The sequence below is a fragment of the Citrus sinensis genome, chromosome 7 (genome assembly GCF_022201045.2).
Source record: "Citrus sinensis cultivar Valencia sweet orange chromosome 7, DVS_A1.0, whole genome shotgun sequence".
In the NCBI taxonomy this organism is placed as follows: Eukaryota; Viridiplantae; Streptophyta; class Magnoliopsida; order Sapindales; family Rutaceae; genus Citrus; species Citrus sinensis.
The window spans coordinates 15,150,748-15,274,242 of NC_068562.1; the positions used below are offsets into that span (position 1 = coordinate 15,150,748).

At 33.3% G+C, this 123,495-nt stretch overlaps 11 protein-coding genes, 2 long non-coding RNA genes and 2 other non-coding genes across 26 annotated transcripts; 5 read left to right on the forward strand and 10 right to left on the reverse strand.

The window, feature by feature from the left end:
• Positions 1-636: 636 nt before the first annotated feature.
• Positions 637-2,381, reverse strand: LOC107174587 (uncharacterized). Its single transcript, XM_052431322.1, has 4 exons — positions 1,833-2,381; positions 1,526-1,743; positions 1,137-1,383; positions 637-951 (listed from the first exon to the last, which is right to left on the reverse strand). Exons 1-4 carry the CDS (start codon positions 2,379-2,381, stop codon positions 637-639), a joined length of 1,329 nt encoding a protein of 442 aa, XP_052287282.1.
• A 250-nt stretch (positions 2,382-2,631) lies between these two features.
• Positions 2,632-2,737, forward strand: LOC112496225 (small nucleolar RNA R71). Its single transcript, XR_003062726.1, has one exon. It is a non-coding gene; the product is annotated as a small nucleolar RNA R71 (small nucleolar RNA).
• A 10,797-nt stretch (positions 2,738-13,534) lies between these two features.
• LOC127903786 (trimethyltridecatetraene synthase-like) lies at positions 13,535-16,346 on the reverse strand. Its single transcript, XM_052444747.1, has 2 exons — positions 15,221-16,346; positions 13,535-14,405 (listed from the first exon to the last, which is right to left on the reverse strand). The coding sequence occupies exons 1-2, from the start codon at positions 16,133-16,135 to the stop codon at positions 13,770-13,772; spliced, it is 1,551 nt and encodes a 516-aa protein (XP_052300707.1). The 5' UTR covers positions 16,136-16,346; the 3' UTR covers positions 13,535-13,769.
• Positions 16,347-29,481: 13,135 nt separating this feature from the next.
• Positions 29,482-32,302, reverse strand: LOC102621266 (trimethyltridecatetraene synthase-like). The gene is made up of 2 exons (XM_052444748.1): positions 31,168-32,302; positions 29,482-30,352 (listed from the first exon to the last, which is right to left on the reverse strand). Exons 1-2 carry the CDS (start codon positions 32,080-32,082, stop codon positions 29,717-29,719), a joined length of 1,551 nt encoding a protein of 516 aa, XP_052300708.1. The 5' UTR covers positions 32,083-32,302; the 3' UTR covers positions 29,482-29,716.
• Positions 32,303-55,406: 23,104 nt separating this feature from the next.
• On the forward strand, positions 55,407-56,532 carry LOC107174588 (uncharacterized). The gene is made up of 2 exons (XM_052431323.1): positions 55,407-55,546; positions 56,163-56,532. Exons 1-2 carry the CDS (start codon positions 55,407-55,409, stop codon positions 56,530-56,532), a joined length of 510 nt encoding a protein of 169 aa, XP_052287283.1.
• Positions 56,533-60,825: 4,293 nt separating this feature from the next.
• Positions 60,826-65,329, reverse strand: LOC127903794 (uncharacterized). Of its 3 annotated transcripts, none has more exons than XR_008056624.1 (5): positions 65,014-65,326; positions 63,558-63,623; positions 61,941-62,799; positions 61,298-61,584; positions 60,826-61,220 (listed from the first exon to the last, which is right to left on the reverse strand). It is a non-coding gene; the product is annotated as an uncharacterized LOC127903794 (long non-coding RNA). The 3 variants fall into 3 exon arrangements; XR_008056623.1 differs by having other exon boundaries at positions 61,298-61,497; positions 65,014-65,325; XR_008056622.1 differs by having other exon boundaries at positions 61,298-62,799; positions 65,014-65,329.
• A 1,175-nt stretch (positions 65,330-66,504) lies between these two features.
• On the reverse strand, positions 66,505-69,996 carry LOC112498197 (uncharacterized). 6 transcript variants are annotated; one of them, XR_008050676.1, is made up of 6 exons: positions 69,620-69,996; positions 68,569-68,714; positions 68,402-68,459; positions 67,740-68,307; positions 67,542-67,621; positions 66,505-66,815 (listed from the first exon to the last, which is right to left on the reverse strand). It is a non-coding gene; the product is annotated as an uncharacterized LOC112498197 (long non-coding RNA). The 6 variants fall into 6 exon arrangements; XR_008050678.1 differs by having other exon boundaries at positions 67,542-68,307; positions 68,569-68,698; XR_008050675.1 differs by having other exon boundaries at positions 67,542-68,307.
• A 1,608-nt stretch (positions 69,997-71,604) lies between these two features.
• LOC102621849 (cytochrome P450 71A1-like) lies at positions 71,605-74,243 on the forward strand. The gene is made up of 2 exons (XM_006493312.4): positions 71,605-72,565; positions 73,238-74,243. The coding sequence occupies exons 1-2, from the start codon at positions 71,675-71,677 to the stop codon at positions 73,865-73,867; spliced, it is 1,521 nt and encodes a 506-aa protein (XP_006493375.2). The 5' UTR covers positions 71,605-71,674; the 3' UTR covers positions 73,868-74,243.
• A 2,094-nt stretch (positions 74,244-76,337) lies between these two features.
• LOC102622137 (pentatricopeptide repeat-containing protein At1g80880, mitochondrial) lies at positions 76,338-80,397 on the reverse strand. The gene is made up of 3 exons (XM_052431580.1): positions 79,653-80,397; positions 77,380-78,735; positions 76,338-76,625 (listed from the first exon to the last, which is right to left on the reverse strand). The coding sequence occupies exons 1-2, from the start codon at positions 80,246-80,248 to the stop codon at positions 77,649-77,651; spliced, it is 1,683 nt and encodes a 560-aa protein (XP_052287540.1). The 5' UTR covers positions 80,249-80,397; the 3' UTR covers positions 76,338-76,625; positions 77,380-77,648.
• A 1,403-nt stretch (positions 80,398-81,800) lies between these two features.
• TRNAF-GAA (transfer RNA phenylalanine (anticodon GAA)) lies at positions 81,801-81,873 on the reverse strand. Its single transcript has one exon. It is a non-coding gene; the product is annotated as a tRNA-Phe (tRNA).
• A 3,134-nt stretch (positions 81,874-85,007) lies between these two features.
• Positions 85,008-86,791, forward strand: LOC102622532 (uncharacterized). Of its 2 annotated transcripts, XR_372425.4 has the most exons (3): positions 85,008-85,280; positions 86,242-86,395; positions 86,492-86,698. XR_372425.4 is itself a non-coding variant. In XM_006493314.4 (2 exons), the coding sequence occupies exons 1-2, from the start codon at positions 85,118-85,120 to the stop codon at positions 86,331-86,333; spliced, it is 255 nt and encodes an 84-aa protein (XP_006493377.2). In that variant the 5' UTR covers positions 85,008-85,117; the 3' UTR covers positions 86,334-86,791. The 2 variants fall into 2 exon arrangements, 1 of the variants encoding a protein (XP_006493377.2); XM_006493314.4 differs by having other exon boundaries at positions 86,242-86,791.
• Positions 86,792-86,915: 124 nt separating this feature from the next.
• LOC102622939 (magnesium transporter MRS2-1) lies at positions 86,916-92,895 on the reverse strand. 3 transcript variants are annotated; one of them, XM_025093492.2, is made up of 8 exons: positions 92,671-92,895; positions 92,529-92,584; positions 92,324-92,371; positions 91,389-91,985; positions 88,315-88,443; positions 87,882-88,214; positions 87,748-87,795; positions 86,916-87,373 (listed from the first exon to the last, which is right to left on the reverse strand). In XM_025093492.2, exons 4-8 carry the CDS (start codon positions 91,971-91,973, stop codon positions 87,143-87,145), a joined length of 1,326 nt encoding a protein of 441 aa, XP_024949260.2. In that variant the 5' UTR covers positions 91,974-91,985; positions 92,324-92,371; positions 92,529-92,584; positions 92,671-92,895; the 3' UTR covers positions 86,916-87,142. The 3 variants fall into 3 exon arrangements, with proteins under 3 accessions (XP_024949260.2, XP_052300716.1, XP_052300715.1); XM_052444756.1 differs by having other exon boundaries at positions 91,389-91,992; positions 92,671-92,894; XM_052444755.1 differs by having other exon boundaries at positions 91,389-91,992; positions 92,529-92,894.
• A 4,603-nt stretch (positions 92,896-97,498) lies between these two features.
• Positions 97,499-98,317, forward strand: LOC127898832 (uncharacterized). Its single transcript, XM_052431325.1, has one exon. It carries the CDS (start codon positions 97,499-97,501, stop codon positions 98,315-98,317), a length of 819 nt encoding a protein of 272 aa, XP_052287285.1.
• A 2,246-nt stretch (positions 98,318-100,563) lies between these two features.
• LOC102623617 (chaperone protein dnaJ 8, chloroplastic) lies at positions 100,564-102,692 on the reverse strand. Its single transcript, XM_006493318.4, has 3 exons — positions 102,235-102,692; positions 102,063-102,131; positions 100,564-101,038 (listed from the first exon to the last, which is right to left on the reverse strand). The coding sequence occupies exons 1-3, from the start codon at positions 102,469-102,471 to the stop codon at positions 100,853-100,855; spliced, it is 492 nt and encodes a 163-aa protein (XP_006493381.2). The 5' UTR covers positions 102,472-102,692; the 3' UTR covers positions 100,564-100,852.
• Positions 102,693-107,708: 5,016 nt separating this feature from the next.
• LOC102623909 (probable protein phosphatase 2C 60) lies at positions 107,709-116,431 on the reverse strand. Of its 2 annotated transcripts, XM_025093495.2 has the most exons (13): positions 115,894-116,173; positions 115,441-115,564; positions 113,642-113,705; positions 112,324-112,432; positions 111,451-111,604; positions 111,290-111,337; positions 110,720-110,812; positions 110,124-110,249; positions 109,243-109,366; positions 109,056-109,132; positions 108,607-108,659; positions 108,242-108,296; positions 107,709-108,160 (listed from the first exon to the last, which is right to left on the reverse strand). In XM_025093495.2, exons 2-13 carry the CDS (start codon positions 115,555-115,557, stop codon positions 107,957-107,959), a joined length of 1,224 nt encoding a protein of 407 aa, XP_024949263.2. In that variant the 5' UTR covers positions 115,558-115,564; positions 115,894-116,173; the 3' UTR covers positions 107,709-107,956. The 2 variants fall into 2 exon arrangements, with proteins under 2 accessions (XP_024949263.2, XP_006493384.3); XM_006493321.4 differs by lacking the exons at positions 110,720-110,812; positions 111,290-111,337; positions 115,894-116,173 and adding an exon at positions 116,269-116,431.
• Between the last annotated feature and the right edge of the window lie 7,064 nt (positions 116,432-123,495).

The window sequence follows — 123,495 nt, forward strand, 5'->3', positions numbered from 1 at the left end:
CAGAGCTTCGCACAACACACAACACAAACATAAACACATGCACTCAGAAACACAACCCCCCCAAACTTGAGTGATGATGTGTCCTCACAAGCACACAAAACAAAACCACATAAACCAAACATGCATACACTAAATAAAAGGACATGCAGAATGAATCAGAAAATTAAAACTAAATGAAAGAAAAGTTTTGCAGAAAGAAGTAAAAGAAACTAGTGGGTAGGGGTACTCCCCTGTTGCTGGAAGCACTGCTGCAGCATAGGCTGTAAAGGGTCACTTCTTATTTGATCCACTTCTCAAATGCTCCTTATCATAAAATCTCATCAATCCATTTACTGCTGCAAAAGCAAGAAATGCCTCTGTTGTTTGAGAATCTTCTACTATATGTCATGCTGTAAGTGGTGCTGCAGCAATTCCCTCATACTCTTTTTGCCCACATTTTTTTTACTTGCTGCAATTAAACACAAAGACATAAAAAATAAAAAAAAATTATATGCATACTTAAAATAACAAAAAGACAAATTAAATAATTTAAAAACTAAATTTAATGCTTTAAATACTTAAAACAACTTCTCTTATTGGGTTGCCTCCCAATTAGCGCTTGATTTTAGGTCTTTTAGCCTGACCTTTCTTGTTCGCTCAACCTGGATCCTTCAAGAACCAATCATTCTTTAGGCTATTCACATAATCTCCCATATAGTGTTTTACTTTCGGCCCATTAACCTTGAATTCTTGTTGGTCTGGAGTGAGTTCCCTTTGCTGGATTTGCTCGTCAATTCTGAAGAGTTGCTTCTCCCCTGACCATGCTATATTAGCTGCTCCACGATCTTCATCATTAAGTTCTTCAAATGTTACAACATTGATTTCTTCCTTACTGCAGCAACTGTGTAATCTCTCTACTACAACAAAGTCCACAACACTAATAAAATTACAATCTTCAATCTCATCGGGACTCTTATGGCATCCAGCACATTGAATATAACTTGCTTTTCATTCATCCTCATGGTTAATTCTTCTTTTTGAACATCAATTAAAGTCTTTCTCGTGGCTAAAAAAGGTCTCCCTAGAATGATTGGCACTTCTTTGTCTGCCTCAAAGTCTAGCACAATGAAATCCACTGGAAAAATAAATTTATCCACCTTCACCAACACATCTTCAATCTTTCCTTCTGGATAGGCATGAGATCTGTCAGCAAGTTGTAGAGTCACCGTTGTTGGTCTACATTCACCAACTCCCAATTGCTTAAACACTGATAAAGGCATGAGCTTGATGTTAGCCCCCAGATCACAAAGTGCTTTGCCACTGTATTTAGTGCCTATGGAGCATGGGATTGTGAAGCTTCTTGGATCCTTCATCTTCTGTGGTATCTTACTCTGAAGCATTCGGCTGCACTCTTGTGTTAGAGCAATTGTCTCAAATTCTCCAAGTCTTCTTTTCTTTGTCAATATATCTTTGTCAAGATATTTTTTGTCAAGATTTGCTCTAGAGCTTCCACAAAAAGGATATTAATATGTAGTTGTTTCAGTACTTCCAAGATTTTGCTGAACTGATTGTCTTGTTACTGTCTCTGGAACCTTTTAGGAAGGGTGGTGGATGCCTAAACTGCTGTGCTGTAGCAGGTTGTGCAGATTGCTTCTCTTTTGCTCTACTCGGGTCTGTTGCTATTGGTGTTGTAGCTTCTTCACCACCAGGTGCTGGATCATAACTTTTTGCAGATGCTGTAGCAGAACTATGTTGATTTGCATTCTGAAAAGTGGAAGACTGTGACTCATTCTCTACTTGAGTGTCTTCTTGACATTGGTTGGACTCAATTCTTTTTTTTTTGGTATACCAACTGAACTATCAACCTCCTTTCCAGATCTCAAATTTATCACTTTGCAGTGCTCTTTCCCTTCTCTTCTTGGGTTCTCTGTGTTGCTGGGTAAACTACCCTGAGGTCTGTTGCTTACTGCTGTAGCAAGTTGTCCAATTTGATTTTCTAAATTTCTCAAAGATGCAGCATGACTTTGGACAACCGCTTCATTCTTCACAATATAGTCCTTAATCAAAGCTTCAAGGGAGCTAAGTTGATCATTGTTGATGCTTATTTGCTCTTGATTTTGCTGATAAAATCCAGGTGGTTGAGTAAGTATGTTCTGTCCACTAGGTACTTCAGCAGTTTGGTTCTGATAACTCCATGAAAAGTTCGGGTGCTGTCTCCATCCAGGGTTGTAAATGTTTGAATATGGATTGTCCTGGTTCTGTCTATTGAAGTTGTCCACATAATTGACTGAAGTTGGATTCCCAGGACAATTATCAAATAAGTGTCCCCCTCCACAATAAACACAAGAGATCTCGGCAACTTGGTTGACAGTTGCTGGAGCAGTGGTTATAGCTTTCACCATATTTATTAATGAGGTTACTTGGGCTGACAATGCTGTTAAGACATCTACGTTATGTACTCCTGTTGTTCCTCTTGCTGCAGCTTGTCTAGTTGATGGCCACTGCTAATTGTTGTTAGCAATTCTCTCCAAAATTTCATAAACCTTATTGTAAGACTTATATAATAAGGCCCCATTTGCTAAAGCATCTACCATCAATCTAGTGCTTGGGTTGAGACCATTATAGAAATTTTCCAATTGTATGCAGCAAGGAATACCATAATGATGACATCTTTTGAGTAACTCCTTAAATCTTTCCCATGCATCATACAAGCTCTCATTTTCAAGTTGATGAAAGATGTAATCTCATTCCTCAATTTTGCATTCTTGGTTGGCGGGAAGTATTTCATCAAAAATTTATCAGCCAAGTCATTCCATGTAGTGATAGAATCTGGTGGTAGAGAATTCAACCATGCTCTTGCTCGATCTCTCAAAGAAAACGGGAAAAGTATGAGTCTCAATGCTTCCTGCGATGCTCCAGCAATCTTGAAAGTATCACTCACTTCCAAAAATAGCTTAAGATGTAGATGAAGATCTTCTGATGGCAGTCCATTAAATTGCCCCACTGTTTGTAGCATTTGAAACATCATTAGTTTGAGCTCAAAATTGTCAGCTTGAACGTCGGGTCTAACTATTCCCAGATGTATGGCTTGAGGAGTCAACACTGCGCAGTCTCGAATGGCTCTATCTCTATCGTTCGCCATGTGAATAACGTTGTTGTTCCCTGATTGCCCTTGAACCTGTTGTCCATTTAGCCCTTCATGTACATTGACTGGTTGTACCTCTTCTCTAGGGTTTAAGTTTCTCATATCTTGCAAGTCATCCATTGCTACAACAGCTTGTAATTCCCGACGCTCTTTTCTCAATCTCCTTGCGGTTCCTTCAATTTCTGGATCAAACTGGAATTCAACATATTTATATTTGCGCATGCAAGGGTTGCTAGATCACTTATGTCAACAAAATAAACAAATTAAAATAAAGTAAAATAATTAGCACCGTTAAAATTAATTTCACAAATCACAATGAACCATCAATCCCCTGCAACGACTCCAAAAACTTGTTGGTGTATAAATACTAATGCTATTGGTGTCAATGTGCAAGTGTACACAACAAGTAATAAAGTGATGAGTATTCAAGATCGTCTCCACATGGATTGATGTTATCAAACTTGCTACAGCAACCTTAACAGTGCATATTTTGTTCTAAATTAAAATAAAACAATTAATGAAACTAATATACTAATTAAAATAAAAGTGCAAAAAATAAAATACAACAAAGTAAATTATCACGTCAAACTCAAGGATAAAACCAATGAGAATATAGAGTAGTTGAGTGAATAAACTCTCTTAATGGTCTTGACTATTTTCTAATGGTTGGCTCGGTTGCTGCAACATCTGCTACAACACTGGGGAGAATCCTTATGCATTCTCAGCCGTTGCATGTTGGATATCTTATATCTATATGTAACCTAACAGTGATCAGTTGTTATGCAAACATAAGATATAGCATTACATGCTTAGGTTCTATTTACCTTACAAGGTGAATCTCTATGTCTAGTTCATCACTAATCTTAACTCAAGCATGACCCTTTTGGGACTCAAGTAGAACTCAATCCAAGAAACTCAATTTAAGATCAAGTATTGCTTTGATATGTTCCACTAAGATAGGCCCTTTTGTGGCTCTTCCTAACTTGTATCATTAAATAAGTGATCAGCCGAAATAATGAATAAAAATAAATACTATCAAAACAAACTGCTACAGCAACATGCAACAACACATATATTCAGTCAATAACCATCAAAATTGTTTATCACTCAACCACAAGTAAATTTAGTTCATGGTTTGTAAAAGAAAAATAAAGAACAAAGTTTCAGCCATGAAACATATCCCTATGAATAAATAGAAAACACGAAAACAAGATAAGGATATGAATGATTAAGCTCCCAATTGATCTCTGAAATTTTTTCTCTTGTGCAGCCCTTAATCTCTCTCTTGAATCTTATTTTTCTTTTGTTTCTTTGTGTTTTTCTCCTTAGGTGACGGCTCTCTTTATTCCTTATGATGTGTGCTCCTTTTATAGTTGAAAATTAGGGTAAACGGAAGCTTAGCTCGCGCATTAGTCAAATTAGGAAACTGCAGATCGCAATTCTGCAGTTATCCCGCGCAAAATTTTCTCTGTCGTTGTTCTAAGATTACTACAGTAATGGCTACAGCAATATTGCTACAACAACGGCTACAGCAATTGCACTGTTCCAGATTTGTTTCAATTCTTTTGTAGCCAAGTTCTTTTCCATCTTTTGCAAGCCTATTGCATTAGCATTCCTTCCATTAATTATAAGCTTCTGGAAACCTACAATTATGCACACAATTTGAGCACGAATTACTTTAAATTAAGCAAAACTTATTAAGACTAACTTAAAATGAATATTTATGAAAAATGTAACAAAAATGCAATAAAAACACATCATTTACTCTCTAAGCATTATTGATTTAAGTTTAAAAGTGTCATGATAACTCTCATTTCATAGAGTTATCAATATGCACATCATGATCCATGTTATTCAGTTGTATTGGCATAGTGACCATTAATGGGTTGAGTTGCGACAATTATAATAAAGGCCGCTCTGATCTTATGTTAGTATAATTAATGGGAAGGACTAGTTATAGACACATTTCAGTAATAATAGTAAAGTTGAGCTCATATGGTTATATTTTTAGCATAATTATAAGGTTACACATAGAGCCCAAATGGGAGATTGTTGGATTCTTTATCTAATGGTGTTAGATCCTTAATCCAATATTGGGCTTATATATGAATAATCATGTGTTGCGGACTGTCGTATAAGGTTAAGCCTAATTAAAAGTAATCTACTAGGGTGTTCAGCAATTCGACCTTTAATGTATTTGATAGAGTTGGGCTTTTAATGCGTAGAGATTTAAGGTTAATTTTTATTTCCATAATGAGTTGAAATAGAAATACCTAAAGATAGCAATAAAAGTTATCTTTATAAGTGGTTATAATCCCCGAGTCACACGTAACATTCTATTTCTTTCTGACATCTCATCATCAAAGAGAGTGCAGTGAGAAATTAAAAAGATTATCAAGATTATCTAGGATAACGTGTTGATCTATAAGACAAACCACACATTTTTGGAAAGTAATTAAGCATTATGAATTCATGCACGATTTTGCATATTCATTTACTGATTCTTGGTGATACAACATGAATGTTTTTAGATTTTAGGTGATGGATTTTACCAATGGTTTATTGTTCCAACAGTTGGCATTCAATTCGGGTTAAATCGAATCTTTTTTTTTAATTTTTGGTTTAGTTTGGTTCGACTTTAAAAACTAAATGAGTTGAAAGAAGAAAATCGATTAGGTTTGCATTCAATTCTAGTTAAAACCAACTAAATAGCAAACTTGATAGAGTTCTATTAAAAAAAATTAAAAAAACATAAACACTAAATCAAAAGACTAAAGCAGTACCTGAACCTGATCCCTCAAAAATCAAAACCCTAAAACTAAAACAATCTAAACCTAACTCATTTCTTCTCTCCACTGGTGCCACCTATTAGCGATTCAACCTCAACCCGTCAACTGTGCCATGTTGCCACGATGCCATCAGTTGTCTCTCTTAGCTGTCATTTCTCATCCACCTATCGCAACGGACCTTCACTTTGTCACATTAGTTGTCACTCTCATAGCCTGGCAACAATATTCATTAGCATTTTAGCTCCCACCATGATGCCTCGCAATAGTTGCAGCTCCCATTTGACTCGTCATCGTCAGTTCTTCACTTGATATTAACTTCATCTCTTCAATTTGTCTTAATTATAAATTTCTATTTGTTGAATCCATTACTGTTAGTGTTAGATTTTTATGGTGAATTAGTGATTATGATTTGTAATGTAAATTTGTATTAAATTTTATATCATTTAAGCTTTTTCATTTTGCAATTGTAATATTAATACATACTATTAAAAAAATGTATTAAACAAATTTGTTATTGTTAGTTTTATATTGTTTTAGTTAGGTTTTGACATTAATTGTCATGTCAACAATATTAAGCTATATAATTTAGGGCACAATAAGTGTAAGGAGATAAATATGTGTAATATTAATGTTAGTTTCTTGCTCTTGAGAATCCTATGGCCTTCTTCTACATTAATGTTTATAAGTCCAAGCCAAGTGCTGTTCATCTTCAGGCTGCCGCATTCTAAGAATTTTATGTTGAACTACCCGTCTGGGGTCTTGTTCACCTTAGCCTTATCCTGAAAAAAGAACTCTATCATTATTGCGTATATAATCAAAGTGGCTATCTTTCTTCAAGTGAGAGAGAGGATCGAAAAACCATCCAAATGTGCTCCACCAGTTTGTTTGCCAGACAGTCCATTCATGGAGTCAAAAGCCGCCTACTGACTACCTATTACCAACAACCAGTAGAAGTGCCAATGAGAGGTCCAACCTCTTTGGAAGCCTTTAAGTCTAAAGAATAATTTGCCTCCCAAATTTGTTCTTTTAAGTGTTGTAGGTGCTTGCATTAAGAAATGCCCTTAATGAAATCTTCGGTTTGTGAATGTATATAATTGAAACATACAAATATTCTCATTTGACACTTGTTTTTTTTGGAATAGCCTATAATATGATAGTTATTCATAACAATATTAAAATTCTAGCTATGCAAACCAAGAGGGGGGTGAATTGAGTTTTTAAAAACTTAAGCAATTAAAACCACAAAACAAAATAAACTAATGTCTTAATGGAATCAAGAACAATAAATTTAACAATGCACAATAATAAAAGAATAAGGGAAGAGAGAGCAAACACGAAAACTTTTACGTGGTTCAGCAATCCCTGCCTGCGTCCACGACTCCAAGCAAACCAACCTTAATGATTTCACTATTAAAGCTTCCTAAGGCTTCAAGTTCTTACAATTGATTTCCAAGGTGTCAATAAACCTTTACAAGCAGTGTTTCACTCACACACACCTTTTCCAAGCGTTTCCCACACTTTTTGGTAATGAATTCAAATATTACAACAATAACTCTCTTTTAAAGTGGACGTACAAATGATAGCTCAACAATGAATCAATGTATGAGATTGCAAAATGAAAGCTCAAGAGATGTTGTATGCTCTTGTTCTTGCTTCAAAAACTTCTTATATTTAATTTGGATTTAAGTTTATATAGTTTGGACAAGTAAACTAGCCGTTATTGACCTCCAAAAAATAGTCGGATCGCCGCTTGAACCAGGCGGTTAGTCGCTACCCTCAGGTGGCTAGCCACTATCTTTCTACCTTCCCAGGCAGTTAGCCGCCACATTTTGGCCGGCTAGTCGCTACAATTTTAATATTTATATTACGGCCTAAAATGTTTTAAATTTTTTCAAACAGGTCCAAATCTAGAATTTAAAACAATACTTATTAAAATTAGAGATTGCAAAACTCTCTCATTTTAGTCCATATCTTGAAAAATAACCAATTTCATAAAATATTTGGCATATAATTTAAAAACGTTTGATTTATGAAAAATGATGATTTATTAAAAAAAATCTTGAGCTTTTCAAATGCTAAATCATTCATGCATTAAATCATATCGGCTTTACAAGATTTGTAACAATGAAGATTACTTTGAGCTAATACTTGTTCTTGGTCATGTCTTTTTCCGTTAAATGTCTTGAGCTTTCACTTGATTCACCTAAATAAATTTTACTCTTTAAAAACTAGTGAAATTGTGAAATATAATGACTTATGTTTGTTATCATCAAAATTACAATTTGTATAGCCCTTTAGGCTAACAAATATATCTAGAGACTAGTTAACATTTGTTCGCAATAAAATATAATTTTGAAGTTCATGCAACTTCTTTTTCAATCAGAAAAGAGACTTTTACCTCAAATATAATTTTTGCAACACTGTCAAATAAAAGTTATATCCAAGTTTGGAGAATAGTTTAATAAAGCAGGCATAAATCATATTCTTCTACTTTCTTCTCTCATCTTTACAAATTTGCTTGATTGTTACAGCTAGCATAACTGAAACCATCTTTACTACTATTAATTTTGCTCGATTGAGTTTGGATACCATGAGTTATTTTGCTATAGTTTTAGAGATGTTACAATTAGTCATTTATTGAAGATTCATGGGCTATTGTTGTATTACTGATGCTATGGCAATCATTTATTTGGATTGTTTCTTTCACTTTAATTTCACAGGTTTTAAACAATATTGAGTGGACAGAGCGACTACCCATCGAGGAAGATTTTCAAAGATTTAATTAGTAAAGGCTGTATACTATTCTTCAAAACCTGAAAATCTTAGTTACTTAGTAAAAATATGTTTGATTTTTTAGGTATAGAAAAAAATTGAAGGCAAAATGTTTTATTTTCAAAAGTTGAAAATCATTCTCAAACATGTCAGAAATTAGTCTTGGATTGCTCTCTCACAATCATCAAATTTTCATGTAAAATAAGTAGCTTGAATATTGCATGTAATCTTAGATGGGATTGCGCAAATGACGTAGTGCGATATTAAATTTCCTTGTAGTGTAGGTTCTTGAAACTTACGAAAGAATAGTTCTCAAAAAGAGAAAACATCCAATTAATGACAAAGACAAATTTAAAGGGAATAATATGAAATATTATTGATAAAAAGCTTAAAGGTTTTACAACAAACTGTAATATAATAGGCCTATTTATATTAGTGTGTAACTTAATCTTAATCCTTCTAAAATAAGAGGAATAATCTAAAATCCTAATTAGACTAGAATTTACAAATATGACTCAAATAAGCTTAATAAAGCAAGATAAAATCTAATAAAATACTAAATACTAAATTGGATCAAAGTCTAGAATTCCTAATTTATTCTACCATTATGCTTCAAACATCGGTCTTCTCCTCTTCGAAAAAAACTTGTCCTCAAGTTTTGCTAAAAGCAAAAGTCAATTAGAAGGATGAAACTTGTAGTGGAGGAGTGACTGATCTTGTAATGAGTACATTCAGCATTTTGGATAAACTTTTCTTGAAACTAAAAAGTATCAAAACTTCAGTTTCTTCTTGCTTTTAAATATGGCTCTTCTAAAAGATGCAGACAGGCAAGAAGAAACCATTAGAAGTTCTCTTTTAACTTTCTCTATGCTTTGATTGACGTACTCTCTATTGAATTTTACCCTTTTAGCTAGATATTCTTTAAGAATGACTTTTTTACCTTCAATGCATAATCATATCAATTATCTAGGGGAAATTATCTTCTTTAAGAATAATCCTCTTGTAATCAACTTGAATTCGCGAGGTCATGTCAATCATATTATCATTGATAATAATTGATATCTTTTCAACTTGAGCTTCTTACACAATTTTAACTATACAATTATATATGAAACTTAAATCAACAATAGATTGTACCATTTCATTTGAAACTTCAGGCTAATTTGAAATCTCTTCAAAAGAAGCATCTTTAACATTCTTTTATTCCAATGATAAGACTGGTAAAACTTTCTCTTCCACTTTTACATCTTCAACTTTAAAACCTAGGACTTAATCTTCATTATTGACAAGCATAATGGTTGAATTTTGAACAATAAATGCATCTTCAGTAACTTTAGAATCTTTAAGCACAATATCTTTTTGCATTATTGAGTTATGATCTTTATTGGCATAAGAAGGCTGCTTTTCGACACTAGAATCCATTGGTGAGGAGAAGTCCTTGATAAGATCTTGTTTCGACAACGAACTCTCATGTTGTAGTTAGTGGATTCAATTTAATAAACCCTTGATCGTCTTCTTTGGCTCTCATGATGCACTTCTACTCGTTCTCTTTGCTACTTGCTTTCTTTCTCTCTTGATTTGCAATTCAACTTCTAAAGCAATTACAAACATCTCAATATATATGAGTAGCAATAATTTGCAACAAAACTAATTCCTTAATGTTAACACATAATCCTTTCACAAATCTTGAAATTGTATCATTATCATCTTTAGAAAGATTCACACAACGACCACAATTTCAAAGTTGAGATTCACATAATTGAGTAGAATTTGTACCTTGTTAACGCTTATCAATTTTGCGACGGTTTGAAAATATTCAAAAGAATAAAATAAGCTTTAATCTTCCTTTTCATGTTATGCCAAGTTCGAATCTTGTCTCTTTCATATCAAATTTGCGTTGTTTATAAATTTGTCCACCATTGTGATGCATGTCCTACTAATTTTGATGACATATACTTGACATGTTTATCCTCAGAAATATCTTCAAGAGTATCTTTAGTTTTAAAGATCCAATAAAAATATCCTCAAGATTAGTAAATCTATCATAATAGAAAAAATCATCATTATCTTCTTTGTATCTCGTTGTATCACTTTTTTTTAATTATCTATTTTTTTGTTTTTTTAAAAGATCAAAAGATTATAGGGTATGATTGTAATTAAAAGAAAATATTAGGTCAAAGTTATAAGTAAGCAAAATATGGGGTTACTCGTGACGGTGATAAAAAAATTGGACAATGATGGATGGACCCAGAAGATTTAAGGTCAATGAGCGTGAATTGAAATAAAGTGGTGGTTGAGGCTTGTTTTGATTTTGGGGAATGAAGTGGTGGATGGCGGCGGGAATTGGCTAGAAAGAAAGGGTTGATAATGGTGAATGGAACAGTAATGGTGGCTTGCAAATCGTGATGGGAGGCAACTAATTGAGTGGCTGCATTTACGGTGGTTTAACGGCTATTTAGGTGGTGTTATGCTAGTTGGTGGCTGATCGATAGTGTTTGATAGCCAGCATTTGGTCAGCAAATTGTGGGCGTTCAAATGGTGGAGAGGATTAACAAAAAAAGGTAAGGTGCGGTTGTGTATGGCAGCTGTGATAATGGCATCAGGTTGTTTTTTTTTTTTTAGAAGTTAATGGAATTATAATGGAGGAAGGATTAGTGAATAGAGGGTGGTTGGTAATTAGGAAAGCTCTGCTTGGCACAGACTATAGAAAAGACTCTGATACCACTTGACGCAGTGTGGAAGCGATATTAGATGTCGTTCTAGCGTACGTTCTTGAAACTCAAGAAAGAATAGCTCTCAAAGAGAGCAAACATCAAATTAAACCCAAAGGGATAATTTGAAATATTATTATGAGAAGCTTCAAGGTATTACAATAAATTATGAATAACAAACCTATATTTACTAAGAGCATTAACAAAAAGCTCTTTGAATGGGATTTTAATTATCACTTGAAGAGCCACATAAGTAAAAAAATTTCCAAAAAGCTCTTCAAATTAATTTTTTCAAATGAGGTTGTCCTTCTCCCTCTTCAACGTTAAAGAGAAAGAATGACAATCTCATTTGAAGAATCTCATTTAGAGAGCCTTTTAGAGTTGTCAATTTAATATTTTATTATTTTTTATTTTCTTATTCTTGAAGAGAGAGATGTGTTATAATTATCATTTTAGTAAGAAAAAAAGTTTGACTAAAATAGTATAAATGTATTTTTATTTGAAGAGTCTTTTGGAAGATAACTAATTTTTTAACTCTTTTATTTGTCACGTAGGTAAGTAAATAAATATTTGAAAAATTAGATTAGAAGATTCTTTTGGTAATGCTTTAATATCTAACATATCCTAATCCTTCTCAAATTAGAGAAATAATATAAAATCCTAATTATAGTATAATTACAATTATGATTCAAATAAGTATAATAAAATAAGATAAAATATAACAAAATACTAAAAACTAAATTGATTCCAAACCTAGAATTCCTATTTTATTCTACCCTATATGTTTCCTACATGGATTGTTAAATTAATATGAATTTGCTGTAACCTGAAATTGTGACCCAAACGAATTTCGAAACCAAACTGTAATTGTACCCGAAATTACAAACCTAACCTGAAGGGTAATATGAAACCCAACCAGATTGAACTGAACCAAAATAACTTTTAAACCCATTTAGATTGAATTCTTAATTAAATCCAAATATCCTGCGACCTAAAGCCAAACACAAAGTACCCACGCCTACTTTCTTTGGTGAGGCTTCATATCACGGGATTGTGTGACGCATTTCAATTTTAAGCTTTTGGGAAGAGCAATACATATTGTCATATTTGTTTTCTAATGATTTGTTAATTGCCATGTTGATGTGAGATTAAGTTGGTGTGTTGATCATCTGTTCCCTATTGGTATGTAGTAACTCGTGTGGCTGCACGCGCTTCATGTGTTGTGACTGTTTCAATTCCGCAGTGGTGGGCATCGTATCTTAACATGATGCAGCGAACTCAATATTTCTCGCAATCTGAAGTATTTATTCTTACACTTGTCGGTGAATTGTTAAATTATGATATACAAATAGATTATGATCCACTCCTTATTTTCTCTTTCTTTACTTTCGCTTTCCTTTCTAGTAGAGAAAAATTAGTTTGACTGTAAATAAATTAAAAAAATAAATATAAAATTTAATCTTAATCACTCATAAAATAAGAAAAAGTAAGGGAAAAAATACAAAAAAGAGAGATGATCCTTATCCCATACAAAATATTGTAGCAGCTTTAAATGGCGTTATTGGTAAGGGAAGCTTAAATTTAAAGCTCATCTGTCGACGATAATTGTGTGATCACTGCACTGATTTGGGGATAAAAGATCAAATAAAAACAAAAATAAGGTAAGATGTATGATAGAATTTTTTTTTTTTTTTAATTGTAAATCGGAAAATTTTGATCAAATTCTGAGAGCCGGTGGACTTTTCAAAATATTTGCTAACATTTCCATATGCTTTATGCTTAAACGAGAATGCTATTGATAAAATAAATTAAATTCTCATTTTCCTTAAAAAAATTTAAAGAAAATCTTTCACCAAATCACAAAGTAGTAAAAATTAAAGAATTTTAGTGAATATAAAGTATGAATTTAAACGAGCACTAGCTTTAATTATTAGAGTATTAAAATGAAATTATATGTCATCTATTGAACTATTATTTTGGGCTGGAGTTTTATCTTAATGAACCATTTCCATAGATTTTAAAACCTGTCCTTATTACGTACATATTAATCTTTAACTAAAAGAGATAGTGAAATTAGAAAATAGATAGTCTGTTAGTATCAAAATCCGAGTTTGTTCAAACATTTAGGTACAGTAAAATAAGAAAAAAGTAGTCTTATTCAAATAATCATACATTCAAGATATTACATGAAAATAACTAGTTTATTAATCAAAATTTTTATTTATTACAAATAAACACATACTTCAAAGAGCAATCCCGAATACAATTTATTGACTACTTTAGTTAATGCTTCCATTCCTAAAGACCATCATTATAGATTTAAACACGAAGAACTTTACCCAGTAGCTGCGTTTATTTAAATGAACAAGAAGCCTACTCACATAAGTAAAGATGAAGAGGAAGCCGAGGTTTACTAGGGACAACAACAAGTGGGACTTTTCTAGACATTGTGAGTCCAAATCTGTCCTCCATATTCAAGTCCTCATTCTTCATATCACCTGGTAATTTCCATTCAAAACCATGCAAAAGATTTGCCAAAGTTGACTGAACAACCTTAAGCCCTAGACCATAACCAATGCACATCCTCCTCCCAGATCCAAATGGTAGCAATTGAAAATCATGGCCTTTAACATCAATCTCTTTACCGATGAATCTCTCCGGCCTAAATTCATTAGGCTTTTCCCATATGGTCGGATCTCTCCCTATTGCCCATACATTAACCATCACTCGAGTGTTTTTAAGAATGTCATAGCCAGCAACTTTGCAATCTTCTCTAGCAACTCGAGGAGCAAGCAATGGTGCCACAGGGTGGAGACGCATTGTTTCTTTAACAATTGCTTGTAAGTATGGAAGGCTAACAATGTCTTTCTCTTCTACCCATCTATCTCTCCCAATTGCTCTATCTAGTTCTTCAGTCGCCTTTTGTATAGTTTCTGGACTTTTCAAGAGCTCTGACATTGCCCATTCAACGTTGATTGCCGATGTGTCAGTTCCAGCAGTTAAAAGATCCTACAAATAAAAAAGAAAGGGGGGCGATTATGACGATACAGATTTTCAATACAGGAGAAACCTTGATAGCTGCGTTACTTTGTGATGTTTAATTACGTTGTGGGACAACTATTGCTTCAATCATTTAAAAACTAAATTCCTTTCTATTTTGTTGTACATATCAATTTACTACATTAATTTCTGTTAATCCCGAGAGAGATTGGCATATTTTAATTTATCCCTAAATTATTGAAAATATCGATGTAACTCTCTTTTATCAGTATGCGAGGATGATATTCTTCCTCGAACTTTTTACCTTCTTAATGGTAAATCATGGGAAGGGTTATAATTTTCAATAGATTTAGAAAATAAATTGAAGTACGTCATATTTGAAAACTACAATTCATTTCTTTTTTAAAAAAAAATACATGAACTAAAATTCAAATCTATATTATTACTATTTTTTAGAGTTTTCACTAGTAGAACCTGTTGTGCGCGGAATGCAGAATCAAGCACACTAAATAATTACAAAAAAATAAAAGACACAATTATTTAACGTAGTTTGATAATTAAACTTACATCCACGGAGTAAAAAAAAAAAAAAATTACAAAAATTCTTCATTTTTGAAAGAAATCATGCATGCGGTCCCAACTCCTCTAATAGTCAATTTTGCATGTGGCTCCATTAATTTGCCAATCAATGGTCAAGAAAAGCATGCGGGTTCAATGCACTTAAATAAATCCAACATGTGAGCCCCTTTAACTTTTGACTTTTCAACAGAACCAATGAAATTGTCTAAAGCAAAGAAAAGATTAGAATAGAACATTAAATTTACCTGGATTAGTGCCTTAATGTGTTCTCTTTCAAGCTTAACTTCAAGAGAAGGATCATCCGCAAGATGCAAAAGAACATCAACCATATCATGAACCCCATAATCCTTAATCGATTTTCTCCTAGCATAGTGCTCATCCAAAATATCCTCATAAAATTTATCAAGCTTCTTGCTCACATCCTTCATTCTCTTAACATGCCCTTGTAAATCGAAAGAAGCAAGCCATGGAATTGAGTCCCCAATATCTAAAATACCATTAAGCAAGAACAGTTCTTCAAGCATTTCCGTGAAGTCTTTTGGAGTCACAGTATTTTTTTCAGCTTTGTCCGTATACCTTTTCCCCAACACCATCCGACAAATCGAAGTGTGATTGAGTGTGTAGAGATGATCTTTCAAATGAACATACGTGGAAACTGATTTGAACAACTCAAAGAGAAAAGCGTTTCTTTCTTCTACCCTCATGTACTCAAACTGATCCAAGCGTTTTGTACCGAGAAGTTCCATTAAGCAGATTTTACGAGCCTGGCGCCAATATGGGCCATAGGGCGCAGTGGCCATGCCAGAATAATTGTAAGTTGTGTACTTCCCAGCAAGAAGAGCTGGCCTTGAAGCAAAACTAATGTCATGAGTCTTGAGCAAGAGCTCAGCTACTTCTACTGATGAGCCTACAACAACTGAGGAGAGGCCGAATTTGAGGTGCATAAGGGGGCCGTATTTCTGGGAGAGAGAGTGGATGGAGACGTGAGGAAGAGGGCCGATAAGGTTGAGGTTTCCGATGAAGGGCCACGGCTTTGGACCGGGTGGCAAGTTTACTTTACGTGAAAATCGGCGGCGAAATAAGAAGAGGACGATGGGGAGAAAGAAAAGAATTGAATAAAAAATAGCTGAGTTTGAAGGGCTAGTTATAGGATCTTCCATTATTTTTGGATGGTTTGTAGATTTGACGCTGAGGATTGGATTGATATTGTGCGTCTATGAAAGTGGAGGTGAAGGAGGCATTTATAATAGGAAGAGTAAAATGATCATGGAGATCACTGTTGTCATTGATGTTTATTTTTGCAATCATTTGTTATGTTCGTTTTCATCTATGAACTGACAAGCCAGCAACTTTTGTTTCCTTGTGAGTGCGAAGTCAAATAAATAAATAAATAAATAAGGAAAAGAAAATTTTACCTTAATTAAATCAATTGAATAATAGAGTGCTGATGTCTTTCATGGTTGCCTATATGCAAGATGAAGATTCTAAAGATCATTTGGTTTGTATTTCAAACCGGTGGAACGGTGCTCTTAATGACGTTGATGGCACCACTTTAAGCTCTCGTGAGGTTCTTTATCTTCTTTCTAAAGAATATGGAATATGAATAAATAAATTTCTTCAATTTCACTAGAGTAGATTGTTGAGTTAGTCTCCATAGATTTTTAGGTTGTACTATAATAATATGTATCTAAATTCTAAATAGATTTTAAATTATAGCATATATGTACATTATAACAGCTTTAATAATAAATAAATAATTTAAGAGTATGTTTGGTCCCAATATCAAATAAGAGATTGGACAAATTCACGATTTGTCCACAATTGACTATTATTTAATAAAAAATGATAGAGTAGTTAAATTTTTTTATCAAAATACTCTCATGACTTGGTCTTATCCTTAGTAAAATTCATTGATATTTAATAAATTAAAAAATAAAAGTAACTAAATCCTATTCATACACTGGTACTAAAAGACAGGGCAACAAGATCTTTAAAAGTTCAATAAAGTTCAAATAAAAAAAGACCTTAATCCTTCTTTTTTATTATTTCATGTTGTATGTTGTTAGGCATTATCCTTACGAGACTTAAGGCTTTACTCTTTACTTCTCATAAGAGAATATGAGAATTCAAGATTTGCATTTGGGCCCTGTTGATGCAAATTTTTGTTCAATGTAAGTGATTGATTTGTGTTTCAAACTTTATTCTGAATTAAGTTTTGTGGCTTATTTTTTCTTTAAGGCAAGTGTCTCAAATGTGGTTACTTATTCTGCAAAAAGAAACAATATAATTGTAAAAGGGGGGCCGGCATGCCGGAATAATCCTCTGACACTTAAGTTAGTTCTTTTTACTCAACCTTTAGAAAGAGAAAATCTAGAGTGAGATAGACAGTGTTTTTATACTCCTTTTTTTCTTACCTCTAAATGAGGGTATTGTCCTTTATATAGGCATCTTAGAGTCAACTAGAGAGGTTATGTGGCACTTTTCTTGTGACAAATATTAATCAAAGCCTATGTATTGAGACACATATTCATATATGTCGACACTTATTTATGGCAAGTATTCTTGATACACTTGTCACGTTTTTGGGCCCTTGACCTTTAATGGGCTTGAGCTTGAATTCGGAATTTTTGTTAGTTCTTCACAAAAAGGATTAATTCTGCAATATTTTCCCATAAGCTCATTCCATAAAATGTTTGTTAGCCTCTATGCTTATTCCGTAGAATGTTTGTTGGGTCGTATGTGCATTCTATGCAATGTACATATTTTCCCATAGATGCATTGGTAGAATGTATATTTTTCTATAGGCGCATTTCGTAAAATGTGTATTTGCCCATAAGTCTATTCCTTAGATTGTGTATTTGCTCGTAGGCCTATTCTATACAATATTTATTGCCAATAGGCTTATTCCGTAGAATATATATTTACCTGTAGGAGCAGTCCATAGAATGTCTATTTGCCTGTAAGTGCATTCGGCAGAATGTATATTTGCTCGTAGATTCATTCAGTAAAATGTATATTTGCCCGTAGATTTGGTAGAATGTGTATTTTCCTGTAGGCACATTCTATAAAATGTATATTTGCCTGTAGGCACATTCTATATAATATATATTTTCTTGTAAGCGCAATTGATAAAATATATATATACCCGTATGTGCATTCCATAAAATGCTTATTAGTTCATATGCACTTACTTAGAAATATTTTCTAAGTGTCTAGGTCATTTTTTAAGAGGAATGACCTAGGTCGTTCTTTGTAAAGAATAGACGTAGGTCATTCTTTGTAAAGAATAGAACTAGATCTTTTTTTGTTGAACCATGGCTTTAGCGCTTTGTTGAAGACTTGTCCTTTAGGCGTTTTACTTAGAAATATTTTAAATGTTGCAATCATTCTTTATAAGGAATAGACTTAGATCGTTCTATATAAAAAGTAGACCTAGGTCATTCATTGTGAATAATGAACTTAAGTTATTCTTTGAAAAATTGCGTTGTTAGCACTTTGTTGAAGACTCGCTTGTTGGACATTTTATTTAGAAATATTTCCAAGTTTCTAAGCCAGTCTTTGTAATGAATAGACCTAGATCATTCTTTATAAAAAGTAGATTTAGGTCATTATTTGTAAAGAATGGACCTAAGTCATTCTTTGAAGAATCAAGCCTTTGGCGCTTTATCGAAGACTCTACCTTTGGGAGTTTTATTTGTTTTATTTAGAAATATTTTCTAAGTTCCTAGGTTCTTCTTTGTATAGAATGAAAATAGGTTGTTCTTTGTAAAAAGTGGACCTAAGTCATTCTTTGTAAAGAACAGGCCTAGATCTTTCTTTGTAAAGAATAAACCTAGATCTTTCTTTGATGAATCACGCTTTGAAGGTTTTGTCATATCTTGCATTTAGACACTTGGAACTTTAAGTACTTAGGTTGTTTTGATAGAGAATGGGCCTAAGTTATTTCGTGTAAAATATTTTTATTTGGGCATGGGTTTAGGCCATTCGTAATTTGGTCTAATAGAGGCTCCCAAGTCTTACTTTTCAATTTGAAGAAGTGAGACTTTTTTCTTTAGTATTTTTTATTAGGCAATTCTTGGGCCTTTCTTATTATGAATTGAGTTTCAGAATTTGAAATTTCTCTAGAGCACTTATCCCATTAGAATTGGTCTATAACCAATCTCACATACTTCATTCCATACTTTATAGATATCTAGAATCTATCTTAATTTCACAATTATTGAAAATCATAAAGATAAGAAGTTTGTAAAAGTACCTTTTTAAAAGGGACACTACTTTGCAGATTGTATGTGAGAATTTTATGAGAGTTCTTTGGTGAGCTACTGTCGAGGCTTTTTAAGTGCTCAACGATTTAAGAAGTAACGTCAAATCATTTCACTAAATGTCATCCTTTGAAACTAAATTGCTTCAAAAATAAACAAGTTTATAGAAAATAACCCTAGTCAATTTTTATAAATGCTTGCCCTTAGGCATTTTAGTTGAGATTCACCGGAGCTTCAATTATCACTCACTGTTAGGAATTTTAGTCAACATCTGCCTTTAAGAGCTATAGTCAACCATTACTCTTAAGCTTTTTGATATTAGCTTAAGATGTATTAGCCAACATTCACTATAAGGCGTTTTATTCAAAACATGCCTTTAGGTGTTTTAGACAATCATTTGACTCTTATTGTTTCACTTAGAATATTTTCTAAACACCAATTGCACCCATGTTTTTTTATCATAATTCATTCGTAGGTGGTTCTCCTCAGAAGATTTTACTATGAATTAGACTTAATTCATTCTTTACAAGAATGGACTTAAGTGTTTTCTATCATAATCAGCTCGTGGGCTCTTTCTTTAGAAAATTAATTCTAAGTATTTGGACCTAGGTCATTCTTGAAAGGATCTTGGTCTTGTTATCATAATTCGCCCGTGGGTTGTTTCATAAAGCTTCACGCGTAGGCGCTTTCCTTAGAAGATTTTTCTAAGAATTGGAATAGACCTAGGTCTTTTTATTATGTTTCGTCCACGGGTGATTTCATAGAACTTCACCCGTAGGCATTCTACCTTGAAGATTTTTCTAAGCATTAGACAGAATGGACCTAGGTCTTTCTATTATACTTCATGTATGAGTGGTTTTGTAGAACTTCACCCATAGGTATTCTTCTTAGAATGATTTTTCTAAAAATTCGACCTAAGTCTTTTTATTATAATTCGCCTGTGGGTAGTTTCATAGAAATTTGCCACAAGTTTTCTCCTTAGAAGATTTTTCTAAGAATTGCACCTAGGTCATTTTTTATAAAGCTACACTCTCGTCGTTTTGTCAAACACTCTCCTTTTTAGGCGTTTTACTTAGAAATTTCTTCTAAGTACCTAGGCCGCTCTTGTAAGATTTGACCTAGGTCATTTTTTTTTATTAAAGTTACGCCCTTAGCGTTTTGTTGAAGACTAGCCTTTTGAACGTTTTACTTAGAAATTTCTTCTATGTACCTAGATCACTATAGTAAGAATTGACCTAGATCGTTTTTATTGTAAAGCTACCCCCTCGGCATTTTGTCAAAGACTTGTCCAAATGACATTTTACTCAAAAATTTATTCTAAGCACCTAGGTCTTTATAGTAAGGATTGACCTAGATCTCTTTTTTTTTTTTTTTAAGTTAAGCCCTCAGTGTTTTGTTGAAAACTCACGTTTTGGCGTTTTACTTAGAAATGTTTTCTGGGTACCTAGGTCACTCTTGTAATGAATGGACCTAGGTCATTTTTTTATCTTCCTTAGCATTTGTCGAAGACTCACTTAGGTCATTCATGTATTATAAATCACGCCTTGGCGCTTTGTAGTTGACTTACCATCTAGCATCTCACTTAGAATACTTTCTAAGTTGTTAGGTTAACTTTGTAATGAATGTACCTAGGTAATTCATGTATAATGAATTATGCCTTGGCGTTTAATCTAAGGATCGAGGTTACTTTTTTGAAAATGGACCTAGGCCATTCATGTATTATTAATTATGCCTTGGTGTTTTGTCATCGACTCGCCGTTTGGCGAATCACTTAAAATATTGTTTAAACTCCTGGGTCACTTTTGTAATGAATGGACCAAGGTCATTCATGTATTGTGAATTACCCCTTGACATTTTTTCGATGACCTACCATTTGTGCATGTTATGATAAATTTCTTCTAAGGATTTAGGTCACTTCTGTGACAATGGACCTATGTCATTCATGTATCGCGAATTACTCCTTGGTGTTTTGTCGACGACTCGCTATTTGGGCATTTTAATTAGACATTTCTTCTAAGGACCTAAGTCACTTTTGTGAAGATGGACCTAGGTTATTCATTTATTGTGAATTATGCCTTGGTGTTTTGTCCACAGTTTCACATTTAGGTATTTTACTTAGAAATTTCTTCTAAGGACCTAGGTCTTTCTGTGTAAATGGACCTAGGTCATTCATATATAATGAATTAAGCCTTGGCATTTTGTCCACGACTCACCATTTAGGTGGTTCAATGAGACATGCTCATACGCACTTTATCAAGACATTCTTTTTGGTTAATGAAGCCATTTGTTGGCAACCAGTAGAACAAGTAAAGATCAAAATTAATTGTAAATCTTTTTATAGTTTATGGCCAACCTCTCCTTTTGTCGTTGGAGTTAGATTACTTGACTAAACTTTTCATGTTCTGTAAAAAGATTTGAGTTTTACTATCGGGGTGCAAATACAATGCAACTATTGATCTATTGCCTAACTTAACCCATAATCTTTTTCATTAGAAATGGATCTCTTTATCTGTTAAACTTCTATCATTAGCCACAAGGTCATGGTAGTTGTAATTATCATGCACGCCCAGGATAAACCACTTTGGCTTTTTATTCAAGTTCTCACAGACCGTGCCAACTATTGATGCAAAGTTTTGCTCAATGTACAGTGATTGATTTGTGTTTTGGACTTTCTTTTGAATCAAGTTTTGTGCCTTATTTCTTCTCAAAACAAATGTCTCAAATCACGTGTCTCCATGTGGTTAATTGTTCTGCAAAAAGAAGCAATTTTCAAAGGGGGGTCGGCGTGTCGGCAATAACCCTTGATACTCAAGTCAGTTATTTTTACTCAACTTTTAGAGAGAAAAAGTCTAGAGTGAGGTGGGCAGTGTTTTTATACTTATTTTATGCCCCTTTTTTTTCTTACCTTCAAATAAAAGGTTTTGTCCTTTATATAGCCTCTTAGAGTCAATTGAAAAGGTTATATGGGACTTTTCTTGGATGAAGACACATATTATGTAGAATGCTTATTAACCCATATACTCTTACTTAAAAATATTTATAAGTGTCTAGGTCATTCTTTGTAAGGAATGACCTAGGTTCTTCTTTGTAAAGAATAGATGTACATCATTCTTTGCACAGAATGGACCTAGGTCTTTCTTTTTTTAATCATTCCTTTAGCGTCTTGTCAAAGACTTGCCCTTTAGGCGTTTTACTTAGAAATATTTTCTAAGTGGTTAGGTCATTCTTTGTAGGGAATGAACATAGGATGTTCTTTAATATTTTCTAAGTAGTTAGGTCATTCTTTGTAAGGAATGAATCTAGGTTGTTCTTTATAAAAAGTGGACCTAGGTCATTCATTGTGAAGAATGGACTTAGGTCATTCTTTTAGGAATTATGCTATAGGTGCTTTCTTGAAAACTCGCACTTTGGGCATTTTACTTAGAAATATCCCCAAGTTCTTAGCTTAATTCCCTACAAAGAATGACATAGGTCATTCTTTGAAGAATCAAAGCTTTGGTTCTTTATCGAAGACTTGCTCTTTAGGCGTTTTACTTAGAAATATTTTTTAAGTTACTAAGTCATTCTTTAAGGAATGGACCTACGTCAATCTTTGTAAGAATAGACCTAGGCCACTCTTTGTACTTTGAATTCTAAGTACTTATGCTATTTGATCTAACGAGCCTTGTGTGGCATGTGATGTGTAATTGATTAACTTGGTATTTTGATGCAATTTACTAATTTCAAAACATGGTTAAATAACATATAATATTTTATTTATCATTTATCATTATATTAAATAGTAATTTAAATTAATATTATTCTAATTCATTCATATATCGTATTTACTTCACAATACAAGACAAGACTCTACTGAATATAATTTAATCCAATTCCTTATTATCAAATCTAAATTAAATTCAATCTGATATACCCAAAAGTTCATAATGGCACTAAATTTTACCATCTCTAAACACTCGTAATTGATAGCAAATAGCGGTAGACGGAGACCCGCCATTATTGCCTCCATAGAGGCTGCATATTGGTAGGTCACTTCCTATAAGTAAAAAAATCACCCTGACTCCACTCTAGTTTAGTCCAAACACCCATCATATACATACACCATAAGGACGAAAGTCAAGGGCGGCGAGCTTATTCGAGAAAGTAGATTAACTATGTAATAATTATATTTATTAATATAAGGAAAAAGGATAGTACATAACATCTCACTTATTTAAAAAAATAATCATAAAGATCTTAAGTTTTGAATAAGTGACATCAAAACCTCTTTCTATTATTTTTTATCGTTAATTTGAATGAAAATATTAAATTTACTGTTATATCTTTATGATACACTTACTTTATTTCCATTCGGAATTTTAAATTGAATAAATAAATAGGGAAATTATCATTTGTATACCCTTAGTTTACTCCATTATAAAAAATACTACAATACTTTGAGGGTGTATCAATCGTCCACCCTAAGTTGACAAAATGTATCAGCTGACCACCAAACCGTTAGTTGCCGTTTAAGTATGATGATGTCAGAAGGGTAATTTAGCCTTTTCATATGATACAAGTGATAATTTAAGGGTATACAAGTGATAAAAAAAAATTTAAGGGTATACAAGTGATAATTTTCAAGGGTAAAATCGTCAATTCACTATAATTCTGTTAACTTTCAAACGACAACTAACGGTTTGGTGGTCAGCTGATACATTTTGTCAATTAAGGGTGGACGATTGATACACCCTCAAAGTGTTGTAGTATTTTTGATAACAGAGTAAATATATGGTATACGAATGATAATTCCCCAAATAAATATTTAGAAAATTTGATTCAATACAGTAAAATTGATTTACACAGTAATTTTTGGAGTGGCAAATATTTTATATCAAAATAATTGTGAAGGAAAGTGAAAGTTATGATCTACTTCAACTTTTTTTTTTTTCCTTTAATTTTTTGCCACTGCCACCAGATTCTTAACGTCAAACCTAACTTACTTTTCACACAAAAATCAATCAAAACATGCAAAATCAGAGGATAATATTGATTAAAAAAATAAAGAAAAAACCTACAAACATTTAAAGCCCTCAAAATATGTTAAAAATAAATTAAAGAGAAAGTTCATTCTTTCATACCTTTCGTCACTAGGCAAACAACTGTGGATTACTGTTTTTTCAAACTTCAATATTACACTGGTCAAGGTAAAATCCTCCTCAGACTGATTTAGTTCGGTAACGGGAGAAAAGATTTAATAAGATGGTGCTTTTATTTATTTATTTTTTATTTTTTTGTTCAAAGTGTGGAGGAGAAGATGAAGGGTAAAAGAATACGAAAGGTGCGTGTGGTGAATAATTTTTTGGCAAATTAAGTTATGACCTACGACATTGATTGGATACATTGTGCCAACTCCTGTTAGTATTTTTGAAATTCTAGGTTAACACAAAATAAAAGTATTGGAATACCCTTTTTTTTTTCATCCAAACTAATCATAAAAAGTAACGGTATTGAAAGCTTTAGAGTTTCCATGACAACTACCTCAAACTATGGGAGTATAATTGTCTTTTTCCCTTAATCTAAAAAAAATATCTTTTGTTTTTCTCTTTTATAAATATTTAAAAACTAATAAATTGACTTTTATGTTCTTTACATTTGTATTTACATGTTAGGTTCATTTTCAACTTTGTTTCTAGGGACTTGGTAGAATGATTTTTAAGCTGCTTACATTGATTGGACAAATCTTAGGGAGATACTGGGCTAAGAAAACTAACGGAGAGTGTCAAAAATAATTTTGAGAAGTTCAAAGATGATTTTGGTGTTTGATTGAAAAAAAAAATGATCAAAACACCATATCTTACAGTAGATTTTGAAAAATAAAAAAGAAGTAACTTTTTATAATTAAATTTCGAGAACCAATTTTATTGTTTAATGCAATTCCACATATATATCCTCACGCTTATTACATAAACCCAAAGCAATCGTATTCAATCTGAATATAAATAAGAAAAATTAAGGAGAATCAATTGACTTTTTATGATTTTTTAGATAAGAAAATAAAAGAAATAAACTTAATACCATACAAATACTCTTTTTAAGTTATCAATTATTATATATACATAATAAAATAATTATATATATACATAAATGAAAACTAAAATTAGAATAAACTATATGTATTTAATCAAAATCTAAAATCTTCGGACGGTCCAGCTTGAACCCATGTGCTCTGGACTGTGCTTGTTAGTCGATTTTGGATTAAGAGAATTAGAGAATTATACTGTCTTAAAAATAAATTTACAACTTTTTCACCAGTTTAATTTAAACAATTGTTCAGTGTTGACAGCAGCCACATAATACAGTAACGAAGACTTTATGGAGAAAGGCACGATTCATGAATATGCATGGCAGTCTAGATTAATAAATTGAAGTTGCATAAAATTTAAGTTGATAACTTACACGAGTATCTTAAGTAAGTGTAAATGGTGGGTCAATGTCAAGTTTTGTATTCATTAAGAAGATGATTAGCTTAACAATATAAAATTACTGAATATTGATTAGATAACACAAATCAAATTTCTAAAGGTTGGTTAAGCCTCAGTATCACATAAACAGTGAGAAGTTTGACCGGTCGGGTTCATGCGTTAAGTTTTACTTATTACATCATAATGCACCTTTAGATGGCTTGCGTTAGTTAAAAGAGTAAAAATGACACTTAAATTCCTTTTAGGATTAGTTTTATTATTTTAGTCCTTCATAGATTTTTAATACCCCATTTTATTCTTGGTGTTCGAACAACAAAGAAAAACACACTGTTGAAGGATAATTGTTACGTTTTCATGCACAAGTATTTGTCAGAAAACGTCAGTAAATCATTATTACTTCATTTTATCTGCTAAAAGATCATATTTAACCTTCAATAATGTGATTTTCTTTCTTTTTCTTTTTCTTTTTTTATCTTGTTTTAAAATTTTATGGGAGACTAAAATGATGAAAGTAAATACTAAGAAGGACTAAAATGATCACTTTCCCTTAATTAAATTAACATTGCATCTTTATTACATTTGCATTTGGTCTCACAATAATTTTAACTTTAGCGTAAAATTGTAAGTATGAATACTAGAATTTATTAAATATTGTTAGAAATGTTTAATGAGCGACACATACTACAATTTTAAACGGCCGATGTTTATAAAATAATCGAAAAAAGAAAACTCCACGGTGCTGCTGCAAGTCAGCGCCAGCCAATTCTTACTGCAGGTAAAGTATTTTAGTCCTTTTTTTAAAGAAAAATGCTTTGTGTAGAGAAACACGAGAGAAAGACGAGATAAATAATGAAGAAAGGGGTAGAGAGAGAGAGCAAAATTCTCTCGTGTTTCTCTCTCTCTAGCACTACTCTTTTTTAAAATCAAAATAAAGTACTTTTGTTAGAAAAAATAGAGCAAAATTAGTAAATCTATCATAATAGAAAAAATCATCATTATCTTCTTTGTATCTCGTTGTATCACTTTTTTTTAATTATCTATTTTTTTGTTTTTTTAAAAGATCAAAAGATTATAGGGTATGATTGTAATTAAAAGAAAATATTAGGTCAAAGTTATAAGTAAGCAAAATATGGGGTTACTCGTGACGGTGATAAAAAAATTGGACAATGATGGATGGACCCAGAAGATTTAAGGTCAATGAGCGTGAATTGAAATAAAGTGGTGGTTGAGGCTTGTTTTGATTTTGGGGAATGAAGTGGTGGATGGCGGCGGGAATTGGCTAGAAAGAAAGGGTTGATAATGGTGAATGGAACAGTAATGGTGGCTTGCAAATCGTGATGGGAGGCAACTAATTGAGTGGCTGCATTTACGGTGGTTTAACGGCTATTTAGGTGGTGTTATGCTAGTTGGTGGCTGATCGATAGTGTTTGATAGCCAGCATTTGGTCAGCAAATTGTGGGCGTTCAAATGGTGGAGAGGATTAACAAAAAAAGGTAAGGTGCGGTTGTGTATGGCAGCTGTGATAATGGCATCAGGTTGTTTTTTTTTTTTTAGAAGTTAATGGAATTATAATGGAGGAAGGATTAGTGAATAGAGGGTGGTTGGTAATTAGGAAAGCTCTGCTTGGCACAGACTATAGAAAAGACTCTGATACCACTTGACGCAGTGTGGAAGCGATATTAGATGTCGTTCTAGCGTACGTTCTTGAAACTCAAGAAAGAATAGCTCTCAAAGAGAGCAAACATCAAATTAAACCCAAAGGGATAATTTGAAATATTATTATGAGAAGCTTCAAGGTATTACAATAAATTATGAATAACAAACCTATATTTACTAAGAGCATTAACAAAAAGCTCTTTGAATGGGATTTTAATTATCACTTGAAGAGCCACATAAGTAAAAAAATTTCCAAAAAGCTCTTCAAATTAATTTTTTCAAATGAGGTTGTCCTTCTCCCTCTTCAACGTTAAAGAGAAAGAATGACAATCTCATTTGAAGAATCTCATTTAGAGAGCCTTTTAGAGTTGTCAATTTAATATTTTATTATTTTTTATTTTCTTATTCTTGAAGAGAGAGATGTGTTATAATTATCATTTTAGTAAGAAAAAAAGTTTGACTAAAATAGTATAAATGTATTTTTATTTGAAGAGTCTTTTGGAAGATAACTAATTTTTTAACTCTTTTATTTGTCACGTAGGTAAGTAAATAAATATTTGAAAAATTAGATTAGAAGATTCTTTTGGTAATGCTTTAATATCTAACATATCCTAATCCTTCTCAAATTAGAGAAATAATATAAAATCCTAATTATAGTATAATTACAATTATGATTCAAATAAGTATAATAAAATAAGATAAAATATAACAAAATACTAAAAACTAAATTGATTCCAAACCTAGAATTCCTATTTTATTCTACCCTATATGTTTCCTACATGGATTGTTAAATTAATATGAATTTGCTGTAACCTGAAATTGTGACCCAAACGAATTTCGAAACCAAACTGTAATTGTACCCGAAATTACAAACCTAACCTGAAGGGTAATATGAAACCCAACCAGATTGAACTGAACCAAAATAACTTTTAAACCCATTTAGATTGAATTCTTAATTAAATCCAAATATCCTGCGACCTAAAGCCAAACACAAAGTACCCACGCCTACTTTCTTTGGTGAGGCTTCATATCACGGGATTGTGTGACGCATTTCAATTTTAAGCTTTTGGGAAGAGCAATACATATTGTCATATTTGTTTTCTAATGATTTGTTAATTGCCATGTTGATGTGAGATTAAGTTGGTGTGTTGATCATCTGTTCCCTATTGGTATGTAGTAACTCGTGTGGCTGCACGCGCTTCATGTGTTGTGACTGTTTCAATTCCGCAGTGGTGGGCATCGTATCTTAACATGATGCAGCGAACTCAATATTTCTCGCAATCTGAAGTATTTATTCTTACACTTGTCGGTGAATTGTTAAATTATGATATACAAATAGATTATGATCCACTCCTTATTTTCTCTTTCTTTACTTTCGCTTTCCTTTCTAGTAGAGAAAAATTAGTTTGACTGTAAATAAATTAAAAAAATAAATATAAAATTTAATCTTAATCACTCATAAAATAAGAAAAAGTAAGGGAAAAAATACAAAAAAGAGAGATGATCCTTATCCCATACAAAATATTGTAGCAGCTTTAAATGGCGTTATTGGTAAGGGAAGCTTAAATTTAAAGCTCATCTGTCGACGATAATTGTGTGATCACTGCACTGATTTGGGGATAAAAGATCAAATAAAAACAAAAATAAGGTAAGATGTATGATAGAATTTTTTTTTTTTTTAATTGTAAATCGGAAAATTTTGATCAAATTCTGAGAGCCGGTGGACTTTTCAAAATATTTGCTAACATTTCCATATGCTTTATGCTTAAACGAGAATGCTATTGATAAAATAAATTAAATTCTCATTTTCCTTAAAAAAATTTAAAGAAAATCTTTCACCAAATCACAAAGTAGTAAAAATTAAAGAATTTTAGTGAATATAAAGTATGAATTTAAACGAGCACTAGCTTTAATTATTAGAGTATTAAAATGAAATTATATGTCATCTATTGAACTATTATTTTGGGCTGGAGTTTTATCTTAATGAACCATTTCCATAGATTTTAAAACCTGTCCTTATTACGTACATATTAATCTTTAACTAAAAGAGATAGTGAAATTAGAAAATAGATAGTCTGTTAGTATCAAAATCCGAGTTTGTTCAAACATTTAGGTACAGTAAAATAAGAAAAAAGTAGTCTTATTCAAATAATCATACATTCAAGATATTACATGAAAATAACTAGTTTATTAATCAAAATTTTTATTTATTACAAATAAACACATACTTCAAAGAGCAATCCCGAATACAATTTATTGACTACTTTAGTTAATGCTTCCATTCCTAAAGACCATCATTATAGATTTAAACACGAAGAACTTTACCCAGTAGCTGCGTTTATTTAAATGAACAAGAAGCCTACTCACATAAGTAAAGATGAAGAGGAAGCCGAGGTTTACTAGGGACAACAACAAGTGGGACTTTTCTAGACATTGTGAGTCCAAATCTGTCCTCCATATTCAAGTCCTCATTCTTCATATCACCTGGTAATTTCCATTCAAAACCATGCAAAAGATTTGCCAAAGTTGACTGAACAACCTTAAGCCCTAGACCATAACCAATGCACATCCTCCTCCCAGATCCAAATGGTAGCAATTGAAAATCATGGCCTTTAACATCAATCTCTTTACCGATGAATCTCTCCGGCCTAAATTCATTAGGCTTTTCCCATATGGTCGGATCTCTCCCTATTGCCCATACATTAACCATCACTCGAGTGTTTTTAAGAATGTCATAGCCAGCAACTTTGCAATCTTCTCTAGCAACTCGAGGAGCAAGCAATGGTGCCACAGGGTGGAGACGCATTGTTTCTTTAACAATTGCTTGTAAGTATGGAAGGCTAACAATGTCTTTCTCTTCTACCCATCTATCTCTCCCAATTGCTCTATCTAGTTCTTCAGTCGCCTTTTGTATAGTTTCTGGACTTTTCAAGAGCTCTGACATTGCCCATTCAACGTTGATTGCCGATGTGTCAGTTCCAGCAGTTAAAAGATCCTACAAATAAAAAAGAAAGGGGGGCGATTATGACGATACAGATTTTCAATACAGGAGAAACCTTGATAGCTGCGTTACTTTGTGATGTTTAATTACGTTGTGGGACAACTATTGCTTCAATCATTTAAAAACTAAATTCCTTTCTATTTTGTTGTACATATCAATTTACTACATTAATTTCTGTTAATCCCGAGAGAGATTGGCATATTTTAATTTATCCCTAAATTATTGAAAATATCGATGTAACTCTCTTTTATCAGTATGCGAGGATGATATTCTTCCTCGAACTTTTTACCTTCTTAATGGTAAATCATGGGAAGGGTTATAATTTTCAATAGATTTAGAAAATAAATTGAAGTACGTCATATTTGAAAACTACAATTCATTTCTTTTTTAAAAAAAAATACATGAACTAAAATTCAAATCTATATTATTACTATTTTTTAGAGTTTTCACTAGTAGAACCTGTTGTGCGCGGAATGCGGAATCAAGCACACTAAATAATTACAAAAAAATAAAAGACACAATTATTTAACGTAGTTTGATAATTAAACTTACATCCACGGAGTAAAAAAAAAAAAAAATTACAAAAATTCTTCATTTTTGAAAGAAATCATGCATGCGGTCCCAACTCCTCTATTAGTCAATTTTGCATGTGGCTCCATTAATTTGCCAATCAATGGTCAAGAAAAGCATGCGGGTTCAATGCACTTAAATAAATCCAACATGTGAGCCCCTTTAACTTTTGACTTTTCAACAGAACCAATGAAATTGTCTAAAGCAAAGAAAAGATTAGAATAGAACATTAAATTTACCTGGATTAGTGCCTTAATGTGTTCTCTTTCAAGCTTAACTTCAAGAGAAGGATCATCCGCAAGATGCAAAAGAACATCAACCATATCATGAACCCCATAATCCTTAATCGATTTTCTCCTAGCATAGTGCTCATCCAAAATATCCTCATAAAATTTATCAAGCTTCTTGCTCACATCCTTCATTCTCTTAACATGCCCTTGTAAATCGAAAGAAGCAAGCCATGGAATTGAGTCCCCAATATCTAAAATACCATTAAGCAAGAACAGTTCTTCAAGCATTTCCGTGAAGTCTTTTGGAGTCACAGTATTTTTTTCAGCTTTGTCCGTATACCTTTTCCCCAACACCATCCGACAAATCGAAGTGTGATTGAGTGTGTAGAGATGATCTTTCAAATGAACATACGTGGAAACTGATTTGAACAACTCAAAGAGAAAAGCGTTTCTTTCTTCTACCCTCATGTACTCAAACTGATCCAAGCGTTTTGTACCGAGAAGTTCCATTAAGCAGATTTTACGAGCCTGGCGCCAATATGGGCCATAGGGCGCAGTGGCCATGCCAGAATAATTGTAAGTTGTGTACTTCCCAGCAAGAAGAGCTGGCCTTGAAGCAAAACTAATGTCATGAGTCTTGAGCAAGAGCTCAGCTACTTCTACTGATGAGCCTACAACAACTGAGGAGAGGCCGAATTTGAGGTGCATAAGGGGGCCGTATTTCTGGGAGAGAGAGTGGATGGAGACGTGAGGAAGAGGGCCGATAAGGTTGAGGTTTCCGATGAAGGGCCACGGCTTTGGACCGGGTGGCAAGTTTACTTTACGTGAAAATCGGCGGCGAAATAAGAAGAGGACGATGGGGAGAAAGAAAAGAATTGAATAAAAAATAGCTGAGTTTGAAGGGCTAGTTATAGGATCTTCCATTATTTTTGGATGGTTTGTAGATTTGACGCTGAGGATTGGATTGATATTGTGCGTCTATGAAAGTGGAGGTGAAGGAGGCATTTATAATAGGAAGAGTAAAATGATCATGGAGATCACTGTTGTCATTGATGTTTATTTTTGCAATCATTTGTTATGTTCGTTTTCATCTATGAACTGACAAGCCAGCAACTTTTGTTTCCTTGTGAGTGCGAAGTCAAATAAATAAATAAATAAATAAGGAAAAGAAAATTTTACCTTAATTAAATCAATTGAATAATAGAGTGCTGATGTCTTTCATGGTTGCCTATATGCAAGATGAAGATTCTAAAGATCATTTGGTTTGTATTTCAAACCGGTGGAACGGTGCTCTTAATGACGTTGATGGCACCACTTTAAGCTCTCGTGAGGTTCTTTATCTTCTTTCTAAAGAATATGGAATATGAATAAATAAATTTCTTCAATTTCACTAGAGTAGATTGTTGAGTTAGTCTCCATAGATTTTTAGGTTGTACTATAATAATATGTATCTAAATTCTAAATAGATTTTAAATTATAGCATATATGTACATTATAACAGCTTTAATAATAAATAAATAATTTAAGAGTATGTTTGGTCCCAATATCAAATAAGAGATTGGACAAATTCACGATTTGTCCACAATTGACTATTATTTAATAAAAAATGATAGAGTAGTTAAATTTTTTTATCAAAATACTCTCATGACTTGGTCTTATCCTTAGTAAAATTCATTGATATTTAATAAATTAAAAAATAAAAGTAACTAAATCCTATTCATACACTGGTACTAAAAGACAGGGCAACAAGATCTTTAAAAGTTCAATAAAGTTCAAATAAAAAAAGACCTTAATCCTTCTTTTTTATTATTTCATGTTGTATGTTGTTAGGCATTATCCTTACGAGACTTAAGGCTTTACTCTTTACTTCTCATAAGAGAATATGAGAATTCAAGATTTGCATTTGGGCCCTGTTGATGCAAATTTTTGTTCAATGTAAGTGATTGATTTGTGTTTCAAACTTTATTCTGAATTAAGTTTTGTGGCTTATTTTTTCTTTAAGGCAAGTGTCTCAAATGTGGTTACTTATTCTGCAAAAAGAAACAATATAATTGTAAAAGGGGGGCCGGCATGCCGGAATAATCCTCTGACACTTAAGTTAGTTCTTTTTACTCAACCTTTAGAAAGAGAAAATCTAGAGTGAGATAGACAGTGTTTTTATACTCCTTTTTTTCTTACCTCTAAATGAGGGTATTGTCCTTTATATAGGCATCTTAGAGTCAACTAGAGAGGTTATGTGGCACTTTTCTTGTGACAAATATTAATCAAAGCCTATGTATTGAGACACATATTCATATATGTCGACACTTATTTATGGCAAGTATTCTTGATACACTTGTCACGTTTTTGGGCCCTTGACCTTTAATGGGCTTGAGCTTGAATTCGGAATTTTTGTTAGTTCTTCACAAAAAGGATTAATTCTGCAATATTTTCCCATAAGCTCATTCCATAAAATGTTTGTTAGCCTCTATGCTTATTCCGTAGAATGTTTGTTGGGTCGTATGTGCATTCTATGCAATGTACATATTTTCCCATAGATGCATTGGTAGAATGTATATTTTTCTATAGGCGCATTTCGTAAAATGTGTATTTGCCCATAAGTCTATTCCTTAGATTGTGTATTTGCTCGTAGGCCTATTCTATACAATATTTATTGCCAATAGGCTTATTCCGTAGAATATATATTTACCTGTAGGAGCAGTCCATAGAATGTCTATTTGCCTGTAAGTGCATTCGGCAGAATGTATATTTGCTCGTAGATTCATTCAGTAAAATGTATATTTGCCCGTAGATTTGGTAGAATGTGTATTTTCCTGTAGGCACATTCTATAAAATGTATATTTGCCTGTAGGCACATTCTATATAATATATATTTTCTTGTAAGCGCAATTGATAAAATATATATATACCCGTATGTGCATTCCATAAAATGCTTATTAGTTCATATGCACTTACTTAGAAATATTTTCTAAGTGTCTAGGTCATTTTTTAAGAGGAATGACCTAGGTCGTTCTTTGTAAAGAATAGACGTAGGTCATTCTTTGTAAAGAATAGAACTAGATCTTTTTTTGTTGAACCATGGCTTTAGCGCTTTGTTGAAGACTTGTCCTTTAGGCGTTTTACTTAGAAATATTTTAAATGTTGCAATCATTCTTTATAAGGAATAGACTTAGATCGTTCTATATAAAAAGTAGACCTAGGTCATTCATTGTGAATAATGAACTTAAGTTATTCTTTGAAAAATTGCGTTGTTAGCACTTTGTTGAAGACTCGCTTGTTGGACATTTTATTTAGAAATATTTCCAAGTTTCTAAGCCAGTCTTTGTAATGAATAGACCTAGATCATTCTTTATAAAAAGTAGATTTAGGTCATTATTTGTAAAGAATGGACCTAAGTCATTCTTTGAAGAATCAAGCCTTTGGCGTTTTATCGAAGACTCTACCTTTGGGAGTTTTATTTGTTTTATTTAGAAATATTTTCTAAGTTCCTAGGTTCTTCTTTGTATAGAATGAAAATAGGTTGTTCTTTGTAAAAAGTGGACCTAAGTCATTCTTTGTAAAGAACAGGCCTAGATCTTTCTTTGTAAAGAATAAACCTAGATCTTTCTTTGATGAATCACGCTTTGAAGGTTTTGTCATATCTTGCATTTAGACACTTGGAACTTTAAGTACTTAGGTTGTTTTGATAGAGAATGGGCCTAAGTTATTTCGTGTAAAATATTTTTATTTGGGCATGGGTTTAGGCCATTCGTAATTTGGTCTAATAGAGGCTCCCAAGTCTTACTTTTCAATTTGAAGAAGTGAGACTTTTTTCTTTAGTATTTTTTATTAGGCAATTCTTGGGCCTTTCTTATTATGAATTGAGTTTCAGAATTTGAAATTTCTCTAGAGCACTTATCCCATTAGAATTGGTCTATAACCAATCTCACATACTTCATTCCATACTTTATAGATATCTAGAATCTATCTTAATTTCACAATTATTGAAAATCATAAAGATAAGAAGTTTGTAAAAGTACCTTTTTAAAAGGGACACTACTTTGCAGATTGTATGTGAGAATTTTATGAGAGTTCTTTGGTGAGCTACTGTCGAGGCTTTTTAAGTGCTCAACGATTTAAGAAGTAACGTCAAATCATTTCACTAAATGTCATCCTTTGAAACTAAATTGCTTCAAAAATAAACAAGTTTATAGAAAATAACCCTAGTCAATTTTTATAAATGCTTGCCCTTAGGCATTTTAGTTGAGATTCACCGGAGCTTCAATTATCACTCACTGTTAGGAATTTTAGTCAACATCTGCCTTTAAGAGCTATAGTCAACCATTACTCTTAAGCTTTTTGATATTAGCTTAAGATGTATTAGCCAACATTCACTATAAGGCGTTTTATTCAAAACATGCCTTTAGGTGTTTTAGACAATCATTTGACTCTTATTGTTTCACTTAGAATATTTTCTAAACACCAATTGCACCCATGTTTTTTTATCATAATTCATTCGTAGGTGGTTCTCCTCAGAAGATTTTACTATGAATTAGACTTAATTCATTCTTTACAAGAATGGACTTAAGTGTTTTCTATCATAATCAGCTCGTGGGCTCTTTCTTTAGAAAATTAATTCTAAGTATTTGGACCTAGGTCATTCTTGAAAGGATCTTGGTCTTGTTATCATAATTCGCCCGTGGGTTGTTTCATAAAGCTTCACGCGTAGGCGCTTTCCTTAGAAGATTTTTCTAAGAATTGGAATAGACCTAGGTCTTTTTATTATGTTTCGTCCACGGGTGATTTCATAGAACTTCACCCGTAGGCATTCTACCTTGAAGATTTTTCTAAGCATTAGACAGAATGGACCTAGGTCTTTCTATTATACTTCATGTATGAGTGGTTTTGTAGAACTTCACCCATAGGTATTCTTCTTAGAATGATTTTTCTAAAAATTCGACCTAAGTCTTTTTATTATAATTCGCCTGTGGGTAGTTTCATAGAAATTTGCCACAAGTTTTCTCCTTAGAAGATTTTTCTAAGAATTGCACCTAGGTCATTTTTTATAAAGCTACACTCTCGTCGTTTTGTCAAACACTCTCCTTTTTAGGCGTTTTACTTAGAAATTTCTTCTAAGTACCTAGGCCGCTCTTGTAAGATTTGACCTAGGTCATTTTTTTTTATTAAAGTTACGCCCTTAGCGTTTTGTTGAAGACTAGCCTTTTGAACGTTTTACTTAGAAATTTCTTCTATGTACCTAGATCACTATAGTAAGAATTGACCTAGATCGTTTTTATTGTAAAGCTACCCCCTCGGCATTTTGTCAAAGACTTGTCCAAATGACATTTTACTCAAAAATTTATTCTAAGCACCTAGGTCTTTATAGTAAGGATTGACCTAGATCTCTTTTTTTTTTTTTTTAAGTTAAGCCCTCAGTGTTTTGTTGAAAACTCACGTTTTGGCGTTTTACTTAGAAATGTTTTCTGGGTACCTAGGTCACTCTTGTAATGAATGGACCTAGGTCATTTTTTTATCTTCCTTAGCATTTGTCGAAGACTCACTTAGGTCATTCATGTATTATAAATCACGCCTTGGCGCTTTGTAGTTGACTTACCATCTAGCATCTCACTTAGAATACTTTCTAAGTTGTTAGGTTAACTTTGTAATGAATGTACCTAGGTAATTCATGTATAATGAATTATGCCTTGGCGTTTAATCTAAGGATCGAGGTTACTTTTTTGAAAATGGACCTAGGCCATTCATGTATTATTAATTATGCCTTGGTGTTTTGTCATCGACTCGCCGTTTGGCGAATCACTTAAAATATTGTTTAAACTCCTGGGTCACTTTTGTAATGAATGGACCAAGGTCATTCATGTATTGTGAATTACCCCTTGACATTTTTTCGATGACCTACCATTTGTGCATGTTATGATAAATTTCTTCTAAGGATTTAGGTCACTTCTGTGACAATGGACCTATGTCATTCATGTATCGCGAATTACTCCTTGGTGTTTTGTCGACGACTCGCTATTTGGGCATTTTAATTAGACATTTCTTCTAAGGACCTAAGTCACTTTTGTGAAGATGGACCTAGGTTATTCATTTATTGTGAATTATGCCTTGGTGTTTTGTCCACAGTTTCACATTTAGGTATTTTACTTAGAAATTTCTTCTAAGGACCTAGGTCTTTCTGTGTAAATGGACCTAGGTCATTCATATATAATGAATTAAGCCTTGGCATTTTGTCCACGACTCACCATTTAGGTGGTTCAATGAGACATGCTCATACGCACTTTATCAAGACATTCTTTTTGGTTAATGAAGCCATTTGTTGGCAACCAGTAGAACAAGTAAAGATCAAAATTAATTGTAAATCTTTTTATAGTTTATGGCCAACCTCTCCTTTTGTCGTTGGAGTTAGATTACTTGACTAAACTTTTCATGTTCTGTAAAAAGATTTGAGTTTTACTATCGGGGTACAAATACAATGCAACTATTGATCTATTGCCTAACTTAACCCATAATCTTTTTCATTAGAAATGGATCTCTTTATCTGTTAAACTTCTATCATTAGCCACAAGGTCATGGTAGTTGTAATTATCATGCACGCCCAGGATAAACCACTTTGGCTTTTTATTCAAGTTCTCACAGACCGTGCCAACTATTGATGCAAAGTTTTGCTCAATGTACAGTGATTGATTTGTGTTTTGGACTTTCTTTTGAATCAAGTTTTGTGCCTTATTTCTTCTCAAAACAAATGTCTCAAATCACGTGTCTCCATGTGGTTAATTGTTCTGCAAAAAGAAGCAATTTTCAAAGGGGGGTCGGCGTGTCGGCAATAACCCTTGATACTCAAGTCAGTTATTTTTACTCAACTTTTAGAGAGAAAAAGTCTAGAGTGAGGTGGGCAGTGTTTTTATACTTATTTTATGCCCCTTTTTTTTCTTACCTTCAAATAAAAGGTTTTGTCCTTTATATAGCCTCTTAGAGTCAATTGAAAAGGTTATATGGGACTTTTCTTGGATGAAGACACATATTATGTAGAATGCTTATTAACCCATATACTCTTACTTAAAAATATTTATAAGTGTCTAGGTCATTCTTTGTAAGGAATGACCTAGGTTCTTCTTTGTAAAGAATAGATGTACATCATTCTTTGCACAGAATGGACCTAGGTCTTTCTTTTTTTAATCATTCCTTTAGCGTCTTGTCAAAGACTTGCCCTTTAGGCGTTTTACTTAGAAATATTTTCTAAGTGGTTAGGTCATTCTTTGTAGGGAATGAACTTAGGATGTTCTTTAATATTTTCTAAGTAGTTAGGTCATTCTTTGTAAGGAATGAATCTAGGTTGTTCTTTATAAAAAGTGGACCTAGGTCATTCATTGTGAAGAATGGACTTAGGTCATTCTTTTAGGAATTATGCTATAGGTGCTTTCTTGAAAACTCGCACTTTGGGCATTTTACTTAGAAATATCCCCAAGTTCTTAGGTTAATTCCCTACAAAGAATGACATAGGTCATTCTTTGAAGAATCAAAGCTTTGGTTCTTTATCGAAGACTTGCTCTTTAGGCGTTTTACTTAGAAATATTTTTTAAGTTACTAAGTCATTCTTTAAGGAATGGACCTACTTCAATCTTTGTAAGAATAGACCTAGGCCACTCTTTGTACTTTGAATTCTAAGTACTTAGGCTATTTGATCTAACGAGCCTTGTGTGGCATGTGATGTGTAATTGATTAACTTGATATTTTGATGCAATTTACTAATTTCAAAACATGGTTAAATAACATATAATATTTTATTTATCATTTATCATTATATTAAATAGTAATTTAAATTAATATTATTCTAATTCATTCATATATCGTATTTACTTCACAATACAAGACAAGACTCTACTGAATATAATTTAATCCAATTCCTTATTATCAAATCTAAATTAAATTCAATCTGATATACCCAAAAGTTCATAATGGCACTAAATTTTACCATCTCTAAACACTCGTAATTGATAGCAAATAGCGGTAGACGGAGACCCGCCATTATTGCCTCCATAGAGGCTGCATATTGGTAGGTCACTTCCTATAAGTAAAAAAATTACCCTGACTCCACTCTAGTTTAGTCCAAACACCCATCAGATACATACACCATAAGGACGAAAGTCAAGGGCGGCGAGCTTATTCGAGAAAGTAGATTAACTATGTAATAATTATATTTATTAATATAAGGAAAAAGGATAGTACATAACATCTCACTTATTTAAAAAAATAATCATAAAGATCTTAAGTTTTGAATAAGTGACATCAAAACCTCTTTCTATTATTTTTTATCGTTAATTTGAATGAAAATATTAAATTTACTGTTATATCTTTATGATACACTTACTTTATTTCCATTCGGAATTTTAAATTGAATAAATAAATAGGGAAATTATCATTTGTATACCCTTAGTTTACTCCATTATCAAAAATACAATACTTTGAGGGTGTATCAATCGTCCACCCTAAGTTGACAAAATGTATCAGCTGACCACCAAACCGTTAGTTGCTGTTTAAGTATGATGATGTCAGAATGGTAATTTGGCCTTTTCATATGATACAAGTGATAATTTAAGGGTATACAAGTGATAAAAAAAAATTTAAGGGTATACAAGTGATAATTTTCAAGGGTAAAATCGTCAATTCACTATAATTCTGTTAACTTTCAAACGACAACTAACGGTTTGGTGGTCAGCTGATACATTTTGTCAATTAAGGGTGGACGATTGATACACCCTCAAAGTGTTGTAGTATTTTTGATAACAGAGTAAATATATGGTATACGAATGATAATTCCCCAAATAAATATTTAGAAAATTTGATTCAATACAGTAAAATTGATTTACACAGTAATTTTTGGAGTGTCAAATATTTTATATCAAAATAATTGTGAAGGAAAGTGAAAGTTATGATCTACTTCAACTTTTTTTTTCCTTTAATTTTTTGCCACTGCCACCAGATTCTTAACGTCAAACCTAACTTACTTTTCACACAAAAATCAATCAAAACATGCAAAATCAGAGGATAATATTGATTAAAAAAATAAAGAAAAAATCTACAAACATTTAAAGCCCTCAAAATATGTTAAAAATAAATTAAAGAGAAAGTTCATTCTTTCATACCTTTCGTCACTAGGCAAACAACTGTGGATTACTGTTTTTTCAAACTTCAATATTACACTGGTCAAGGTAAAATCCTCCTCAGACTGATTTAGTTCGGTAACGGGAGAAAAGATTTAATAAGATGGTGCTTTTATTTATTTATTTTTTATTTTTTTGTTCAAAGTGTGGAGGAGAAGATGAAGGGTAAAAGAATACGAAAGGTGCGTGTGGTGAATAATTTTTTGGCAAATTAAGTTATGACCTACGACATTGATTGGATACATTGTGCCAACTCCTGTTAGTATTTTTGAAATTCTAGGTTAACACAAAATAAAAGTATTGGAATACCCTTTTTTTTTTCATCCAAACTAATCATAAAAAGTAACGGTATTGAAAGCTTTAGAGTTTCCATGACAACTACCTCAAACTATGGGAGTATAATTGTCTTTTTCCCTTAATCTAAAAAAAATATCTCTTTTATAAATATCTAAAAACTAATAAATTGACTTTTATGTTCTTTACATTTGTATTTACATGTTAGGTTCATTTTCAACTTTGTTTCTAGGGACTTGGTAGAATGATTTTTAAGCTGCTTACATTGATTGGACAAATCTTAGGGAGATACTGGGCTAAGAAAACTAACGGAGAGTGTCAAAAATAATTTTGAGAAGTTCAAAGATGATTTTGGTGTTTGATTGAAAAAAAAATGATCAAAACACCATATCTTACAATAGATTTTGAAAAATAGAAAAGAAGTAACTTTTTATAATTAAATTTCGAGAACCAATTTTATTGTTTAATGCAATTCCACATATATATCCTCACGCTTATTACATAAACCCAAAGCAATCGTATTCAATCTGAATATAAATAAGAAAAATTAAGGAGAATCAATTGACTTTTTATGATTTTTTAGATAAGAAAATAAAAGAAATAAACTTAATACCATACAAATACTCTTTTTAAGTTATCAATTATTATATATACATAATAAAATAATTATATATATACATAAATGAAAACTAAAATTAGAATAAACTATATATATTTAATCAAAATCTAAAATCTTCGGACGGTCCAGCTTGAACCCATGTGCTCTGGACTGTGCTTGTTAGTCGATTTTGGATTAAGAGAATTAGAGAATTATACTGTCTTAAAAATAAATTTACAACTTTTTCACCAGTTTAATTTAAACAATTGTTCAGTGTTGACAGCAGCCACATAATACAGTAACGAAGACTTTATGGAGAAAGGCACGATTCATGAATATGCATGGCAGTCTAGATTAATAAATTGAAGTTGCATAAAATTTAAGTTGATAACTGACACGAGTATCTTAAGTAAGTGTAAATGGTGGGTCAATGTCAAGTTTTGTATTCATTAAGAAGATGATTAGCTTAACAATATAAAATTACTGAATATTGATTAGATAACACAAATCAAATTTCTAAAGGTTGGTTAAGCCTCAGTATCACATAAACAGTGAGAAGTTTGACCGGTCGGGTTCATGCGTTAAGTTTTACTTATTACATCATAATGCACCTTTAGATGGCTTGCGTTAGTTAAAAGAGTAAAAATGACACTTAAATTCCTTTTAGGATTAGTTTTATTATTTTAGTCTTTCATAGATTTTTAATACCCCATTTTATTCTTGGTGTTCGAACAACAAAGAAAAACACACTGTTGAAGGATAATTGTTACGTTTTCATGCACAAGTATTTGTCAGAAAACGTCAGTAAATCAATATTACTTCATTTTATCTGCTAAAAGATCATATTTAACCTTCAATAATGTGATTTTCTTTCTTTTTCTTTTTCTTTTTTTATCTTGTTTTAAAATTTTATGGGAGACTAAAATGATGAAAGTAAATACTAAGAAGGACTAAAATGATCACTTTCCCTTAATTAAATTAACATTGCATCTTTATTACATTTGCATTTGGTCTCACAATAATTTTAACTTTAGCGTAAAATTGTAAGTATGAATACTAGAATTTATTAAATATTGTTCGAAATGTTTAATGAGCGACACATACTACAATTTTAAACGGCCGATGTTTATAAAATAATCGAAAAAAGAAAACTCCACGGTGTTGCTGCAAGTCAGCGCCAGCCAATTCTTACTGCAGGTAAAGTATTTTAGTCCTTTTTTTAAAGAAAAATGCTTTGTGTAGAGAAACACAAGAGAAAGACGAGATAAATAATGAAGAAAGGGGTAGAGAGAGAGAGCAAAATTCTCTCGTCTTTCTCTCGTGTTTCTCTCTCTCTAGCACTACTCTTTTTTAAAATCAAAATAAAGTACTTTTGTTAGAAAAAATAGAGCAAAATTAAAGTCAAAGATACTTAACATGAATCTATAATTCAAAAAACTCCATGGATCTCTAGAGAGATATAAAAGTTCGTCTAATCCTAATATTTTGTGATTAATATCCGTTCAATATTTGTATTTTTAAAAATATATTAAAATAACATGTCGTTAAACTATTGACACATTTACTGTTACTTTTTGTTCCTTTTACTTTGCTTTTACGTTATTACTCTCTTACAATAATTTTTTTGGACATTAATAAAAATTAAAAAAAATTATCAATTTAACCCTAAAAACAAAATAAAATAAAAATTTTTGTGGAAGCTCATGTGTGTCGAAAAAAAATTGATATTGTAAAAAAAATTAATTTATCAAATTTTTTGGACATTAACAAAAAATTAATTTATTAACTCCTCAGCAGAGTGATCTACAAAAATTAATATATGTTCTTTTTGTTTCTATTTTATTTTTAGATTAAATTAGTAATTTAATTTTTTCTTTTTATTAATATTCAAAAAAAATAAACATTATTGTAAGAGGGTAATATTATAAAGGCAAGCCAAAAGGGATAAAAAAAAAATGACGGCAAGAGTGTTAACAATTTAACGGTGGAGATTTTTTGAGATACTTTAAAACGTATAAGGACTAAATGGACACTAATCCATAATATCGGAAGTAATCGAGTTTTTATTATCTAGAAGGAGATGTCTTAATGCAAGAGAGAGGATCATATATCAAACAAAGTAGGGTGGATTTAAGACTTTTTATTACTCCAGACTAATTTATAAATTTATGATAAATATGGAGAACACGGACCAGAGTTGTAGCCATCATCAACTTCTTTTTCTAAAGCTTCAAGTTGACTTTGATGATTTGACTGCATAGACTTGTAAAGGGGTATTTGGCTGGCAAGTTCTCCATTTATATTGTTTAAAGGGACGACCGTTCCTCAAGCTTTAGGTTTTTTATGTGGAGCTTTGATGATCTCTCCACTGCAATCTCTACTCTCTTCTTTAATGCACATCCGGAATGCACCAAACTGAAAGGCATTTACCAGGTCGCCAAGTGTATGACCCTCCAAATCCTGGAGCTCCTTCTTTTTCACTAATTTGGTGTATTTATTATCACATGGGACCAGAAAATCTGCTCACTTATATGCATGCTGAGACTTTGATTCAGCAAGTAGAGGAGAGGAAATGGGACTCTTATTAGCAGTCATCCCACTTGCTCCAATTAGAATTTGATCAACTGATTTAGAGTGTTTGTTTACAGAGAAAATCTGAGTGAAAATGAGAGAAAATTTAGCTGAGAAAATTCATTTTTATTCAACTTAATAACATAATGGGATTACAAGCTTATATACTGCTTTCCAGAATCTTCTCAACACATACATTATTTTCACGTGTATTTCATCTTTCAGAAAAGCTGAATAACAAACTTAACAAGCTAACAACTACTTTGCTGACTGGACTGCCACATCACCATAACTGACTTAACTAATTCAAACAGTTAACACATATTCTTATCATCCCCCCTCAAGCTTAAGTTCGGGGGAGAACATTAAGCTTGGTACGAAGATAAGCAAACTGATCAAAAGAGAGGGGCTTGGTGAGGATGTCTGCAAGTTCTTTTGAACTGGAAACATGACTGACAATGAGTTGTTTCTGTGCAATATGCTCTCGAATAAAATGAAGATCCAACTCAATGTGCTTTGTACGAGAGTGATACTTTGGATTGCTAGCTAATGCCTCAGCACTCTGATTATCACAATACAAAACAGGACTTTGAGTTGGCTGAATTCTCAGTTCTTGAAGCAAATAAGTAAGCCAAAGAATTTCAGAGGTTGCCGAAGCAAGAGCTCGATATTCAGACTCTGCTGAGGAACGAGAAACAATAGTTTGTTTCTTAGAAGACCAAGAAATAATGTTGTTTCCTAAGAATACACAATACCCTCCAGTAGACTTTTGATCATCTGGATCAGTTGCCCAATCAACATCAGAAAATGCTGTTAAAGTCACAGAGCCTTAATTGAAGAATTGAATCCCAAAGTGTGAAGTAGCTTGTAGATATCGAAGAACTCTTTTACAAGCTTGCCAGTGTGCAATGGTTGGATGAGCTAGGAACTAACTGAGTTTATTTACAGGATAAGCTATGTCAAGTCTTGTTAGCAACACATATTGAAGAAAGCCCACAATACTTCTGTACAATGAGGGATTATCAAAAGCTGCACCACTGTCCTTTTTAAGCTTTATCACCTAGACTTATCGGAGTGTTAAAACCTTTGTTGTCAAGCATATTTGCTTTTCTAAGGATATCACCAATGTATTTGGTCTGAGATAAATGCAGTCCATGAACAGAGGGTGTCACTTCAATACCAAGAAAGTAGTTAAACTCTCCCAGATCTTTGAATGCAAATTCTGAATGAAGATATTGAATGACAGCCGCAATATGTTGAGAATTAGAACCAGTAACTAAAATGTCATCAACATATATAAGAATGAGCACAATATCATGGCCAATATGTTAAATAAACATAGATGTATCAGATTTTGAAGATTGAAACCCTTTATTAAGTAAAGAACCTTTCAACGTCTCATACCAAGCTCTAGGAGCTTGTTTGAGACCATATAAGGCTTTGTTTAATTTGCAAACATAAGATGGATGTGCAGAGTCTATAAAACCTTATGGCTGATGCATGAACACATCTTCTTCAAGCATACCATTTAGAAACGCATTATTAACATCCAACTGTCTAATCTGCCAATGATGCATCACTACTAGACTTAGTACAACTCTGACTATGCAAGGTTTCACAACTGGGCTGAAGGTCTCAAAGAAATCCACCCCTTGAGTTTGATGGTAACCCTTGGCAACCAACCTAGCTTTGTACTTGGAAATGCTGCCATCAGGGTTATACTTCACCCTATATACCCACTTATTGCCAACTATTTTAGCAGCACTCTCAGAGGGTACTAAAGTCCAGGTTTGGTTTCTTTGCAGAGCATCAAATTCCTCATTCACAGCATGAAACCACTTGGGATCATGCAAGGCACTTTTTACACTGGTTGGCTCAAGATTTTCAGTAGCTGCTAGATATGATTTGGGTTTGAAAATACCAGCTTTAGCTCTAGTAATCATTGGGTGAGATGGTAATGAAGATGAATGAGTTGGTTCAGCTGAAGGATGAGAAGAAAAAGAAGAAGAAGTCTGTGCTGAACTAGAACTTGATGGGGGAGACATTGCTGGATGAAAATTAGGAGATGATGACTCTACATTGCTACTGTCAACCTGAGCAGAACTTTGAAGAAAAGAGAATTGTACTGGTGAAGATAAGACATCAATATTGGAGACTTTTGAGGTAGAGTGTTTGAGAAACAATTCTTTGTAAGGAAAATCAGTTTCATTGAAGACAACATGTCGAGCAAAAAACACTTTACCAGAGGAATTTAAACACTTATAACCCTTATGAAGTGGATTGTAACCAATGAAAATGCATTTTTGAGTATGAAAGTCAAGTTTATACTGGTTATAAGGTCTGAGGAATGGAAAACATGAGCAACCAAAAACTTTGGGAAACTGATAGTCAGGTAGTTGATTGTGTAATTTCTGAAATGGAGATAGATTGTTTAGAACTGATGTGGGCATCATGTTGATGAGGAAAGAGGCAGAATGAAAGGCTTCCCACCAAAAAGAAAGAGGTAACTGTGATTGGGCTAGAAGTGTTAAACCTGTTTCAATAATGTGCCTGTGTTTCCTCTCAACAACACCATTTTGATAGTGTGTGTATGGACAACTATACCTAAAACATATACCCTCTTGCTGAAGAAAGATTTTAAAGGCTATAAACTCACCCCCCCATATCTGACTACAGTGTTTTGATAGACAAAAAAAATTATTTTTCAACAAGAAGTTTGAAGTGTTTGAAGGTTTTTAAGGCTTCTGACTTTGCTGTGAGAGGAAAAATCCAAGAATATCGTGTGAAATCATCCACAAAGGAGATATAATATCTGTATCCATGCATTGAATATTCAGGAGTTGGTCCCCATAAATCTGTATATAGAAGCTCAAGTGGTGCTTTTGTTTTAATGGTAGTAATAGAAAAATGAAGTTGTTGCATTTTGCCATATTGACAAGCATCACAGAAATTAATGAATTGGTTTGAAAAACAATGTGTGGGAAGGCTTTTAATAATTGTTTGCAAAGCATGTTTATTGGGATGACCATATCTATTATGTAACAACTGAACTGATATCTTTCCAGTTCTAGAAGAATTTCCAGAAACAGAACATGCAAAAGTTTCAGGAGTATTTACATTGTTCAACTTTGACACATGATTATTTGACTCTGGTAGAGAGCTTACAACTTTATTATCAAAACAAAATGACAACATGGAACTTGGTTTAAAAAGATTTGAATTGCAATCTGCAGAGTGAGGAGAGAAAACATCAAGTGACAGTAGCTTGTAAAGACCACCTTCAACAATCCCATGTGCCAGCAAAGTTCCCTCATTCTTGTCCTTAATAAAGCACATGGTGGAACAAAATTCAATGATTATGTTATTATCCAAAAGAAGTTTAGATATACTGATGAGGTTTTTGGTTATTTTAGGAACACACAAAGTATTGGTTAAGGATAAACATGTACCAAAAGAAGTAGAAAGATAAGTGCAGCCAATATGTGTGATATTGAGACCTTGACCATTTCCAACAAACAACAGTTGAGTGCCATTATAAGGATTACCTTCAACCAGATTTTGCACATTGTTGGTGAGGTGATGAATGGCTCCACTGTCCAGATACCACCCCTGATCAGCAGCTCCTTCTGAGGTAGCCATATAAGTTGTTCTTGGCCCTTGATTCTGCATTGGAGAATTTGGAAAAAAATTTCTATTAAATCTGTTTCTACAATCAGCAGCTGAATGGTATGGTTTAAAACATATTTGGCAGGTAATGTTCCCCCTGCCACCTCCTCTATCAAAACCACTAGAGGATCCTGGATTTCCACTATTAAAACCACCATTTCCAATAAATCCACCAGTATTTCCATTAAAACCACCAGAGTTTGAACCTCTTTCTTGATTTCTAAACCAGCCTCTCCCATAATTTTGATCTATAAAACCACCTCTGCCAGATCCATAACCTCATTTGTTGTTGAAATTACCATTTCCATTTTTATTTACAAATTTCCATTCCAATTGCCCTGGTTATTAGTATTCCAATTAGCATTGTTTCCTGACTTCTTATGATTATTACCAGTCTGAGCCACATTAGCACTAAAATTCAACTTAGTTTCCTTAGCTACACCAGAATGATCACTCTCAAGCCTAGCTTCATGAGATAGCAGCATAGAATAAGCCTCATTGATGCTCATTTTAAGAGCATTTGCCTTAATATAAACCACAACAGGATAGTACGATTGTCCTAGACTTGAGATCAAATGTGTAATGAAGTCAAGTGAACTAACTGGACTTCCAGCCATTGCCAATTCATCAATTACTGACCTCTCAGTTTATAAAAATATTCAGTAATTGACATGGATCCTTTCTTAAGGTTATTTAACAACATCTTTAAATGCACTTTCTTAGCTGTTAGTTCAAATCCAAATTGTTCCTCTAGACTTATCCAAAGTTCTCAAGAGGTTTTAGAATTTACCACAATGCTTAAGATCTCCACACTGATTGAAGATAGGAGCCAGCTCAAGATCATCTGATCTTGCCTTTTCCAAGTAGTGTAAGCAGGATTTTCTGAGATAACTGCCGCAGCGGTGCTTGTTGATTCACCAGCCAGCAGCTGGTTTGGACAAGTACGCGATCCATCAAGAAAGCCTTCCAGATCATTTGCTCGAATGGCTAAAAGGATCTGAGATTTTCATATAGTATAATTCTATCTGTCAAGCTTGATTGGTGTGGTGAAAGTAAATGTTGAGATTGCGGAAGAAACATTTGTACTAAGACTTGAAGAAGCCATGGTCAAGAAGTGATTCAAGGTTCTGATACCAAATTAGAATTTGATCAACTGATTTAGAGTGTTTGTTTACAGAGAAAATCTGAGTGAAAATGAGAGAAAATTTAGCTGAGAAAATTCATTTTTATTCAACTCAATAACATAATGGGATTACAAGCTTATATACTGCTTTCCAGAATCTTCTCAACACATACATTATTTTCACGTGTATTTCATCTTTCAGAGAAGCTGAATAACAAACTTAACAAGCTAACAACTACTTTGCTGACTGGACTGCCACGTCGCCATAACTGACTTAACTAATCCAAACAGTTAACACATATTCTTATCAGCTCCAATTTTAAGAAGAGAGGAGGAGTGTTTTCAAATGAGAAATATACTGAGAAACTTCGATTTTCTCTGGAGTGATACCTTCGTTCGAACTTGCAAAAGCACCACCGAAACGAGGTCACTTCTTGTTCATGGCTCCTATACTCTATTCCTCCATGTCTATTACCACTGATACCAAGTGCAAGCGAGATGACCAGCCTAGTGGCAAAGAATAGATCTTTGCATGAGCATTGATTAGACAAGGCAACCTCAACTCTCTACAGTTGTTTGTTCTTGATTTTATAAACCACACTCCAAGAATATGTAATACAAAATGAGATTGGTGAGAAAAAAACTGCTCAAATAATCGAGCAGCAAAAGGGTACCATTAGCTACTCAACAAACTGGAGAAGAAAAATGAGAAGGGACATGAATATTCCTGCCATTTTGTAGGTGCCACTGGCCCTAGTTACCCTAAACAAAGAAGAACTTATTTTTTCAATTGTCATCTGAAGCGAGATATCCAAAAGGGGTTTCTTCTTCTTAGTGCTTCTTATAAAATAGTATCATTCTGCATATTACAGAGTATTCACTTTGCCCGCATTTTCATTCATTCAGATTCAATTAACTAGGAGCTAAGTTCATCTTGTCCAGCACTCAAACAAAATAAGACTACAAAAGAAGTCTAACTCCCATCCTAAAGCATTTCAAATATAGGGTAACATATCCTTTAGGGGACGACTAGGTATGTCCTTAAGGCCAAGCGCCCTGTCATCAGGTATCCTATAGACTCTATTAAGCTTATCTAAGTCACTTTTTGTAGTGTTACACTTCATCTTATTGATAAGATAAGACTTAGCTAGAGACCTCTTGCCTACCTTTTTCTTTTTGGCTGTTGGAATGTCATCCAAGTTTTGTTTCTTCCTTGTTATCTTCCTCATTAGCACTACGTCCTTGATTTTCACTAAGAGTTCAATTAGAACTTAAATCTTTTTTATCATTCTGCTATTTATTCTATTTTCCTCAGATGAAGAAGAGGATTTAGGAGACATTCTTCTTGCATTATCCCTAACACTAGTATCATTTATATTCTCTAAAGAAATATTAGTGTTGAAAGCAGGTTATTTAAGTATGTTGGGCAATAAACTTAGTTCATCACCATCAGTAGTCTCAATTACTTTCTTTTTGCGTTTTGACATTTTTTCTGAAATAAACCTAAGGCTAGAGTCTAAAGAGCCTAAAATAAGTAACACCCACCAAGAACCCAACAAATCCAAGCAAAAATAACAAACAATGGTCAGTTCAAGGAGTAGTACATGGGATGTGCTAGAATAGATAGTGAGGTGATGGCAATGAGCAGGACTCACTCTTCGGAGCACGAATCTTTACTTTTAGGGAAGACAAGGGAAAAATTAAAAGAGTAGAAGAGGTTGGATTAGGATTAGGATTAAGGATTTAAATAATTAGGAAAATGGTGAGAGGAAAAGCAGTTCCGGTAACTAGCGCATTACTTGAAAGGACGCATCTTGAGAATGCCAAAATTGTTGTTTTAATACCACATCACTCATATTTAGGTAAAATGATTAGTCAGATAAACACAACTCGATTAAATAAATGCACTTTTAAATAGAGTGGTCTCCAAAACCTAGTATCTGCTAGGTCGAGTGTCATAAGGACCAACCTAGTCACCGTGATTAGTGCTTGGGGAATATAAAGAAAGTCACTTAGAATAAAGAGAAGGTTATCTAGTGGCGTGTACAAAAGTGACCAATGTACTGCGAGGAGACTAGAATCAAGTTACATGGTTTTGGTTTATAACTTAGGTCAAAGAGCTTTACTCATGAAAGTTCACCCGTAATGTCTAGGCACGTTCTACTATAATGTTTAAAGCATGATCAGGCATTACAACGGAAACTCAATAACTACGCAAACGGACACATTAACTCTTACATTTAGGTGACGCAATCAATTTGATAATGGCCGCGCATTGAAAAACAACTGATACTTGTGGTTGTCTTTAAGAATCGAAAAGGATTCCGAAAAGAGTGTCTTTTTTCAGCTAAGAAAATATTAGATTACAGAGAAAATACTTAAGTCACAAGTGTGCAAGATTACTATTTTTTTAAAGGAAAAACCCAATAACTGACTTGGGCGTCGGAGGGTTTTTACCAGAAAAAATCTGGCGCTCCTGACAGTTTTCTATTGTTACGGATCAAAAGAACAATCAATACAACTCAAATCTCCTATAGCAGTAAGAGATAGTGTCCCATCAAAAGAAAATTAAGGCATTGATGAGACAATCTGGTCGTCATCATCAGCTCGACCAGATTTCAGCATCAATATTTTGGCGTCGTCTGTGGAGAACGAGGCAAAAAGCTGCATTATACCGAATAAACCGATAACTAGAATGGGAAAATGAGTTCATGAGAAAGTGGAGAAATGACAAGTGAAGCAAGGAGAGAATGATGTACAAGCGGTTAGAGCGAATGGAGAAGCAGATGGAAACTCTCACTGTTGTGCTTCAAGAGTTAAGAGAATGGTAAAGGGGAGTTGGATCTCGGGTGGAAAACCCTGGTGTCTTTGGCCTGGAGAATGGAGCAGCCCAAGGTGATCGGAATTATAGTGAGGGAATTCAATTCTGCAATGGTCAAAATGTTTGAGTGGAAGATTAGCCAAGAGCGAACCAGGGCCAGATAAATCCAGAAAAAGGAATAAATGCGCAAGAAAGGGAATTGAGGCAGCACATAAACATTGTTGTACGAGAGCGAGATCAAGCGGCAGTACAAAACCCAGATCATGACATGGAACTAGAGGGAGAGGTGCGTCGATTAGCTCAGGTAATAGATGAGCTCCAAGGATGGTGGAAGGTACCAAGCTGGAGGATTATGCTGGACAATGAATCACCTCTCTAAGAGGAGATCATGGGTACAGTAATTCCACGGAATTTTCGTTTCTTTAACCTCAAATATTCAGAGAGGAGTGACCCATTAGTCCATATTGAATGTTTTAGTGATATGACGGGGTGCAAGGCTTAACGCAGGCCCAGAGGTATAAGGTATTTATGTTGACTTTGGATGGACGCACGCCAGAGTGTTATCGAAAATTGCCACGATGAAGTATCAAAAGTTTCGACCAGATGCGCAGAGAGTTTGTAGAGCAACTTTGCGAGGTAGTAGTTGTAGAAGATGATATGATAAGGTTGTTAGGAATCAGACAGAGAGAAAAAGAGACCCTTAGAGAGTTCCTAAACAGGTATCACCGAGTAGTTCTTGACCTTGGAGCCTTTAACCACCCGTAAGCTTTGAAAGAGTTAAAGGAAGGGGTAAAGATAGGGCGTCTCTGGTATAATTTAAGGAATCCAGTCATACAATCATACTCCACTGCTTATGAGCAGGTGAAGAGAGATGCTGACATCGAGGAAGAAAAAGCAGCAAGATTGAAGGCTGGGCAGCTTGAGGGGTTGAAAAAAAAAGAGAATAAAGTTCAAAGAGCAAGCGGGCCCATTCGAAACGATAAATCATCCTCAAGTGGAGGATCGAGCAGCTGGACATTCCCATACCAACCCCATCCGAGGCAGCATCAGTTCCAGCATAGTAGGATTCCACCTCCTCGTTTCCCCAGTCGCGATCAATGGAGGGAACCTAACCAACAGCATAAACAGCCTCAATACAACGCTTCGATAGCTCATTACCCACCAGATGCGAGAGTTAACAGATCAGCTACTTCATCATCCAATCATGCACACAGAGGGTTCCCTAGGGATAGGACAATGCAAATGATTGATCAAAGCACGATGTATCAGCAATTCACTCCGTTGAAAGTCCCTTTGGAGGAGCTATATCATATGATTAAAGATCGTGGCTTATTATATCCCTTGATCCCAATAGCAAATGCACCCAACAAACAAGACATGAGCAGATTCTGTAAGTTTTACAGCACCCATGGTCACACAACAGCTCAGTGCTGGGACCTTAAAAACTAAGTGGAGGACTTGGTGAGAAATCGATACTTGGATAATTTTATTGAGGGATCCCATCCAGTGGCTAACCTGTAACATGGATTAGAGGAAAATGCAGGGGGCGTCAGACAGAGCAGCCAGCAGGTAGGGTTATTGTTGGAGGACCAAATTTGGTTGGGGATTCAAACAGGTCCAGGAAGAATTACTCAAGGTATGCAATGACCAGTAGGGATGTCTTGTACAATGTACTAACTGCAAAGCGAGCAAAGACCAAGCAGATGCCCATCATGTGGACTGATGATGATGAGGAGGCGGTATTGTACCCGCATGAAGATGCACGGTGATTGGTGTTGTTGTAGTAAGCAAAAGCTTCATCGGATACTCGTGGATACCTGGAGTTCGGTAGATGTCTTATTTAAGTCGACCATGGATGAAATAGGGATTATAGGTTTGAAGTTAGAGAACACAAGTACATCCCTGAAGGAGTTCGGTGGAGGAAAACTGACTCCACTTGGTGTTGTCGAGTTGCCTATCACAATAAGCACTAGTCCGCTCCAAAAAACCATGATATTGGATTTTATGGTGATTGGTAAAAATAGCTCATATCAAATAATCTTGGGCAGACCTTTTTTTAGGATCAGTAAGGCGGTAGTATCCAACCATTATCTAGCTTTGAAGTACTGGGTCAATGTCGTTGTGGGAGTTGTTAAGGGAGACTAAAAAATTATGCGGAGTTGCTATGCAACAGCAACTAAAGAAACGATGTAAATCACTTCGTTGGATACTCGAGGAGAGGGTAAAAAGGGACATGAGCTAGTTGAGGAAGTTGAAACAGTGATCATTAGGCAAAAGGAGCCACAAAAGACTGTCAAGATTGGGTCGAAAATCAGAGAGGGTTTAAAGGAAAGGTTAGTGAGCAGTTTGCGAGCGTATGCAGATGTGTTCACTTGGTTGCACGATGACACGCTTGGAATAGATCTTGCGATTGCCTACCATAAGTTAGCTATAAGGAAAGATGTTTGACCAGGGAAGCAGAATAACAGATGCTTTAATCATGAGAGGTACGACGCCATTAGCGCTGAAGTCGAGAAGCTGCTACGAGCAAGCTTTATAAGGGAAGTTAAATACCCTGAGTGGGTTTCCAATGTGGTTCTAGTGAAGAAGTCCAATGAAAAATGGCAGATGTGCATAGATTTTACAGATCTCAACAAGGCGTGTCCAAAGAATAGTTTCCCATTACTGAAATTGATCAACTAGTTAATTCAACAACGGGCCATGGCTTGCTCAGTTATATGGATGCCTTCTCAGGTTGTAATCAAATACCAATGTTTGAGTAGGACGAGGAGCATACTGCATTCATTACCAACGTGGGTTTATACTGCTACAAAGTGATGCCATTTGGTCTTAAGAACGCAGGTACAACGTACCAGAGGTTGGTCAACAAAATTTTCAAACCGCTGATTAGGAAAACAATTGAGGTTTATGTGGACAATATGATTACAAAATCCAAAGATCCAGCCGAGCATATGATGCATCTGAATGAGACCTTCGAGTTGCTTTGAAAGTACAAAATGAAACTTAATCCAGAAATGTGCATGTTTGGAGTATCATTGGGGAAGCTTTTGGGGTTCCTGGTAAGCCATATGGGAATTGAAGCTAACCCTGAAAAGATACGAGCAGTCATCGAGATGAAGTCCCCCCGCACGCTCAAAGATATACAAAGTCTCACAAGAAAGTTGGCTGCTTTAAACTTATTTATATCACGAGCAACTGAAAAATACCATGTCTTTTTCAAAATGATGAGAAATGGGAGAAAGAGGAAATGGACGGCAGAATGTAAGCATGCATTTTAGCAGTTGAAGTAGTATTTAGTCAATGCTCCATTGTCATCGACGCCTCGAGAATGAGATAAATTGTACTTATACTTAGCCATATCTCAATGGGCAACGAGTACAGTTATAGTAAGGGAATAGGCGGGGATTCAATACCTTGTATACTACACCAGCAGGGCACTGCTTGATCCAGAGACAAGATACCCGAAGATGGAAAAGTAGGTGTTAGTGTTGGTCATGGCTGCTCAGAAACTAACGTCGTACTTCCAAGAATATCCAATAATTGTGATGACTTACTAGCCACTTAGACAGGTGCTGCATAACCTTAAGCTTCTGGACGATTGGTTAAATGGTCGGTGGGGCTGAGTGAGTTTGACATCAGCTATCTACCAGAACATCAATCAAGGCTCAAGCCTTAGTAGATTTCGTGTTCGAATGTACTGAAGCAAACTAAGATTCAGGTGGTGGTAGTGGAGCAAATAAGGAAGATGTTAACGAAATTTGGACAGTGATAGTGGATAGTTCCAGCGTGGAACAAGGAGCAAGTGCAGGTGTAATTTTGACTAGTCTAGAGAGTGTAAAGGTTTCTTACGCAGTAAGGTTCGAATTTAAAGCCACCAACAACCAGGCTGAGTATGAAGCCTTCATTGTAGGGTTGAAGCTAACACTACCACTGTGAGCAGAAAAAGTAAAGATTTGAACAGATTCCCAACTAGTGGCTAATCACCTCAACGAAAGCTTCCAAACAAATGATGAAAAGATGGAGCAGTATCTTAAATGTTCCAAGCGGACTATGACTAATTTCAAAGTAGTGAAAGTTGAGCAAATACCGAGGGCTGAAAACTTTCGAGCAGATATCTTGGCAATAATGGTGGCAACTTCAGATAAGAAGATACCCCAGTCAGTTCATGTGGAAGTCAAAGCTTTTAAAAGATCAGAAGTGATATGTTTAAAGATCGGAACGTCATAGATCATTTCAATAACCTCATATATCTGATATGGGACTTTGCCTAGAGATAAAAGACAAGCAAGGAAGCTTAAGTGTCAAGCGAATAGATATACCTTGATCGATGGGGTGTTGAACCAACGAGGATATACCTTGTCTCTTCTATGACGTCTTACTAATGAGGAAATAGATTATGTTCTAAGGGAAATACACGAGGGGATTTATGGAAACCACTCTGGTATGAGGTCTTTGGCTTTCAATGCATTAAGACAAGAGTATTTTTTGCCAACAATGCATCAGGACGCGCAAGAAAAAACTAGAAGTTGTAAGAACTGTCAAAGTTTTGCGAATGTTCCTACTCAACCGCTAGAAAATCTTGCTTCAATGACTTTGCTGTGGCCATTTGCTCAATAGAGAGTAGACCTCATTGGACCATTGCCAAAAAATCGAGGGCGCTGCGTATGCTATTGTCACAGTAGATTACTTCACGAAGTAGGTTGAAGTTAAAGTTTTGAGCAGCATCACTGAGAAGAAAACAACTGATTTTATTTGGAGAAATATTGTGTGCAGATATAGGATCACCTCCACTCTCATTACGGATAATGGCAAACAGTTTGCTAACTACAGCTTCAGGGAATTTTGCAAGAACTTAATAACTGAGCTGAAATTTTGCTCACTAGCTCATCCGCAGACAAACAGACAAGTAGAGGCTGCGAACAAGACTATAAAGAAGCTGTTGAAAACCAGACTTGGCGAAAAGAAAGGAATTTGGGTTGATGAACTACCTGGTGTGCTTTGGCCCTACAGAACCACTCACAAGACCGCCATAGGAGAAAACCCCTTTGCATTGGCTTTTGAGCATGAGGCCGTTGTTCCAGTAGAGATTGGGATGGGCACACACCGTACAGAATATTTCGATGAAGAGAAAAATAAAGAGTAGATGAGTTTGAACATAGATCTACTAACAGAGAAAATAGAGTTAGCCTCGAGGAGAGCAACAGAGTATTAGCGGAGGGTTACTCATTATTACAACCAAAATGTTAGGATACGACAATTCAAGACAAGTGCTTCGGTACTCAGGAGGGTAAACCAGAGCACGAGAGATCCAAACCATGATGTATTTGGTCTTAATTGGGAGGGGTCATACAGAGTTTTACGAGCAACAGGACCAGTGGCATACAAGTTAGCTCATGTGGATAGTCAAGAGATCAAGAAATCTTGGAATGTTAAGCACCTAAGGAAGTATTTTCAGTAAGCCATTTTGTAAGAATCTCATTAGCAATTTAAATTATTTGTAATTTGTTTCTTGTGAAAAAAAAAATTATGAGGAAATAATATTTCTTAAACCATTCTCTCAATTCACAATAAGAAATTGCTAAATTAAAAGGTTCAAAGTCTCTAAACCCATGATCTGAGATAAGAATCAAAGACTACTTGTAGTGTTCGAGCAGACATCATAAAAATAGCATGATAGACACAAGGCCTAAAGTGTTAAAGCCTGCTCGAGGCGAGGTAAAGGTCAGAAGTCTTTTCGCGTAAGCTCGATCGACCACAGTCTAGCAAGTACCTAATTTAAATAAAAATAAGTGTTGTGAGGAGACCGAGGGTCTTAAAGCTTATACAAAGCAAGACAGGTCAAAGCTTGCTCAAACGAACCCAACTAGTTAGCTTGATCAGGTAAAAATCGAGCAGAAAAATTTATGTGTAAAAAATATTATCTAAGTAAAAACCCGGCCCTAGGGCCTATTCGAGATGGATCAAAGGCAAAAATTGTCAGAAGCAATGTTTTAACGAATAAAAATTTGAAATGGGCAATAATTTATTTAATAAAATGGTAAATAAAACAAAAGCCTTTCGACGGGAGTCTATTGTTGAAGGTACAATCAAAACAAACTTTATGGAGCTTTCGCAGGAAGATCTGCTTTTGCCCCATGGGGTTTCTCAGCACCAGATGGGGCTGTGTCAATACTAATCTGAGGAGGAGCTACATCAGTAGTGGACTGAAGAAGAGCCACATCAATAATGGTCTGAGGAAGAGGCTTTGTCTCTCCACTTCCCATATTCTGCTCATACATATAAACGCTAACACCAGCTTCAAGTTTGCTCATATCCAACTCCGGATATTCCTTCTTTAGCAAGAACATAATACAATCATAGCAAAATGATAGCCCTGAGTTATACTCATCGATATTTTGTTTTTCCAAGGAATCAATTATGCTTTGAAGGCAGCGTGTTTCTGCTTCAAGATGTTGCTCGAAAGTAACTGAAACATAAAAAGCATATCAGAAAAACAGCAAAAATTAAGGGAGATATAATGGATAGCGAGTAATCTGGAGTGCAAAAGTGAAAAGGAACGCAAATTTCTCCTCTAGATGTAGAATTTACTTGACCCCAATTACCCCTAGCAAAGAAAAACTTGTTCTTCAAGTTACCCCCTAAAGTAGGGAGATCAACAATGGGTTTTCTTTGCTTTGAGCTGCTTATGAAGTAGTACTAGCCAGCATCTTTTGGGTTGCTCCTCAGTAAGTACAGATTCTTTATTTCTTCCACAGAGGGCTCACCCATTTTGCACCTCTGATAAAGAACATACAACCCAGAGAGAACACTTCATCTATTGAGGTTAAGTTGACTAGGAGACATGTTTAATCTTTCCAATATCTTGGCAAAATAAGGCTGGAAAGGTAATCTAACCCCGAGTTTTAAACATTCTAAGTAAATGGTGACATATCCCTTTGGAGTTCAACTAAGGGTATTAAATTTACTAGGTATCCTTAGTTCAACATCATCTGGAATGCCGTATACTGCTCTAAGGCTTTCCAATTCCTCTTGGGTGGTCTCGCAATTCATAAAGTCAATAGGATAAGACTCAGCTTCAACCCTGCAACTAGTTTTGGCTTTCTTTGCCGGCCAAGATTCCTCAGAGGAACTCCCTTCACTAGCCTCATCCTCACCAGCACTTAAGTGTTGTACTAGTACCGAGATTTTCACCAAAACTAGTTTCTTCCCTATCAACCCTTTCATACGGACTATCTTTCATAAATGAAGAAGAGATTTCTGGGGACATTTTCTTAGGAATCCCTCTAAACCTAGATAAACCAGACTCTTCTATGGGAGTTTATAGATTAGGGTTTTGTCTCCTAGACCGATCAAGCAATGCACTCAGTTCCTCTCCACTATCAAGGCTTATTGTCGTGTGATTTCCTTTAGGCATTGTAACAAAAAGAACCAAAAACTCAAACAAAATGGAAAAACAGTGACACACAAAATAACCAAGTGAGATTAGGGCAATGAGTTTGGGAAAGAATACCTGGAAATAAGATGTTTCGTGTTTGTTGTTCAATGTTTCATGTAATAATTTTTCAAATACCCCGAAATTTTTCTCTTTTGCTCCGGTTTCATGTTTACGTTCCGAGTTTCATGTTTACTGTTTTACGTTTCATGTTTGATGTTGTGTGTTCAATGTTACCGAGGTACTCATATTTTATGTTCGCGGTTGAATATTTTAAGTAACGTATTTCATATTTATTGTTCAATGTTTTATGTAATAATTTTTAAATACCTTAAAATTTTTTATTTTGCCCCCGTTTCATGTTTATGGTTCATGTTTTATGTTTCAAGTTCGGAATTTCATATTTGATGTTTATGTTTATTGTTACGGAGGTACTCATTGTTACATATTTTAAGTAATGTGTTTTAAATTTGCTATTCAATGTTTTAGATAATTATTTTTCAAACACCCGAAAATTTTTAATCCACCATTTTGTAAAGTGACTTTAACATAAGCATTAGAAGAATATTAAGGGATTTAACAACACTCATTGTACGAATACTATTTATTTAGTCTTAAATCTAACCGTTTCACTTGAATTTCGTGCACCGATTTTAATCTTTCAATGGTCATACCTTAGACTACAAGTGTTCGTTTTAGACATTCAATAATATTATTTTGTTAACATTTTTCTTCTAATTTTTTATAAATATAATCACTTTCGAAGTATTTGTATGATGAATAAATGTAACCAACAAAATAATAATATTCCAATCCAAATTTGCTTTTAAGTGTTTTAAATCTTTCGTTTGGTTGGAGAACTATCAAAGCCTCTTAGTGTGTTATATTTAATTTTAATCTTTGAAATATAGCACTCGCTTTTTATTAAAGAAAAGTATGATTGAATATATAAATATTTAGTTTTTGGTTGTTAATTATTATATCAATAATCCTAATTGTTTTAATTTTTTGTAATTATTTTTGAAAATCTAGTTAAGCAATGTATGCCTTCAATTTGTTGATTAAGGCTTGAAAAAGTAGTAAACCCAATGAATGACTTCCAACTAAGTTGTAGTGGAAATTGAAATTTTTCACATTTGAGTGAAATTTATGAAAGTGAACCATTAAAGTGAAGAAATAAGTCTGCTAAAGCAAAATATGACTTAACTATTAAGTTTGATTAAAAAAAAAACTAAAAATGAGTAAAATATTAATAGTTGCAATAAGTGGCCTCACAAACAAATTCGGAAGAGCTCTTATATTCTACTGGCACTTTTTATAGCCAAAATCTCCACTATAAATAACCTTGCAACCATTTTTAATTCTATTAATTCCCACACAAATTTATAGGCTTATTTTCCCATCCGCTAAATCAATTTAATCAATTTATTTTTTTTAGTAATTATAGGAAACACAATTTAATGAAAATAAATCAAATTAACTATTCCTATATCAAACATAATAGTTTCTACATATTATAAAAATCCACCAAAATCTAGTACATTACACTAAGGGTGCGTTTGGCACACTGTATTGTATTATACTGTATTGTATTATTTTAATGCTGGTGTATTGTATTATGCTGTATTGCATTAGCACTGTATTATAATAATATTGTACAATGTTTGGTGCTACACTGTACTGTATTATTTTTTTATGATTAATTTAAATTAAATATTATATTATATTAATATTTTATATTATATTAATATATTTAAATTGTATTAATATTTTATATTATTTATATTATTATTAATTTTAAATTAATATTATTCAAATTTATTCAAATTTAAATATTTATTATTAGTTATAATAAATTATAAATTTATGAATAAATTATAATGTAAAATATTAATTTATTAATAAATTAATATTATTCAAATTTATTGAACACTAGGGTTTCAAATATACAAACTGATATTTATAGTATCTTTGAAATTCTTATTGATATAAATACATGTACTGTTAAAATTGAATCATTTATTGATTTATTATATGTTAAAGTTGATGTACAATAGACACAATTCACTTGACATATTAAATTCTTTGTCCACAGCAAATTCCAAGAAAATAATAAACCTAATAAGAATCTAAATAAACGTGCTTCACTATAATTAGTAACCAAGATATTAACTTAGTTACAAAACTCATATATCTCTATCTTAGGAGCATCTACATAGCATTTTCCCATGGATTATTCTTCTTCCCAATATTAATTTTGCCCCAATAAGTAGTCTTTGTGATGTTGCTTCTCTTTTTATTGGAAAAAAAAACCTTCAAGCATGTCTTCTAAGATCTGGTTCAGCTTCTCTTCACTTATTCTTTCCCTTGCAAGCTGCAATCTTAAGGCTTCTCTTCACCTGTAAAATTAATGTTGAATATTAGAATAAGAACAGTTATGCTATATCCATAAATAATGTCAAATATCATCCCTTACCATGCGGGCTCTCTTCAGCAGCAACAGCACCGCCATTTACAGTGATGCTACTAACCTCAACAACTTCACTATTGCAGCAACAATAGCAACACCAGCTTCAGCATCTTCAGCAATCACTCCATCTCCATCTCCATGGTTTGTTGGAGAGCAAACCATCTGTGCCATCTTGGTTTCATCATCAGCCACCAACTCAGGCTTCCCTTGAATCACCAAGAGTTGGAAAAGTGAAACATTGGGAAAAAGAAAAAAAAAAGTAACTGACTGTTCGAGCAGCAATCATCTTCTTCCTGCAAGAATCAGCCATGATTTTCTTTTCTTTTTTTTTGAAAAATTCAAATCACCAATATTTTTACATTCTTCTCCAAATTCTTAACATTCACCTCATTCCCACAACAATTGCTAGAAAACAGAACACAAACATTCAAACCAACAAACAAGCCAACAAATTAAAAAAAAAAATGCCCATCTCCTAAATTCATCAATTCAACACCACAATCTCCATTACCCTCTTAATCACTCTCTCTCACATCAACGCCTCTACACTTCCAGATTTCATGAAAATGATTTCAATAGATTATTATTATTATTATTATTTATTTATTTATTTGGCTTTATAGAGCCATCAACTAAAACACTTGAATACCTAAATGGAAAAATGAAATCTGCACGTGAATCCGTTCGAATCTCGCCGTAGCACCACCGCCGCACCACGCTGTTGTTCGAATTCAAATGACACCGTCGCTCCAATCAAAGATTCAGATGCTGCGGCTGCACCACTCATTTAATGATTCACGCTGCACGACGGCTGGGCTTGGCCGCACTGACAAGGCGTTTGCTATGTTTGGCTCTTGAGAAATTGAAGGAGAATGGAGGAAAATCAGTGAATAGATGAGTGAGTTTGAGAGAAAAGTATTGTTTTGGGTTTTGAGAAGAGAAATTTTGTTTTCGTGGCTGAGGATCGTGTTTGGAAGAAGAAAATATTTTATTTCTCTTTTCGAATGCAATGCGGCCTAATTACGACTCCCCCACGGGTTTATTTTTTGCGGCGTTTGGTGTATTATAATGAGGTTTAATACAAAGTTAACTTTTTGCCAAACATGATGTTGTATTGATTTAATACAATACAGAGCTTTAATGTGGCGTAATGCTGAGTGCCAAACACACCCTAAGTGCATCATACAATCTTATTACAAGTATCATCTCCGGAAAAAAGTAGATTGATATATTGCATAAATTTACGGCAAATAAAAAGAGGCAGAAAGGTAAGTAGTTTTAAAGTAAAAGCTCAGCACAACTTATTAACAACGTATTTATCTTCTTCAGAGGCACTAAGAAATTCATCCACTGCCCAAGTTTTTCCAACTGTCGTCATGGCAACACCATCCATGCTTATAAAAACAGCAGCAAGTTTTGCAATAGTTATCGAGTCCTGTCCAAGGAGAGCTCCAAAGAAAAGCACAAATAGAGAAATGGGTTTGCTGAGTTATTGGAAACCTTTACCCCTGGAGAAAACAGAGCAATTTTCCATTTAATGATTGTATTCAACTGTTTATTAGATACTTAAATCATCATAATCGCCAATTTTTTATCCTTTCTTTTAGCCTTAAGTCATGCTAAAGTGAATTTATATTGACCAAAGAATGTTCAACCATCTATTAGATACTTGCATCATCATAATCGCTCCAAGAACTCTAGTATTCAGTATTTGCAATAAAACAACTCAAAGATTAAGTCACTATAACAAAAACACTAAGTGACCTCTTCAAGACATCATTTTTTATCCACTTGTCTTTAACTCTCAACTCCAGATTCTTCACAAACTTATTCCAAAATTTGGGCATCACTTCACATTTATACACAAAAACAATCTGGCCCTTTTTTTTCTAATAAACATAAGCTCATTTGAAAACACATTATGCAATTAATAAATAAGCAATTAAAAATTAAAAAAATAGAGTAAACTTTGAAGCTCATGCTTTACATCATTTCAGTACATGGCATAATAATGACAAATTTATGGCAAATTCCACTCAATCAGAATCCAAACAACTCAAAAAAATAAACCAATAGAGTACAAAATCTCATGACACAATCCAATTTCTCAGCAAGCAATCACAATTTAGCTAAAAATCAACCCCTTAATAAGAAATTTAATTTTGAAAACAAAAAGCTTTTAATCAAAACCTCTATTTAATACATATGTAAGACATAATTGAAATACATAAAGAAGAATCCTCGAGAAGATATGAAGAGAGATTACCTTCCCTTTTAAACTATTAAGCCGCCATTGTTAACTTGTTATATAGGCACCCAAAAAATCTCAAATCTGCAATATAAAACAATGAAAATGTCATTATCTTAAGGGACATGCAATACTTGAGCTTGAAATAGGTCTGAGAATTTTAATAGACATTTTATCGAACAGCTAACATGCATGTTGTAATATGCTATTTCTAAATCAAAGCGTGTATTAGATAAGGACAACATTGATTTTATTTATCATTGTACAAATTTTAATCCTCCATACCAAGAATGAACTAATTTTGTAGAAGTAAAATGTATTATGTTTCTGATTTAGTTATAGCTCGCGGCAACCTAAGCCAATTTAATAGCCTTTTTTAAGCCATTACATTGAATTTACAAAACCAATCCTTCAAACTTATTACATAAAAGGACTTATCTAGTTACAATCAATATTAACCTAAATCCATTCCCTTAAAACAATGAAAATTACTTTACATCAAAATCAAAATGGCAAAAACAGTTCAGGACTTTAAACACACTATTCTGAGTTCCCATTCCAATATACATATTACTTATAAACAATAAAAAGTTCCCATTAAAAAATGTTATTATAATTTTACTCAAATCATCATATGCAGCTCATGCAAAGAAAGATGGCAAAATTGAGGAAATAAAAAGGTTTTGTGGAAACCAACAAACAAAACTAAAGAATCAAATAAAAAGGGGAAAAAAACGATAAATGATTCCCAAATTAATAATTTAGTTCACATCTCTAATTGAAAGCAAGGAACAAAGAATTATACAAGAATCATTGATACCAAGTTTACTAGATAACAAGACAATATATCATATACACTGCTGCTTCAGTTTCCAGAAATAAAGGAAAATTCTGATTACCAGTCATGTTTAACTTTAGCTTGGTCACAGCAGTAAGAGCACAACCAAAATCATTAGAACAAGGGACATATAAACTGGCAAAAGAAATGTCTAATCCAGAAGAAACGTTGAAACCAAAACACTGAAATTGCAACCTTGGCCATACTCACTGCAGCAGCCACATGCCTAATTGCATATGCCACAACAACCTATGCGCCACAAAATTAACAACGCACACCAAATTAACTGCAAATAAAAGCCAAATCATTGACCCCTTTTTTTTTCCAAAAAAAAGGAGTCGCATAAAGGCAGGAAAATAATTTTAAATGAATTTAACATAGCAACTACTTTCATTACTGAGATCAAGAGAAATAAAAGCTGTCAATCTAAAAATTAGAAATTTTAATTAGTTTTTCCTGAAAATCAAAATCTAAAACAACAGAAAACTTTTTTTTTTCTTATCTTCACTTTCTCAGCAACCAAACAAACTTGTACTCATCATCAAAACCAACATAAACCCTAAAAAAAAAAACATTATTTTCTTAAAATTTCCTCACTTTTCTTATAAACCAAACAAAACCCATCACAGTACTTACGGGAAACAAAATTTCATAAACTGTTGCATGTATTCCTGAAGGGGCTGAGGGCGCTGTGCTTGTGCCGCCGTTGATCATTGTCAACGAAGAAGATCAGCCCGTCCTTCTGCCTTCGTTGATCGTTGCCGACGGTGGAGATCAGCCCGTCCTTGTGCCGCTGTTGATCATTGCCTAGGAACTCCTTCAGCCCTCGCCGTTGATGGCCGTGGTGAGGCGTGTGGTGAGGGAGTGGTGAGGCGTTTGGCGTGTGTGAGGTAAGTGAGTGAGTGGTGGGGTTTTTTTTTTTTTTTTGTTTATTTCAATTTTATAAGTTTGTTCTTTCAAAGTTTTTTAATCATTTAATAATTAAACAAATCTCAGCTATTGGATCCACTCTATTCAATCCAACGGTAATTTTTTATTTACTGTAGCTATACCCTTTAACGGGTTGCCTTATTTTTTTCTGCTTTTATTCATTTTTTCTCTCTTTTTTTTTTAATTAAAACTACAACCCTTGGATTCAAACAAGCTGAATCCAACGGCTCAAAGGCCGCCCCTGCACCATACAGGGATTTTATGCTCTGCATGGTAGCCGTGTCCTTAACATTATTATATGTTGTACTTATCCGTTATTTTCTTCGTGGGCCGTTTTATAATATAAAATCTCATGTGACTTTGCGTTACGAAAGGAAACCCGACCACGTATGTCTATTTTCATCCCTAAAGAGTGAAAAATGATACTGGAAAAATAAACATCAAACTCATTTAGGGTCAGTTTGGGGGCTCTGTCTACGATGCCCCTGGGGCACGAAACCCCCTTATTTTGTCAAGTAGTGACGTAGTCGTTAGATGAAAAAGAGCAAAATCGGACGTGTAAGGAGTGGGCACGCAGCAGTTTAAGGAAACCGGGAGAGGCGGTCATTAGAAATGAACTATTCATGTTGCAATTATTGTGTTAAACGAAACAAGAAAAAGTTGGCGTGTATAACAAAAAATAGTCTTGAGGGAACAAGTATTTGTAGTAGCAAGCATATATAAAAGGGTGATTAAAAATTACGTTGTGAACAAGTCAATTGTGGCCGGAGGCATGTGAAAGTAATACTACAGCAATGAAGAAGATAATGAGATTAACTAATGTTAATTATAGTAGTAATGAGTTAATGAAAAACATTGTTAACTATCAGCGAAATGGAGTAGACGGTTAAGACGCGGAGGAGGAAACGACCAACATCAGTAAAATAGATTCTTTGATTAAGGAATAACCTATGTTAGAACGGAAGCAATATGATCAAGTAGAAGGCAGCAAGTTAACAGCAAAGTTGAGCAACATTTAAACTGGAAGCGAGCATACTTGAAATAAAATAAATAGTGCCAGAAACAGAAATGGAAGGGAGAAATGGATCAGGGATGTTGAATGTAGAAGGAACAAATATGAAATAGGGAGAAGATAATTGTATTGTAGGTGCTAGGAGGCGGAGAAAAAAATATAAGCTGCAATGTGGACATAAGAGATAGAGTACATAAGTTGGAAACATATAATCGTGAAACTTGCACAATGTTGTAGTATGTTAACAACATCTATTAATTGATAGCAAAACACAGTTACAGTAGATGAAATTTTACAATAACTAAATATAGGAGCACACAAAATGTGGATAAGTTTCGTGGTTGGTGGAGTTCGTTTGATGGCGGTCATTAAAATGAAATAGACAGATAAGTTTAATTTTCAAGCATTGGAAGAAATGTAAGGTGGCCAATTGTGGAGGACACAGCAGACCGTAGGTATCAAAATGCCATGTCCCTCGAGAGTCATGGCTACAGGCCTGCAACATGAGTAAAGGAAACCATTAAATGAGAATTCAAGTAAGAATGACAATGTAACTAACTTGCTTATATCAAAGCAAGAGCTCGTACAGGCATATGTAACAAATTCATGTGGAGTTGAATGTTGAAATGCATAGGGTGAATGAAATATTAACAACAATCGTGGAGGAAGTGCATGTTAGCAATTAATGAGCAGGTAATGTGGTGGAACGATTTATCATATCCCTAAGAGATTTGTCGTGAAGGTGAAAATATTAATTCATTCTATATGAGAAGACAAATGTACGAATAGCGGAGACAAATAGTAGAAGTAGAATTTACATGAGATATGAATTGCTGAAGCTCATGTGCAAGGCTTGTGATGGAGAAAATGGTGTGAAATAAATGTAGGATATGTAGTGAAAACTGCATAAAAGTAAGTACAAGATGCAGAGAAGTAAATGAAATATCCTCGGTCGCAGTGATCATATTTGGTATATAGTTAGCAATCCACGAGCACATACCAATGTTGAGCTGGGATATGATAAATATGATAATATCCAAGTAATGAATGTAAGGTTATTAATTTTGTGCGCACATGAAAGCTGGGTTGAAAATAATACGAACTATAACTATTTAAAACGAAATTGTTCCAATGGCTGCCTCAATAACTTGAAAAGTCGATTGATATCCCTAAAAATTGGACTTCATAGTTAAAAAAAATAAAAAGAAAAAGAAAGACTTACTTATTGAATCTTCATCACTGCTGCTTGATGGTAGTCGCAAGAAGTTTTGTCCAACAGCAAGAGATGTGGCCGAACGTGGACTGATATGAAACAGTTAAAAAATGTGAAATAGTTAACTGAAAAGGTTGTTTTCATAATAATTTTGAGAGAAATGCACAGTGTGGATAATATATATTACAAGAAACATGGAAATTTGACCTATTTTGTATGAGGAATACGGTAAGGCGTGTCTTCTACAATTGTGGCATTTGCACGAGGAGGAAGGAGCAAAACAACAGAAACGTGGGACATCCATGTAAATTCTTTTGGCAGTGCATTCATCCCCAGTCCATAAGTATCCCTATATTGAGAGATTGTCTGCATTTTGTGAACAAAGTCATCGATATTTTCTGCCTTCTGTAGAATGCACTTGCATGCGTGTGGGCATGGAACTCCTGACTTCTGCCAGAAGCCACAACTGCAAAGCTTTCTTTGCATGTCGACCTCGTACACAATGGAAACAGAATCCGTAACACCTGTAATTGTCCCATTATTATTTTGCACTGCCAGGTACCGGGTTTCAATAAGATGATGTTGAATTATCTTTGTGATTGTTGGGGTGATTCGTTGTCTAATCAACTGTTGTAGCTAATCTATCTAGAGCACATCTCGTTAGGAACTTTGCCTTCCCAATTTTTGACTTCCTTACTCGTTTCGCCTCACTTTTATACCGACACTTTTCCTCCGCTGGCAAATTCTTATACGTGGATCCAATTTCTTTTCGAATCTACAATGCAATCATGGTAACCCAATTGAACCCACTACACATTAATCCGGTAGCAATTACCATTTCTCTATTTCTACAATGCTAATTAACTAACCTCTTTTGTAATGCATGTCACTCCATCTTTTGCCTTCATCTGACGCACAACTTCACCACTGCAATATCATCGTATCACAACCAAAATAATTAGTCAAAACCTATACTTACCACTCGACTGTTACTAAGTTATGATAATTTATTGATTTTTCCATTAACATAGCTTACAAATATCTTATGAACCCATTGCAGCACTGCCTTTTTCTTCCCCCATCAATGATTGCATCATCACCAACCACTTCAGTCCCTCCTTTAATCTCACATTCCTTTCGCTTATTTCTCCCCACCACCTTCATTCCTGAATTTCAGTAACACTGCCATTTCTTACCATCAAAATTTGTTTTATATCAACATATAAATACATTTCTAATGCATAACACAAATACATATCAATTACATTAGCATCCCCAAACGAAACTAACAAAAACATTTCATATAAACTCCATGAAAAAGATATACAAATTCAGTTAGTGCATGTACCATTACCCCCATGTCATCAGCTTACTTCATGCTTCTCATTCACATCATTTAAATATTTGCTGCAATTTCACTTTTCATGTTACTAATTTTCCATGCATGTTCAATGTAAACTTAATAACACCCACGCTACTGTGGAATTCTATGTCATACATTGGGTACTCATTGCTTATACTTACAAACATATAATACTAATCAGGTAATTAATCCCTTTACAATGATACAAATGCAAACTTTTATTATCTAAATTTAAATAATTCAGTAGGATTGACAATTAACATGTCACATGTCTGGTGCTTCTATGAAATTCTATTCGAATGCATTGTCATGACTAAGTTAAAGAAAGGCAAAGCAAATGCTGGCAACACACTCAAGTTACAGAGCATAACACCAACCTTCTCCTTCATCCTACTACTTTAAATAGACCACATTGAACTGCTGCTAAATAATCCCCAAATCATTTCGATAATTATTGGCCGAAACCCTTCTAATTTTCAATCTCTGTACGGCATAAATTTTGGAACCATGTATATGCACAACACTTCATTTATTCAACTGGGTTCAATTTCTCCACTCAACCACCAACCGCGTTGTGCAGGACATATCCTTAATTTAAATTTAAATTTTTTGCGCTCTACTCCCAAAAGATAGCTTATCCAAACGAAACGTTCAATTTCCACCATCCACTTTTATCACCGACAAATGATTCATATCTCTAATCTCATATTCAAATTACACTGACCTTAAATTTTGCTAACCCAATCCCTTCTGCCTCGTTCAATACTGCCACGACAAGCTGCAAGTCACCAAAAGCCAATTCAAAAATCGCACACGCAAGCGCTGCCGCAGCCGCAGTTACACCTTGCCCACTTCAATTTCCTTGCGTTCGAGATACCGCAGTCATTGCCCAAAATGGCCAGTAAGGGTTTACAGACCCTAAAACTAATTTCGAACGAACAAGCTGGAAGAAACTGGTTTCGACGGTTGTCCACTGTTATTGACTTTTACCCCTTTCAAACCCCATCCGTTGGATTAAATTATTTATAATCTAACGGTTACATGCGATACTGACAAAAAAAGGGGGTATCATGCCCCCTTGGGCATGGTAGCTGGACCCCAGTTTGGGAGTGCTTCGAGAAGCATCCTCGTCTTGGTTGTTGTATAAATTACAAATGGATTTGATTGGATGAACGTTTATTTTGTATTTTCTTTTAATTTCTTAATTTTGAGTTAAGTTCTAGTGTCATTGTTATTTTCTAATTTAATTTTGACAACCGATGGCATATGTCAATAATTATAATAATTTCTTATCACTTTCTTATTTAACTTAAATTTTAATTATGTTAGGGTACATTCTTGCCTTTCCCCAAATATATATATATATATATATATATATAGATAGATAGATAACAGAAATTATGATTTTAAATGGTTGATTCAGTTTTCAAAGATTGAATAATAATCTTTGTCATCAGCTTGCAGGTCGACCAGAGGACGGTTTTTTTGATCTCCTGGACATGATCAATTAATTTATAAAGATTTATCAGCTTGATTGGCCCAGCAAATGTAATTAATGCAAAAGCCAAGTAGATATATATTTGTAGCTTTGATTTTGTGCATTGGGAGATTCCGGGTCATTGACTATGATTTATGTTAGTAAGAATACAAAAATTTGGCTGGCTTTTTTTCCTTTTTTTTCCCGGTTATTGAGTTAAATGGTTAGGAATGCCCTTTCTTCACTATTTCTCTTCTTTACTTGTTTTTTTTTTATTTGTTTTTTTTTTTTATGACATGAGACTATTGCTCAAATTACAACTCATATTACATGAGAATATAACTGATACGTACAATCATATATATATATACTGAGGCCTGTTGACATTAATGCTGATATGGTACCGCTCAGATTTTTAACCCTCTCAAATATTCGAGGGACGTCAACTCCCAGCCTGGGAGAAAGACTGTCTTCACTCAAGCTCTGGGACTCCAAGAAAGGACATTTAAATTAAACCCTTACAATGCGTCTGCGGAGACTCGAACCACTTCCCTCACATTTGTGAGGGAGTGGCTCTCTAGCTACTTGGGCCAAGCCCAAGTGGTTAAATCTTCTCTACTTGTTTCAATTCACATACTACTTGTTTTGGTGAGGGGTTAGATTCTTCAAAAAAAAAAAAAAAAGAAGAAGAAAAACGCATAATTATAATATAGATGAAAACACGCAATACAATGAAATTTTAACACGTTAACCTTCTGGCCGGAATGTTGGATGTGTAAGAGACCTGATGATTTAAATATATATCTGAGTTATCTGGGGATAAATTGAGACTTTACTTACAAATAATATAAATTTCACACAGATATGCAGTTTGATATCAAAGACCAAGAGTACTTATCAATAATTTTCTACTAGGGATAGATCATTTAACAAGCCCTCTTCGGTCGAGTTTGTTCGAATACAAGTACAGCCTACATCATTTAACTCATTAGTCGAGATATTATCGATAGTTTTCTCTAAGATTGAGTTCCAGAGCCCTCTCTAGTTGAGTCTATTCCAGTAAAATTACAGTCTACATCATGCCATTAACACCTCAGTTGTGTTTGTTCTCAATTTTGGTGGATAAAAACTAAAAAAGGAAAAAAAACGTTTAAAATCTCAGTCGTTGCTTAATAGTCAATTTAAGAGTGCTAATCAAATAGTGCGTACTTCTTGCAACGTTATAAATGGCTCTGTCACAACCCCTACCACCACCCCATAGCCTCACACACACATACGTACAATCACTGCCATCTCTCAGCTATGTGGTACTCAATCCTCCTCTTCCTCCCCGTCCTCCTCCTCTTCTTTCGCCGCCATTATTATTCTCGCAACCCTAAAAAGCCTAACTTGCCGCCGGGTCCAAAGCCATGGCCAATCATCGGAAACCTCAACCTCATCGGCCCTCTCCCTCACATTTCCATCCACTCTCTCTCACGAAAATACGGGCCCCTCATGCACCTCAAATTCGGATTCGACTCCGTGGTTGTTGGCTCTTCAGTTGAAGTAGCAGAGCTTTTGCTCAAGACTCACGATCTCAGCTTTTCTTCCAGGCCACAACTTCTTGCTGGCAAATACTTAACCTACGATTACACTGGCATGGGCACTGCACCATACAGTCCATACTGGCGCCAAGCTCGTAAAATCTGCGTAATGGAGCTTCTCAGCCCAAAACGCTTGGATCAATTTGAGTACATGAGGGTAGAGGAAAGAAAACTGTTTCTCCATGACATGTTCAAGTCGTGTTCCAAGCCTGTTCAATTGAAAGATCGCCTCTACATGCTCAATCTCTCCACGATGAGCCGGATGGTGTTGGGGAAAAGGTACACGGAAGAAGATGAAAACAACATTGTGACTCCAAAGGAGTTCACGGAAATGCTTGAGGAATTGTTCTTGGTGCATGGTACTTTAGATATAGGGGACGCAATTCCATGGCTTGCTCCATTGGATTTACAAGGGCATGTTAAGAGAATGAAGGATGTGAACAGGAAGCTTGATAGATTTTATGAGCAGATCTTGGATGAGCGATATGCTAGGAAGAAATCGGGTAAGGACCAAGGGGTTAATGATATGGTTGATGTTCTAGTGCAGTTTGCGGATGATCCTACTCTGGAAGTTAAGATTGAAAGACATCAGCTTAAGGCCATAATCCAGGTAAATTTAACCAGTAAATTAATCTCTTGAAATGGTATAATAATATGTTTGGGATTCGATCCCCACTCATATATACAGATAAATCTAGCAGGGGGTTTGATTTTCATTCGTGCGGTAGTTTTCTTTCTTTCTTTTCTTTTTTTTAAGGGTATGACTTAATAGTAGTTTTTCAGGTATAATATACTAACTACATGTGTACAAAGATATATGAAAAGGAATTTGAGTTTTAATGATCCAGTGGAGTAGTTTTCAAGTAATTCGTTTTTTTTTTGGGTTGTCCCAAAAACCCAAAAAAAAAAATGATGGATACATCTGTAAAATTATAAAAAAAAAAATGAAATGAAGCTCCTTGTATGATGACTTAGGATAGGGATCGTAATCCGATCATGATTTAACCAATAGTTCTCCTTGTCGGTCACTTATATATCATTAAGCAAAGAAAGAAGAGACAAAGAGAGGAAAAATAAAATAAATAAATAACAAGAGGGTTCTGATCCAACGATTTAACCGATAACTGTCCAACAAAATAAAATATGACTAACAAAAAATTGTAAAGAAATTTGGTGTCTGTGATTTAAGCTATAATTGTCAAAGAAAGTAAACATCATGAATACAACTATAATTGTCAAAGAAAGTAAACATCATGATTTGTATTTTTATTTTGAATTGTAGGACCTATTAACTGCTGGAACTGACACCTCGGCACTCAACGTAGAATGGGCAATGTCATTGCTCTTGAAAAACCCTGAAGCTATCCAAAAGGCAACTGAAGAACTGGACAGAGTAATCGGAAGAGACAGATGGGTACAAGAGAAAGACATTGTTAACCTTCCATACATACAAGCAATTGTCAAAGAAACGATGCGCCTCCACCCTGTGGTACCATTGCTTATTCCTAGAGTTGCCAGAGAAGATTGCAAAGTTGCTGGCTATGACCTTCTCAAAAACAGTCGTGTGCTTATAAATATATGGACAATAGGGAGAGATCCAACAATATGGGAGAAGCCTAATGAGTTTTGGCCGGATAGATTCATCGGAAAGGAGATTGACGTTAAAGGTCATGATTATGAGTTGTTGCCGTTTGGATCTGGGAGAAGGATGTGCCTTGGTTATGGTCTAGGGCTTAAGCTTGTTCAGTCAAGTTTGGCAAATCTTTTGCATGGTTTTGAATGGAAATTACCCGGTGATATGAAGAGACAAGATTTAGATATGGAGGAAAGGTTTGGTCTCACAACTTGTAAGAAAAACCCACTTGTTGTTGTCCCTACGAAACCTCGGCTTCCTCATCATCTTTACTCATAGGGATTATATTTTCCTCTTCATTTAAATATTTGTGTGGCCAATATTTGCATGGTTTCTCTCAATATCAAATAAAACAGCTGAGGTAAGTTCGTCATCTAACATTGTAAGGGTACAGCAGTTCAGTTGGCTACGAATGTGTTTTTCACTTGTGGTCATCTGAGTTCGAGTAAAAATAGAGACAATAAAAACTGGTATTTAGTTGGTGAGATTTCTCATTTCTATCGAAATCATGTCTCCAGTATTTAACATCTAGCAACGGAAGCAATGCAAGTGGTCAACAAATTGTATTGGAAATGTATGCTTTGTAAAGCATAATTACTTATTTTGTAATGAATAAATTTTCTAATTAATAAAATGATCGAGTTACGTTTCTTTCCCTTTTAGTATATATTGAGTAAACGATTATTCCCGTATGTGTCTCGTATTAATTTAAGCTAATCATTCACATGATGTAACAAAAATTTCCATCTTTTTTTCTACCTTTCCCTTTGTTTTTTTCTTTTTCTTGTCAAATATAGTATTTAATTCTCCCTCTCGTTAAAAAAAAATAATATAACTCCCTCTCTCATCATTCTATTATTCATCCTTCTCACTGACAAAAAAGACTCCTCAGCCAAACAGGCTACCAGCCCAGATGAGAGTAAATGTACAAAGGGTAGAGAGAGCGAGCCCCTGTAATTTTTAAATATTTCTTAAGATCTTTAATAAGATAAATATTTTTCATGTTGATCTTCAACGAAAATTTCTTATAATCTTTAATGAAATAAATAATATTCAGATTAGTATAAAATTATTTTTTATTGATTTTTTTCTTTTTTTTCCCTTTAGTTGGGGTCAAAATAAGCTCCTATCTTCGCCATTGAATAAATAATGTTGTGTAAAATAAAGATGTTGGTTTTACAAAAATTGTAAATTTTAACACTGTTAATAATTTTCAAAAGTATTTTGTACAAGATCATGTAGAAATTTTATATTTTTAAATGGGTGTCTTTCTTTTTCGCAGAAGAAAACCTTCACCTCTTTAATAGGGCATTTCGAAAGTGTTTCCGAGGTTTGATCAATTAATTAGCCAATATATATAAATCATTGAAAGAGAAACAAAATTGGCACTTTGCATGAAAATTAATTGTTATTGTCTTACCAGTTTGCTATCGGTTGTAACAATGTTGGCAAGATACAATGAAATTCTTTTATAGACTTGATTAAGGGCACTTGAAGAGTTATGATTATGCTAGCAATTAGCTAATGAACTAAGATTATGTATCCATGACTCTTTGTATTCACTTAAATCGAGAAAAAATTTATTAAGCTTTAAATATATTTATCTTAACGGGTTTTGACTATAAATAAGAATAATGTAAACTGCGGTGGCGTTTGTTTTTTTGTCTGAAATCTGAATAGACCTGAATTAGTCTGAATTCTGAATAAATCTGAATGTCTGAATCTGAATAATATGTTTGTTTTTTCGTCTGAATCTCGAAAAATAATTATTAAGTTGTTTGTTTTTTTCAACTTAAAAACTGAAAATGTGTACTTTTACATTTGTATCCTTATTAAATTTAAATGTCAAATAAATAATATATTAAATACCACAATATTTTAATATTTATAAGTAAAACTATATTCAAGTGAATACATAATGATTTTGAAATTTTAATATATAAAATATCATAAATTTCAAATTTTATCATATATAATATAAGAAAGAAAAAAACTAATAAGATGCTTGAAACAATTGATTTGCCATTTCATCTCGAAATTGTCACATGTAATTTTGATCTTCAATACTTGAGGAGTTGATACCAAAGTGAGGAGGGATTTCATGACGGCTAAAAAAATAATAATGAGATTATTATGTGGGGTAAATATCTACGGGTGAGTTTTGGGATAGACATGAAAAATAAATCATAAAGCAGGGATATTTTTTACATTAGAAAGTAATTGACTTAATTCAGATGTCTCTATTAAGTAAAAAGCCAAAAAAATTGGCTTATTTTATTAAGTCAAAATTATCTAAAAAGTCTCATTAAGTTATAAAAACAAACACCTCTAATTAACTTAATTAATTAAATTAAGTCACTTTAATTCATTAAGTTAAAAAAACAAACGTCACCTGCATCTCTAATTAACTTAAAGTGTTTTCATAATGTCTCATTATCTCCTCGACATTAAGAAGTTAGCATAAACTATACTTTCATAGGAGAAAAATATCTTTTAGTATATTATGACTCGTTATATATTAAGGGAAAAAAGAAAAAAAAAGTATAAAAAATATATATATATAAAAGTATACCATCATTCTTGACTCTTGTACATGTATTCTGTTGTTCACAGTGAATTACAATTTAACTTAACGATTTCTAAATACTATCAGACTGTTACTAAGTATTCCAATTAAATAAATATAATATGACTCTTAATAAAAAGACCAACATGCACGAACTAATTAAAAAGATTGACGGATGGGGAGTGAACAAATAATTCGGAGACGTTAAGAATTAAATCCTGATACACAAATTAACTCGATACATGAAAAATGAACATATAAAAATTATTTTCTAATACACACTTGATACATTAAATAAAAACATATATATCTTCCGAGTACACAAACAATCGCCTTCAGGCAAAAAATTGTCCATTCCTTCTTTACGGCAAGATGCTACTTTTGATGGACAAAATTTCACGCGTTCGGAAACTTTGGTACAACGAATTGTTAATCCTCAAAAGGCTTCCGGTAACTCAAATAATGCAGTATCTGTAAATTAAATTTCAATGTTAAAATCAAGATCATGTAAAAATCCAACAAAAAGTGAAAGATAATATTAACAACGACAATTAGAGATTATGACAAAAACTAACACAATAAAGAGTACTTTTCTGACGTGCAATCCATTTCTTGTAGCTCAAATCACACAAAAACAAGTTGCTGGGAAAATTTTTATGAGCAAATGATTTCGTACCCGATATTTATAGAGATGAAAATGTCATCACTTTCTAAAGATCATTGATATAACTAAGCTGTAAGTTTTCAGATTCCATTATTCATCCTGACTCGGAAACAAATTCTATTTCAACTAGAATATGAAAATCTCAATAGACCATATAATGTTACAACAAACATGAAACATTACCACGCCACACATCATATTCGAGCAAAAAGTTAGTTACGCATGCCCCCGACCACTTTAAAAGGATAACTTAACGCCTTAAGCTAAAAGTTGCTTAGTCATGAAATTGAACAGTTCACATATGAAAATGTGACCCCAAACTTAGTTGGAGTCAAATGCCAAATTGTTCTTGCCCAAACAATTTTGTGAAGTGGCATTTCTTTCTTTCTTTCCAATGAGTTCTCAAGTGCAAGTTACATAGCAGTTATGAGTGTGCTTGTGAGAAATTCTACTGTTTAACTCTGAAGTCTTGAACTCACAATTTTAAGAAGAAAAATAACAAATGTTCAATGCCTTCAGCAAACGGTGAACTATGACTGCATAAATCAAATAAGTGCATACCAGGATGATGAGGCAACAGTTTATAGAGTATCAAGGCCCGCACATTCTTGTCGGGATTGGCAAAGAAAACTCGTCAACATACGCTTGCTGGGTGGAAGGATGCAAAATTTATTTCAGACTATTCAGTCAATGGTGACAAGCTAGCCAAGCTGTAACCTTTCCATGGTAGCAGCAGCAGCTCGTTCATCACTTCAAAACCAAGCACAGCCACAGAAGATCTATCATGGTAATAGCAAAGCTAGATATCCTTAAAACACATGTCAATTTTGTCAGAATTTTGAATCGGACTCCTCATTTTTCCTCTTTCTCAACTGTTTTCGACTTTTTTTGTGTTCCATCGCACTCCCTTTCCATAGACCCACTGGTTTATTTCTCTTAACCTTACTCACCTGCTGCCGTCGCTCATGCTTATTACCTTGAACTGGTTCCTTCACAAGTTTCTTAAGCTTAGGATCATCTAAATGTCCATTTGACCTCATTTCGACATAGAATTTCCTGGCCTTGATTAGCAATCCACAAGATGCTAGCCCTTCTACCAACACTGTGTAATGAGTGGAATCAGCATCTATTTCATATTTTTTCATTTCTACCCAAACCCTCAATGCATTCTCAGGTTGCTCCAGTTTGAAGAACTTGTGAAGAATAAGGAGAAAGGTATCCTTACTGGGACCTAAACCAGCTATTCTCATTCGATCGAGAATTTCCAAAGTTTCTTCAAAACCAGCACATTTGAGAAATGCATGGTACGTCCCAGTGCTCAGACTGAGATTCTCCCCAATCATAGTAGCTAATACATTTCTTGCATCCTCTAGCTTTCCTTCATCACAGAGGGGAAGTATCATTGAGTTGTAAGTGGCAGAATCTGGCTGCAACCCAGTTGCTTTCATTTTGTCTAGCATTTTGAGAGCTTCCTTAAAGCAATTCTCACGTGTCAGTACAAAAATTAAAGAGTTATATACTTCAAGGTCTGGAACCCAGCCCCTTTTCTTCATTTCATCATACAGTCTCAGCGAATCAAAAAGATTTCCAACCTTTGAGAAGCAGGAAATCATGTGGGCATAGGAAGTCGCATTTGGTGTGATACAGTAATTTGACATTTCTCTCCAAACTCTCTTTGATTCAAATACATCAACAAATATATTACACCACCCATTGAGAATAATGTTAAAGCTATTAGCCGCCAATGGAAACACCTTCTTATTTACCAGCATAAACTCTTCAGCCTCCTCAACATTCCCATGTTGACAAAGAGCATTCAGAAGGAAAAGGAACGCCTCTTCATCAGGAGTTATTCTGAATTTCTCCATAATGCTGAATGTCCGGATAGCCTCACATGGATCATTTGCAGCTGCATATCTGATAGCAGAGTATTTTAATGAATAAAGTTAGGGGAAAAACAACGTTTAGAAGTACACGTTATGAAACTATAATAAGTGCTTGTCGAAACTCACTTTTTCTATTACATCATTACGCAAATCAGCAATGCAAAATATAGAAATAAATAAAAATAAGAACTAATTTTATCGCAACTCACAGCAAAAGTGATAATGGCAACAGCCAAAGACAAAGTACAGCAAATAGATGGAAGAACTTCAGATTTTATAACCACGGTATGAATATGAAAACAAAAATAAAAAAAAAATGAAAGCAAAGAAGAAAAGATAAGTATAACAAAGCGAAAGAACAGAAAAGAAAGATTGAGGTTATATAGATTACAAGGTGAAACTGCAATATTATAAGGTGATATGACACCCAAGTGAAAATCAAATCACTCCAATTTTTTTTATTTTCTATCTTGTTTGTTGCTTCATTTCCTGAAACACGGATATAAATCCATGTTTACATTGATTTAAACAAAAGTCTCTCTTAAGGATTTCATTGAATATCGCCTTATACCATGCAAACTTTTGGAATTTGAAACAGAATCATCAGTCTATTCATATTCCAAAAGAAAATTCAGGAAACAAGCAAAGATTGAAGAATTATACAGTCCCATGAACCACATTGTGTTACAAGTCTTTAACCAAAAATTAGCAGCACTAATTTTCTTATAACTTAGTAGCAATGGCCCCAAGCAACAATTTTGGACAATAATTTGATTCTCCACAACCATTAAACATAAAGAAGAATCATTTATCAAGTGGCATTAGTTTTCTGATAACTAGGTTAATTCTCTAGCCAGAAGCATATTGAAAAGACCCATAAATTGCCCTAAAAATACCAAAAATAACTAAATCAAATTTAAACCAAGCAAAAGAAGAGCTGCACTTCACCTATCAATCATCACAAGCATTGCTCGCCTTGTACTGAATGAAGATTTATACATATCTCGAATCAAACACCAAGCAATATTAAACTTTTTACAATTACCCAAAACCCAAACCATTAACTCAGAAACTTTTTCATCAAGAGAGCCTTGTCTCTCACCCAACTTGAAAGCCAAAAACGCCAGCCTCCACTCTTCCCTCAATGCCCAGATCACTGAATAAACCAAATTTACATCAGCCTCAACACCAGCCTCATCGAGGGAGGCCATGGCCTGAGTTTCTGAGTCAAAATGGGCGACCCGTTTGATCGAATCCAGGAGAATCTGTTCACGCGGGTCACGGGCATGGGTCGATGGTGGAGAGAAGGCAAATGGGTCGGTGAGAATTCGGGTGGGGAATGATTGGAGAGTGGAGAAATGGGAGGTGAAATGTGAGAGGCGAGATTGTTTTGAAAATGTTTGATGAAATGCCGAAGTGAAAGAGAAGAGTTTGGGCGTTGAAAGAGAGTACGACTGTGTGGAAAATTGGAGGAGCAGCGAGAGAACAAGCTGCGAGTGATTTGTTGTTTTTCGGAGAATTCTTGTGAGCGGGAAGAGAGCCATCAGAGAGCGTTGGAATGGAGTAGACACGGTATGTCATTGGTGGAATTGAAATTTTGAACCTAGAAGTATAAATAGTTCAATAGTTACGTGATCATTTCTTTTCTTACTTTGTATGTAGGTGTCATGATAAAATATAAGCAATTGTACAGCAGAACTCATGTTCTGAAAATCAATTAATAAAGGTCATGGCTACGTTTGAACTGCTCAAAGTAAAGCACGAATCTCAGTCATACATGTAAAGTGATAAATAATGTGTTTATTAAAGAATGTTCTACCTTAAAGTGGTTCCAACATAACCAAACTCATTAATAAAATATATTGTTCTTAATTCCAGTGGACACTTAAATTTAAATTTAAATTGATCCATACTAAGCATTGGTTCTATATGTTTTATTTTGCTTTGACTGAAAGTAAATATTTAAGGGTTATTATCATTTCACTACTTCAAAATTTGACAAATATCAAATTACTAAAAGAAATAGTTTCTCCTATCATTTTCCTACTATATCTTTACAAAAATATTATTTTACTACTTTTTCGTTACAACCGTTAGTTGACCAGTTAGTTGACTAATAAAATACCAATTTTACCCTTCATGATTAAAAAACAAATACTTGAAACTTATTTACAAAATCAGCTCTTCCACATTTATTCGATCATCCAAGTTTCATTTCCAACATTAGAATATAAAAATGGAATCATTAATAAGACGAATTTGTAATCCATTTATAAAAAGAATTATGCTGGTATTTTGTATCCATTTTTATAAATGGATTACAAATTCGTCTTATTAATGATTCCATATTTATATCCTAATGTTGGAAATGAAACTTGAATGATCGAATAAATGTGGAAGAGCTGATTTTGTAAATAGCTTCAAGTATTTTTTTTTTAATCATGAAGGGTAAAATTTGTATTTTGTTAGTCAACCAACTGGTCAACTAACGGTTGTAACGGAAAAATAATAAAATGATATTTTTTGTAAAGATATAATAGGAAAATAATAGGAAACAATACTTCTTGTAGTCATTTGATATTTGTCAATTTTTTAAGTAGTGAAATGATAATAACTCAATATTTAACTATAAATAAAACTAAGAGTCCAATAAAGAATAAGATGACTCAAGGCGAGAGGTACAAGATAACTCATTAAAGATTTTGATGAGTCTCTACATTTTTCTATATCAAGAAAACATCAAGATTGAAACTTAGATAATCTACTGTTAAAAGCAAATGTCACAGCTTTTTGGGATAAACAGTAGCTAGCTAATTTAATTAGTAGAATCTTTTAAATTGAATCAAGAAATTTAAGTTTCAAACATCACTAACACGGGTGGGGAAGGTCAAAGAGTCTAACAACTAGTATGATATGCTTAAATGGGAAATATAAAAAAAAAAAAAAAAGTTGACATTTAGGTTTTATTGTTATAGTTTCTTAAATCACAGGGCCGATTTTAAGAGAATGTAAATTAGGGAGAGGAGTGAAATTTATCCAATTTATTCATTAAAAAAAACCATCAAAAAAATTATTCAATTAAAAAGTACAAAAACTTGCGGTGAGCGTGGATCGAACACGCGACCTTCAGATCTTCAGTCTGACGCTCTCCCAACTGAGCTATCCCCGCTTGACGAGTGGAGATATTAATTTTAAGTTAAATATTCTTTTATTAAACTATGATCCCTTCTCTTCCATCCTCAAAGTTGGTACATACCACGTGACTCCCATTAATCAACAAATGCTAGTCGTTATTTATTCTCAATATAAATTTCATTGGCCCCTTTAAGATTATATTAAAATAAAAATAAATTTGTTATATTTAAAAAATCCTCACTAACATTGTACCTGTCTCACACGAAGGGGAAAAAAGGAAAAGTAACAAGGGAAAAAAAAATATCATTGTCCACTTTTTTTGGGTCAAAAAACGAAAAAATAAAATAAAATTAGTCATTAAAAATTGTTTTTGAAATAATTATGATAAGAGTGATGCTATTAGCACCGACTGTGCCTATTTGAACTTACTAAATTGAGAAAATTCCTCAGTACATCCTTTTTTTAATTGAAAAAAATTATTGTGAAAATAAAATTTGATTTTCTTCTTATTTGACCTTATTTTCTCTCCTTTTATCTTCTTTTTATTTGATCTTGTTCTCTTTCCATCATCTTATTTCCTTATCAAAACTTTATTGTGATATATGAAGTGAATATTGCATTAGCAAATGAAGTTATTCAAAAATAACAAATTCAGTCCTATTATAATCTAAAACAAAATGAAATAAACAATATACAGATGTAAAAATCAAAAATAAAAGTTTTTGTACCACTTTGAATCTATTAGAAGTTTTTTTATCAAATTTTAGAAGCACAAACTCTGAACGATAATAATAGATTAGAACTAATAATACTATAGTGAAAAGTAAAAGAAAGATAAATTTGATTTAACAAAAAATAAAAATAAAAAATTTAAAAGAGAGAGAAACTGGTTTAGCCACTAACCATTTTTATTGTAAAGAGAGAAAGTAGTTAATTAAGAGTAATTTTGCAATTTTTTAGGATTATTGAATTAAAGTAATAAATTATAATTTAATAATCATTTTAACTAAAAAATAGGTACTGAAAAAATAATTAATGGGTTAAAAAATAACCCAACCCTTAGCACCTCTTTTATATCGTAATTTATTTGAATTTACAGTTTTATCCATATCTAAAATTACATGAAACCTCACATAATTTCATCTTGCCTTGTGCAAACTTTTTATACCCATGAATTTCAATGATGTAAGACAAGATATGACTGGGGTAGTTTTAAGTATTTCTTTGTTTGTTCTTTATTTTAAGTTTTGTTTTTCTAAAATTCTATTTTTAGAACTTTATTATATTAAAATAATTTGATTTTAACCAATATGGTTGGTTGTTTTATAATAAAAACATGCTTTGAGAAGAGTCGTTCCTTGTTGCTTTTATCTTGCGTCAAGCTCTACTAAATTCACTCCTATCAATCTCCTGCACTCATTGGAACGGTGTTTGGACATCCCACATTTAAAGCACTTTCCCACATAGGTTTTGCTTTGCATAGGTATTATTCTGTTGCTGCTGCTGTCTAACCCCCGTAATTGGTCCCTTTTACTGTCGAAGATTGACCTGAATGTGCTGAAACTCGGCTCTGAGCAGACTGTACTTGTGGGGATGATGAATACTGCCATGAGCTATTTTGCGACCTCGTTGCCTTCTACTTTATTTGCCCTTACTAATTTTCATACAGTGCTGACTACGGCAGAAACGTTCCAAAAGGTATAAACCTCCATGAGATCGCTTAGTTCTGGTCTCAATCCATTGACGAATCTCGCCACTTCCTGAATTTTCAATTCTTTAAGTTGTTTTTAGCACTCAGTCTCTATAATTCTTTTGCATACTCTTCCATTGTTTTGTTGCCCTGCTTGCAATTATGATACAGCTTAAAGAGGCATTGTTTGTAATGTACCGGTAAGAAGTGGATCTTCAATTTCTCCTTCATTGCCTCCTACAACCTAATCGGTTCTTTGCTCCTAACCCATACGTTTCTGTTGCACTAACTGCCACCAAGCCAATGATCCACTTTTGAGTTTAATAGTATCAAATTTGACTTTTTTAGATTCAATCATCAGCGCACGATCCTCTGAAAATCTATCCGCTTCATCTATCTTACCATAAAAAAACTACTTGCAAATTCGTTAGGCCGCTCTAGAATGATCGGTGCATGGGGTTTCTGTCCAGAGGCTCCTGCATCGCCTTGAACAACCTTCCTGTCGCCACCAGCCTGCATCTTCTCTAGCCGCTGCAACACTTCTTCCATTGGCTGCTGCAAAGGTTGAGTCAGCCGTTGAACGACTACTTTAATAAAAGCCTGCAACTTCTGTTCGTCGTCGAAGTTGCACGATTGTCGAATTGGTCTTGTGGGCCATTGCAAACCTGCTATGATACCACTTGACACAGGATGAAAGCAAAGAAAGAACGAGTCTTCTCAAAGAGAATTTCTATTATGAAACAATTAACCAAAACAAATAGAGTTTAACCCTTTACATGCGGAATATCTTTTTCTTTTTTTTTTCCCAATCCAATTCAAAATAGTGAAAGTTTGTTATTACATATCTGTTCACCGATTCTGCTTTTATTTATTTTTGTATTCATAATCTGTTACATTTGTAAAGAACCATGACCCACCATCGTCTTGCTCCTTCAACCACAACTCATAGTTTTCAAAATTCATTAGTTTATTATGTAAAAAAAAATTTTTAAAAAATACATTCATTAGTTTACTGTTGATGCATCATTTGTGTCATTGTTGATAGCTGCAACCGCTTGGTTTTTGTTCTTTCAAACATTCATCTTATTATTGTGAAATTGATCAACTTTTTAGATTATTTTTCTTTAATCTGCAATTGAAATCGCCCTGATTTGGCAAAAGCCTAGATTATTTTTTTCCCCTTCTGCGCTGTTAGCCTTCTTGTGAATTCGTCTCTCTTTTCATTTCCCCCCCTCACGAATTCAAGGAAATTTCTTTCGTTTAATTAATCATCGTCATCTCTGATTTCTGAAGTTACCAGGGTTATTTATGGAATAAGTCAGGTGTTTCACTGTTTCTAGAAAAAAAACTATAGCGTGGGACTGTTCGAAAGGTCCGCCTGATCTTTTAGTTAACCCCGCAACCAAACAGTGGCCGTACCCAGAATAGCATTAACCCCGCAACCAAACACTACCTGAACGAAGGGTTTAAGACTTTAAGCTTCAGATTTCAGCGCACGCGACACAAAATCAACTCCCTGTACCATACCAGAGAAAGAAACTGAGAAACGAAACCAAAACAGTAAACTTGGCGGTGGCAGAAGGGAAAAATGGGAAGCGAGTCAAAAAGTAGCGGCACAAACGGAGGAGCTGGTGGTGGGTTTAGGGCAAAAATGGAACATCACCTTTACAGTGGAGACAAGAAGCATGTGTTCGCCGGTATCGTTATTATCTCCGCCATTTTTGGGGTCCCTTGGTACCTCATGAATCGAGGTTTGTCATTATGGCCATAAGAAAAAAAAATTATTTCTTCTTTCGTATTTTTCGTCGTAAATATTTCTTTTCTGGTAAATTGGATCATCCCATTACAAATTTCATTTGAAGAGAGACATTAATTTTTTTTTTTTATATTTGTGGCTTAGTTATGTAGTTGATGGAGATTGTTTAAATTTGAAAACCCATTTAGGTTTAGCATGTTATCTTTTCTTCTGTGAACTTATAAGGGATGGGATCGTTAATCTATTTGCTGCAAATGCTTCTCTTGCACGGTGCTACTATGATCAATTCATTTGATTTTGGTTCACGGGAATTTGTTTTAGTAGTTTCGGAACATTCTTAGGATTGAGAAGCTGTGACATTTGCGATTAACTAGCTGTTCAAGTCATTTTACTTATCTTAGTATTATCATTGTTCTTTTCTTTTTTGATTCCTATTCTTCTTAACTTATTAGAATACAATATGAATGTCATTTTGTGTTTGTATTTGTGTTTGTATGAACAGAAATATTTGTACATACTTCACAAATCACAATCATGCTATTCTACCTCCATTTTTAGGATTCAACGAGTATGATACTACCTTGTGCATAAGCATCTGGTAGCGCTTGTTCATTTGTGCCGGATGGTGCTTTGGAACAGATTGTTAATTTTCGTGGGAGTCATCATAATCAGTTCCACATTAAAATTAGCAAGTTGTGACTAGTTGTGGCTGATTCATGAATGAGAAACGGAATTACTGTTCTTCTGTATTTTTGTTTGCAATTTGATCAATGTTCAAATCTTTTTCTTGTAGAGATAACTGATTTTGGCCTAACTCTTGAATTTGAGTCTTGATTCTTGAGATACATGGGATCTACTAACTTTGTTTTCAATCCATGGTTGCCTGTTGTCTTTGTTAACATACATTACTGAGAAGCTGGAAGTTTTAACTAAATCTAACTCATGTCTTCTCGTAGGATCAAAGCATCAGTCACACCAAGATTACTTGGAAAGGGCTGATAAGGCACGGAGTGAACGTCTCTCATCATCATCGTCTTCTGCAAAATGATAATAAACAAGTGTGTTATGTCAGAAGGGAGGATTTCCTTTAGCTGCTCTTTCTGACTGTTGGTAGGTGCTAGTGAACCAGACATCTTCTTGTTCATGATTTGTAAAAAACTAGTTGAGGAACCCATTGAGGGTAAAGTTTTGTCTATTTTCGTGTAGCTGGCTGGAGATACTAAAACAACAAAATGTAGTCTTGGTGGGCTCATGATTCCGGACAGAGTTGCAACTTTTGTAAGAGATTTCTCTGTTACCTCACTTGCTCACTCGCTATGTCGTATGGCTGATGGGCAGCTAGCGTACCATGAATGTTTGATGTTTTTTCTGTTTTTTTTTCCCCTGAGAATAAAGCACATGTTTAATGTGAAATGCAAACAGTATCTCCTATAAGCTTTGAGTGGCTTGGAGACTTCTATGCTTCATTATGAAACAGAATGTTTACAATTGTGAAACAGCATTTGATATTGTTTTCAAAATAGTACATCTGAAAATTAAAATAGTGAATCAAAAGATGGAAGATTGCGTTTGATAGAATTTTATGAATGTAAGTTTAAAAATAGTGAATCAAAAGATGAAAGATATGGCATTTTATGAATGTAAGTTTAAACAGACTATGTAACTGTAGCTCCGTTAATAATCATTGGATATATGTTATTGATTCATCTTTACAATTCTACACATTAAACCAAATTGTATTGAGAACAAATGAGCGATCCTTTTTTTCTTTTTTCATTTGATCTTTAAGGTACAATTTAATTACTAAACAAAATAAACAATATTATGATTTTTCCTGACATCAATTTGCTAAAATGTCTATAGCGGCATAAGTCTTCTGTACTTGAAGAACCATACAAATGCACAAAATATGATGATTCCACAAACTCCAGTTATTATTAGGACCCATTTAAATGCAGCAGGTTCATCAAAAAATGGAATTGCAAAGTTCATGCCAAAGATCCCCGCTACCACCCCAAAAATGGCAACAACAAATGTTGCAGTCGTCAGTAGTAACTCAAATTGAATCAGCTGGTTTCGGACATTATCCTACAATTACAGAGGGAAGAAAAATAAATAATTAAGAAAAAGGAAAAAAAAGAAACATAATTCCTCCTGTACTTTAACAAAATGCAGGAGACTGCTACACAAAAACTGTATCCAATATTTTATGTATTATATCGGACCAGCCAAAAATCTGCAGGAAAACTTAAATTGACTTCTTTAAGAGGAACTTCAAGGGTCTGTTGCATCAAGTAAGTCCACAAGTACAGAAAGCCACTAGACTCTAGGAATAACTACATTTATCTTCAAAGACCTCAAAATGAACATGCAGCATAACATGCCACCAGTCTAAATTCGAATTTCAGAGCAAGCACTGGAGAGAAAAAGCAAAGTTTATTGTCAATGGAGAAGAAACATACCAGCTGAATGTTAATGAAGTCCTCTGTGTCGTCAATATACTCCTTCAACTGAGACAAGTCAATAAAATGATAATTCAATTGTTTGGAATAGTGCTTGATAATGAGGAATTAAATATAGTAGGTGCAGTAGATACCGATGTCAACTTGTTTAATGTGCTATCAATGACAACAAAATATGCTTCAAGCAACATCTCCAGCTCTTCAACACTATCTGTAGTACTATCTGAACTCCTCATGCTCTCATGCCTGCTCCTGGCGATGCTCAAGCTTTTCTCGAGCTTCCGGGTATCAGGGGGTGAAGAAACTGGAGATACTGGAGCAGAAATAGATTGTATGTCATTCGATCTGTAGCCCAACACAGACTGATCACCGTAAAATGACGCCTCCATCCGACTTTTCTTCTCAGTGAGATACATTTCTGCCATATCTCCATCATCATCCATGAGCTGTTCTATCTCATCCCTAACCTAAATGTAGTAAATCAAAAGAGGGGGAAGAAAATGTAAAGCTATGTTAGCTAAGATTCTCAAGCATATGGGAGCAAAAACAAAATGCATTAACCAATACCTTCTGCACTCTTCGAGTTAGTGCCACAAGTCTGCTTTTCAATCGGCGCACACGCTCCAAGTTTAATGTGCTAATTTTTGACGTTAGTTCATCTAATAATGGATATGCTTCAATTTCCAATTCTGCTGCCTTTGGAAAATTCCAAATCAAAACTGGGTCACTAACATGCACAAGTGACTAAACCAGAGCGATCATAGAAGAACGAACTTTTGACATCTTTATACTAAAAGGCAGATTAACAGCACAACCATGAAACATGTGGGCTGAATTTTCATGTATAAATAAAAGGATTTTCAATTTTAGACAGCTAAATAGTTTATAATTTTACTTACTTCCACAGACACTATCAATGTTTTAAATTACCACAAGAACAAATCTGTCTGTGATACACATTTTCATGTTGTACAAATTCCGAGAATTGACATACATAATTTTCATGAAACAAAGAAGGGTCAAGAACATCCACAGACAAAGAAATGTGCAGTCACTAAAATTTATTGCCCACCTTGAAAAAGATACTAAAAAAATAAAAATGATGGTCCTCCAATGTTATATAAGCAATTATATACACTTTTCACAACACTTTGCCATTAGATGCGAAGTTTATTGTAAGATTCCAAAGTCTAGCCATTCTCATTAAAAGGGTTTTCAAATGTATTAGCACAGTTCATCAAAGCATTCTACTACTGAGAAAGGTCATCCTTTTCTAGTAACAGATGTAGTGATGTGAAAAACAGTTTAGAGTATCTGCCTATGAAAGAATAATAGATTCATAAATGAGACACCATTTATGTAAGCATAAATAAAAAAAACTTGTGTGCCCTTTAGACTTTTGTTGACAAATTGCCATTATTTAAGAACAAACCATGGTAGCCGCCAGGCACCATATTACGAACTCTGACATTTTAAAATCACATCACGATACATAATGCAGTATTAGGTAAAAGTTTTGAACATTTAAGAAATTGTATCGCAAAAATTAATTGTTGACGCTGGACGATATAAAAAACAAGACACAGGGAATTTACATAGTTCAGTGTTTGACCTACGTCTATGGGAGTAAAAAGAGCAACTTTTACTATTCAATAAAAATTACAAGTTTTTTTTTTTTTTTGGGGGGGGGGGGGGTGCTTAGCTATTTCCCTCTACCCTATACATCAAGAGCTATCTATTTATAATACAATTTAGATATCCTGAGTCCTTAATAACTCCTTATTTTTATCAATTTTCATTACTGGACGAGTTTTATCTGAGGTCTATATTTATATCTTTCTCAAATTGGGTTCCCGAAACTTCTAAACTTTCTTCTGAGCTTAAATTATGCGTCCTAGATCCTTCTTTAGCTCCATGACATCTTGCTTATGTCATGCAGTTTAATTTCTTGTTCAAATTTTTTTTGGCTCCATGTCATCTTGCCTATGTCATGGAGCTCACTTTATTGCTCAAGTTTCTTTGGCTCTATGACATCTTGCTTGTGTTATGCAGCTCAATTTCTTGCTCAAGTTTATTTGGCTCCATGACATCTTACTTATGTCATGCTTCTTGCGTACATGCTTTCTTTTTTTCTCCTGACAACAGTTGGCCCCTAGCTCTTTGAAGCTTGACTTTCAAAGTTGAAAAAGAACTAACTCTAGTATTTCCTCATATATATATATATATCCGCCACCATTGAAGGTTTTTTCTCCCATGTAAATGTCATCTCTCTCTCTCTCTCTCCTTTTTTTTTTTAAGTTTAAGTCACTTGAGTCCTTGGTGAGTATTGGTTATTTCTTTATTCTTCACTTGACATCTCACCCATGTGATTACCCACTTCATCAATGCTCCAGCCAGGGTCAATAGAAGTGGAAGAAGGAAAAAAAGGAAGCAAGAGCAAAATTCATGACAGGGGCTGGTTTGTTGTTTCCAATGGGCTGGTAATCATTGTTTTCAATAGGATATTCACAAAGGCTAGGGTTAGAGTAATCTTTAGAGTCTGAAGACATTGCTTGTGTGTTAATTAAAGATGTCAAGCGAAGAATATGTAAATAACAAATACTCACCAAGGACTCAAGTAATTTAAACTTGAAAAAAAAAAAAAGAGAGATGATCTTTACATGGGAGAAAAAAATTCAATGGTAGCTAATATATATAAGTGAAGGAATGATTAAAGTTAACTCTGAAAGTCAAGCATAAAAGAGATAAGGGCAGTTGTTGTCAGGAGAAAACAATCATGCACGCAAGAAGCATGCTGGAGAAAACACGAAAACATGCATGCAAGAAGCATGACATAAGCAAGATGTTATGGAGTCAAAGAAATTTGAGAAAGAAATTGAACTACATCACATAAGCAACCTATCGTGGAGCCAACATAACTTGAGCAAGAAATTGAGTGGCATGGCATAAGCAAGATGTCATGGAATCAAAAACATTTGAGCAAGAACTTGACCCGCATGACATAAGTGAGATATCATGAAGCCAAAAGAAATTTGAGCAAAAAATTGAGCTGCGTGGCATAAGCAAGATGTCATAAAGCCAAAGTAATTTGAAAAAGAAAACAACTGCATGACAAAGCAATATGTCATGAAGCCAAATAAAGTGCGTTTATAGAAGAATAATCTAGGACGCGTAATCTAAAACCAAAAGAAAAATCTAGGAGCTTCAAAAACCGAACTTGAGAAGGAAATAAATATAGACATCGGAAAAAACTCTAATCAAGTAGTGGAAACCGATAAAAACAAGGAGTTATCAAGAACTCAGGATACCTAAATTGCATTATAAATAAAGACCTCTTGATGCATAGGAGGTTGAGGCAAATAGCAAAGCAAGCCGAAAAAAAAAAAAAAAAACCTTCGTTGTAATTCTCATTGAATAGTAAAGTTGCTCTTTCTATTCCCGTGAACATAGGCCAAGCGCTAAACCACGTAAATTCTCTAGTTTATTTAATTTTATAGTTGACCAAAAATCAGCATCAAGTTGAGGAAGGAATACTCAAGAACATAGTTCTAGACTCAAAGTTGTAATTACTGGCCTAAACCAAATCAGATACCACTGTTTAACCCAAATATATAAGACGTGAAAAGTTCTCTTTTACGCACCTGAGAATCAAGAAATGTACAAGCAGCTTCCAAAGCAACTTCAAGAGCCCTAAACTCAAAGGGCAGATAATCAGGGGATGTGTTCCCAAATACATTGTCAAAATTCCTACTTCGTCTCCGGTTGGTGTCACCCTCAGATTGCCAAACTTCATTTACTCCAGCTGCGGTCAAACGCCGTTGCAGCTCCACCACATACTGTAGCACATAGCTATCAAGGGAATTCAAGAGCAGAACCTCATCAGCGGTGATAATACACCGAATCTGCTCTAAATTTACAACGATAGCCTTCTCTCTACCGAGAATTGTCGAGGGGTATACAAACAAAGGATCCAAAAGACGCAGATCACGGGCAGGTAAATCACAACGACGCATCATACTGAACTTGTCAACCTCAATGATCTGGGAATTCCCAGACACATCAACACGAATCCAAGATCGAAGGCCTTGCCCCCGCTTCTTCAGCCCCAAAACATCCACACCTTGGAAAGGTTGGCGTCCAGAAGCAGATGGCCGAAAAGAAGAATCTCTTAGGTTTATAGCAGATGCTGGTTTGGGCGGAAGCAGGCGTTCTTTTAGCTCCGCCATTGATTACAAGCTCTAAACACTAAAACAGATAAAACAGATAAAACAGATAAAACAGATAAAACAGAATAAAGAATAAACAAAGTCACTTGCTTGCTCTTGCTACTTTTCCAAATTAATATACCTAAGAAATTTCATAGAAATCATATTCCTCTACAATAATTACCCACTATACTTGCACATTCAGTGGAATGGTTCAATTCTTGTACTGATAAATGTTTAGTTAACAATTTGAAACAATTGGTTCTATGCAATAGTACCCAATCAAAAAAGCTCGATTCAAGGCATTTGACAACATACAGAGTACACTCTACACAGAGAGTTAGAAAATAATAATGAAATTTATGAAGTACCTCCACTGCAGAAACCGTTGATGGGTCTGTAAGATTATCCAAGACGCCCTTTAAAAAAAATTAAAAATTAAAAAAAAAATTAAAAATTAAAAAAAAAATTCTATTGATGCATCAAAAATTGAGCAACCCAATTAAAGAAAATAACAAACAACAGATACAAAGTGAAAGGTAAAAGAAACCCTAGATTTAGAGTTAGAAAAAGAACCTGATATATTATAAAACAGAGAAACCCAGTTCTTCAGAGGATTCACAGAATCTTGCCTTTAACCAACAAACGACGATTAAAATACGACAAGATAGTAACAACAATAATAATAATAACACTTGAGAGTAAGAAGATAAAGTACAATTGAAGTGTCTGAGCTTGTGTCTGGGTTTTGTGGTATGCGTAATCGATTCAAAGTTCAAAATACAATAAATACGGGTCAGTTGAGACCCGAATTTAACTCCACTGCTCTTTTTTTTTTCTGTTTTTTCATTTTCTAGAGATCTTGTCAATTATTTCCCTTAATTATAAAAAGTATTTTTTTATTGGATTAATGATGTTAGAACAGAAAAAAAAAAAAAAATTGACATTTTGTTTGTTTTCGGTGAGGGACAAAACTAATTAACCATGATTGGATTGGAGCATAGTGAAGTCTCATGTGAAGTTTGTTGTAGGGTCATGCGGATTTGTAATAGGTTTAAGACATATATTTTTAAATACAAGTATAAACATAATATTTTAATTATTAAATTAAATTAAAATTAAATGACATGAATTATTAATTTTATTAATATTTTTCACTCTTTATTTTTTAATGTTTAATTCTCTTTTTTCTCTCTTATAAATTCGCAAATGAAATAATTAAAACCACTAAAATTAGTTTGCTTACATAATCTGTAAATGGAAAGAGAAGTATTAAAGTAAGGTAGTTGATGCACGTGAGTTGCCGTTAGATAATAATGAGCTTCGTCCGCTTCTAATTTTTGGGGACATGAATAAGTTTTGGAAAATAAAAATTATGGGTTTAGGTGCATTTACATTTCTCTGACATGGCCATGATAATTTCAGCTTTTTATTTGAACCAATTACAACTCATAAATTCATAAATAGAGCTTCAGCATCACCGTAAATGTATAACAACAAAGTACGTAATTTTAGCTTTCTACCTGAACAAATACTGGCAGCACATGATTTGATGGTTTTATTTATTCCATTTTGATGGTTTTAAAGTGTTTTATTTATAAATTTAGAAAAGAGAAAAATTTTAATAAAAGGAGAAAGAGAATTCAATATTAAAGAGAGAAAAGAGAAAAATATTAATAAAATTAATAACTCATATCATTTAAAGTTAACCTTCATCTCAATTTAATTTAATAGTTGAAAAATTATATTTAAATTTGTGTTTAAAAGTGTTTCCTTTAGACCTACCATTTATATATAGAGAGAAAGAGAGAGAGACACACTCACACGCACACATACTAAGGTATAAATACCTATATGTAGATTTTGCATGAATTCTTATTATATATCATGTGACATAATAGTTAATTGAACAGAAACATTATAATTTCATATGTTGTAATAGCAAATTCAGACAAAATCTATATTTGCCATCCGCATTTGAATCAATTTATACATATAGCCACCGACTAAGTTATATATAATGTAATTTATAGTTGATCTAAAAGTAGTTTTTCATGTGAAAAAATTGGTCATTACATCTAATGTAATTAATGTTAGTGTCTATTTATTTATATCTACATTTTAGTTTCAAGACTAAGGAGTTTTTTTTTTTTTTTAAGTACATATCAAGCTTATTGAGCACTACACTCTATTTATATTGAAAGAATGATGCTACAGTAACATTTTTAATTTTTCATCCCTAACTTTTGAAGTAGCATCAATTTATTATATAGTCAATTTAAAAACTTTTAAAATTACTATCAGTTCATACCATAATCTAATATCACAACATTTGAGATAAATAAAGTTGGAAAATTAATTAAGAACATAAATATAATTTTGTAATTGAATCGTGTAGAAGGTGGCGAATGAGTTGTATACGGAGGCTTAATGGACTCGGCGTAGGCTTGCATTTTAAGAACAATTGCCGAAGAAGCTGAAACAAATAATGACTTAATTTTAAAAGATAACTCAAAAATATCCTTGGTTATAGTTTCATAATATAAACAATTAAATTTAATGCTATTTTAGTCATTTTAATTGAGCTATTGAAAAAATTAAAAAACAAATTCCAAAATTTGGCACTACACAATGCAACAAACTGATACATAGTATGTATCAATTAGTTGTGCACTCATTCTAGCTGCTATAGTTGACCTCCCAAGATTTATTAACGACATTAAATACACGCGCGCGCACAAACACACAAACTTCCTACTCAAGTCAAGAAAGCTTGATTTGGAATCCTTTTTTCACAACCTTCTTATCCAAATGAGAGAGACATTGTTTTTGCTAATTCGAATTGAATGGTGATATAAAATCGACCTATTTCTTACATTATATTGGTTGGGATGCTAGTAACTCACGTGTGGTATTTGAAATGTCTTCCTAATTATATCACGAATCTTTTATATAAACCAAGTGAATAAGCCAATTAAGAATTTCAATTATCTAAATGAAATATCCTCTGATTACTCTAAAATCGCTAAAGTGAACAGAGGCGACGGAATTGGAACTTTTTGCACAGATACGACTTCTAGAAAACCGTTTGATTGAAGGCTTGCTGTCACAATTCAATTTAGGTGAGTACAAAGCAACTATTTGTATTTGAAGACTCTTCTTTTGTTCACCTACATTCTTCTTCCCCATTGCGCCTGAATCTGCTGGTGAGCCTATGAGAAACCCTCTTCCTAGAAAGAGAACTTTATCACCACCTCCACCAAAGGCCTCATAGATAAAATCTTTAAAGGTCAAATGAAAATATAGTGGTACATGATTATACAGAATAGAAAGTGCTTTTGTTAATTTGATTTTCTCGTCATCTTTCCCTTTCCGACGGCATCGTTTTGGACATTGGTATTCGGGTTAGGATAATATGCTTGATAGCATCACTTTGGATTTTGATGTTCAAATTAGGATAATATGCTTGCGTTGGATTAAAGATTATAAAAATCCCCGCAGGACGGATCCCTAGGAAATTTTTCTTATTAAAGAAGGGTATATAGACAAGTTTATACTTAATTTTTTATTCAGTAAAAGGACGAATACAATTTAATACCCAAATATTTTTATTTGAGGAGATGATGAGAATTTAGTGAAATCTTCATCTCCTTTCCATCTATCTATTTTTTTTTATATTTTTGTTTCATTTCTTTTAAAATTTTTAGTAAATACATTTAAAATTTAAGGCATAACGGTATAGATGTAAATAAAAAATATTAAATAACAGCTTATATAGTATTTACAAAAATAATATAAATAATAATTGAAGACTGGCGCAGTAAGTTTGCTGGTGACTTATACCATGTGACTTTTATGAATTTATTCAACTTTGAAGCTATTATTGATTAATTTCATAGATTTTTTTATAATTTTGATGACATTGACTTAGTTTGATGGAAATGATTTTGGTTACTTTATTTTATTTTGATGTTTGTGTTTTGATAATGCGATATTATACTTTTATTTGAATATGATTAAATCAATCTTATAAATTAAAAGTACCAATTCTTCGAATATCGAAACCCTCGGGATTTCCTTTTATTATTTGGAAATCCTCATCCCTTTCCTTCAAGCAATTTTAAAGTGGATATGAAGAATACGGGGATATATGTAGAGTATTGACTATTGAGGATGGTACGGAGATGTTGATTCTCTCCCATTCTTTCCCCATTGCCATCTCTATTTCAGATGTAGTTATGTTGACTCTGATGCATGGATATTCTACTGGCCCAATAGTGGCAATCTTCTTATAGGCTTTTCTAGAAATTATTTGGATGATATTACTTTTGATGAAGTAGTGACCTTGCACTCTGGCTTAGGACTTGTTAGTAAAATTGATTTATCTCCATTTTCAAGTTGAATTCATTATTTTTTATACACATGCTTGAACATATAAATAACCTATCGTCAACGAATTTTAACTATCTATATTGTATGCATTTTTTTATGTCTACTATGATCATGCCCACTTATATACAATTTTTTCTTTTTTTTCTAGATTAAGACTTTATTTGGTAGTTCTATATATATTCAGGACCCGGTTAAATTCCTGTCAGGGTTCATGCCCTAACTAACCTAATCTAACCCGACCCAAAATAAAAAAAAATGATTTTATTTGTATAACTTTATAAGATATGGTTTTAATTATATTTTTTTATTATTTATATAATTATATTGTTGAGACCTCGAGTACATTTTAACATATATGGGAGGTTATGTTTTTTTTTTCAAAATTTAAATTACTTAAATATAAAAAAAAAATATCTTAAAAATAATTATAGACTTCATACTTAGACAAAAGTCCGACCTAACCTTGACACGAATTGAGTCGGGCCCAAACTTCAAAGACTAGTGTTTTTCTCCAAACCCAACAGGACTTAGCTGTAAACTTTTTCACAAGAGAATAATAATAATATCAGTTGGAGTCTCAATTTAAGGTTCAATTTGGGCTACCCTACCTTGGACTTTTGGCACCCCTCTCAAATCCTCTTGAAACTTTTTTTTTAAAATTATACTCCATTTAATATCAAAAATGTCCTTTTCTTTTAATAAATAAACATTCCTTTCATTTATAAATATTTTAATTTCCAATAATTTTTGCATTCTTAAAATTTCTTTGACAATAATTGATATCTTTATTTTCTTGAAACTCTCTCTCTAACAAACTCACTAGCCTCTCAAGAACAAATAAAATAGCTATAAAGGAAAAAAAATTACTCATCATTATTTTTATAGGGTCATTCACCACCTCCATGCATCAAAACAGAAAGGCACCATAAGCATTCTTTGGGATAATGAAGAACAATTTTAGATCAGAATAAATTAATAGATTTAGTTTAATAAGTATAAATTAGTGTTGCCATTGACAAAGAGACAACTTATGAGTCCTCATCAAACTCGTGAGAAGACATGTCACTGCAAATGGGATCTTCAAATGTCATTTGCGGAACTTATGGAAGAGGAAAGTATTACCACAGCCGACTTGCCAACTCTGTGGAACTAAGATGGAGACCACGGCCCATGCCCTGATGGAGTGCAAATCAGCCCGTGCAGTCTGGAAAACCACCAAATTTGCAGCTGATATTGGAAATATAGCTCACCAAGACATCCTCAGTTTTGTCCATGAAGCAGTGAGAAGAATGGGTAAAAATGATGCTGATCTGGTGATAGCTATGTGTTGGGTAATTTGGAGTGCAAGAAACCATGTTTTGTTCAGGGGAAAAAGAGACGAGCCTTGCATAACAGCAGCCAAAGCAGAGGCAGTTGTTGATTCCTTCAAACGAATTCAAACTCCAAGAAGAATTCTCACGGCTAGGGACCAGATGACAACTCGAGCAAGCTGGAGCCCTCCTCCCTCAGGGTGGGTTAAAATTAATATAGATGCTGCCATAAACCTGGAGGAGCATCGAGTAGGCTTGGGGATAATCATAAGGGATGCCAACAAAGATGTTATCGCAGCTGCTGTCAAGAGTACAAAGCTTCACAGTGATGTAACATTTGCAGAAGCTGAGGCAATGAAATGGGGCCTGAGTGTAGCTGCAGAAAACGGCTTGGCAAGAGTCATTGTAGAATCGGATTCCCAGGAAGCAGTAGATTTTGTCAACAACAGGAAGAGCAGCAGAACAGAGATTCAATGGTTAGTTGCAGAAATGCAAAGTAGCTTGAGAGGCTTCAGTGCATGGAAAATCCAGCAAACACCAAGATCATGTAATGTTATTGCTCACCCTATAGCAAAGCTTGCCTTAGAGAAGTGTAAAACTGTTGTATGGGTAGATTCGTACCCCTCAGAAGTTATGGAGTTATTCAACTCCTTGAATGAATGAAAACCACTTTTCTTCAAAAAAAAAAAAAATGTCATTTGCGGCTCTGCACTTCATGTGGGTATATAAGTGTACTTTTACTCGGGGGTAAACTTGTAAATAATAGGATATTATATAGGGATGGCAAAAATCCCCACGGGGATGGGTATTCTCGGGGATTTTTTCTATTCGGGGAGGGTATAGGGATAATTTCATACCAAATTTCTTATTTGGGGAGGGGACCGGGATGAGATGGAATCCCCATCCCCTACTCATTTCCCCATTTTAATTTTTTATTTAATTTTTATTTTTTAAAATTACTAGTAAATAAATAATAAAATTTGAATTATAAAATTATAAGTATTGGTAAAAATAAAAAATATCAAAATATTTATATTATTAAACTTTTAGGCCTAATTAACTAATTAAAGTCCTAAATTTTTATTTAGGACATTAAAAAGTCCGGATAGATTCTATTAGCCCAAAACTTTTGTTTTAATTTTAATATTCATTAAATATTTTAAACTTAAATCTATTTTTTATTTATCTTAAATCTATTTTTTTATTTATTTTTAGATGTTATAATTGCCCACAGCAAATCACAATTTTAATATATAATCTAATCTAATATTTGCTCTTGATTTGCTTTAACTTAACTATTGTGATGTAAAGGGAATAATCCACATTTATAAAGTGCCCACGCCACCATTGAAAAGTTAATTTTGTAAATTTGATTTTATTTGTAACAATTTTGTATTAGACTATTAATTAATTCATGATAGTTTGTATCCCTTGCATGCTGCGTTACTTACTAATTTAATGTATGTGACTTTTGTAATGGATATTAATGTGATATATATTTCGAACTTTACTTTTATTTTAATTTTTTATTTTAATATGACTAATTCAAAATCGAAAACAAAAAAAATATATATTAGTTATTCGGGGATCAGGGACCCTCAGAGATTCCCTGTTATTATTCAGAGAGGGGATGTGAATTCTCTTAAATAATTTTAACGGGGACGGGGAGGGGACGGGAACATACGTAAAATATCGGGGGTGAGTACGGAGAGATTGGTCTCCTCCCCTCTCCATTGCCATCCATAATATTAGAGGCATGCCAAGAACACTACTCGTGTAAATTTTTGACCCATTTGGGCTTTTACAACAATGTTTCGCACTGAAGTTGCAAGTTCAAATTCCAATAGGGCCAGATATACACAGCCAATTAGCCCGCAACACCCCCGAACAAAATATTTTAACACAATGCATTTTTTTTTAATACGGTTATTAACGACTGTTAGCGGATATTATATAAGATATTATAATTAATATTTAAAAATAAATTCTTATCATGTACTTATAATTGAGATTTCCTCTTGGCATGTGCTTATCTGAAGTTGTCCAGATTCTTTAAACCTCTCTCTAATATTTAAGAGGTGTCCACTCTACTTATATTTTGTGATAGAGAGTCTGTCTCCATTCAATGAGACTATCTCCATTCAATTATTAGATAATTAAATGAGAACTGAAACTAAGAGCATCTTCAAAAGACTTTTCAAATAAAATTTTACTTCTTATTTAAAGAGACATATCAATATTAAACACTTCAAAAGACACGTTAATTTAAATTATTCAAATAAAATTTGTTTCACTCTTCAATATTACCGAGTAAGTTTTTTCCTCTTCTATTAATATTTTATTATTATTTATTGAAAAGATAAGACTGTAATAATTATTATTTATGTTTCCTTTAAAAAACATAACAGTAATTCAATTTGATAGTAGAAAAGATTTGATTAAAATAATATTAATTTATTTTTATTTGATGAGTCTTTTGAAGAAAATTATATTTTTTTATATACTTATTTGTCACATTAGTAAATAAATTAAAATTTAAAAAATCTTTTAGAGATACTTTAACTCCATAATATTTTTATAAAAACTCAAATTCTTACTCTTAATATTATAATCTTACACTCAATATTAAAACTCTCAATATTATAATCTTACCCTCAATATTGTAATTGCAACAAATCTTCCACTGGCAAAAGGCCCATTGGTTCCCCATTGATTAACACAACGTATTAGTTTATCACAACCGAGTCAATTATTTATTTTGGTTTGTATTGCTTTGCTTTGCATTGCAATTTTTCACTTTTTTTTCCTCCAAATTTTTATTTTCTTATCCTTCTTGGGGGAAGATATCAACTATCAAGGTACCCAGCTCAGGATTTAAGACACAAATGATAAAAATACAACTCAAAAGGTGATTTGAAGCACTTCAAATTTAAAATAGAAATGGGCGATGAGCTTATTATAAACACCGGCCCAATAAATATTTTTGGGGACAACTTTCAATCACTAGTGGTTTGAATAAGTATCAAAAGCCATTACCTAAGCTTACTACATATGTACACCAAATAATGGCTTTTTTTTTTTTTTTTTAATTTTCCCTCACTCCTCCACATCTTTTATGTACACCAACAAAGACGTGGGTACACGACCATTCTCTCATTATTACTTTTTGAGTTTTTTTTTTTAATTAATTACAAAGTTTTAGATGTAAGGATTAACGTGCGATGAGTAATCCCTAATTCCAGCACCTTCCCACCCCATCCACTCCTCCCATAAATCCCAATCTGGGTCGTTCATTCCCCTAAACGGCTCATCAATTCCTCCATCGTACGGCTGGTACATAATCTCCGGTTCATTGGGTTCCTCCCTGAAATTATTCATCACCATCTGTATAACACCACAGTGAACAACCCAAAATTAGTTCAAATACAAATACGGTTACAAGTTTAACATATCAGATTATGTCTCGATTTTGACCCGCCCAAGGACAATCATTTGGGGGCCCAGCCTAATGATTTTTTGGGCCTCAAAAGGCCATATGATCTTCTAACTTTTATGTATGCTTTTTGCTAAAGCGATCCTTCAACAAACGAAAAGACATAACAATAAGAAATTTGACGTCCAATGAACTCACCAAACCCCGTGCCTTTTCAAAAATGATTTCAATTTTTGTTTTTGCTTTTCCAGATATTAGAATATGGTAGGCGATGGGGACACATCACCCATTCCATTAATCACCATTCATCCATACCCAACTTCATCTTGTTTCAATTTTTATGGACAAAAACAAAAGAAGAACCAATCAATTAAGCGATATTGCCCATTAAAGTAAACATTCTTGTAGAATTTTTCTTTTTAGGATTCCTACGCTACTCTACACTCAATTATTATAAATCTAAATCAATTTTTTTTTTTATGGTATTATTCTGAGTTTTTAAATTTTAGCCCAATTTCATCTTGTTTCAATTTTTATGGACAAAAACAAAAAAACAGAACCAATCAATAAAGCAATTTTGCCCATTAAAGACAACATTCTTGTAGAATTTTTCTTTTTAGGATTCCTACACTACTCTACACTCTATTATTACAAATCTAAATCAATTTTTTTTAAAAATAGAAAAATTGATTTTGGTATTATTCTGAGTTTTTTTTTTTAATTTTACTGCAAAATTATCCCAAAAATTAAAATAAGATCTCCAATTTAATAATATTCCAATAAAATCATTTGAGTGGATAAACAAGCAATAAATTTTCATTTATTTCTCCAACTCAGGTTTCGTTTTTTTCCCTAATTAAATCCTGTAATACAACTAATTAAATGCTGATTTAAAAAAAAATCCTAAAATCACACAAGTAAGATAATTTCTTTTTTAAAAAAGAAAAAAATTATAAGAGAATTGTTTTAACATACATCATAGGCTTCATTAATCAGATGAAACTGAACTCCACAATTGTTTCCTCTGCATACATCCGGATGATACTGCAAAAATAAAGAACAAGAAAACAAATTTTGAGCAAAAACCCATAAACAAAACCTGAAAAAAAAACAAAATTTTAACTCTATAAAGAATGGAGAAAGAAACCTGCAAAGCAAGCTGCCTAAAGGCTTTCTTGACCTCAGATTCAGAGGCACCACGCTGAATCCTGAGAGTCTTGTAAGGATCCATAACAGAAGACGATGAAGATGAATAAGAAGCAGAGCAAATGACCTTGACTCTGCCCATCATCATTTTTTTCTTCTTCATATTCTTCAGCTGAGTCCATGAAGATGATGAACCCGACGACCCATTTGCTCCGATCGTCCCTGCAACACTTGCCATTTTTCTCAAATCAAAAACTCACAAAGCCGCGAGCAACAAGCTTTAATCTTTCTTTCTTTCTTTCTTTCTTTATACGTTGAAAGCAAAAGATCCCACAAGCAAAATTTGATTTTCTTCTTCTTTTTTTTTTCTTTTTTGGATAGATGAGATTCAATGACGATGAATTTAGATTGGCTAATAATAAATAATGGATAGAGATTAGGGAGAGCCACTGTTCAGATGAGGGGCGTTTATTCATATATTTATAGAGGGAAAAGTATTTGGTCAATAACATTTTGGCCCCCGAGGTTTTATAATTTATTAAATAAAAAATAAGTTGGTTAGGCCGCCAGGAGCACTGGGCACAACCGCCGAAGGAGATTAAAGTAGGGGACCTATTTGTAAATATTAAAAAGTTTGAGATCGAACTGTTATTACCCCAAGGTGAGATGAACAATCCTTCCCAAAGATGGGGTGACGTGTAATTTCATTTTTTTAATTTTTATGGGAATAAAATAAATATAAATATTTTATGTGAAAGAAAGAGAGAGAGAGTTGATGTTGTTTTGTTCTTATCTATTTTGCTATTTTGATGGCTTTTGCTGTCCGAGTCAGCTTGCGGGACTTTTATTTTGGCCTTTCACGTCTTTTAATCATTTTTACCTCAAAATAAAATGTGTTGGTTTATTTTAGGAATATATTTTATTGCTTTTTTTTTTTTTAATTTCTGTTGGTGCCCTTAGTTTTATATGGGTTCCTAGGTGCAATTGAGTTGTTTCTTCTTTGATACCCTTTAATTTAATAAATGATAAAACAATGTCAAGTTGGTTTATTCATATTATTTAGTTGTGTGAAATGGAACACCGGTAATGGGAAAGAAAGATCCTTAAACCTTCCCTTTTAAGTCAACAAAGTCATGGTCAATTATTGTAATAACACGGCAAATTTAGGACTTTGTCTCCATTTTATGTTGATTATTTTGTACGTGCAATATTCACATCTCATTCTAAATTTTAATAAAAAATTATTAGTTTAGAAATATTAATGAACATGAAAATTTTGAAGTGTCAATTAAGAAATGCATTGAAACAAAATTCTAAAACACAAGACATTGCATGCAAGGACCGTTGTTCGAGTCAAACTATATGTTATAAAGCATAAATTCATAGAAACTTTCAACCACTTTATAAATATGTATTTGTGAAAGAAGATAAGAACCATGAGTCACTCTCTTGTATTTAATGTAATACCATTTTCAAATCTTAATTATAATTTTTAATAGTACCTTATGCTTCAAATCTCACCTTGTTCCTTTCAATTTATGATAGAAAATGTTTCGTTCACATAGTGCTTGATCAACAAATTAATCATTCGATTCAATAAGTGTGATCTTAGATCTATCATGCTATTGTTAGATGTATGATGGTGCTTGAATTATTAAAAAAAAAAAAAAGGCAAGAAAGGAAAAGTCAAACTAATGATTTGCCCACCTAACACCAAAAAAGAAAAAGAAACATCAAAACATAGGGAGGAAATTACAATTTAAGAAGTAAGCGAGGACATCAGATAAATTATAAACAATTAGGGGTAAAAATTAAAATACATGAAATATAGAGGCATAAATTATTAGTGACGAGACATGGTGACACGTGGTAAGATATGATGTGGTGAGAGACAAAAAGTACCGGAGATCTGGATTTACCTCGTGGGCACGAAAGTTAAGGCGAATGGTGTTTTTAAAAAATTAATATTTTTGAGAAGCGGATAAATGATAACGGAATGGATAATATCAGTTGTTTTCGGCTTGTATTTCGAGTGGGAAACGGTTCGTTTTGAAAAAAATAATGACTGGGATTGTAGATAAGACGATTGTTCACATGGGGTGATACGTGGCACGCATGTGTTCATTCGTGATTTTTATCTGAATTTTCCTTCAATCTAGGGTTTGCTCGTTTTCGGTATACGGATCGAACGGCGATGATTCAATTTCTGTTTTCGTAAACCGTACGGGATTGGATTTTGCACTGTCGGTATTACATAAGGTCCACGTGGATTAAAAAATTAAAAATTAAGGAAAAATATAAAAAAAGAACACGTTTTAAGAAAAAAGATTACCAGTTTTTTTCTTTCTTTCTTTTAATGAAATTTAAATTTTGTATTGACCCGAGCTACGTTAACTTTCATAATCTTAAACACATATTTGAATTCCGTACTAAATTGACCTACATTTAATTTTTTATATTTTTCTGTTACATATGTATGTATGATAATAAGCGGCTAAAATTTAATTAATTTTATATTCTTATTCAATAACTATCAAATATATATTTTTTAAAGAAAATTTAACAAAAAGACTAGGTCAACATTAAATTTAAATCCCTGAAAGACACATTTGAAATAAATTCAATGTATGTCTTTTTAAAATCCTGAAATGCTAATCCTACTTTAGAATAAATTATATTCTAAATTAATTCTATTGAAAAAAAAAATTAACGTCGTGGATATAAAAAGCATTTTTATGTTATTTAATGCGTAGTAGTTTTTGTTTCGATTGAAAATCTGCATGTCACATTATAATGGGTGTAATTTTAGTTTGCAATATGGAACACATTAATTTTTAATATGTGAAGAAATTAAAAAAATTAACCTTATTTTGTTATAATAGAGAAATCATTTTTCAAATTATGACAAATAAGAAAAACAAAATTGAAAGAGGTAAGAGAGATTCCCTTGCCAATCCTCCCAATAATATCCTCCATCTTGGCAATTATAAAAAAAATGGAATCTCAAATTGCATAAAATATTTTAATATATGAACTAAATGACATGAGAAGATGATATTTAACTTTAAATGGGATAAGGCATCAAAGTCTTATTCATCAATCAGCCAAACAATGCACTTATTTTAAACATAAAGTTATTTTTCGCAAAGAAAAAATTCCAAGAAGTTGCAATCCAGAAAGAACAAGTAGTTTTTAAGGCAAGTTGCTGCGATTTTATGATTTAAATAATATGCCAATTATTATAGCAGGAAGGTTTTTTATTTTTATTCCATGTATTGTTGACATTGCAGTCAAATAAAGCAATCAGCGTTATAAATTAAGATTAGTATTCATTCTGTCATGATCAGTGGTGAGTGATTAACAAATAAAAAAAATTAAGAAATTAAATGGTAAAAAATCTTTAAAATTAATAAATAGAATTGTTTTAAAAGATCAGTATGAGATTCAAATCTTATAAATAGAAGTAAAGAACTGTTTTTTTCATTTGTGAAGAAGGCTATGGTCAATTTTTAAATCTCATAATAACTCTAATCAAGAGAGAAACATGAGAGGATCATATTCTCATAAATTATGGTCCAACTAAAATATTTTAAAGGTATCGTACTCCACAACCTAAGTATCTTCAAATGGTAAAAAAATTAACAAAATCTAACTATCTAACAATACTCAAATTGTGGGATATAATACATCTCTGAGATACCATAGTCACAGCCCACAAATTAAAAATTTAAGAATCTCATATTAATGTCATAGTCATACATTATGTAAATTTTGTTAACGGAATAATCCGTTAAAAAAAAAAGGGAACACCACAGATTATATATATAATATGTTTTTCGTTTCTTTGATTGCGACTAAAATTTATTTTATATATGTTGGTTTTTTGACATTAGTAAAATGTTTTTGAATTACTTTTCCTTTTTTTATGATATTCATTGATTTAATCATATGTTATACATTTCGTCTTATCAAACACAAAGTTCATGAGACACACAAAGAAATTCCTTGATTTAATTATTTGTTTATCATCTGTTTCCTAACACATGATATGCATCAAAGAATTCTCTAAATCATCCTTTTCTAAAAGATCTGCATGTGTCAAAAAATTTTCTATGCTTTTTAAAGTTTTCCTTCTCTATTGGAAATGGCATAGACTTTGTATTTATTTATGTTAAACAAAAATATACACTCGGATCAAAACAGTAGAGGAAACTAACCTAAAATTCATACATTTTAATGTTTTAGAGTTCAACATAGCAATTTCCTTAGATTTTGTAGAACCGTTTTAGACTTCAAATTTAGAATTCAATTTAGCATCTTATATTTTCAGAACTATTTTAGAGTTCAACTTAACAACGGCGTCTGCAATGCATCTTGTATTTTCAAAACTATTTTAGAGTTCAACTTAACAACGGCGTTTGCAATCCAGTATCATTATAGAGGAGAACATTATTGCATATGGTTTAAGAAGCTTATGCGGGTTTTACAAGGTGAAATTTGCGACTTGCATTCATACTAATCTGGGTGGGTTTCGAAAAGTTCAAATTTACAAATTAATTTTATTCAAACATAAAATTCAATTTGGGCTGATCAGGTTTTGATTTGAGTTATAATCTGATTGAATTCTCTCATTCGAGTTAAATTCTGTTAGCATTGGACGTAGAATTCACTGCCAAATTTAGCCTTGAATGAAAAAACAAAACGAAAACAAACCAATGGAGAGCACCAAAAAGAAAGCATGAAAATAGGAACATGCACACAATGTGGCAATGAAACAACTGACCAAGAAAATAACATAATCCATTTAAAGAAAGAAATGGTGAGATGAAATGGTATTCCAAAACAAAGTTTAAAAATATTAAGAAAAACCCTATTTTTCTAGTGTTATAATTACCTTATAATGTTAAAATCAAACTGTATTATAAGGAGTTAAAAGATACGATTGCTCCGATATGTTCTAATTAACGCATTCTTACTTCATTATTATTATTATTATTATTATTTTATATGGTATAAAATAATATAATCCATTTTACAACTATTTTTTGCTTCTCACCCTACATAATCAGCTGTACAATAATGAACAATTATTATAATATAAAAGACCATCAACTGACTTTCTAAAGAATTTATTCCATTGGTCTGATAATAAATAGAAAACATAATCCATTTAAAGAAATAACTCCCTTCTGCATCAAAAGCAAAATGGCCAAAGTAAAAACAAAAACTAAATCAAGAAACAAAGCACCTGTAATAAATGCCAATATTTCATCTAATTGCAAACAGAGTCACTAGTTTGAATGATATAGGGAAGAAAAAAAGAAAAAGTTATTTGATAAATTTTATGACAATGAAAAATCCATAATTTTCAAAAGGTTTATAATAATTCTCAAAGTCTCAAAGCCCTTTTTTTTTTAAAAAAAAAAAAAATTCTAATGCTTCCTCGATCTGAATTAAGCAGCGACTACGCTCACATTTGGAATTGAAAGACACTATTCTCAGTAGTGATTTCAATTTTGAAAACAAACCAGAGTAAAAGTACACACATGTACAGAGATCTTTAAGGATTATCTATCCCATTAAAATGAAAAAGCTTAAATATTTACAACCAAATCATGAGAATCGTTTTCCGAATGTAAAATCAGGGACCATGGTTCTGAGCTCAGCAGTGTTTCAGACAGTAGAAAATGAGTACCATTTAGTCAGTGCAAAGAGTGCTACAGCTAATTCGATTCAGTCCCTGCTGAACTGCTGGCTAACTTGGATTGTTGGTCAGATGGTGGCTGCTCAGCCGCAGAAGGACCATTATTAGAAAGAATTTTAAACTGAACCAAGATCATGGTCATGTTGTCGCATCCTTCACCACCAGCTGATGGAGCCAAGCACCGATCGAATACTTTCTCGCAAATGACTGATAGTTTTGTTTCCTGCATAAGATCAGATGACCTTTGTTACCTTCTAAGTACTTATATCCAACAACATTTCACAGGGCATCTTAAAACACTTACGTTGGTTAATTGATCCCTGACAAAATCGACAAGTTCTTGACTTGAAAGGCAATCCCTGGAACACAAGTTGGAGATTCATCAAATTAACAGAAAATATTGTTAACTGAATTTCAAGCATTTGCTAGGAAATACATGCAGGCCAAATACCATTAAAGCTAAAATTGAAATATTGAAGATGCAAAAAGACGTAGCATTAGCTAGTCATAGATACTACTAAAGTATAAAAGTCGCTGCAGATAGTAATTTCTCACAATGTTTGGGTTGTACATTACAGAAATAAATTCTAAATCTAGTGCAGCAAAAATGAAATAGATTTCTTTAACTAAAAACCATTTATCTATAATTAAAAGTAGAGAGTAACTTACCAAATCCCATCACAAGCTATGACAAGAAACTCATCGTCATCACAAAGTTCAATCTAATTCAAGTCAAATAAGGAAAAAGTAAGAATATTGCAATGTCAATAGACTATGTCTATTAGACAGTAAACATATCCTAGCATACAAACGGTAATAACCAATACATATTCATCAAATTCAATCTAATTCAAGACAAATAAGGAAAAGGTAAGAATATTGCAATGCGACTAGAATATGTCTATTAGACAGTAACATATCCTAGCATACAAATGGTAAAAACCAACACATATTCATCAAATTCTTCCAAATAAAGGAAATATATACCACATATATAGAAAATAGACATGTAAAAAAAAACTAACAATGTTTGATATAATATTAAATAAATCTTAGGTGCCAGTTTGACATTCGAAATAAGATAACCGAAATAACACAGAAGTACTGATGCAACTTACAGTACTTATATCAGGATTGGCAGTCACAATCTGTTTTTCAGCAGGCAAACTTTTGTTTAGCTTGAACTCCACATCTCCTGGCACCACCAGAAAGCCATTCGCACAAGAGGCAATTGAAATTAAGAAGAAAAGAAATCTCTATTATTTCACTTTCAAGTGGGACTGATACTAAAATGAATATAATTACCAATAGCTCTCGCCAAATTTAAACTTCCATTAACACGTCCAACTTGTATAAAACCACCAGCTTTGAGAATTCTATCTTTCTCAACCTCAAGATCAGGCTTATGGTCTTTAGATAGATTAAGTGCCTGCAGAAAACGATTTCAATAAAACACTGCACATGTAGGTTTGCTAAATATGGCAGTACTACATTGTACAGGTGTCATGGCAAAGAATACAAGAACTAAGATTTGACACTATGTTCAGAAATCAGTAAGCAGTGCTGGCTGCCAGTGCAATCATTGGGAAAATGAGAAGTATATGGAATTTAGCAAATGAAAGACCTTAACTGACAATAGTACCTAAGGGAATAGCCAAGTTGGTTTGGCCCTTGCAGTAGAAGCAAGAGATCAAGGGATCAATTCCCCCTCACACCAACCTTGGAGGGGAAATTTATTTGATTTTTGTGTTGGTGTGTGGTGTGGGGTTGGGCTTAGGATGCTAAAAAGAACTGACAGAAGTACCTCGCATCCAATTAAATTATGGAACAACATAATATAACTAATAGCATTTCAACACATTCATCTCATCAAATATCCACTAACCTTGATGGGTCCCTATCAAATGATGCACATAAAACTCATACCGCACTCTTTTCAAGTCACATGCAGTTCAAATATCAAAGAAATTCATGGGAACAATGGGCCACCTAGAAGTGTTATTATTGGTTCACCTAATAGTATGTTCTTTAACCATTCAGACAAAATACTTAAAACGCTGAACTGTATGGAACCAAGAGCAGATGTGCAGAGGAGAAGAATTGGAAAACATACATATTACCCAATTGGCTAAAAGCAAAGGTATAATGTTCAAAGTAGCAAAGCACAGAAGACGCAAAAAAAGTACCTGGCCCTTCCTCGATAACACACAACGAGAATCACCAGCATTTGCAACCACGAGTTGCTTGTCTCTAATGATTGCTACGCAAGCTGTACTTCCAGAAGTTGGTCCATGAAAATCTGAGTGAGGACCCTAGTTTTTATTTCATATGTTAACCATGTCATTAAAATTTTAATCACATTATAAACATAAATTAGCAGATGAACCAGATGATAAATCAATCAACCATAATGAGATATAATATCAAGTAAAATGAGACAAATCATATCAATAACTGCCAAAAAGAAAAGAATAAGCCTCAATGCCAGATAATTTGAAAGATTGCTGGGAGACAACGACAAAAAAACCTCAAAGCATGCGTCCACGATGATTTTAAAGTCAAGTGAAGAAAAAAGAACCTCAGTTTAATTATACTCATGGCACTCATTTACACATCTATCTGCTGTGTAGGGACTAAATTTTGGTTTTCCAAACATAATATACTTTAAATCTAACAAAAACCTTATTAGAAGGCTATTGCTTATGCTTCTGAATAATCAATATACCAATTCCTAGAGTAAATTACAAGTCCCAATTTGCCTACATGGTGCAGAAAGACGTACTTCCAGAAAAGCCACAAAAAAGAAGTCACTCATATAACGATGGGTCCACTTGTCCAGGCTGTCTGTAGGTTTCTGCTTGACTTTTCTGAATGGCTAATACACGATATCAAAATTCCCAACAATCCACTATTCTGACCTTCAATTTAATTTTAATGTCTGAGATTCCTTGCATGAGTGACAGATATGAAAAGGATACATGGTAATGCATTTGACTACAGCAAAGGTTACCACTCTGATTTCAGAAAAATGGGATCAAAATTCAAATGCAGATGAAAGTAACATGCACTCAATACTTACAGATTTTAGCAAACCTAGCTTATGTAAACTTGAACTGATTTTCAACAAAATTCAAAGGTTAAAAATTACGAAGAATGGTTGCTGAAATTCAAAACCAGGATCCGTAGCATATTGACATGGGCATTAATGTTCAGAACCATAAGAGTATTGCAACAAACTTCAGAAGACACAAAAAGCCATGTTGCTTGAACTGCATCAAAAAACTTTAAATTGCAGAAAAATTGCTAGCAATCAACAAATGAAAAGCCGAAAGCACTGTTTATTCATACATACAATCAAAAGTCTGTTGATAAGATACCGCAGAAAGCCATGTTGCTTGTACTGCATACAAAAATTTTAGATTGCAGAAAAAATTGCTAGCAATCGAGAAAAAAAAAAGAAAGCCAAAAGCAGTGTTTATTCGTACATAAAATCAAAAGATTGTTGATAAGTACCTCCTCCGATGCCCAATCGTCAAAATGATCATTGGCTTCACCACCCTTAGGAGACCATATGAACCCCTCAATCATGCCAGAAAACTTGTCCATTTTATCTCCCAGTATAGCTAATTCTCTCCATCCCCTTTGTCCACGCATCATCTCATCCATTCTGCACCAACAATATTACACTAGCTGGAAGCATTAGAAGAATATAACAAAAGTTTTGACTTCAGAAACACAAAAGGTAATTTCGCTTTAAATAAATTCAAAAATTTCATCCAAAAATTGCAACTTCCTTCTTTCTCTTTCACTTTTCTGAAAACAACACCTCAGAAATTTAAGCCAACAATGGCCAAAGTCAGTAGCAATAAATTTAGTACATCAGTGATGTGGAATGTGGCATTGAGTTATCGGACAGATCAGATCCAGTATACCGTTTCCACCTTTTCAAGCTAATTCACGCAAAGGTTTAAGAAAAATGTCCAGCAAATAAAACAGAATACCATAGCCAAGATAAAGAAAAATTAGAGTCTGAACAATCAAAGATCAATATCTGGGCACAAAGAGCTGCAAAAGCTTAAGTCGACCCCCCACTTCCTGCAACCAACACCAACCCCAAAAAAACCCAAAAAAGGGGGAAAAAACAGCCCCCCCCCCCCCCCCCCCCCAAAAAAAAAAAAACTGTGATTGCCTGAAAGAAAAACTTTATGGCCAATAACATGGTTAAAGTGGCAATAATTGTTCTATGTCCAGTTTCAGATTCCCAGCTAGATGGAACACAAGACTTAGGGGTAAAAGACAACCAGCTGCCTCTTGGAGTTATGATTACATCGGGCATCTGCTCAAAATACCAAGTGTAAAAGTTCTTGAACATCTTAACAATATCACCTGAGAAAAGCTTTCTGTGCTGAAGTGACTAAATCTCCAGCTGAATAAATTTCATGTTTGAGCACCTGCTGGTGAAGATACTTGGCACAAAATTTGGCCACTGCTTTACCTACATATCAATGCTTTTGCTAAGAAAATGAGATGGAATTAAATAATTTGAAAACAGCATCCCATCCCAGAGAATGTTGCATGGAAGACCCTTACCAAGATAAGCAGTCTAATACCAATATACTTAGAGCTACTGGATAAGTATTTCACAATTTCTAAACAAACAATGTATTATTAGTGTTAATTAACCCCACTCCACAAACAGCAAACACCCCCCCAAAAAAAAAGTTGGAAACTCACATCAGTATTAACAAAAGAGTTAGCCTATAATAGTATCTAGTAAGGTGTTCAATGCAACATTTAAAAAAAAAAAAAATTAATTCAAAGGAAAAAATGATAGATGAAAGAGTAACTACAGGTAATGTGATATAGCATCTCCTCTTGATGATCTGTTGAGAAGTAAATTCACTATAAGTAATATAACTTGTACTTATATCATTCAATTAACCTGCTACTATTTGACAATAAATTCACTACAGGAAAGCACATCATAACTCGACAGACCTAAAAAGTGCTAATTTAGTAATGAAAGCTTAAAACTTGTTTAGTGATGCAGTTGCTGAGACCTAGAGTTGCAATGTTGTAATAGGAAAACTCAGAAGTCTCAAATATGCTAAAAGTGTGATGAAAGTAAAAGCTGAAGAATACTTCATACAGAAAATTAAACAAATCAAGCCACCATTATTGATTCCAACATTACATCACATTACATCAAATATACGTATTGTAAATAGTTAGTTCATTAATGACAGCAACATACATGGAGTTCATTAATTAAGTATCCTCTTTGCAATGAAGGCATATGTTTCTTATAATTTAAATTAGGCTAAATATATGTCTGTAGACCTTGCTTTCCGACCAAACACATTCACACCTAAACAAATTTTTAAATTCCTGACGGTGGAATTGAAGCTCAAGGTAACAGAGAAGACTAAGGTTTTTACATCTACACCCACTGTGAGCTACTAGAAAATGCTTTTAATTTATGCAAAGGTTCCAATGTGGCAAGCAATTATGATAAGAAATCAACTGACCATCAAATAATTTGTTAATCAAGAAGTAATTAGATTATTAACAGAGAAATAAATTAAGTTCTTTAAAGAAAAGCAACTCAAATACCACATACAACTGCATAAAAACTTTAAAAGATAATAAGAAAGATTTGAAACTTACTAACTGAATTCAGAAATTACAGAACGCATATACTTACCACCGTGGCCATCATAAACACCAAAGAAAGATGTAGAACTGTCCAAATCTGGATAAGCTGCATGCTGTAGAACAACTCAGAAAATTTTAGCATGTACAAGCAAAATTGCATTGATTTACAGAAAATTAAAAGCTAAGTTCACTAATTGTTCCCACAATAAGAAAATAGCAGTATCTATATACTTGATGGCAAGATGCATTTTAAGGAGCCATATCATTGTCAAAACCCACACAAGACACACTAGTCTCCCAACAAACCTGGACACAGTGTCAATAAAAGGAACATATCTTCTTCTTTCAGACTAAGTTATATTTGTAAAACAGAATGAATACTAGAAAGAGTATCGACAATGTTAAAGTTCTCACGCTTTGGAAGGTTAAGCAGCACATTTCTGAAGTGTTTTGATGAGTTTCGACAAAATAATCTTATATTGATAGAAATATTTAAGGTTAATAAGAGTGAGGCCAAAGAGAGTAATTAATTCCAAAATATAAGATACTACAGAAGCAAATCAACTCATTTGAAATCTCACCTGCTTCAACAATAATAAGTCCCCTTTCGTTTCATCACATTCATGTACTAGCTATGCCAAAGCTACTATTAGAACTTAATTAATATTAACGGAACATTAAATATAAAAGCTTTAAATTTTTAGGTCGAGTAGCAAATTAATATGGCAACAAAGCCAGTTTCACCAAGTTCTCGTGTGTATGGATCTCTTTACAAAAATGATTGGATCTCTTTACAAAAATGATTAAAAATAAGGCATGCTTAAGATTTCTGTATTCCTTATTGCTGTATTTGATCCAGAGCCCTAAATGTAAAAACCATTTAGAACTTAAATAATGTTGTTGGCCTTACCCATAAGCTTACGTTTTTCGGGCAAGCAGTAATTTAATAAAATGATTCCTAAATCTATACGTTCACATGTCCCACGCCATGTCAATTGCATAGTTACAAAAAAACTATATAGTTTTCTTTATATGCCAATTCATAACATCATACCCAACATAATCATAAAGGCATCTTTTTGGTCTAGAAATGATGGTTCACCACAGCCGATCAAGGCATCAGTTCTTTATTTTTGTAGTTTTATCAAGTTTTAGTCTTGAGGGTATTTTGACAATATACTCTTTTGCTGAACAGGATGTCAGTCCATTGAGTTTGATTCAGCTCTAAGCTGGATTATTGTTCACTGCTCAAAAGTACAATTCAATACCCTGGAACATTATCCACAGGTTTGACTATTTCAATATACATCAGAACATATTGTTACACCATCATTATCCTAACTAAGTCTAAAGAAAGAATCTCATCTACCCAACAGTTGTTCTTCAGAAAAATGACCTAAATCTATTGACGCTAAAACCAGTCCTACATCGCCTCCCAATGCTGATGTTTTGCTTAATTTAGATGGTAATATGCTGTCTATTGTAATGACTTACAAACATTTCACCAAATGTTATTAAGAATATGTGTTTGACGATATGTTGCCAGAAATGCAATGCTATTGTGATTACCCTTATATTCTGTAGTATCATAGCTTCAGTATATTCTTTAACCATCTATACAAAGGTTTTAGTGGTTGCACAGAGTCAACCAACATATGATAATATACTTATAAAGCTCCAATCCATTTCTCAATCTTTAAGAGATTCCATGGAACATTCCAATTAATTAGGATATAAACAAAAGCCATATACTAGAAAACAGTATTACATTCTCATACTTTCGAGCATGTAATTAAGTCCCATACTGGCAAAATTTAAGTAAATACTAATAGTGCAAAAGGTACTCACAGCATCTTCCATGGTCGCACGCCACCCCTGCATCGACGACAATCCATATCGAACATTCTCATTTTGACCATCCTCCGAGAACTTCTCAGTCTTGGGGGTGCTCAGATATACCCCCATTTTCTTTCTGAAACAGCACCAAAAAGGTAAATAAATAAATAATCACAAAACTCAGTCATTCTTCACATTCACTACCGCATACATATATTAACGACAATATAAATGTTAGCTTCTAAATAAGAAAACAAAAAAGGAAACATTTGATACCTAATAAAGATATTTTTAATAATTACAATGCAATTTAGAGGTTTGGTATATAATTTTCTAAGCAACCTCACGGGGAAAAAAAAAAGTCAACTAAATTACATGTTAAACCAATCCGATCACCAGATTAACGCAAGCTAATGAAACAAAAACTAAATTAATTAAATAAATATAATCGAAAAGGATATGAACCTGTAAGACTCCTTGTTTGTCGAGTAAAACAGAGCATTCAAAATCTTTTGAATTTTCTAAGCGCTAAAAAGGTAAACGGTTTTGAAGCAGTACAGAGTGTGTGCGCGCTTTCACTTTTTTTTTTTTTTTAAAAAAATTCTTTCGATTTTCTCGCGTTTTCTTGCAAACCAAACGGATCGTGAAAGAGAACAAATAATGTAAAGTTTACACGAAGTCTGTAAGATAATATAGTGGAGATCGAATTGAACGGAGTGAATTATAAAAGATAAATCGAAATCAAATTTAAAAAAAAAAAAACACGGCAGATAATTAAGAAAACAAATATTACATGAAAAATTAAAATAAAATAAATAACGAAAGTCGAAGTGTCCGTACACTTTGAGCAGAGAGAGAATGAGATCTGTTAAGAGTGAGTGATGAGAGTTTTTTTTGGGGGACTTGATTTGGAAAATTGGATGATAAATTTGACGATCGCTTTCTGTTTGTTGTTTTCTGTTTTTTGGCATGTACTGGTTTTTGAATGAGAAAACCAGCAGCGGTTGTGTCACGTGCATTGCACGTGCCAGAATGTTAAATGATTGATGGCCTTGTGGTGTGTATTATTGGGGAGCGTTTTCTTTGTTTTGTTTTTTGTTTTTTTTTAAAAAAAAAATCCGTTGCTGATACTGAAAATGATGCTTTTGATGATGATGATGAATTGATGATGATCATGTTGTTTTATAAAAGGAAAATCCGAAAAATAAGTTTGGAAGTATTTGTTGGAACAGAAAAGGACAACAATAAAGAAGTTGTCACATTTTAGATAAATACGTTTGGAGTTGAAAATATTGATTTCGTTTATTAATATTTAATTTAATAAACGGGTCGAATTTGTGTTAACTTGCACAATAAGTGGGTCGAAAATAAATTTAAAGTTATTCGTTTATGATTTGTTTAATAAAATTATTCATTAACTTTGAAAATTTTTAATTTTAAATTAACGAGAATAATAACTTTCAAAGATGTTCTTGTAATTGACTGAGAAAAAGAAAAAAAAAACACATATTATATACTCTATGATACTCGGATTAAATGAACCAATTCGTTTATACATAAACGAATCTGAATTTGGATACTCTAATTCATTTAATAAATAACTCGAATTTATTGGAAGTTATTGAATCTAAGATCGTCCATTCAAAATTTGGACTTCATCCCCCGCAAAGAAGTGGCTCACGAGTCGCATAGTCGGCCTTGAGAGTTGGGAGGCCCGTTATGGATAATATGGAGCCCAGTTTATATTCCAAATTTCATTCCTCTCAATCATCCTCTTCTTGTCTTTCCTTCCCTACATTTTCTCTTACAATTTTTTTTTGGGAAATTTACACTCGTCCACCTGTTTGTTTTGCCTTTTTCAAAAATACACAAACACTTTTTTTTTTTTCAGTGCGCCACCTGAAGTTTGCTTTTTGTTGCATTTTTCCACTTCCGTCTAATTTCCGTTAGTAGATTTAACGGAATGTTAACGAAATGACCTTTTTACCCCTCAAAATTACAATTTAACCCAAAATAAATGGAAATTGGAGATAAATTGGATGTATTTAAATTTTTTCAAAGGTGGATGCTAGAAATTGGAGGAAAATAGTGTTTGTTGCTTGCTAGATTTAGAAAATTTGTATTTATTTTTTCTCTTTCAAAAAAATAAATACAAATTTTCTAAATCTAGCAAGTAATAAACACTATTTTCCTCCAAAAAAATAAATACAAATTTTCTAAATTTAGCAAGCAACAAACATTATTTTCCTCCAATTTCTAGCATCCACCTTTGAAAAAAAATTAAATCCATCCAATTTATCTCCAATTTCTATTTATTTTGGGTTAAATTGTAATTTTGAGGGGTAAAAAGGTCATTCAGTTAAATTTGCTAACGGAAATTAGACGGAAGTGGAAGAATGCAACAAAAAGTGAACTTCAGGTGGCGCGCTGAAAAAAAAAAAAGTGTTTGTGTATTTTTGAAAAAGACAAAACAAACAGGTGGACGGTTGTAAATTTCCTTTTTTTTTTTATCAGCACATGTTTCTTTAAATGAATAATAACTAGTGATACATTTAAAGCATATGATCGAAAGTTCGTATTTCAAAATACTGTAAATACATGTCACCAATCAATAATTATTATCTATTGAGTAATAATTGACATTTTATATCACATCATTTGAAATACTAACATATTTCGTACTCTCAGAAAACATATGTATTACTCCATTTAAATTAAAATAATTTGATATTTCCAAGGATTGAAGTGAAGAAAAATTGGCGATGATTATAATTGGAATAAATTAAAATAATTTGATATTTCCAAGGATTTATAGGTTTACTCAAATTATTTAGATAATGCATTTGATTGTCATCATCATATACACGTTAGTGAAATGTAAATGCCACATTTTGTAGAAACATTATAATTCGTTTGTCATTTTACAATTCATTAATCAGTTGTGTACATACTGCATTTCAGTCCAACTTGTAAAAACTTATTATTTGTCACTTAATTTCAATTCTCCTTACCTTAAGGGAAATTTATGTCATCTGGGTATCAAAACATCAATTGCACTTTTCCATTTGATACAAATTGAATAAGATTGGTCCGTTTAAGCTTAACATTTGAGTGTAGCTATTGACACCCCTCTATTCATGTTAATTTTTTAAACAATTACAATAAAATCTTTTCTAATAAAAACCTAAAAATTTTCTTAACTTTACTTAATCATTCTCTAAGAAGCCAAAAAATAATAAAAATAAAGAGTTTTCTATTCATTTTTTCATTAGTTTGATTTTCTTATATAAACAATAAAACCACTATATACAAATTTAATTGGCAGTTTTGGACTCATCAATTTCAAGATTCTTAATTTTAAGTAACTTATCACTTATGTACAATTAAATTCATGTGGGTATAATCTTTTTTTTTTAATGGTTCTACTGTAGCTTAATATCAAATTAACTTCTAACTTCACCATTGTCCATTGGAGATGTGAGAATAGACGTGAGAAAGAAGTTCATGAGCCTTGGGAGAGAAGAAAAAAACAAAAAACAATTGAGATTAATTAAAAAAAAATGGACTAATAAATTAAATTGAGTGAGGGCAACCGCAAGCTATTTCAACCAAGCTTACCACTGTTCCATTTTCAACTTTAATTTGTGGCCTAAAAATCTTATCACTTACAGTTCTTGACAGGTAGCAACCGCTAGGCATGCTCTTACTACCAGCTTTAGGTTATTTCCTCACGGTCTTAGCTTTCTAACGTAATAGAGATGTCGCACCTACTGGTATTCATTGCATGCTTTGGTTAAGAAACTTGAAATCACTCGTGTGGATTTGGATCTAATATTAAGTTAGATTTTGTTCTTAATTTTTTATATTTTTTTGCTTCACGTATATGTATAGTTCGGGATGGACAAAATTGGATTTAAATTAATCCGATCAGGTTGTTCAATTATTAAAAAAACTCATCCGAATGCAATCCGAACTTAAATTCGATCTGAATCCGATCCAAACATGTTCGGAACGAATTCATATCTTACAAATAATTTAAATTAATTCAGATCATATCGATAAATCTTGAATTTAATTTGGAGTTTTAGGTCCTTGCATTAAGTGGAAGACATAATTTGCATAATTTGCAAATCTTTGTAATCAACTTTCAAGTTGGATACAAAACCAAATAGACAAAGAAAAATAAGTTATTTTCATTATATTGCCATGCATATCATTGAAAATTATCAGAATAATTCTTTTTTTTTTCAGAAAATATAAAAAGAAACCAGAATTTAAACAACATAACATGCAAATAAACTCAATTAAAAAAAAAATCAAATAAAAGTTTGAAAATTTCTCAAGAAAAAAAAAAAGAACATATGTAAGCTAGAAAAAGAGAAATCGCCAATTAGAGAAGAGAAGAGCATCTCTGCACAAAAACAATCAATATAAAAAGCTAACAAAAAAGAGTCCATATCTTTTCCTAATTTTCTCATAAATTGACTCAATTCCTCTCCTTCTACTCATCAAAATCATTTTGCCAATCTTCTCAATTTTTTTCTCTCTTAGAAAACAAATCAAACATCTACAATCAACAACCAAACTGAAAGCTAATTGTGAGGCAACTGCAGTAATGACGGTAGCTGGGGAGCTTTGAGGTGATGGCTGGAGGTTGTAGTAGAGAATTTGTGAGGCAGCAATTTGGCTAGAAATCAATTGGCGGATTGGTGATCTCTGGCCTTTGGGATGAGAAAAAGAGTTGAGTGGTTTGCGGCTGTTTAGGTTGGGGATTTTGGGGAAAACAAATTAGGTTTATACTTTAGAAACTTTACTCTGTCTATATATTTAGTATCTGATTGGATTGTTGGATCAAATCCGAATTCAATCCAATCTGAATGTATTCGAATCGAATCAATCTGAATCCAATCCGATGCCCACCCTTATGTATAGTAATATACGGTTAAAATTTAATTAATTTTATACTCTTATTTAGTAACTAGTGTTTGAACTAGATTTTGGTGGGAAAAAAAGGACAAAAAACCTAGTTAAGCACAATAAATTTGTATTAAAGTGAAGTGGTGCCCCAAGTAATTCAGGTATGCTGACTATTTTTTGCCTTCTGTGGAGCTTGAAAAAGAATGAAAGATGTGGGGAGGTAGTGTGGAATTTAGATCTGGAGAGAGTTGGCTTAAAAGACTGTTTTTAACATGCAAAAGGAAGAAAATAAGTTAGATATGGAGCTAATAGTGGTTGACGACCACACATTAATGCTCAAGTTAGTATAAGGTTGGTTTTTGAGGTTAAGAACTAGAAAACTCTTAGTAATAAAGGTGGCTAGAGGTTGAAGAATGAATGAAGTGAATAAAACATGAGTACCTTTTTGTGGAGTGCCTCGGAGTGCTTGGCCACCATGCCACTTGGCGCATTTATATTGGTCATTTCTCTCGTTGTGGAAAGGATATTACTATCTTTTGGCTTTTGTGACCACTAAAGACTTGGGCACATGCTTGGAAGATAAGTAAGCGCATCATTTGTACACTTTGTCCACACTTAGACATGTTAGACTTTGCTAGTAGTTTAGCATGCTTGTGCTGAGATTGTCCTGCGATGGTTGGCGTGTCAAATAAGGATAAATGGTCCCAACTATTATGGTGGGCTGCGTTAGTCTACAAAAATGTGGCAGCCTGTTGCCTCTTCTTTTTCAATAAAATGTCTCCTTACTAATCCCTCAATATTAGCTTATGAATCAATATCCTTTTATGGTGGTAATGACACCTTTTATATTTGATATTTTGGATATTTTCTCCAACATTTCTACTTTCAATATAGGGGAATCCATGTACCCTTTTAATTGTTTGGTATACCTAGCATATCCCAATCTCCTCTTGCTAACTTAGAAACTCTAGATCGACACATTGTGTTTTATTAGTAATCTTTCATTTCTTCCTTTAACAACAAATAATTGTATATTTTTAAAAGGACAAAAAAAAAAAAAAGCTCACCACTGCGTTTAAACTTTACTGTGCAACAGGTCATCTAATTTAACAAGTGGCAAAGTATTATTAAATCAATCGTCAATTTATGGGCTGCAAGGTTCGGATTATGCGCCGTAGCAAGTTCCGAGAATTTGACATCTATTTTTCTTACTAGTCTACCTAGTCTTTATCAAAAGATGTCACATTGGCATACCTTGAACAAAAGATAAATTAGTAGGGCTAATGAAGAATCTAGTGAGGGCTCAACAGCACCACTGAAGCCCAAAATAACCCATTACAGCCACTGCTGATCTGGTCATCCCAAGTCAATTGCCTTCCTCATCACGTGGCAAATTGTAACAAAGAAACTACGCGAACAAATTGAAGAAGAAGGACGGGGGAAATTTACAGTAATGATATAAACTTGACCAGAAGTAATAAAATTGTTTAAATATTAAAAAAATAATTTTCATTGTTTACATAATAATAGTATGATAGTGGGGTCGAGTTCTGTGTATTAGCAAATAAATGAACTTTTAATATAGGTATTCTAAAGAGAGAAAATGAGTGAACTCATCAATTTTCTCCATTTTTTTTTGTTACTTTGAATCATTGATGAGCATAATTTATATACATATTTTACCCTTAATTATATAATTGCTAGTTATTTTTATTTGTTTCTTTTAATTAATTGAGTTATTTTATTGATTAGGGAATTAATTGGAGATTATGGATGAAAAATGCATAAAAAATAATAACCGGACAGTATTGAAGATCAAATTAATTTGTGGAAGCAATTCATGAAAGGAAGCTTAAAAAGGAAACAAATTAGAGTTTATGGAAATAATTGCCGCTTGTGAAGAATAAAAGAAAAGAGGAAAAAGTATGCTTAAAGGAAAATAATTGGCTTGTGCATCTCACGTGAATAGTTGGAAAAGCATTTACCATTAATTTCAAGTGGGTTTCACGTAGGGGTGGGCAAATCGGGTTTCGGTTCGGGTTGTTCGGGTTTCGGTTTGGGTTTCAACCCGTTCGGGTTGGAGAATTGAACCTAATCGGGTTGAAAACGCCAACCTAAACCAAACCAAACCGAATTTAATTCAGTTCGGTTCGGTTTGGGTTGGCAATTCGGATCAGATTGGATTGATAATTCAGGTTAAAATTTTGGTTCGGGTTAATTCGGGTTAGTTTGGGTTAGAATAATTCGGATTAGAATGGGTTGGAACAATTTAATCTAAAAATTCTAACAACAACCACTTAAAATCCAAAAATCTCAATTCCAAACATTCTTAACAACAAATATCAACTACAACTCATCTTTAATAACATTTCAACAATTTAAAAATCTAAATTCCAAACATTCCAAACATCCTTAAGGAACAATTTAATCCAAAAATTATAATAACCACTTAAAATCCAAAAATCTCAATTCCAAACATTCTTAATAACAAATATCAACTACAAATCATCCTTAATAACATTTCAACAATTTAAAACTCTCAATTCCAAATATTCCAAACATCCTTAAGGAACAATTTAATCTAAAAATTCTAACAACGACCACTTAAAATCCAAAAATCTCAATTCCAACATCCTTAACAACAAATATCAACTACAAATCATCCTTAATAGCATTTCAACAAGTCTTTTTAAAGTTAAAAAAACATAAAACATGTAGTCAAGTACAATAAAGCTACAAAAATTACAAATCTAAAAATTAAAATGGCAAATGGCAAGCATGATTAAACATCTCTACATGACAAATAAGGCTAATAATCCATCTCCAACACCATCAATACTCAACACAACATCTCCAAATTAGCAATAATTAACCACCACCATAGGGATTTTTTTTTGTTTAATGTATATATATTTTTAATTTTAAAAAGCTGAATCTTTAAAAAATAAAAAAAAGCTTCAACCCAAACGGGTTGAAGCTTTGAATCCGTTCAGATTTCACCGGTTAACCCGAACTGAACGCCCACCCCTAGTTTCACTTTCACGTGCATGGGCTTAAAGTTGGGTGTGCTTGGCTTGTTTGAAAATCCTTTTGACTTGAGGATTTTGTGGTGGCGTTACAATATAAAAGGAATTAGAGGGCAGCCGCCGC

Coding starts and splice junctions, on each gene's coding strand:
- LOC107174587 (XM_052431322.1), bottom strand. CDS start 2,381: ATGGTGAAAGCTATAACCACTGCTCCAGCAACTGTCAACCAAGTTGCC. Junction 1,744..1,832: donor GAAAGGAGGTTGATAGTTCA/GTTGGTATACCA, acceptor TCCACTTTTCAG/AATGCAAATCAACATAGTTC. Junction 1,384..1,525: donor AGTTCAGCAAAATCTTGGAA/GTACTGAAACAA, acceptor ACAAGAGTGCAG/CCGAATGCTTCAGAGTAAGA.
- LOC127903786 (XM_052444747.1), bottom strand. CDS start 16,135: ATGGAAGATCCTATAACTAGCCCTTCAAACTCAGCTATTTTTTATTCA. Junction 14,406..15,220: donor ACATTAAGGCACTAATCCAG/GTAAATTTAATG, acceptor TTTTATTTGTAG/GATCTTTTAACTGCTGGAAC.
- LOC102621266 (XM_052444748.1), bottom strand. CDS start 32,082: ATGGAAGATCCTATAACTAGCCCTTCAAACTCAGCTATTTTTTATTCA. Junction 30,353..31,167: donor ACATTAAGGCACTAATCCAG/GTAAATTTAATG, acceptor TTTTATTTGTAG/GATCTTTTAACTGCTGGAAC.
- LOC107174588 (XM_052431323.1), top strand. CDS start 55,407: ATGGAGCAGTATCTTAAATGTTCCAAGCGGACTATGACTAATTTCAAA. Junction 55,547..56,162: donor TCAGATAAGAAGATACCCCA/GTCAGTTCATGT, acceptor TATTGTGTGCAG/ATATAGGATCACCTCCACTC.
- LOC102621849 (XM_006493312.4), top strand. CDS start 71,675: ATGTGGTACTCAATCCTCCTCTTCCTCCCCGTCCTCCTCCTCTTCTTT. Junction 72,566..73,237: donor AGCTTAAGGCCATAATCCAG/GTAAATTTAACC, acceptor TTTGAATTGTAG/GACCTATTAACTGCTGGAAC.
- LOC102622137 (XM_052431580.1), bottom strand. CDS start 80,248: ATGGCTCTCTTCCCGCTCACAAGAATTCTCCGAAAAACAACAAATCAC. Junction 78,736..79,652: donor ATGCTTGTGATGATTGATAG/GTGAAGTGCAGC, acceptor CTCTGCTATCAG/ATATGCAGCTGCAAATGATC.
- LOC102622532 (XM_006493314.4), top strand. CDS start 85,118: ATGGGAAGCGAGTCAAAAAGTAGCGGCACAAACGGAGGAGCTGGTGGT. Junction 85,281..86,241: donor TTGGTACCTCATGAATCGAG/GTTTGTCATTAT, acceptor GTCTTCTCGTAG/GATCAAAGCATCAGTCACAC.
- LOC102622939 (XM_025093492.2), bottom strand. CDS start 91,973: ATGGCGGAGCTAAAAGAACGCCTGCTTCCGCCCAAACCAGCATCTGCT. Junction 88,444..91,388: donor GTACATTTCTTGATTCTCAG/GTGCGTAAAAGA, acceptor AATTTTCCAAAG/GCAGCAGAATTGGAAATTGA. Junction 87,374..87,747: donor ACTTCATTAACATTCAGCTG/GTATGTTTCTTC, acceptor CTGTAATTGTAG/GATAATGTCCGAAACCAGCT.
- LOC127898832 (XM_052431325.1), top strand. CDS start 97,499: ATGGAGACCACGGCCCATGCCCTGATGGAGTGCAAATCAGCCCGTGCA.
- LOC102623617 (XM_006493318.4), bottom strand. CDS start 102,471: ATGGCAAGTGTTGCAGGGACGATCGGAGCAAATGGGTCGTCGGGTTCA. Junction 102,132..102,234: donor TTAGGCAGCTTGCTTTGCAG/GTTTCTTTCTCC, acceptor TTATTTTTGCAG/TATCATCCGGATGTATGCAG. Junction 101,039..102,062: donor TGATTAATGAAGCCTATGAT/GTATGTTAAAAC, acceptor GGTGTTATACAG/ATGGTGATGAATAATTTCAG.
- LOC102623909 (XM_025093495.2), bottom strand. CDS start 115,557: ATGGGGGTATATCTGAGCACCCCCAAGACTGAGAAGTTCTCGGAGGAT. Junction 110,250..110,719: donor TTTTTGTGGCTTTTCTGGAA/GTACGTCTTTCT, acceptor AATAAAAACTAG/GGTCCTCACTCAGATTTTCA. Junction 109,133..109,242: donor AAATTTGGCGAGAGCTATTG/GTAATTATATTC, acceptor TGGTGGTGCCAG/GAGATGTGGAGTTCAAGCTA.